The sequence below is a fragment of the Rhyacophila brunnea genome, unplaced genomic scaffold (assembly GCF_057557595.1).
Source record: "Rhyacophila brunnea isolate RB1 unplaced genomic scaffold, BYU_Rbru_1.0 scaffold_9, whole genome shotgun sequence".
NCBI classification, from domain to species: Eukaryota; Metazoa; Arthropoda; class Insecta; order Trichoptera; family Rhyacophilidae; genus Rhyacophila; species Rhyacophila brunnea.
The window spans coordinates 21,455,655-21,599,833 of NW_028233361.1; the positions used below are offsets into that span (position 1 = coordinate 21,455,655).

The 144,179-nt window shown below is 33.0% G+C and overlaps 1 long non-coding RNA gene across 3 annotated transcripts; it reads left to right on the forward strand.

Annotated features, from left to right (window-relative positions):
- Nucleotides 1-26,710: 26,710 nt before the first annotated feature.
- On the forward strand, nucleotides 26,711-81,974 carry LOC147063386 (uncharacterized). 3 transcript variants are annotated; one of them, XR_015072071.1, is made up of 5 exons: nucleotides 26,711-26,774; nucleotides 49,776-49,860; nucleotides 50,244-50,411; nucleotides 50,966-51,036; nucleotides 64,485-64,755. It is a non-coding gene; the product is annotated as an uncharacterized LOC147063386 (long non-coding RNA). The 3 variants fall into 3 exon arrangements; XR_015072072.1 differs by lacking the exons at nucleotides 50,966-51,036; nucleotides 64,485-64,755 and adding an exon at nucleotides 81,514-81,974; XR_015072070.1 differs by lacking the exon at nucleotides 50,966-51,036 and having other exon boundaries at nucleotides 64,485-64,747.
- The last annotated feature ends 62,205 nt before the right edge of the window (nucleotides 81,975-144,179 follow it).

The window sequence follows — 144,179 nt, forward strand, 5'->3', positions numbered from 1 at the left end:
GTTTTTAATATGACTATGTGGGAGGAGAATATTGATGATATTGGAGCAAAAATGTATTTTTTTAAAAAATCAGTAGGTAATTACGCTACTGAATAAATCTAAAAAAGGAAATGAAATTATTATCGGAACAGTATCATTGTTATTAGAGCTGTGAAATTAAATAGAATTTTTATTCAGTTTTATACATTCTGGCAATAAATACGATTCGTGCCCCATGATTGTTTTAAAGATGCTTTGTTGGCAAGCGCATGACAGCATATTTTCTCGTCTATCACTTTCTAATGATTGTCAAGAAAAACCAAACAAACGAGTATCTTTAGCTATAGAAATTACTGAATCATTGCAAAAATAAAGCTTATTTTACATGGAAGTACATAAGTAATACAAATAATCTGACAAAACATACATAATATAAATTTAATGTTTTTTCCTGTATTACGGGTGAAATTATTTATTAGTAGTAGTATTAAAATTCTCTATAATTATAAGTAATGCATATAAATATAGCGAATTTATATTACAATAAAAATAATGTTTTAATTATTTTTTATTTATGTTATTATAGAAATGTCTTTTCATTTTTCGATGCTTTTTACGATTTCAATACATTTTTTCGGTTAAAACTATAAAATAACAATAATAAAATATTAAATATTAAAAAAAATAGTTTTTTTTAAATATTAATTGTGATTTGTGATATATCGAGTAACTACATATATAAAAAAGGTATTAAACGACATTACAATTAATTTGTGACACGATGGACGCAGAGATTTTATGAAGAAGTATGGTGTCGGACAGAAAACGCGTTTTTGAAAATGATGTAAGTAAATGATTGTGGTCGATTCAAATTGAAGTATGTTCGGGAATGGAAAAATCGAAGTGAAATTAATGCTAAAAAATTAACAATGTGGTGCTTAAATAAGAAATTAGTATGTTATACAGATCTTTTAGCGTATTAATACCTAGTATTAGATTATATTGACGTGTAATATTAATTTAATGGATTATGTAACGTTTCGTTAGCGCGCGTCGATGTAATAGACTTTGTTTTCGATGAAAAACTTCCCATAATAACAAATTATATTTGCTGACAACCAAAATTGAATGGAAAATGAAGTCCCCCAAAAAATCTTTGTAAAAAAATAGCACAAAATATCATTATTCATTGTAGAAATTGTAGTTATGACATACGTCCAACGGGTTTCTTATTAAACTTTAAGAAAAACTACGTATAGTAATTAATTATTTTCTCAACAAAATTCATAAACTGGAACCTATTATTCCATAAGACGAACCACAAGTTTCGAGGATAGTTTATGCGCTCCGGTTCGCTCCTATCCATTTAGAGCAGAGAGTGGAAAGCATACCAATCCATATTTATTTTTAAAGTAAATTTCTGTATTTTTAATATCTGTATTTTTTTGTTTTATGATATTATTATAATATAATTGTGTAAAAATCTCCAAGAACTGCCAAGAAAAACCACATCACTTATTTTTGATTCAAAAAAAATTTTTGGTGGTTTAAATCTAAGTTTCTTACTCTACGTTTTTAAATCGTTTATAATAATATTATTACTAACTATTTTATTATAGAATATACGTCGGTAAATGTATATTTTTGATATTATATTATATCAGAGTATAATATCCAATGCACCATCTGTAGGTATATCGATCCGAGATGATCACTCATGTGAATTTATGGTGAAATTTTATATTGCTGTTTTCATTTGTGCGATCAACACACTGCATTAATATTTTTTCAATATGATTGCTAGAACTAAATGCATTATTATGGGTACCTATATTTACGATTTTTTCGGTAGATTTTCTTTAAACTTTGTCATGTTATTTTGCGCTCTTTAACATAATTATGTTAAAATTTAGTCATAATCAAATAATTTTTTGATTTGCGATTCTATAAATCGAATTAAAAATTTCAAAAGAATCAAAGCATAGCCATAAATCAACGCACGGGCTTCCAACCCTTTGTCGTGACCTCCAGTACGTTGCAACTAGGTGATCGCCAACTAGGTACTCTTAAATTATTATGTAAAGAAACATTATCAATTTCAGTATCAAGGTACGCTTTTATTTAAAATTTGTTCCACGAATAGTACAAAAATGTCGCCTTCACCGCAACATTTGTTAAGTACCGTTTATTAACATTAATACCATCATTATTATATAATATTACAGTTTCGTTCAACTTTTTTCCTTAATATTTATGTAAAATTTTGAATCAGTATTGTTTTTCATCTGAAAAATGCAACAATTATATAGATTTCAAAAAACGACAAACTGTAATACCTTCTGAACGGCGGCTCTCGTGGTGCAGTGGGTAAGGCGCGGGCCTTCCACCCGAGAGTTTTGGGTTCGATCCCGGTCATGAAAAAAACATTTATGTGTTTTTCTCAAAGCCTGGGTGTTTGTGATTGTTCAAAATTACTAACAACCAACTTGTACGAAAAAGCAAGGATATGGTTATTAATAATTCTAAAAAAAAAAAAATACCTTCTGAACAAGCATATAAACATCAGCAAAAACTTCCACAGCTATGAAACTACTGTCGAACAAGATCTTCTAGTCAACGTGTTAAAGCTGAGAACTAACAAGCCCCTCCTACTTTTAACCGCACTTCGACTAGCAGCGACTTCCGGTTATTGCCTAGGTCTTCTTGTTGGACAGTACTTGCCTACATTATCATAGAAAGTTTATATAAAATGATATGAAAAAGAGTTCATACTAATATAATTTTCTTATTTTATAAAAATGTTAAAAAATTGATAAGTACAAACTTTTTAAAAATGATTTTTTTTATTTAATATATCTCATTCTGGTATCTATTTATTAATTACCAAATTAATTAATAATAATAAATGAATTAATTACCTAATAGATTTTGTATCCATTTACATGAATTAAAACATGGTTGAGAAGAGCATATTTTATTTAATCCGTCAAATTCCGGTATTTCGAGAAGTAAAACTTATGTAAAATATCGTAAATATCTCACAATTAATATAGGTAATACAAATATTTACATAAATAGGAAATTTAATCATAGCAAAACAATTCATAGTATTACGTGGTGGTTTAAAAACTAATCTCTTTGTTACCCTAGAAGGCAAAACGGTCATTATCGAAGAAAAATCTTAGCTCATAAACAGATAATTTTATTACACACTTAAATAACGTAAAACCATCGTAGATACTCAAGCGTCATAGATTTCTTTGCCCTCTGCTATAAAACAAAATACGGTGGTCTTCTAGACTTTTTGTGAGTCTAATTTATAGTTAAATGCTACTTTAAAAGCAAACAGGGGCCATACTAGCCTATAGCACTATTTTTAATAACATTGTAATATTGTAAATCAATTTTGAATCAATTTTTTCCAGAATATATAGTAATACTCCGTATTGGTCTAAAGAAATTACACGACATTTTCTCTCCCATTCTGTCGTGAAAAGTGCAATTATATAATAATATTATATTATTATAATATATTTCTAGAAATAAAATATTTTTATTCTAGAATATATAATGGTATAAAACTATATTTACCAAATGTTGGGGGTAATATTATGCATATTGATTCGTCGGGTCAGCGTAGGCACCGCAAACTGCTGCCATGAAGACTTAGGTGAAGACAAATACGCATTTAATTTTTAAACAGAATATAAAGTGAATTTTCAACATATTAAATCGTCAAACCATCAAGAGGATGAAAGAAGAAATAAAAACAATATTTTAATGTAACGATCTTTTATAGTTTTAAAAATCCACCAGTGCTTCTCAGTTGGTGAGGTTATTTCTTTCCGTTACTTTCCAAGGTGGATCCTTTCCATACTATTTTACCTTCTCGTTATACCTATAAAACACGCTCTTTACAAGTAATACATTTAAACAAAAAAATATATGAGTGCATAAAGATAAGTATTGAGATTTTCTTTGATAAGATTATAAAATAAAGTTAACTCTTTCTAGACCAAATAAAAGAAAATTAAAAATTGTTGCAAATAGTTTTATTTGTTATGTTGTTTAGCAATAGAAAAAAATTTACGTATAGTTACACGTATTATCTACTCGGCAACTAGAACAAAAAAATATCTAATGCAAAATAACAAGCAATGCAATAGGTAAAATATAAACAAATGATATTTTTAATTTTGTAAAAGTGGCAATCTTTGATAAAGAAATAATCATAATATATTATTAAGTTATAGATAGATAAATAAATCTCTTATATCCATGTTTAATTTAGGATCTCTATTTTTAACTGATAGGTATTTTATCATATTGAAAAGTTTTGCTTACTGAAAACCAGATGGTTCAGTATAAAACTAATATGCAGTAGATTTTAGCAATTTCTTTCCTTGCTACGTTAATTATTTGTAGATAAAGGCATATTTTTTAGTATTTCATTGTTTAATTTTTTGTATGATGATTACATACCAGTAGTAAGAGTAATGTCAGTGATAATATCTGGGATGAAACTATTTGTGTTATTGATACTGTGCTCCTTGGTTTTGTTGTTTTGGTGTCGAACTTCCTTTTGATATGGCTTTAAAGGGAAGCTTGTGAATATTAGATATTTCATGTCACTGTGTTGGCGTTTTGTCAACTTATTTATCGATATCTAAAGCATGTTCATAAAATAATTCAAAGATGTTGAATATTTAAAATGATATTGTTTTACTAGCAATTGGGTAGCAACGTAGTGTGTTCCTCTGAATATTTACTTGGTTTCCAGGCACAAGCCCTACGTCAATAATGTTTATTTAATCGAGTTTTTAGTGGGTGTATTTATTGATAGCAACTATTACTCGTAAAAATGTTCATAAACACAACCACTTTGTATGGACAAAATGTTAGAAGCAAAATAGTAATTTTCAAATGATACTATTACAATTTAAATCCAAAATCAATGATAATGAAATATGACTACAGTTTTTATGGTTTTTTCTAAATCTTATCTTATTTCAAAGCTATCTTTCAGCTGCAATCACGTAGGTAGCCAGTTTGCTGTTACCTATTCATTATTTTATGCAGTAAATAGCTAGAGAACAATTTAAAAAATAATGAAAATTGTTTGGCATATCAAAACCAATTTGTATTATCCATGAATCGTAACTTTGATACGTCATGTGGCTCCAGGACCTTACTTTAATATGAGAGCTCTGGAAATAAAAACGCAAGTTTCTTTTATCGTAAAATATTGCAAAGTCAAGAAGAATGTATAATTTATTTCTTATTGATATATCTTCTGAACGAAGTATATACTTATTCTAAAATGTTGAATGTATACAAAAAAATATTTATTTAAAATATTTAGCATGGTTTTTTTTCAGAAGTTTAATTTAAGTAATTATAAAACATTTTCATCAACTAACCAACATTCAACCAGAATGGAAATTACCGTTTTTGTTTCTAGAGCTCTCATAATATAATATATTATATGGAATCTGGTAACTTACGCTTCACACGTATTAGTATACATACATGGGGTTGGTATGAGGAAAAATTCTTTAGATGGTGAAATTGAATGATACTAATACACTGGATTTTGCTTTAAGATAATATACACCTATATAACTATAACATATAATATGGATAAAATTATTATGTACTGTATCAAATTAAGACACTCACGTTCTTCTACGGCGTATTTGGATTTTAGGTCAAATAATTCCGTTACAAAATAAATAGTTTCTTAGCGTTATTTTCACATAAAATTGTTTCTCCACAAAATTACGTGGTATGGTAAAGTTAACAAATCCAATTTAGGAGATGTATATATTATGTACAGATAAAACTTCTAGGAAAAGGGAAAAGAACATGTCGTAGACATAAATATGACATAATTAATAATAACAAGCAATGATTTGAGTTACCCCATCTCCACCTGTCATGTACCTATATGCTGCCGCAATTTGTGAACGGCTCCTTTCGATGATATATTAAAATTATCAAAATGAAAATTAATTAGTAGGTACCACACTTTCTTGTCCCGAAACGAAGCTGCACTCGACGTATGTAGCAACCATGCACGTTGGTGCTTAAAGAAAGAGTTTAGAAAATAAATAAAAAAAATGGTCTGCCGTCATTACTATCTTTAGTGACACGATGTGTCTTCTGTACACGTGTACTAAAACTCTGCCGAAACTGAGAAGTCATGAGTTAAAAGTGATGAATCTAAGGAGAGTTCGAAATCATTCCGTCCTTTATATGACGCAGTAACCTTTTCAAATGCCTCAAAGTTGGTCATGGTTGACATCAAGTCAACGTGGCTAATTGGAACCGTGTGTCAACAGTCCCTGGCAAACGATAGCTCTGCTCGGGCATATGAAATAACAATATAATATAGCAAAACAGTGATTGTCGACGTTTAAGCAACACGAGAGTTCAATTATTGAAAAAAAAAATCCTTGGCGATTTAATATAAATTTCCACAAATATTCAATAATTTAAAAAAATATTTATATAAACCTGTTGCTATCAAAAACGTTAACCGCACAATATACAGCATTACCTATAAAATATATAATCGGGCGTGCGTTGGAAGTAGGCATGAAAACCGCAGAGTTCCGAGTGCTAGTGGCAATATGAAAATGAATACTTCTTGCCGCTATAAAATGAATGTAAATAAATGCAAGAAGATGTATACAAAATAGTTTGAAAACATAAAATTCTCTTCGGTAAACAACAATATTTGTAATATTCATACTTTCGACCGAAGGTACTTGATGGAATTTGAATTTAAATTCTAATGGATTCAAGTTCTGTACTATTCCATTTAAGTCGTTTTTTGCGACCCGAGTTTCGCCTTTCGGCATCTTCAGGCGTCGTGTACACTCACCAAAGGCAAACACGCACTGACAACGAACACCCTTAACTCTACCTTATATAGTAAATCAATACAATAAAGTAGGTAAAAACTTCATTACCTACCTATTTAGTCAGAAGTTACAACAAAAAATACAATAAACAACTTATGAATGGCTGAAGTGTCAGTAAAAAATCTAATTAGCAAAAACCCTATCTTATAAATAACAATACACTGGACAGCATATTATTATAATAAATCGTCAAACCTAATAATAGGTCAAAATTCTTTATAACAATAAAATTACTACACTCAAGAGGTGTAAATCGTCAATTCTAAGAAAAATAATTAATCGAGTTAACTAATGAGATATTAGTCTATAATAATACTCTTACAAGGTACCTACTTTTATAACATTATTTTTTAACAAAAACAAAATTATACATATAAACTCGCTTAATATAATGTAATATATAACTCACCTAATATAATATATATATATATATATTATACAAGTATACATACCTAAATCCTCATCCCTAGACTCTCATACAAACATATATAATCTCATACAAACATATATAAATTGTGTGTCAATACAATTGACCATAATATAGTCTCATATGTAAAGCATCATAACACAGGATATAACAAAGGGCTACTAGGGAAGCTGAGTTGATCGTTCAATATAGGTAAGCTCTGCAACTGTGCTCTATTTATTTCTAATATTTCTTGGTAGAATAATTTATAATCACCCGTATGACTGTGCAGTAGTTTTGCACCCTTTTCAATGTCAAACGTGTGTTTTTCATTTAATAAGTGGTTAGCAAACGTTGAAGTATCCTTCTCCAATCTTTGGGCTGCTAAATGTTCTGAAATTCTAATATTTAGGCTCCTCGTAGTTTTACCAATGTAAAATTTAGGTCAGTTGTTACAGTCTAATTTGTTTATACCGGATTTATTTTTCATCTCTATGGAGTCTTTATTATTTATTAATAATCTACCAACTGTGTTATTACAATAAAAAGCCGGTTTGACATTATTTTTGGACAAATGTGTTTTAACTTTTTCACTGGTTTTACCTATATGTATGACGCTGTAATTAGGATAAAAATTCGATAGATTTAATTAGTTAAATAAATAATCATAGTAATTGTAATATTCCTAGTAATGCCAAATTAATTTCTTTTGACGTAGTCAGTTTATTCATTAATGTATCCGTAGGTAAATGTAAAATATTGTTCATGAAATCTTTGTGAGGTCTTCAAAGTGTATTGGCATATTATACGGAAATAGAAGATCAGACTGCATGGTGCGGTATGAGAAGGTCTTAATAGTTTCAAAGAGTTTAAGATTATCTGCGAATAGCGAACACGAAGAATGAGTTACAACGTAATCAAATAAAAATAAAAACAAAATTGTACCAAAGCTTAAACCTTGAAGAAAACCAAAATTTTTCAAATACCTACTTATTGACTATCAACAAATTGGCGTTGTTTTTTCGAATCAGGAACAAAAACACACATAAAATGGTAAATGCTAACATTTGATACTGAAATAAATCAAAATTATTGAATATTTTACAAAATATTTTAATTTATAAATTCAGTTAATAACTGACAATTTAATTAATGAACCTAAGTTTAGCGCGAAAAATATTCTCGCGCATATTGTTATTATAATATTTTTATATTTTGATATTCACTGGACTCTTACGACGCTAGCAACCACATCCTTATGTGACACTTTACATATATTATTTCTTCCTACCATCGTTTTACAAATAGTATTTTTTTAATATGGATCTGGGTAAACATGTTCTCTAATGTTTTGCTATTCAGATTTCGGACTAACGGAATTACTACTCTCTCTTGCTAACTAACTGAAATGAGGAAGAAAATTATTGAAAGCTTTGTTTATCCCTTTAGGGCTTGCGCAGACAGAGCGCGGTCAGGCGGTCTGCGTTCCGCGTTCGGAGTTCGGCGTTCTTTGTACTGTATGGACTTCATACTGTATGGGTACACAGCCGGCGGTCAGACCGCGCCGGTCAATTGGAACGCTAGAGTTCTGGAGTTCTATGCCCGGAATTACAAAGAACGCCGTACCTCCCGTCCAGTCCCGTCATAGGAATTTGAGCAGTCACACAATATAGAGCGAAATCACACGGGGGAGTGAGTACGCAACAGCGGTGCTTTCTCACTTCCACTCGCAGTCGAAATATAGCGGTCTCGCATTATGCAGCGCTTGTGTCAGTACAACGTTTGTAAACAAATGGAACGCTTATTGTTGACCGCCACCTGTCTGTTGTCCCTGAACGTTAGCGGTCAACGGTCGGTTGAACGCAGAACTCCGACCGCTCTCTGTCTGCGCAAGCCCTTATAGGGCAAAGCATTTTTTTCTTCATTTCAAATTTATCTCTATCATTTTGCATCAGGTATTTAATATCCTAAAACAATTTCAATATAAAAATCTATCAGAAATTTGGAAAAACTATAATTTATGGTGGTTTTTTTATCAACCAGTGCCCATTGTGGTGTTTTTTTTTTGATTTTTTGATATATTCTATTCAAATAAAACAAATAAATAATGGTTGTACATATTATTTATGTAATCATAAGAAAAGTTACAATTCAATTTTTATTTTTTTACACCCATTTACGTAATACTTTTCAAAAAATAGTATACAAAGCGGTACGTTACATTGCTTACAAAAAAAAAGATATTCGTTTTGGCTCTCTAGCCGTACTACAATAAGCACATCGACAGCTCTTCTTCTTAGATTTACTCTTGAACACAAACAAAAATAAAACATATTACCGTAACAGTACATACCGACCTACAACATTACCATATTACGAAATGACTGAGAAAATGGAGTAAGATGGGGGAGGCCTTCACTCAGCAGTGGACAGATCCCGGCTGATGATGATGATATTACTTCTTCAGTCAAATATAATACAATACAACCCCATGAAAGTTGCGATATTGATAGTAATTTAGTACTTTAGCATTCAATTGATGTCACAACTAACAAAAAACACCATTTCTTCGCGGATATTTTGAAAACTTTTCCGATCCCAAATATGTTGAGTAAAAATAAAATATATTTATCATAGTATACTATATTCACAATAAAATATAACTATACACAGATCCCTAAGCTGCTTTTTTATGCTGGCTATCGGTTTTTGTGTTAAATCTAGGTATCAATTAGGTAAGTGGCCGAATTATTACTAACCGACGCCCGCATCACTCAAAATTTTTGCTAAAACATACTTCCTATTATATACTAGGTACTTATCGTATAGTAGTTACTAGTTAGTATATAGTAATTATTACAGGCTGAGGCCAAAGTAACCTTTTGTAAACATCGACATGAGGACTTGTACCGCCCCATAGAAGGCTCCGCGCCACTTGGATCATTTGGAACTTTTTTGTGGTCAATAAGAATGTTAAGCGCTAAATTTCAGTTCCCTATCTTGGAGGTCCACCACGTGTAAAAACTTTACAGGAATGTAGAGGGACTCTCCGTTTGATTTTATGGTTAAACATCCCTTTCTAAAGTTGCTTGGGCAGAAGCCACCTTCCTCGATATACGTTAGCTCGAAGTACCCTAGATTGGCAAAGAGCATTTGTAAGCTTTACTTATATGGCCATAGAACCAGGTTTTTTATTTTTTTGTATAAATGTAGTGCCTAATACTAAATCAATTAAAACAGAGATTTCATTTTTTGTAGCGTTTCTTTAAGAATGGCCATCATCTGATTTACAACACCACATTAGGAGCCATTTCTGACCTAATAAGAATAGATTGCGTGCTCGTAAAATATAACAGCCGAAATACAATTAAAAAAATATTTACACGCTGGTTATTATAGTCTAATAATATCAGTGAATTAATAGTTCTTTTTTTGAGATGATTGATTTTTATCAAGTGACATAGTCCAATACTTAATTTAAATCTCACTTCAAATATAAATATTTCCGTAAAGATTGTACGTTTGCCGTAAATATGTCTTTAATAAGTTAATTAGTCTTATGTACCTATCTTATGAATAATAAATTAAAAATAAGTCAATATCATAATATTAGGTCTAACAAGCGGTTTACGAAGGTCAAACAGGTCGATATACGCCAGTTGTTTACGCATAGTGTAAATGTGGTCCTATTAAAGTCGCTTGTGACTAGCGATTCCAATCCCGGGATCCCGAACTATTTTCGATACCTTTGAATCCCGGAATTAGTAAATAAAATAAAAACGAAAATGTAACCGAAAAAATACTAAATTAAATAAATAAAAAAAAGAAAATGATTATAATATTTTCAATCAGTATAGACTCAACTTTATGCTTAAATTAGTATAAAGCCATAAAATATGATAACAATGACACAATTACTCTTGCCGAAAAAAATCTGATGTAGTGATCTTATTAATCTTAGAGCTATCACAGACGGGATACCGGTGTCGAGCCACCGAAGAATGCAGCCACTCTACACTCCAGTGGCTATGACAGCTATAGCAGCCACTGAATTGAGTTGGCCCGGTGCAAAACTTGCTATCCCCAAATTTTTCGATTTTGAGGTTTTGGTACCCTTGTATTCTACTCGTCTCAGGCTACACGTCAATATATGAAATGGGCTGTAAACCCAAATATAAACCTTATAAAATTATGTTTAAAAAATCCAGTCGGTTGCAAAACTTTATTTCTGATATAGAAATCAAAATTATATTAGGTACTGCTATATTTCTGATGATCTCGGTTGCAAAACATGACATATTTTTTCATTTGCAAAAAAAGTTAAATAAGCTAAAATCAGGGACGTGAAAAACCTTCTCAGGTTACATTTTCGCCTAGAGTGGGCCAAGAATCAAGGTCTTGATTTTTATAAGAAGGTGTTAGAATAACAGGAAGCGGTGAGTTGTGAAGAATCTAACGAACCACCTCATTTCGAAATCATGGATGATGAAGATGAACCACCCCTATAATATTATATTTTTAAATATATTATTTAATCAAACTCTCCTACTAACTGTTCATTATAGGTACTTTTAATTGTATTCTTTTTAGTACGATAACTATGTATCTTTAAGAATTTTAATGAACCTATGGTGTTTTTAATTTTAATTATTATTGTTTTATTGCCAACTATTAAAATTTTGTTATAAAACAATCATTTCTACATGTGTATATCAATAATTGTATTTTATCATTCATCAATGCTTGTTAATATTAACAAAACGATAGCATTATTAGACTTTTAGTAAAAAATATATTATTTTGGATAAAAAGGAAGAAGATGATAGGATTTGCAACAGAACATATTTGCAAGAAGACCTGTCATGTTTGCAGTTAGGGTGCAAAACATGTAATCTTCAGATTTTCAACCATAATATCTATTTATTTTAAAGCCTGATTACAAAACACTTTTGTGTACCAACGAAATATTTTTTTTTAATTTTCTAAATAAAAGAAGTGTCTAGAAGTGTCAAAATTAGTTTTTTTTTTATCATTTTTCCAAAAATCTGTTCAAACACAGTTAGCAAGTTTTGCATCTGGATGAATCATCATATACGCGGCACTAATAAAAAACACATTATTATTATTATAATAGGTAGCGGTAAATATCAGACTTCATTTTTGTTTATTGATTATTTTATTATGCAATAGTGAACTATTTATACAAAGGGCTTAGAATACCTACGTTTTTTTAATTATTATTGTTATTTTTTGCATAGGTAGATACCTATCGGGACCACAATGAAAATATACAATGATCGTTGTCATCATAGATTGTTGGAGAAAATACGTTATAGAAATATCACTTTCTGACTTTGGCACCAATATGCATTTCTTTTAAATATCATTCTGTCATATCTTTTATTTTGTTAACTGTCAATAATTCATGATGAAACTGCATTGCATTGTTGTTTAATTGAATAAAACGCATTTTTTTAGTACTTATTCCACTTTTAATCAATAAATTAGGACCGGTTTCATCCGCCTCACTGAGTTGCACTGAGAAATGTCGTATAAACATACATATTATTACTTATTATTTAATGGTAAGTATATATATCGGACGCCAATAAATATTCGTTACCTAGTCTAAAAATTTCGAAACACTAATGTCGCGTTTGTTTAGAAACCCGGATGATAATATCAGCATACAACTACTGACTGCAACTATTAAAAATCGTCAATTCAATACATACGATTCTGCTTAATTGGGCTACCGGTTAATTGAGGTAGCCGCTTATTTAAGCAAAATTTCAAGGAACGGAAACTAAACCATGGAACTAACAGTAATTTACATCGCTTAATTGGGACAGTAACCTTAAGCCTAGTACCCACGTATGTTATTGCTCGACGGTTTGCTCGATCGAGCATGTTAGCTTGGAAGCATGCTCGTCGTTGCGCCCACACAGTCAAGCAACTCAACACAAGACGCTGTGAGGCCACCGTCGCACTGCTACATCTTCGACCACGAGTAAGAGCGAGGCCTCACAAGCCTTGCCGGTGCGTCCTCACTCCCTCACTCAAATTATATCGAGAAAAAATTACGGACCTTCAATCTTTTTTGGATAGCGCAATTTGTTCGATGTTGAATAAAAAGCCATCGAGCCAGATGGTACACACCTTGAGACATGTTGGAATGAGCATAATATAACCATCGAGCAAGAACGTGCGTGTATACTTACTATTACGATCATAATAACCTATATGCCATACAGAATTGGTTTGCTGTTTTTAGCTGGAGTAACGAGGAAAATGAGAACATACCACATATTTATTATTTTATTTAAAATTTATTATTATCCTAGCTATTGTATAGAAATATTTTTAAATTAGAATATTCATTATTATTTTTTGTAGAATTCCCTTAATAGGAGCGTTGCCCATCAGATGGCCATTACATATAATTAGCATGTTAATGCTGTAATTAAATATTAAGTAAAAGGTCTGCAGCAAATGGGTTAATTGGGTCGAAATACTCTACTTTCGATGTGTTTCAATTAATTTGAACTCGGAGATGGATGTTTTGCATCTAAGTTTTGTGAGCTCGACATACCTACAAGAATCTCTGACTTGTCTTTGTGGTCAATTGAAGAACACCTTTCACATCCTCTGGGGGTTCCTCGATAAATGATGATTAAGAGGGAAGAGCTTTTGAAAGTCGGTCCGTCCCTAAGTTTGATCGGGAGACATGGTGATTGGTGGACGTAAACCCAAGTAAAATTCTACGATTTCAGATAATCTGTAGATGTGAACGTTGTTCTAACTTTTTTATATAATTCTTATTAAGACTAGATATATGCTGAACTATAATAAAATACCAAATATATGAAATACATTACCAGTGAATTATTTACAATATTTATATCAGATGGGCTGCTACGATACTTTTGATTGTTTTTATTGTAATACATAACAAAAGGTTTTCTGTGTATGGATTAGATTTTATAATTTCTAGCAGCATTTTATTTACTATTTTTTTTACATATTACACACAATTTCGTGTATCACCCGCATCAACGGCTACTTATTTATCGTAATAAAGTAGGCCAAAAACCAAAATTTCCAAATTTTAATTTAAATCGATAAGCTTACATTATGCCAGAAAATGTCTATCTCCCGTGATATTGTGTGTTGTCCATTAACGGTAATTAACTCTCTTTTGATGACATGTTTATATTAGTATAATAAATATGTGTTCTTAATAGTTAAACTCATTTATGTAGGTCATTTTCCTTAAATATGTTGTTCTTTCTGCGGATATGTATTGAGGTAGGGTGAAAATATTTAACACATTTTTAAGAACATTGATATTTTTATTTGGAAGTTATTTTTACATAAAATTAGTTATTCGTTTAATATTGGCCACAGTATTAACGCAGTAATATTGTATGATTCCACTCAGATTTGTTATTATTTGTGTAAGTTAATTGTTATGCTGCCCCTTCACAAAGATCTAACCAAAGCGAATGTGAAGAGGAAGCATTATTTTTAATTACCTAAAACGCATTTTTGTGCACAATTTCACATTTATTGGAACACACATTTATTACAAACACTTACAAAGATTGCCGAAGCAAGTTCCTGGTAGCGTTGTTGGAAGACATGCTGCAGTACATGCTGCCGCTGCGCATGGACCTGTAAAAAAGAATTTAGCGGTTTATTGAATTTGAAAAATTATTAACTTATTGCAGATGCCAAACGGTGGATTAACACTGGCCACGAACCGAGATCGATACCGGCCAGAATGTCCAGCACCGTCAGCAAACTCAGAATAAAGTAGCAGTGTCATAAAGTATAGTCGGATATCGACAACATTAGCATTGAGAACAAATAATTGTGCATTTTTTGTAGAGCATTTCACTGAATAAAAATTTTGTAGGCAGGCTCATTTATTTTTAGATAAAAAGTTTATCTTCTTGAGAGTGGGTAAAAATTGTGTATACCTACTATTTGATGTAGATATTAACGCGAATTCAGAATTTCTTCAGAATTCTTCCAATAAGTACCTATTTACAGTTTGATTTTATTATACATAATACATAATTTTGTGACATTCCATACTAACCAAGGTTCGTTTGTGTTGATTGTGCTTGCAAACTGCGGATTTTGTGTATGAGTTAAGTAGATTATTGTACTAAATATTATTCTTATGGGCCTTAATTATGTTATAATGAGGTTTGATATTCGAAACAGTACCCACTACTTATTATATATATAATGTAAGTAATATTGTAATCAATAAAATTCTTTTATTATCAATGTGAACTTTTCTCCAGGTTTTTATGTTAGTAATATTTTTCATCATATTACAGCAAATATAAAATAAATTATTTTAAAAAGAAATGTATAAAGCGGTGATTGTACTTATGTGATCATTGAACAGCATTTTAATAATCTGGAAGCAAGAACGGCAATAATTATTTTTGTAAAATGTCCTGGTTAATAGGTATGTACCCAATCTATTTAAAAAAATATCATTTTAAAATAGTCTTGAAAAGTTATACATGTTATAAGAAAGAAAAAAAGAGAAATTGTTGACTTGTTTTGTTTCAACATTTGACGTTCAACAACCTGCTATGTGATTGTCGCAAACACCTTATATATAATTTTTTATATTTTAGCCAAAATGCGTAATAAAGTATATAAAACGTGTAGAATCGAAGGCGATGATTGGATGCACAAATACATTCACTGCCATTATTTGATAAAATTTATTTTATTTAGATATTATTATAAGAAAAACAAATAGGTACTTAATTTATAAGATTATATAATGTTAGTACATTTTTTTTAGCAAACATATTTCTCAGAAGTGTCTTCACACATGTACACCACTGAATTATCTTTTTAATCCCGAATTCATCAAATTTATTATCAACAAAAATTTACATTGACAAAAAAAAAGAATGTTTTTTTACGTTTACACAAAATTCAAACTATGGTACAAAAATTAGATAGATAGATAGTCGAAAGAAAATAAAATGTATTTTGTTTACTTACCAGGTATTATGACTATAGGTGCCACAGGCGGTACGCAATTAGTCGGATTAGCGGAGGCATTGCAAACTGCTGCCGTGGCAATTAATGCGATGACAAATACGAATTTCATTTTGATACAGTCAAACAAGTTAATTTTCAATGTAATAATACACCAAACTACGAGGATAATATAAAAAAATATTTCAACGTAGCGATCTTATATAGTGTGAAACCTACCACTGTTTTTCAATCGGAGAGAATATTTCTTTTTGTTGACATATGTACAATGTCATATATTCCATACCTCTTTTTCTTCTCATCGTATTGAACATTTTCTTGAATAGCAATTAGTATAGAAAGTGAGATAATTATAAATTATATTATACTTTAAAGCAGTGTTTCCCCAACGTGGGCGTACGTCCCACCGGGGGACAATTTGAATATTTTGGGGAGCAATGTGCAAATTATTAATATTTGATACATTTTTTTGTTAAAAAGCGTATTTTTGCAAATAATTTTTTGATATTGCAACCTGACTGTCGTTTTGATATCACAAACTGTGGAGATTTAAGATTTAAATTGACTAAATTAGTATTTCACATAAAAACTCTTTGCAGCTCGCATCAAGCACAAGGATCGCACTAATTTTCTTCCGAGTTGTAGGAACATCTAATATAATATACATAGATACTTACTAACGAAAGTTAAATTAAAAATAGTATTGCCTATGTGCATTTTTATTTGAAACAATTCATTTTTTTTCAGAATTTTTTAGCTTGAAAGCTTTAACTATGAAATTTTGATAGGAGATGATCGAGATTTTTGAAACGTTGAAGTGGGGCATGAATAACGTTGGGAAACACTGGTTTAAAGGTTGTTTTTATTAACTGATATATATATATATATGATAGATAGGTTGTAACACCATTATCCAGACTACTATACAAGACAAGTATCCATTATACATACATTACAAATTATTACGTTACACCATTTTAATAAAAAAATATTTAATCCTATTGTTAACATTAAAATAATATTTTAATTATTATATATACAGCATCGTGAACATTCCATGTATGTGATTTACCATGCCCCATCCCTGCTTTGTCGTACAGTAACAAATACCCAGGATTTGAGAAAATCACATAAATATATTGTGACTTCATCGGGATCAAACCTGAAGTTCCCTGATGTAAGGCCTACGTCTTACGCACTACACCACGAGAGCCGCCTAGTCTCGTATGATTAGCATAGCATGAATATCGCTGATTATAATATTGGTATTAAGAAAATATTTTTTATAGTATAGAAGCCTTCTATTAGAAGACTATATTCAAGCAGATGTTCATTGAAAAGTATTGAAATAAAAATCGGTCTTCGCGTGGACAAGGATTGTATTGATGGCAGCATACCCAGAAGAAAATGTGGGGCAAATTTCTTGAATTTATCAAAGTTGTATGATCATAATAATAAAAGCAAAAAATCCGTGCGTCCTTGCATACAAAAATCTATTGTAGACCTGATACAGCTTTATAATATAATTAACATTGTGAGGACTCCAAATATGTATACGAGTATTACGTTACAATAGGACATTTTTTAACGATTTTGAAACTTTCATTAAAAAGTATTTTACTAGCTCTAGTTTTGATGCCTAATTATTAATTTGTAATACCTACACTAAATTTTTAATACCTGGTGGTCCCAAATTGTGATGGCCGTAATCCTTACTTCCTAGTCCCACCTCCCTAAAATCCCAGTATTATTGTCACAAGACCAAGTGACTGGCAGTCACGGGTCATTATAGACCGTGATGCAAATAACATTCAGTTAGCTCGAATGACATCAAGAAAGCAGTCGTGTTGCGGGCTCCGTGATAGCTTAGCCGTCGTTAACCACCGAGTGACTCAAAAGTATCTGTTAGGATTTGAGTGAACGTCGCGTCCATCAATCATACACCCTATCATAATCATTCATCAACCCCATATTATATCATCCATAAACTGTGTACTGTCAAGTGCCGTGCACCGGGTAACCCAAACATACAATACCGCGTGAGTGACAGTGCAACCAGATCACGGAGCCATCATCAACATCATAAAAGGTCAGTATCTGGCATTCTGTTAAATCGCTCCCACCCCTAGATGCAGAATCCACGTCACCTTCAAAATTATACAATCCACTGCAAAAAGTGCCACCAATACCTAAAACTAACATTATATACGATTTAGTTCCAGATATTTTTTTCTATGAATGATCTGATATTTAAAATTGCGTCGTTTATTTCCGAAATCCATCTTATTACATTTTGTTATTTTTGAGAAAATCACGAAAAACGACATAACCTTTTTTTTCAGTGTTTATTTAAAAAACGTAACGAAACTACTTGTAACATCATGTCATAAAATGTTGGAATTTTCCAGTGGAAAGTTACCCGAATAAAAAAGACAATTGAAATTTTGACGTTATTTTGAAATTGTGAAAATTAGCAGATTTAAGAACTGTACTAACTTGTTTCGTTGTAACTTGTAGATATAGGTTAATGTGACCAAAAAATGGTTTTTCTAACCAATATGCCGATAATTTTGGAACTTAATTCGCTTTTTAAATTGGGAAAAAATATAATATTCATCTTCGAAATTAAATGATGATTCAACCGAAGTTTATTTTGACATACTGCATCAGTACTCGAAATGGACCGGAACACACCGGAGCGCCGTTCCGGTTCGTGCAATCGTTAAAGTTATCGCTCCGCCTCGTGGAAAAAATAATTTGACCATCTGACCTAGATAGGCCATATAACAAAAAAAATAATACACTTATTTTCATAAAATTTGATGACTGTTAATATTTTCAGAAAATTGTCAAGCGCTCCGGTTCATAAACTTTTCCATTTCGAGCGCTGTACTGCATGATGGCACGGTATAGGGGGAGGTGGACATGCATTATAATTGTGTATTACGCCAATTATTAGCAATACATTCATGCGAATCAAGTTGTGTCGAGAAAATATTCTCACGCGTAATAACATAGCTTGATATTTTGATATTCACTGGACGCATAACGTTCAACTTTGACGTCGCGAATGCGTCCGTTATAAAAGCGTTTCCAATCATAACTTTTAAAATAATGTTATTATTTCATATGTAACTAGGTAAACATGTTCTATAATGTTTTGTATCCATGATATTGGTGACCTCTGATAATGAATATAACGGATAAATAGAAGAAGGACCGTATTAGGACTCTCTCTTCCGCTAGCTCCAATATTTGAAATGAGCAAAAAAGTCGATTAAACATTGTTAAAACCTTGTAAATCGAATATTAATGTTAATATTGTCATCAAGCTATTTTCACATTCGAGAAAAGATTATCATGTTGTCTCTTTTAAAATTGTATAATTCTTAGCAGGTTACCAATACTTTACACACTTCGGCCGGATTGAAATGAATGGTATGCAATTGTTCTTAATTTACCGAATATATGATTACCGTGAGGTTTTGTACCAATACCAGATGGTAGTATAGTATTGGTGTCATGTAGCAAAAAGTTTATTTTATTGATAGTGTCATGTTGCGAGTAAATTATTGAAATATGTAATTTGACCGATCACTTGTGACAAATGTTTTCTGTTACAAATGTAACAAACGAGAGCCAACCTACTTTTAGATCATTATAATCTGCCCACTTCCAATTATATTTTTTTACAAATATATGATATTGTCGTATTGCTTAGCAACATTCTTTCGTATTCCTAGTTTTTTAATTATATTATTTATATGACAATACCTATATTATGCTCTCGACTATATTGTATGGTAATGCGTCGATTAAAATAATGCGTATCATAGAATTTAATCAAGTATTTGTTCTTTTTCATGATCTCCGTTCAAGGCACAAGGATTTTTCTTACCGATTGCATGTTTATTATTTGAGTAAAGAAGATTTATGACATACATATGACATTATATTTTATAAACAATGTTCTATATTTAAAAACGCTATATATTCTAAAACTTGATATTGTATTCCATAAAAGCAACTTTTTTTTATATATTTCTGAAAAAATATATTTATCAATAATATATTTTTGCAATTCGTTCGTAAATAAACTATTTTTAAAGGTTTTGGATTATCGGAACATTTTTACGGAACAGTTACCTGAGTTCAATAAAAGTGTTTGCCTACTTAATCATTACAAAAATATTATTTTTCCAGTTCCGGTATATTTCCAATAGAACTTTGCTAAAAATCAATTTAATAATATTGATTATTACCACAACTTTTATTAAAATAGTGTTGTTGAAACATTGATTTAAAAACTAAAAAAATCTCCGACATTGATTTAATTCATTATTTCAATATTCTGAGAGTTGAAATTTTTGTAAAATATTGTACTTACTAAATATAACATTCTTGCATAATCGATAAATTTATTAATATTAAAGTCGTGAATTTCATATCGTGCTGGAATGTTATAAAAACAATTTTTCGTTAATCAGTAATTAGAAAATTTAAAAAAAGCATCAGTCGATGCACGATCGTGGCCTAATTATTAAACTTTGTACATGAATATATTATAATAGCAAACTAAATAAGCTAATATTTATTTTGCTCCTATCAAAACTGAAGCAATTCCTCTGAAGTAAAACTCTAGGGTTAGTATTCGCTGAAGTCCATATACGATTTGTATTGGTAAAACTACAGTAATATAATTATCTGAAGGAATTAAGTATCTAAGCACAATTCTTGGCGATCGTAGAACATGTCAAGATGGCCGCCTCGAAAGGTAACGTAGCTTGCCGGAAAGTGGTCAGAATGGCAGGAGAAAATAGGGTATTTAATGCTCGAATCCGTAAGGTTGTATATGGTGCAATATTGCATTTGTATAGTGATATTTTCTAGACTTTTAAGCATCAACATGCATGGTTGCTACATCAATCTCTTGTGACTTTGTCTTGGGACAAGTCAGTGCTCGAAATGGAAAAGTTCACGAACCGGAGCGTTCGACAATTTTCTGATGATATTTACATAGCTATCAGATTTTATGTGTATTTTATAAAATAAGTGTATTAGATTTTCTATTATATAGCCTCTCTAGCTCGGATGGTCAAAATATTCACGAGACGGAGCATTGATTTTACCAATTACATGAACCGAACGGCGCTCCGGTCCATTTAGAGCCCTGGGATAAGTAAGTGGAGCACTAAAACATTTTCATTCTGACATGTTTATAGCATCATGACATGACACAGATTCGGACTGATTGACCCATTGATTCACAACTTTTTTATATAATTTATGATAAATATTTTGATTAATTATGGAATTTTCCGGAAAAAAAAAACTTATGTATTATTATTATTTACTGTAAAATCTAAATTATTATACCTATTTATCAAATCAAGCATTTTATTATTCAGTCAAGACAGACTTGTACTATGCATAAGTAATATTATAAGGAAAAACTGAAGTTGTTTTACCCGTTTGATCTCCGTGAACCCCTTGTAAGACTTAATATTCTGATATCGAAATACTTATTATGCATTTTAAAACTATAAAAAAATGTTTACCTATATTATGGATCTACCAGAATCTTAAACTTTAGATGCCCAACACGTGAGCAATGTTACCGGACACTACTCGTACTTGTAGGTTAGATTGGATATTGCATAGTAGACATGCATTTAAATTGGACCCGGCTGACTTGTGTTAAACTATACACTTTATAAAGGTGTCATTTTTTATAGGAACGACACTGATTTTGTAAGGAAAAAAAGAATAATACAACTTTTGAGACTAGATTTCGTGGATAAGAGAATATTTGTTTTGCATGTATGGCATTGAATATCAGAAGCTTAAGGTTTTACTCGTACATTAGTAAAGAAGTAATCCGATTATGTGATTTCTAAATTCTGAATTTTCATCGACTAAATAGAATAATTGTATTGTACTTACAAGTTACAACTTTTGCGTAAGATACATGTGCATTGAATGATTTACATTTCAATGGCGACAATAGATTGTGTAAGTTATATTATAAGTTATAAAGTTTCGTAAGGTTGTGGTTTTTAGAGAGGTTGTTAACTCCTACGCCTAATTCTTTTTCGGAGGACCATTATTTATACTTTTTCGTTAGCGTTCGTCTTATTTTACTTTAGCAGTTCGATTTGCATGATATCAGTTGCACTTGCTCAAGTTTTTGGGGTTCACCACGAGGAGGTGAACATAGGGATTGGGTATCGTATATTGGGAGAATCCATCAATTTTTATCAATACACGCATGATGGACGAGTCACACTTAATAAAAAAACTCCCAGTGCGAGAAGCCGGCCAGCAAACGAGTTGAATTTTTAGACCTTCCTAAGCTGGGAGGAAGCGGTTTTAGACAGATCTGAATAGAAGCACATGCTGAAAGAGGTCAAGAAGAACTTAGCGATCCAATACACGTCTATGAATCTGACACACGATTGGACAGACGTCACGTGGAGTCTAGACAGAAATAGTCTCGAAACGGGAAATAATTATTGTTTAATAAATAGTTATTGCCATTGAAAAACATAAAATATTATCGCTTAATAGTTAAGTGTATAAATATACATGTAGTATATAAAAATCATTGAAAATAAGATAAATAAACACTTGTGAAGCCTCAAAAATTTGTCCTGGTTAATGTCATTGTCTACAATATCCTCTTTTTACCATTTTACATAAAATGAATAATACCGTTAAATTAGTGGCTTTTTTGTTTTGATTTTCATCAGGAGATAGTGATCAATACTTAGGCAAAATGAAAATGAGTCGTGTACATTTAAACTGTTATTCCAACAAAATATCAGTTTAATTATTGGCACACCTATAACTTCGCTAACCGTCAAATCACTGTTTAAATTTGCAGGTATTAAGTATTATGGGTCGGTTACTAACAAAATTTATCTACCTATCACAAATAAATATTTTCTCTCAAATGCTGCATGATCATAATATTGAAAGTCGCACTTTTATCATATTGTCTTATTGAACATACATAATTTGAATACACTTCTAGGAAATATTTAACCAATAGAAAAAATCTTTTTGACATCCGGCAGATTTCGAATCTGCGCTCCCAGGATTCACGCCGATGTCCTCTACATGGTACCTGACTACTCTAACCTAGGTCTAGCAAGGCAGCAGGCTCTGAATATTAATAAAATTTCAATAGTTCAGTACTACATTTAACTATCATTTCAATTATTTGTGTGAGCAAGCAAATGTAGTAATTCCGTTATTCTTTAAAATCTGAATACCAAAACAATAATAATAGTAAACGTGTTTACCCAGATCGATTATTAAAAGGTGATTTTTTTTTTCTAAAATGCTGTTTGTAAGCAATAGCAAACAGCCTCACATAATAAGGATGTATTTATTTGCGTCGTCAGAGACAAGCAGCACGAGCCCAGTGAATATTAAAATGTAAAGCCATATTTTTACGCACGAGAATATTTTTCGCGGCAAAAGCTTGCAGCCATAGAATAATAATAAAAAAATCTGATTTTGAATAAACATTTTAGCCTTAAAATAATATTATATTTATCTGAAAGAAAGCTTGGTAAGGACTACTTCTAGGTATTGATCCAATCTGATTATGATAATAGCATTATAAATAGGTAGTTATGTATATTATATACATAGCAATTTATAGGATCAAAAAGCGCGGAATCAGCTTAGAGAGACTTTCATCCAGCACTCGATTGATCCGGTATAATGATGACAACGTTGAAATAAAATAAATGTACTTAATAAATAAAATTTTTGATAAATGTAGCAATGTAGGATATATGAAAGATGAATGGAGTTAGTTTTGAGAGGCCTTAATTGACCAGTGGATTGATCCTGGTTCATGATGATAATGGCGATATAATTTGGTAGGTACTATTACCGAGAAGAAGGAGTGACTCACGCATGTAGGTTAGTAGGATCCTTCATCTAGCATTACTTCAGGTTGAGGGTGGGGACATTATGGGACATAATAATTATAACACGTTTTTTTTAATTTGACGGTTCCGCGCGGAACTACTTTTTTTTATTCACACTAAATTATACAAGCTTGGTTTACATGGATTCAGCATGACTGAGATAAAGTAAAGTTATCATAGAACGCATGTTTGGTACTAGAAAGCATTCAAGTTGGCGTGGGTGATATGGGTTGATTATTTAAGAGCACGTAACGTTCAATTGATTTGCTTTATGTTATATGTGGCCGCATTTACACATTATTTATTAAGTTTTGCGGGCACTTGTTATTTAATAATTAAGGAGTTTTATTTGCACTGCGGTGCGGTGAAGGGAGCGCGGGAAACAAACACGTTTATAAGGGCAATAATAATTGTCCAAGGCGTACGCCTCCCGCGTCGGAGATATTATCAAACCTTACATCGATCGACTCGACTTGCTACCCCCGGGGTGAAATTATTACTGCCCTTCAAAAAGCATTCTTACATTTGGGTGGGATCTAGTCTGCTGAGGAGAACAAACGGAAACCTAGGGGATGTGAAACCCGTTTAGGTAGTACAAAAATGATGCTCCAGTGAATTAGTAATGTTTTAGGATGAATGATTTGAATAATCAATGTAGTTTTATGCGGTATTTTAATCTTTAATCGTAATGAAAAACGTTGAACGTCAATGTGGCCTTATTAGATTTAAATAAACTCATCGAATAACGTTATTGTGAATTGTGGCAGACTATAAGGCCCGTTTCAGACGGGACACCGATGTCGCGCTGGTATATAATAAGGGGGCCTTTGTATTCGAATAAAGGGGCATTTGTATTATGTTTATGAACGCCCCAGAGATAATGAGTCAACGCATAATTTCACATTATAAATTAGAACATAGAACATGCTCGTTAAAAGAGACATTCAAAATATAATATTTATTAAGTAATTAACGTAAATAATGATTAACATTGGTCAATACAGATATTTTTAGGTTATATGGGTATAATTTTTGTGACGACCTTGTGAATAAATTTGCGTTTGAAATCTCTCGGGAACATGAATAAATAAAATAAAGTATGTGTATCTGTCGATCCGATTAATAATGGCTTGTCAAAAACGCACTTTAATTTTAAAAATTATTTGTATTTTATAATGTTTGTCAGTGTGGCAAACATGTGATTTTTTTTTCCAATCGAGTGCGTGGTAAATAAAATCGCGAGTCGAATCGGTAACTTATTAGGAAACAATCAAAAACAACCCTATTTGAATGGAAACTTCGCATATTAAGTATTTGTTTATTTATATGTGTATTTGTTTTTAATCAATATTAATTGAATAAAGAATTTTAAAGAAATAGTTTTTTTTAACCTATCGGACATGACAAATGAGGAACACAATCGCTCGCCAAAACGGAAAAAGCCGTAGGATAATAAAAGTATTAGATAATGTTTTTATAATCATAATATATTTAAATCAAATTATGGCATGATATAGGTAATGCGGCGTCAGATTCCAAAATAATATGTTAACTAATTTTTTTAAATCATGCTATATTATATCAAATAGGTCTTGTTTGGGGGACGAAATTCTGAAGGCCGAAATCCCGAATGCTGAAATCCCGAATGGTAGAAATCCCAAAAGCCTAAATCCCGAAAGCCGAAATCCCGAATGCCGAAGTCCCGAATGCTGAAATCCCGAATGGCCAAAATCCCGAATGGCCGGAATCCTGAAGGCCGAAATCCTGAAAAATAAAAAAATACAAACAGTAATAATTGCGCAATCTTAACACTTATCTCGAATTGCGCAAATTTTACAAGATGACAAAAAACCATTTTTTGTAGAACAAATGAGTTTTTGTCTCTTTATCTGAAATATTACGAAAATGCTGTAATTTTCTCAATCCAAAAAAAAAGTAAGAATGCGTTGATAAATCTATTTCAAGATTCTTCTCTCCTTCTGGTGATCGGATTAATAACATCCGCTATAGAACCAATAATAATCAATACGTACATAAATTTATTCCATAATCACGGACATTTTACTCGTTCTAAGTAGGTATACAGACATAGTACGAGCTACTAAAAATTGTAACACTTACCTTACTGTGATAAATATATTAACAAAATATATCAATCAATTAAAACAATAGCCAAAGTCTTAATACTTTTCACATACCCTAACATTAGTTTAACAACAATAAACAATATGTCTATGTTTATATGTAATATCACTAATACCAGTATACGTTAAAAGAAACTGTTCAAAATATTAGGTAATTAGAAAAAGAAACCACATTGTTTGCATGGTTGTTTTCTAACAAAATGAAATAACCTCTCCGATTGAGAAGCACCGGTGCATGTTGAATTTATAAAAGTATTTTGCATCGAAAAAAATCGCATTCTTAATAGTTCGTTTGAAGAATTAATACATTGAAAATATACTTCTACGACGGCCACAGTTCGTAAGTAAAATATTTTTTATTTTCTTTCGATTTACACAATTTTATCATATATTTTTTCAGAAAAATTTTCTTTAGAAAGTGTATTAGGGAAAACATTGTAATTTTTTTGTAAAAATCTCGTTATATTCATGAATTGAAAAAAATGATTTAGAATACATTAATAATTATTTACAATCAATAAATAGGTCTCCAAGCTATCTCTACGCCATATAAAATAATTAAATCTCCCAATTATACAAATTTTATGCGTGTAAAATATGATATATTACAGAAGTTTTACTTTTCAAAATACCTGGATTGGAGGAATGACACAAGTACATACAATTCATTTTATATTTTTTCGACTTACATAATTATTCTAATATTATATTCTTTCCATTAAGGTTTTTTTTACCATTTCCAAATCTATTAAGATCATATTATTGGCCTCCACAGAGTGGAGATTTTTATTAACAGATTTTTGTTTTTACTAGAAATGTATGTAAGCCACTATTGCTCAGCCTATTCTGAGCCGCTCGGCCAATCGTCAGAAAGAAAACATCATAAATGTCTTTAGCCACAAATGGTATATTCATGAATTTAAAGAATTTATTTTAGAATTCAATAATAATTTATAATAAATAGGCGTCCAATATTTCTTTCCATCACCTTCATCACTTTTCGAGATATTATCAGGATTAGAGGGATGAGATAAAATAGTATTTAGTGTATTTTTTATAGTTTTTGTAGCCATTTTTGAATATCTAGGGGTACGTTGAACGAAACTGATATAATTATACTACTAACCATATTTTAATTAGTTTGTTTGGTTATAAAACATAGTTACGTTTAAATAATATTAAAAATTATATCGCTTACTATTACGCATATTATACACTATTGTGATTAGAAATAGCAAACATATTGAAATATTTGGTTATAAGTTTATTTATACTTATTCTATTAATTATATAATTAAAAATTCATAATGACCTGTTTTTTCCTGATGGACATTTATCTAACTAATTGATAATATTCATCAGGACGAAACTGGTCTTTGATTTATATTCATATTATATTGTGATATAAGCATAAAAATTAAACTTGTATCTCAACATTTAAAAAGTGTTTGTTATTTCCAGTAACATGTCGTTCCACCACGAATTGACTGTGAAAAGTATTAATTAATAATACCTGTAGTAAGATGGCAAAACACGATAGTTCCGTTTTTCTAAATAATTGTTCAGGAGAGCAATTTTAAACTTTGAAAGATAGTTAACGAATGATCAGATCACATATTGACACAGCTTATTTTCCCCAACCTATAAGACGTAGACATACCATTATGATTATATGATATCTTGCAGACCTCACTGAGACGATTACATAATAGACATATCATGTTTTGCCATCCTGCTACAGATACAATACTGCGTATTTGTATAACAATTAGGTATTATTAGTAAAATTAACTACTCCAGCCAAATATGAATATTTTCTTCTTTAGAGTTAGATTATAAATGTATGATATTTATTTAAAAAGAGGCCTTTCATTAGGTTGGCTACCCACTTACAACTAGGCAGTCAGACATAAAAAACCGAAGACTTGCCGTCGTTCTGCAAGTCTGAATGAAGTATTTTTTAATACTCTTTCAGCTTCAATAGTTGAATATAATATTGAACTATTTTTTCTTGGTTATTTAGTGTGTCATAAATTTAATAATTGTGGAAAAACCATGGTTGGGCTGGACATAACTGTACCATTTCAAACAGTATAAAAAGTTTGTTTCTACAGCAAAGATGTCGTTCACATGGAATAAAATTAGTTTAAACATTCAAAAAATAAGGAGAAAAATGATTGATACGAAAATGGTCATGGACCCCACTCTTCATCCATAATTCGCCTCAATGTTAGAAGCATACTTGCTTTTTCCGCTACCACCCGCCATGTGTCCACACCCGTTATGTAGGCGTATACCATAGCGTAACGAATGTAATGCGCTTTTCAAAGTTTTGCCGAAAGTGTCCCAGGACCAACTTCCCAATACTTTGGTTAGCGTGCACTAGTGTGCGTGATTCCTACTTATAATCTACAAGCTGAAGTACCTGGCTTCGCACAGGGTCGCCTCGTGGATACATTTATCTTAGATATTTAAAAAATAATAATAACTAATTATCTTTTTAATATTAAAATATCTGTGTAATACAATATGGCAATATAAATTCTAATAGGAGTAAAGGTCAAACAAAAGAACACTAAATTAAAATCGTATTCAAAATATGCAAACGTTATTAACTGTATTAATATGTAGTAAAAAAAATCAAAATTGGATGGAACAAACAAACAACAAACTTTGTATTTTATATAATACTAATTTAGAAACCTTCGCAGGTGTGTGCACAACAACTGACAAAAGCTTCATCGCAATCGGATGAATGGTATAGGAACGCATACGAATAGAAGAAGATGATTTTCTAATTCAGAAATCTTTGCGGGCGTGCGCACAACAACTCACCAAAGTTTCATCGCAATCAGATGAATGGTATAGGAACGCATACAGGACAGACAGACAGACAGATATTCATTTTTATATATAAGATATACCCTATAACCTTCGCGCAAGTGCAAGCAATAAGTTGACAAAGTTTTATCGCAATCGGATGAACGGTATGGCAGCGCATAAAATACGAACAAACAAACAAACAAACAAACAAATATCGATTTTCATATATTAGATTACAGTCAATTCTCGATGAGTAAAAAAGACCTTCTCGCTCGCCGTAAAATGCCGTAAACTTTTTTTCAAAAGGCTGAGAAATTTTCCCTCAAGATAACAAGTCGCATTGGCCGGCCGGTTCAACCGAAGGTCGGACTGACTTGAGAAGCATACTATTATGACCATGGCCCCCACAAAGGGGTAGCTGACAGGGCTTTAGCCTAGGGGCCTGAGCTCAGGAAGGTCCCGGCGTGGTGAGTCGACCAAACAAGTGATATACAAATTCTCTAATAGTAAAAACAGCCTTCTTCAATTTTTTTCAATTTCAAAAACTTTTCTTCACTAATGTTATTATTTAAAATTATGTGGTTGTACGTTACAAATTTTAATTGCGTATCGATACTCGGCAACTCCATAATTCGAATGGATGTACGTATTAAAATATGCAAAAAAAAACACTAAATATACCTACACATTAATTTTACCGCGAACACCATTTGGAAAACGCTATTGTATCACACTGCCTTTATCTTTAGCGATAGATAGGAGGGCCCGTCAAATATTCTAGCCTGGGGGCCTACTTCATGATGTGGGGGCCATGATTATGACATATGCACTCTGATATGTGTTATGTATTTGCTTAATATGACGTGTTAGCATCAATCGCTTTCTCCTTTGCCGGGTTTTTATGACTGAGGATCGTAAACAGGCTGATTTAGCCATCGAACAATAGACTTTTCTATCACTCGGCTCCACTCTTACAGTCTCCACCGGCACAAATAGCTTGTGTCAGTGGAAAAGCGGTGGTAGGCTTGATTTGATCCATACATAATATGGCTTATCGTTGTCCTTCTCGACTTCAACGTAATCAAATATAACAGGTTGGTGATGTAAGTGTTTACGATAATTTAATTTTGTAATTTAGTAATAACATAAAATATATCCACATTGTCCAAAGATGTTGGAAAGCGAAATCTAGGATGCTAAACCCAAATCCTATGGAATATCTCAAAAATTGAATTTATATTATTAATAATTATAACAAACTATATAGTAGATTTGGATTGATGACCTAACAACATAGTGGTGGATTTAAATATAATAATCAAAACAATCTAAAAATGATGAAACGCTTTGACTTGGGGTCCTTTATTACTCACTGTAATAAGTATTTTAATTATCACGGTTTTTGTTTAAGGGTGTGCTTTCGCTCAAATGTCAGTTTGATATTATGATTTTGTCGCCAATAATTTGGAGATTTAGATTGTTGCAGTAAAAAATATTAATTTTGTTTTTCAGTTGAGTAAGAACCTAATTAGTCAATTGGCTTTCTACTATTTCTAGTATAATGTTTTAAATATGACTATGTGGGAGGAGCATAATTAGTTGATATTGGAGCGAAAATGTTGCTGTATTTTTTTATGTTAGTAGGTAATCTCGCTATTGAATAAATCTAAAAAAGGAAATGAAATTATTATCGGGATAGAATCATTTTTATTAGAGCTGTGAAATTAAATAGAATTTTTGTCCACTTTTAAACATTCTTTCATTAAATAATACGACTCATGCCTCATGATTGTTTTAAAGATGCCTAGCAAGCATATGATACCATATTTTCTCTTCTATCACTTTCTAATGAATGTCATGAAAAAGTAAACAGACGAGTATCCTTAAGGGCGGACGTGCTCAGCGTGGGTAAAAATGGAGCTTTTTTTCTATTTTCAAAGTATGATCCTGGACATACCTTAAACGTTGTAGATAATCTATTTATATAATTTTGAAGCCTTATTATCCTTTATATTTATTTTAAACATTTGATGACTGCATAAAATATTTTTATTACATAAAATAGTATTCTTTGAAACCTCTCGCTCTAATGTTTTAGAATATAGTCATATTTCATTTATAAAACTATCGGTATAATTTATATCGACATTATTATAGTGAAATATTTACGATACAAAATTATATTGATAATTTCTGTGATCCCAAATTTGAAAAGAATTAGGCATTTTATTATTCAAAAAATGGCCGAGATTTACAAATTTAAAGATAATTCTAAAGATTCTGATTATAAGCTATGTCTTTGACCATTCAATGTGATAATCATTCTACGAATAATGTTTGCTTTATAATAATTATTGATCTAAGAATAAGGTAGTATTATTTTGAAATACGCCATTTCTATTGGCATTTCCCAGTGGTTAAGCTACAACATACGGCCATAGCACATAAATTGACAAACGATAAATGAAGTAGGGGGTAAGATCATTTTAACGCGCGTGTTTGAATATGTACCTAACCGAAATAAAAATATTTTTTAATAAACGGCACATGTTCAAACACGCGACGTATGGTAAGCCTATATATCTATCATATTATTTAACAATTCTCTATAATTTAAACAAATAATGTAAAGTACGAGTAGTATAATATGCAATAAAATAACTTGCCACATCATTTTGTTGTATCTTGATCCTGGCGTATAATTTGACAGTTAATATTAGCAGTGTAAATCATTTATTATGATATTTTCGTAGTAATTAGGAAGTAATTATGCATTTATTTCTTGTTAAAACTTAATGACCACCATTGTCCTGTTTTAAGATTTAAATCACAATTACTTCTGAGTTCCCTGATTTAAATGTTTTGCGAGAAGAATAATTATTGTGATTTGTAATATATCGAGTAGATATTATATAATATAAAGTATTAAGCGACGTTTCAATTAATTTGTGACAGATTGACGGATACGAATAACAAAATATGATGGCGGGTAGAATACATGATTTTGATATAGATATAATATCTCTCATTACGTTTATTTCTTTAGTATTTAATATGCTTGATGTATTACATTAAAATATTAAAAAAATCAAGAAAGTGGCATTTAAATACCAAATTAGTGTGTCATCCAAAAGATTTTACAGTAATTATTATAGAGATAATTGTTGACAATTTTGATGAAATGATTTTTTAAAAAAATCTCGCTAATACCTGCCTACCATTGTTTATTCAGAAAAACGGTATTGTGACATAACAACACAACAGTAAAATTAACCTGAGTATATGGGTCGCCAAAGAGATTTTTTTACCATTCGACCAACTCATTGGTTCTATACACTGTATTAAACATACATTGAAAAAACAATATGCATACTTTATTTATCTAGCCGCCGATTTGAACCCGTGGCTCATGACTTCACAGATGGGCACTCTATCAACTTAGATAATGAATATATCCTCCACCTTATTAACAATTATTATTTCTATGTTTTGTGATCTGAGAATACTACTGATAATAGAATAACGTTTTACAAATTTAGTAATAATTATTATTTGTGTCTACCAACAATAAAATGTTGATGAAAAAGGAACTTATTTTTTTATTGGTTTGGATATCGTAATTTCGCATTACATAGGTAGGTAGGTAGTAAATTGTTTGCTTGTCAAAGAAATATAAACTTGTCAAACCCTTATGTGATACTTTTCATTCATTTTTAGACATGTTCTTTTTTTTGGAAAAAATACGGTTATAGCTAACATGCTCTCTCACCAAGTTCTCTGAGGAATTTCATGCTAAAACATTAAGCAGCGAAAGTAGGTTTATTAAAAAAGTTGTTTCTTTATCGATGTTGACATTCTTAGACGCGTATTGATTATTTAAAATGAATGTAGTCAGTTTTAAAAAAATCAGGTTTTGCTAAAAACGTTCTTTTGAGGATATGTGTTGAGGTAAGCTGACTTATTGTAGTGTGGTACATGCTGCAATACATACTGTATATATACATGGCTCTGTAAAAAAGAATACCCCGTTTCATTAAATTCGAAATATTATTTACTTATGCGGATGAGAGTCGATAAACGCCAGCGCCACAACGAAGTTGATACCGATTCGGTGTTGTCATATTTTCAAAGTGGAATTTCAAAGTGGCCCTCCACAGAGTGGAGGTTTGTATTGACAGATTTAGTTTTTACGAGAAATGATGTCAACCACTTGCTCAACCTATTAGGTTCATACTTTGACTCATACACAAATCGAAAAACAATATGTAAACTTGCCAAACCCAGGATTCGAACCTAGGACCCACGACGCTATAGGCCGACGCTTAAACCGCACAGCCATCGTGGGTAATTAACGTCTCGTTATTTTTTAGACATAATTAAAATACATATTAAGTATTAAATGTAATTAACGTCTCATTTTTTAAGCAAAATTAAAATATTAAGTTGAAGTCTTTACTGAGCCCTTTTTAAAGAGGCACATAGCGGAAAAATACGAAGCTTGCAATTTGAGACAAATTTTTGATGAATTACAATTTAAACTGTATCAATTAATTAATATGAATCTAAAAACATTAAAACGATTTTTTTTATTCTATTTTATTAAGTCAAAGATAAACCTACAATTTAAGAAAAATGTTATAAAATGTGAATTTTGTGTACATCCCCATCTTATTATAGCATATATTTTTAATGTCATATTTATTTGTAAAATTTAGTTTATTAAGTTTTTAATTTTTCTTTGTAAAGATTTTTGACTAATTCATAGTTTTAATATTTTTTATTTTTATTTTAAAAACATGGATTTTTATAAAAAATATAAATGTGTATAACTTGAAATTCTTTTTATTTAATTAAAATTTAATAAAAAGAATTTCAAATACACATTTATATTTTTATAAAAATTGAAGTACAATTTTCGCAAGTCTAACTACGAGGAGATAGATATTCAATAAGTTAACTGGAACTGAAACACGCATGTGGATTCCAAGCTTGAAATTTTCTATGAACATAATATAAACTCCATCATCAAATCCACTACACCTCTTCTAAAACTGAAGAACGTAAAACATCCAACCTGGTACTCTTTGACCCTCATTAAAATGATCAGTGAGAAATCAAAATTTCACAAAAAAATACAAAAAGCATGGAAACCCACTAGACAGCATAACTTTTGTGCCATTTCAAGTTCATCCTTTAAACATAAAACAACATACAGCATAATCCTAAGCTCTTCTGGTCGTATGTCAAAAGCAAAAAAAAACTCATCTGCCCTACCAGCTGAAATGTTTTATCATGTCGAATTGGCTTCTGACAATCTTTCTCGGAATATTTTAGATCAGTCTATTTAAATGACCTGAGTTTCAGTATTGTAATACCCATCACCAGTTTCACTTCCAATATTACCTAGGATTGGTTCAGTAAGATAATAAATGTATCTTAGCAGAGTTTAAACTGATAGATTCTTCCAAAAGTGCTGGTCCCGACAGTATTCACCCTATTTTCATAAAAAAAACTGCGCTAAATCTCTCGTCCTCCCACTATCCTTACTTTATTACGCATCACTTCAATGCGGAATATTTTCTACTATTTGGAAAAAGGCGTTTATCATCCCCATTTTTAAAAGAGGCTGTTTTTCCGACGTCAATAACTAAAGACCTTTATTGATACTCTTATCTTTGGAAATAGTATTCGAAAAGCTTATTCAAAAAAATATTTATCACCTTATCAAACAATCTTTAACCAACTTTCAGTATGGATTTTTACCTCAACGATCAACTTCCTCAAACTAAGTTATTTATGTTAACTACCTGGAATAATTTATTGACTCTGGTAAATAAGTTCACTCAATTTACACACACTTCAGCAAAGCTTTCGATGCAATCAATCACAAACTACTGTACGAAAAGCTACTTGAATTGTCATGGCCTCTTCCTATCATGGCTGTACAATTATTTAAGTAACCGTTAAAAAAAATTCGTAATCAACGGCCATTTGTCCGTTCCAATTTGTACGTGTTCCCAGGTCCATCTGGTGTACCACAAGCCTCACATTTAGGTCCACCGTGATATTACAAAAGTGATTCCTAATTCCAATTGTCTATTATACGTTGATGACCTGAAACTTTACAAGGAAGTACAAAATATTGATGATATCTCTCTTATCCAGAAGGATCTAGATAATGTTTATAAGTGGTGTATGGAAAATCACTTGATGCATAATTCTAACAAGACGTGCTTTCACGTGAAATTCACTTGTCGCCGTTTTCCATACCAGGCAAAATACCTACCATATGGCAAAGTGCTCACCGAGGTGCAAATCCGCGGTCTCGGGGTAATTATTGATTCCTCTTTGCCATTCCACTACCACTTTGATTCGACTATTTCCAAAGCTAATTTTTTGAAGCAATCGAAGGGTTTCAAAAAACCTTCTACCAAAATTCTTCTTTATAACTCGCTGGTACGATCGCAACTCGAATTTTATGTCACCAGACTGGAACGAGTGCAAAAACGTTTTTTAAATCATCTATCTTTCAGCAATCTCCTAAATATCAACATACCAAATTATTCTTCCCAAATGGAATATTTCAAAATCCAATCTCTAGAAAAATTGAATGTACCAAGAGTCAACATTCGTCCTCACATTTTCTCACTTTTACACATTCACACGTAATATAAAATTTATAGGTTACAATAATTATTTTCCGGTGACTTGACTGAACCTTAAATCTCCAGAGTGATCGAGTGTATCCATTTTGTTCTCTTGCCTCTTTCAGATTAAGTTGCTCCAAAATCTACGACTAATTGTATCTGGATGACTGTTTTTTGTATTTTTTTAAAAGCTTATATTTTTATTTTCTTATATTCTATATTATAATTAGACTTATCCTCTGTGATTGATCCTATTGGTTGACCTTAATAAAATTTAAAAAAAAAAAACATGTTTTGCTTAAAACTTGCTTACGCTTGTATTATTGTTTTGAGGATATGTGTTGAGGTAGGTTGAAAATATTTAAGACACTTCTTAATTACACAGATATTTTTATTATTATGCGACAGCACATTTACAAAGAATTCCGACGCAATTTCCAACTAATGCTGGTGTTTGTAGTGGGGCACATATTGTAGAACACATCGTATTCACGCATGGTTCTGTAAACAAAAAACACCACGTTTCATTAAATTTTAAATAGTATTTATTTATTGCGGATGTCTACGAAGAGCATACATAGAATGTCAAATTACCATCCATCTAAACGCTAGAAATGATGGTTCCAACCTACAAAAAATACGGCCGTCACTTCGACTAACCGTCACCATATTAGATTTCGTGCGCAGCACGTATTACACAGTGACATCACATCGTGACTTCTACATTTTTTTATAGCATAGCTTGAGTGGGTTTGTGACATTTTATGCATACGCCTCTAGTGCTTCAAATACATTCTCGTCACGTTATGTGCTGCCACGTGCTGTCACAGTAAGCTGACACTACGGGAAAAGGTGTGTAATGTCGTTTTTCTTGGTATTGAAAATGTTAGACTGATTTTCCATCCCGTAGCACATTTTAAACCTAAACGATTATCGTATGTGCAAATAAAATCACTGCAATTTTGATACCATTGATTCAATTTTGATAATCGCATGGAAAAATTTATTAAAATTACATGCGATCATCGCACAAGAAAATCACTGCCATTTAAATATACACATTGAAATCAGATGCAATCATTCTATAAGCACTATAACCAAACTGCATTGTAAAATGCACAAAATGTTCAAACACACAAGTAGCATCACTGTCATTTGCTTTGCCTAATATTTATGCAAATTTAACAAGTAAGTACCTAGCTCGCTAACTATATTTTTATATAAAAAAATCGATTACAACAATAACTCATGTATTTTGAGGATAATTCTATGTTAATGATGTTGATGGTCTGCCATTCAAAGCTATTTATTACCGATTGAAGATTTATTTATTAGTTTATTATTTAAATTGATATTTGCGTGTTAGAGGAGTTATCTTAGTGACTTTTTGAAGATGGATTCATAGAGTGAAGTTGCTATTAACGTAGATAACTAAATGGCCGTAGAATTAACAAGAACTTTTAAAATAGTATAAATTAAAACGTTTATTTGCTATTTAATAATTAACATTAAGATATTATGGCTGGTAGTGTAATATCGTCAAATATATTACAGTTTCGTTTAACTTTTCCCCTCAATATTTATGTAAAATTTTGTTTCGTTATTATATTTTTCATCGTAAAAATGCAACAATTATATAAATTAAAAAATGACAAATTATGTTACCTTTTTGAACATGCATATAAATATCAGCAAAATCTTCCAGAAATATGAAATTACTTGCCTATTTTATCATAGAAAATGTATATAACATTTTACGAAAATGAGTACTAATAGAATTTTCTGTTTTAATAAAAATGTTAAAAATCGATATAATCTTTTTAAAAATGAGGGAAATTTTATTTCATTTCTCTAACTCTGATATCTATTTACTAAGATATTAACAAATAGATTGTCCATTTACGTGAATTAAAACATTGTTGAAAAGGGCAATATTTTGTTTAATTCCTCCAATTTCGAGAAGAAAAACTTCTGTAAAATATCGTAAATATTTCACAATAATTAATATACTTAATACAATTTTTTACATAAATAGGAAATTTAATCATAACAAAACAATGAATTGGATTACGTGGTGATATCTTTTTTCTTTGTTACCCTCGAAACAACTAGAAGGCAAAATAGGTCATTATGAAAGAAAAAACTTTGTTCATGAACTGATAATTTTAACACACACTTAAATAATGTAAAGAACAGAATAAATAGGGTATAGGACAGGGATATCCAACCTTTTTACTAACGCGTGCCAAAATTTCCCAAATAATATTTTTCGACTGTTCCGACATGCCAAGCAGTTTTTCATGGCAAAACAAATTTTTAAAAGTTTTCTAAAATAATTGTTTTGAAGAATTCGATTAAAGAAATATAAAAATCACAATTGAGTTTTTGATATTCTATCTTTCACCGTATTTCTAGCCGAAGGCATATATTTTATTCTTTGGATATTTTTGTCTTTTTTTCAAAATTCTCAAAAAGATCGTGGAAGTATTTGAACCACTCTTCTTTCATATTATATTTTCCATCACTGAACGGTTTTCCGTTTTAGCAGTTATTATATTTGAATGACTGCCGATAATTAATTTCATAAGGTTTTTTGATTGAATATTTGTATTTTTAATTGCCCGATCCTAAGGACCGACCTATACAATTGTACATTTACATTAAACGTAATGATTATCTTGAAAATGATTTGCCTGCTATTTTTTATACAATGCGATTTGACCACAAACTGCTGCCATGAAGACTAAGGTGAAGATAAATACGAATTTCATTTTTCAACAGAAAACAAAGTGAATTTTTAATATATTAAATCGTCAAACTATCAAGAGAATGTAAACAAATATTTCAATGCAACGATCTTTCATAGTTTTAAAAATCCACGAGTGGTTCCCCAGTCGGTGAGGTTATTATTTCTTTCCGTTACTTTGCATGATGGATCCATATCTTTTTACCCTCTCGTTATACATATTAAACAAGTAATACATACAAACAAAAATACAATAATAGTATTGCATAATGATAGGTATTGAGATTTGTTGCAAATAGTTTTATTTATTATGTTGTTTAGTAATATAAGAAATATACGTATACTCTTCTGCAACATCTTTTCGTGAAGGAAGGCGCTGTTGTCGACTAAATGAGAGGAACTTGTTAGTCTATAATGGACGTGCGGTTAAAAATGGGAGAGCATGTTAGTTCACAGTTTTAACACGTAGCCAAGAACATGTTGTCGAAGATATTGAATATTTAAAATAATAAAGTTTTACTAGCGATTGGGGTAGCAACGTAGTATGTTACTCTAAATATGTATTTGGTTTCCAGGCACAAACTCTGCGTCTATAATATTTATTTAATCCAGTATGTAGTGGGTGAATTTATTGATAGCAACTAGCTCTCGTAAAAATCTTCATTAAAACAAACACTTTTTATGAGCAAAATGTTAGAAGCAAAATGGTAATTTTCAAATAATACCATCACCATTTAAATCCAAAGTCAATAATAAGGAACAGTTTTTATAAGGATATATTAAAAAGGTGAAAGCAATAATTATTAATCATGACATCAGTGTTTTTTTTTTTAAATGTTATTCTAAAGTTAGCTTTCAGCTGCGATAAATGTAGGCACCCAGTTTGTCGTTACCTAGTCATGATTTAATGCAGTAAATAGCTAGAAAACAATTTTAAAAAATAACAAAAATATTGCTTGTACCTACACGTTGGCATATCAAGACCGATTTGTATTATCTATGAATCGTAACTTTGATACGTCATGTGGGTCCAGGACCTCACTTCAATATGAGAGCTCTGGAAATAAAAACACAAGTTTATTTTATCGTAAAATACTGGCAAGTCAAAAAGAATGTATAATTTATTTCTTATAGGTATATCTTCTAGACGAAGTACATATTCTAAAATGTTGAATGTATACCAAAAAATATTTTAACATAGTTTAATTTCAGAAGTTTTATTTAAGTCATTATAAAACATTTTCATTAACTTACCAGCATTCAACCAGACTGAAAATTACCGTTTGTTTCTAGAGCTCTCATATAATATATTTAAATTATAGAACCCGGTAACTCACACTTCACACGTATTAGTATATATGGGGTTGGTATGAGGAAACATTCTTTATGGATGCTTTAGTTTAGATTGTGAAAATTAATGATTCTATACACCTATATAACTATAAAATATAATATGGATATTATGTACTGTATCAAATTAAGAGACTCGCGTTCTTCCACGGCGTATTTGGATTTTAGGTCAAATAATTCCGTTACAAAAGAAATAAAATAATTTCTTAGCATATCCATACCGTATACAGACTTATTTGAAACATTCAAGAGAATAGCCAAAACTGAAACAGATAATATATTAAAAAAAAAAAAAAAAAACAAGGTCGCTTGGCAATGTCCTCTATATACCCAAATACAGCGGCTTCTTGAGATCTAAGTAAACAAAAGTACCAATTGACACTGGATCTTGCGATATTTTTGGCTCGGCCGAATATCAAGGAGTTCCAGTGTGTCCAAGTGTTTCTGAGTGAGTGTGGCCTACAAGTGTAAATTGTTCTTTTTTTCTCTCCTGTAAATTTGTATTGTAATAACTGTATGAGTAATTATTGTAATAATATGTATTAACAGTGTGTGTTTAAACGTAAAGCTAAATAAGACTCAACTGAGACTTCGTAGATTATTAATAATAAAAAAAAATATTAGCGTTATTGTCACACAAAATTGTTCTCCACAAAATTACGTGCTCTGTAATTTTATCAAGAAAAATGGTTAGGTTGTCAAACACCAATCCAAAAAATCTCTCCTTACAGTCTAAGGAGAGATTTTTTTAAGCTGGTGTCCAGAAAATAAAAGTTACGATTTTTCTATGGTCCAGTAAAAACTCGAAACTTCGTATCAATGCAGTATAGTAAAGTTAACAAATCCAATTTAGGAGATGTATATACTCGTAGGTACAGATAAACCTTTTAGGTAAAGGGAAAAGAACAGTAAAATATGACATAATTAATAATAACAAACAATGATTTGAGTTACCCCATCTCCACCCGTCATGCATTTGCTGCCGCGATTTGTACACGGTTCCTTTCCATGACAAATAAACGTGTCTGAATGAAAATATTTTAGTAACACACTCTCTTGTACCGAAACGAAGCTGCACGGGACAGATGTAGCAACTATGCACCTTGGTGTTTAAAGAAAAAAATTAGTAAATAAAAAAAGAATCTTGACTTGATCTGCCTTCATTTACCAGCGTACTGAAACTCTGCCGAAATAGAGGAGTCAGAATTTGAAAGTGATGAATCTAAGGAGGGTTCGGAATCATTCCATCCTTCATATGACGCAGCAAACTTTTCAAATGCCTGAAAGTTGGCATTGGTTGACATCAAGTCAACATTGCTAATTAGGCCCCTCTGTGGACAAACAGCAGCTTTGGTCGGGTGTATGCAATAATAATATAATAGAACAATACAGTGAAAGTCAATGCTTAAGCAACTGGAGAATAAAATTCAATTATTTGAAAAAAAACCCCTAACTATTTAATATAGGTTTCCACAAAATATATTCAATAATTTAGAAAAAATATAGAAATCTTAATGGTGCTATCAAATACGTTAACCGCACGATAAACAGCATAGTAAAATATATTATCGGAAGTGCATTGGAAGAAGGCATGAAAACCGCGGAGTTACGAGTGCTAGTGGCAAAATGAAAGTAAATACTTCTTGTCACTATAAAACGATTGTAAATAAGTGTAAGAAGATGTATTAAAAATAGTTTAAAACATAAAATTCTCTTTGGTAAACAGCGATTGTATTGATAGCATACCCTGAAGAAAATATGTGACAGATCGCTTTTGATTCTCATTATCATAAGAAAAGAATAGGTGCGTGTAAATAGAATACAGAAATCGAAGAAATTTATCTTGGACCCGATCCAGCTTTATAATTTCGATGGATCTATGAGGCCTTCAAAGTGTATTGGCATATTACTGGAATACAAGATCAGACTGCATGGTACGGTATGAGAGGGTCTCAATAGTTTCAAAGGATTTAAGATTATCTGCAAATAGCGAACACGAAGAATGAGTTACACCGTAATCGAATAAAAATGAAAACAAAATTGTACCAAAGCTGGAAGTAATACCAGATTTCTTCAAATACTATCAACAAATTAGCGTCGTTTTTTTCGAATCAGGGACAAAAACACACATGAATGCTAAATGTTAATATTTGATACCTACTGAAATGTATCATAATTATTGAATGTTTTACAAAATATTTTAATTCATAAATTTAGTTAATAACATCGCTGGTTTAAAGGTAAAACTCATTATGTTACATTTTGATGTTCTGAGATAATGAGGTTTGAACATATTTTTTGCAATTAAAAATCCAATCTCAAATTAACATTTTTTCTTCTTTTTGCATAAAATGTTTAAAAAATCAGAGAATACATTGAAGGTAATCAGATTCTGTAAAAAAATTAGGAACATTTAAAAAAAAGAGTTTTTGTATATAATGAGTTTTTCCACACACATGTTTGTTAGTAAAGTGATAGTATGTCAATACTTTGGCAAGGGTTTCGCAATGTTTTTTATTGTTTTAGATTCTTTTTGAGTAGGTACTTACTAAATTTAATAATAATAAAAGAATAAAAATATTTAAAAACAGTTTTATTTTAACCAAAATAGGAATTCGTATCAATTAAAATTGAAAACAATTAAACATACACTGAGGTTAATAATAATTATTTCACATACACTGGTGGTGATAATAAGGACAAAACAATAATTATAATAAATTGAGGTAACATCCAAAACGTCTGGTTCTGGTAATGTGTCTAATGTGTCGCGATCAATAGATGGTAAATTTTGATACCAATATCTTAGCTCTTGCGGAATGTCACCGATTTTACACAACTTCATAAGATCCTTTTTTTTCAAATTAGATATTGGTAATATGGATTGATATGCACCTACTAATTGTGGAATAACATTACTCCGTCTCCCTTTCCCGCTGCATAAATTTTTCTACAAGGTCCTGTATGGTTATACCGATATTGGATAATTCCAGGTATTTTTTTCTCATAATGTAGACATTTAATTTGGAGCCACATTACTAGCTCTCCATTATCATCTATGTTCCTATTATTTATAAATTTTAAATTTCTTCGTCGTATCGGGTCTTCAATAGCTATAATGTGTAGCTCCAGAAGTTAGCGAAGGTAACACCATTTTCCTCGGCTTGAAAGATATAGTCGAAGTTGCAGCTTACTGGACAAGCTTTGCATGAAAATAGGCGCTCCATGCTTTGCATTTCACCACACTCGCAGGTTGGGTCATCAGAGAACCCCCATTTCACCTTGTCTCGGGTGCGCCCTACTATGGTTCTCAGTCTGTTTAGGGCTTTCCATGTGTGATACCCAAGACTGGCTCCATGTGGGAGGTGCTCTGCTGGCTTTACCTAATCTTCAAAACCCTCAGAGGCTAGGTTCGCCTCTCATGCGGATAGTCTTATCTTATTCGGGTGGGACGGTCAGACGTATAGTTGTCGCCATAAAGCCTTTTATGGATTTTAGCCTTGTTTTGCACATTTGATACCCATGCATGACGTGTTGCGGACCCTCTCTTGGGCTGGCTTTTCAACTCGGGCTGCAGTTTGAAGTCGGATTAGAGGGGGGGGCTGTTCCTGAAAGCACGAGAACTTTAGTGACAGGCGTAGATTTCAAGCACCCCGTCACGATCTGGCAGGTTTCGTTAAGCGCAGTCGTCCACTTGTCTCGTGTGCGCAGACATGTGCCACACCGGACAGGCATACTCGGTCACCGAGGTGCATAGTGCAAGGGCTGAGACCCTGAGTGTATGTAGTTGAACTCCCTACGTATTACTGCTTAGCTTTCTCATAATACTCTTATGTTGCTGCTGTCTTCATTTTAGTATTAATGCAGTGTTGCTAATAGGACAGCGTCTGATCTAAGGTGATTCCCAGCTATTTGTTGGCTGTTTGTGGGTTCTAAATGCACCCCATCCCAAACGACATCAAGCAATTTCCCTGCGTCCATGTTTTGGAGATGCAACGCTACTACCTGTGTTTCACCTGGATTTGGCTTAAGTTGATTTAGGTCGTAGTATGTCTTTAACTCGCTTAATGTATCTTTAAGCTGTTTCTCAATCACTTCGAAGCTATTGCTTTGGTATAACATGGCTAGATCATCTGCATAGAGGAAATGTTTTGTGTTGACTCCGATTGGCTGACCATTAGTATAAACGTTGAACAGTATGGGTGTCAAGACGGCACCTTGTGAAAGGCCGTTCCATTGTTGTCTCCAACGGCTGCGTTTTCCGTCCAGTGTTACAAAGAATCTTTGTTTGGCCAGAAGGTTTTCAATCACTCCTGTTATTTTGAAATCATTCATCAGGTTATAAATGTAAAGTTTACTTAGTAGAATTCTATGGTTAACTGTATCGTACGCGGCTGTTAAGTCTACGAAGGGAAACTCTTAATGTGACCGATAACCAGTTTCATGTTTGCCTTACTAGTTTTATTGGCTGGACTTTTTTCCCCTCTTCGGTCATTGTTTCTGAATGATCCAGTTTCGCTTAATCCAGCCAAAGCTGTATTAATTGGTCCATTTGAAATTCATAATATTTTTAACGTTCCGGCAGTATTTACATTAAACTTATTAACAACATCATTCTGATTATTTAGTATAAGTATCATTTATTCTCATCTTGTAAAAAAAATCAACCAGTAATATACAGTTGGCACAAGATGATAGTTATCGACAATGCAAACCACAGATAATACACTCACTAACTTACTCATAGACCTGTTTACAGTTCAGGAAAAAATCATTATGTGCGGGAATGACTTTTTCCTGAACATAAATCTTTAATAAGTACTGATAATGATTTCTTCCACAGTTTTTTTCCGTTAATAAGCTAGCTATCGTCACAGTGACTTTTTCCAGCAATAGATATGGTAAAAAATAGTGGATATAATGAAAAAACTCATTTTGGCCAAAAGTGCACATAATGAGTTTTACCTCCAAACCAGCGAACTGATAATTTAAGTGAACCTAAGTTTAGCGCGAAAAATTTTCTTGCGCGTATAATATAGGTATTATTATTATTATTATTATATTTTCACATTTTGATATCCACTGAACTCTTACGACACGAGCAACCACATCCTTATGTGACCCTTTACATGTAATATTTCTTCCTACCATCGTTTTACAAATAGTATTTTTTTAATATGGATCTGGGTAAACATGTTTTCTAATGTTTTACTATTCAGATTTTAGAATAACGGAATTACTACTCTCTCTTGTTAACTAACTGAAATGAGGAAGAAGGTACCTAATTATTGAAGCTTTATTTATAGGTGAAATTATTATTGTTTTTGTCATACTGTGTAGAATATGATAACTAGGCTTAGGATTCTTAGGTATTTAATTCATAACAAAATATCAAAAATATCTATCTGTTTCAGACAATTTTGAAACATGTAAGCCCTATTTTAAATATTTTTGGATAATTACATATTTTTACATATTCTAGGTTTAAGCATATATTTTCACATAAACACAAAATTTCAATTTCAAATTCAAATTAAAATAAGAAAAGTTTCTGGACTATTTGAAATAAAAATATGTACAAAATTAAATAGTGTTTTAAATAAAAATACTGGACTTCAAACGCTGCAGAATATAATAGCTGTTTTGGAAAATCCAACAGATGCCTCAGATATTTCAATTTTTTCTACTTCAGAAATAGTTTCATTTACATACGCAATAATAACATCTGTATAAGTGGAAAGAAGTTTTTCCATGTATAAAAATTTGCTAAGATCAAATTGTCAAATATTCACTTTCAAAAATTTGAAGCATATTTTATTATTTATTGTAATAAAGCGTTTCCTGTTTGTGAATAATAAATTAAACTGTTGAAATATATATGATTTATTGTAATACTAAATTTTTAGCACCTATTTTTGTTAAGCTAAGGCTAAGCTAAGGGCGTCCTACTCAATTACGACGAATTTAACTACTAGTTTTTACATAAAATGCTTATCAAGTTGCGTTAATGTTGACTATCGGTTTTTGTACTAAATCACGGTATCAATTAGGTAAGTGCCCTAATTACGAGCCGACGCCCGGATCACTTTAAATTTTACTTAAAACATACTTGATAGTATATACCTATCGACTAGTAGTTAGTATATCGTAATTAAAGGCCGAGGTAAGATTTTGTAAATATCGATTTAAGGACTAATTGTACCAGCCCATAGAAGGCTCTGTGCCACTCGGATCGTTGTGGACGTTTTTTGTGGTCAATAAGGAGGTTAAGTGCTAAATTTCAGTTCCCTATTTCGGAGGTCCACCATGTGTAAAAACTTTACTGGAGTGTAAGGTGCTGTGTTGTATGATTTTATTAAAGCTCTAGCCTGGGGGCTCGGTGTAGCAGGTTAACAAAATAAGTGAGATAATAAACACACATCGCAAATTTTCTCGAATAAATAGTAAAAAAAGTTGTCTACGGTTCTATTTTACTTAAATAATATTAATATTTTAAGATATTATGTGGATGTGCGATTTAATTTTTAATTTGTATGATTTTTATTTGATGTATTCAGATATTTAAAAAAATCGCTAAAATTACACTGAATAAATTGTACCTTTCGAAAAACACTACTGTAGGACGTGACACTACTGCCTTAGTGATAGATAGGGGGGGGGGGGCGTTTCAAGATGTGGGTGCCATGATCACGGAAGAAAAAGCTCTGGATATGGCCATGGAACCTGGTTTTTTATTTTTTTTATTTTAAGTGTAGTAGGTAGTACCTAATACTAAATCAATCAAAACAGACATTTCATTTTTTGTAGCGTTTCTTTAAAAATGGTCATCAGCTGATTTACAACACCTGATTAGGAGCCATTTCTGACTTAATTAGAATAGATTGCGAGCTCGTAAAATATTTCAGCCGAAATAAAGTAAAAAACATATTTCCACGTTGGTTATTACGGTCTAATAATATCAGTGAATTCAAGTGATATGGCCCAATACTTAAGTGTAATGAAAATTAGTGCAGTTAATTTAAATCTCACTTCAAATATGAATTTTAGGTTACTAGGGAATATCCGTTCCAACCTGGAAATTGTTCAGTAGCAGCCGTAAAGATTGGACGTTTGCCGGAATACTAAAGATCTATTGAATAAGTTAATTAGGACTATTTACCTATCTTATATGAATATTAAATTAAAAATAAGTCAATATTATAATATTAGGTCTAACAAACGGTTTACGAAGGTCAAACAGGTCAATTAATGTACGCCAGTTGTTTGTTGTGCTAATACATATTATTATACGCGTAGTGTGAATGTGGCCCTATTAAAGTTGTTTACTCACTGCGGACCAGTTAATTACTATTTATTTATCATCCTAATAGTATCTAATGCTGACACGGCAGCCGTCTTGTCAGCGCTGTATGAATAACTGTATCAGAACTGTTTATTAATTGTAAAAAATAATACAAAAATTAACTTTTATTTGAAAATGATTTCGGACCACCGCGGATGTTCTTGACGAAGCGCATTCTGGATTGACACGTTTACGGGGAATGGAACAACTGGGCACCAGGATAATTGGGCGCTGCACTGTCGAATGAAATAAATAGACGTTCGTTACGATTTTATACAGAACGTTATCGAAGAATTTTTAATAAATTTCTATCTACTACTCAGTAGTTTTAATTCAATTTTCTTTTAACATACTATTTTTTTTTGCGGATTGAGAATTATCATGCCTGAAGCTTTATATAAAAATAAAAGAACTCTCTTCTCATTGGAAATTATACATATGCACAATTAAATCATTATTAATAACCTACGTGTGCATATTTAAATTCTCACCAAGTATTAAATAATATTATCATTATTTAAATATAAATAATATTATTATATATATTAAATAGTAGGTATAATTCATGAATGTCTATTTATTTTCGAATTTATTCGATTGCATGGCCCCCAGTTGTCCGGGCGACGAATCGTCCTAGATCCCTTTTACGTGCACTGCTTGCGTATATCGCGAACAATGTTGGCTTTCAAGTCGCCAATATGTTGTTAGTCTATCAGCATAAACCAGTGACCTTACGTTTCCCTATAAGGAATAATCCAAAGGTGTCAAATCAAAACGACCTCAGAGGTCAATTGATAGGTTCATTTCTCGAAATCAACTTACAACAATTAGTCGACAGTCACTGTCGCCGTATAGCACGTTGCGCTATCTTGTTGAAACCACATCTCATCAGGATCAATGTCATCAATATTTTCAAAAAAAATATCTTAAATCATGGTCCGGTAACCATCTCCATTGACCATAACACAAGCTCCGGCCTCATTTTTTAATATATCCAATGATGCCACCTGCGCATAAACCGCACCTAAAGGTTCATTTTTGTAAATGTAATGGAGACTGCAACATTCTTAAAACGATACATACCTACATGTAAAAAACTATAAAACTGTGATGTCTGCTCATTGAAATGCTCATATTTCTATAATATTATCTCATTGGCTGAAAACCACCCCATATATTATTTATCAATCGATACCTCATTGACTGCATATCATTTTTAATACCGATACGCCAACCAATAAATTGCTACGAATTCTTTAACTATACGAAAATATTATTATGTATGCATTAAATATATGTGAATTTAGGAAGAAGCCTATTCTATATGGCGAATCAATGGCAACGCAAAGGCCTCTGCCTGCTTCTTCCACTCTTCTCGGTCCTTATTACTTTGCTGTCAAGTACTTCCACTGAACTGCATGACTTCGTCGATCCAGCGGGGTTTAGGATACCATACGACGTTTAGTGTTCCTTGGGTACCACTGTATAATGGGATTCGCTACCATTCGTCACATATTCGTCCATACACCGAGTGATATATCCAGCTCATTGGCATTTTATTTACTTGGCGAACTCTATCAAAAGGCTACCTACTTTTCTATTGGTGTATTTTGTGGTCTTTTCGCGGTATACCCAACATGCACCTTCCATGTTTCGTCACGCTACTCATTAATTTATATATATACTTAATAATTTTCTTCTATATAATTAAATAAAAATGTTGAATATGAATATATTAAAATAAAATATATTTCATACACAATTTCGCACAAAACTTTCCCGTGACAACATTTATTATAATTCTCTCGGCGGGAAGCGATAGTGTTAGGTACTCAATAGATATTAGAAATTGATGTTGAGTAAATATTTTTGAATTCCTGATAATATGAAATATTGGCTATTAGTTGCTGGTATGCTGAGAAAAAATTTCAGAGCATTTCAAATTTTTGCAGACTCTGACCTATCAATTATGAAAGTTTCCATTCGTTATAGCTGTATAACCTCATTGTTGATTGTGTTTTTATTTCTAACATTGCTTGTCATTTCTTTATATAGGTATCGCTTCCTGAAAGCAATGGTGAGATAAGTAAAAATATTAATTTAAAGATAATTGAACTAGTCAAATCGTTAACTAGGAATATGTTTATTTTGTTTTTTCTGCGGTTTATATTAGATATCAATTATCCAACTGTTGCTTTGAAGTTACATGACATTTTTCAATAAATGAAAAATATTTAAGTATATATTTTTTAAATCTCATTGATTCATTATGTAGGTGTAACTTTCAGCAGTCGATTGGTTTTTTTATCTCAAAATCTATTTTATTTCACTTTATCTCACTGCTGCTTTCAGGTAGCGATATTTATTATATTTTTAAGATTTTTTTGAATATTTTTTATATCAGTCTCTTAGTAATTGTATTTTTTATTATAGCCGGCGGGAGGTGCGAGCAGTGACGTCACTAGTCAAAATGCCGCCCCTAGGCAGTGCCAAAATGCCGCCACATTTTTTTTATACAGTAAATACTTTATCATCCATTTATGACTCCAATATCTAAGAAATGTATTGTATGGATACATTACTAACGATATATCTTGCACTAAATCTAATTTAAATGCCATATCTGCTTCAATAGACAATATTGCGTGTCTACGGTTTCAGATAGTTACATTTAAAAATACACTTGACAACTTCCAAAACTCGCGAGTGACTGGCAAACATATTTGGATACATTTTAAATTAGGTATGCACTTGTCATTGCTGTTCACCAAGAACATGATGGACAATGGAAGTAAACTAGATATCGCGAACCCAACAAAAAATCCTTACCTTATTATTACATTTTGTTTACAACCAGTTAGCTGATTTTTTAATGAATTTTTCTATTTATTATATACCTAGTGATTCTCCTCGATTTGCCGCCCTTTGGGTAACTGCCGCCCCCAAGCGACGCTCAATCTGCCTACCCCCACGGGACGTCACTGGGTGCAAGACATGATGATGGACCGAGGGAAGTGGCGCGATCCTGTGCTTTCTCTATGTCCCAATGCTGGGGCGTGACTGAGTGAAGTAAGTATTTAATAATTATACTTTCTGTGTCCACCAGTTATTGGGACTATCACCAAACTTCTTCATTTATTATACTCATCAAATCGTTTCCTTCTTATATGGATCCTGTAGGTTGAACTTAATTAGTAAATAATATATTTGTATAATATAGCCATACAGGAGAATATAATATGTACTGTAATCTCTTTCTGAGGTTATGTTTTGATGTAATGTGATACCAATTAAGACATTTTTTTTAAATTCATTAGAGAGATATTCTTTATTTAATCATTAGTTATGTTTATAGTATCAGCCATATTATCAATATTAATTAGTAATTTATAGTATAATTGAGCGCAGTTATACGCAAAGCAGCCAGTCCACACAAACCTCAAACACAGATAGATGCACTTTTATGTTAAGTGTGTTTCTTTAAATCCACAAAGCCTCTGTATAAATACTGTTTGTATCTTTTGAATGATATATTTATATATTATATAAATATTATACCTATATGATTTTGTGTATTTTTTAAAAATATAAAACCTAAAATCTATGAAATTTTGGTGTTTTAGCAGTCCAGGCAGTCTTGTGCACAACCGTTTTTGAGAATGTCCGTTCTGGAATGCAGCTAACTCTTATTTTTGTAAGAAAAATCTTTATTTGTGTATATATTTTTTTAAAAAAAACCTTACAAGTATTATGAAAATTTCAAAGTCCAGAAAATAATTCGAAAAACTTATAAATTAATATTTAGATTTTTACATGAAAAATCTATATATTAAATTGTATTTATATTATATATAAAATAATGAAAAGCATATAATGTAATTGCCAAAATAATGTTTATTACTTAATTTAATGTAGAAAAACATAATATTATCATGTGGTTTTTTTGTGTAGATCGAAAATGGTATATTTTTAAAAAGCATTTATATGACATTTTTGTATGACAGCAGCTTGATCGCTTTATGCAGATCAAAAATTTCATATTCTGCGATTTATAAAATATGAAATTTATGAGATTTTTGTTTGACAGCAGCTTGGCTGATTTGTGCAGAACGTAAAACAAACGTGTGAGATTATGGAAATCACAATAACTCATTTTTTTCAAAATTGTGGTCTGGCTGCTTTATGTATAACTACGCTCAAATATACTGGAATTTATTTTTTTGGTATTGTAACATTTACATTTTCATACAATGAAAATATGGTATAATATATATAAATAAATGTTTTGATGAGGATACGGGCAATAGAAATGTAGGGAACTTTTACACGGTTAAAATACTATTATTGGTGTTTATATCTTTGCTTGTCATATCACTGCATGTCATTTTCTAAATAATATTATATAAAATAATATTATTTATGGTCTTGAATCGGATTAAGTACATGTATAATACAATTACTACTTAAAAAAAATATTGTGAAAAAACATCGTCAGGCAAAGATTTTGAAGTAAAACTCTGTTCAATGGCGGAAAGTGAATTGTATTATTAAGGCTAATGATTATTTAACTACACGTTATTTTGAATTGCAGTTTCATTTAGGTAGGTATAATAAGTTTAAAACGATATGTTCTCTGATTTTTTGTTTTACACAGCCGCACTAAAATAAAAATGTTTTCATTGCATTAGTCTGATCAGCAGCATGAAAGAGGGTTTTTTTATACAACGGACCGTGACTTAACAATAATTGACCATATGATGATTATTTGTTTAGATTAATAATTACGTGAAATAGAAGGTAAGTAAACAAAAAAGGGTGGTAACGACAGGCATAATATAATATTAAACTATTTATATATATAATGTATTTATATATTATATATATAATGTCGATGAAAATTAAATGAATTATTCTACTTACGATGTGGTATGACTAGCGGATTCGCTCATTGAACCGAGGTAACGTAGACATCGCAAACTGTGGTCATTAACACCAAGGCGAAGACAAATGCAAATTTCATTTTATACAGCTGATAAAGTTTATTTTCAATATTATATTAAAACGTCGACTATCGAGAGAATGTAAAAAATATTTCTAAGTTACGATCTTTTATAGTTCCAAAACCTACCAGTGATTTCCAATCGGAAAGGTAATTATTATTTGTTATCTTAAAATGTGGATTTTTTTCTCTTCTGATTGTATTGAACATTTTTTAACGATATTTTGATTGGACATCCATAAATAGAGATAACAATGTCATTACAGAGAGATATTGAGATCTGCTTTGTTAAAAGTGTAAAGTAATTATGTAATGACAAAGAATACCCATACATATTTAGCTATTTTTTCTTTGATAAGTACATTAAATGTTTATTATATTTTTCATAATCCTGGGTAGTAATTTTACGTATACGATGATTGTGATAGTATTTTTGCTTATTAATCGCACTGTATTTAAAGAATCTGTTAATAAAAATGACAATTTCTATTTTCGTAAAATCTTGAAAAGTCAACTGATGTACCTATATTATTATGTATCTATTCTGAACTAAATATTTTCAAATTTTGTATGTATACCAATAAAATATAACATTTTGTATGTATACCAATAAAATATACCATTTTGTATTCTAATTTATATAGCATGTCACTTGTTGAAAATGGACATCCTTTTAGTGGTTAACATTGAAACCCTACACATCGACGTGCCCTAGAAAAACCATGATAAGTCTGAAAATAGCGTTTTAAGTTTTATTAGCTTTTTATAATATCATATTTTTTGTGCATGTCCTGTAAAAATTTCAGGTCTCTAGCATAAAAATTGACAAAGTTAGGTTTTCGACAATGGTGCTCTATATCTACATATCGCATCGACCAAATTTGTGTTCACATAAATATCCGAGGAGTATAGTCATATATCAATAAAAAAAGTGTACTGCGTTTTATTTTACGAGTAAGAAGGTTGTTATACTTGCAATAACAGTCTTTAACGGAGATCCTAATATACGGCATGGTTTATATTGACGTATCACATTAGTTTTGAAAAATATATTGGTTTATCTTCGGTAAATATTGGAATTTGCAGTAGGTAAATGCAGTTTTAGTTAAAAAGCTACTCACTAGTCACTAGTACTAGTGTTTTATTATCAAAATATTATATTATTGAATATAAAACAAACAAAATAGAAAAGAATTATTTTGTACTAATATAGGTAGGTACTTTTACTATACTAGGACACAGTAATAATGTTTAAATATTGATTATTCATTATATTTATTCATCAGCCAATTTCAATCCACCGCAAAATAAAGACCTCTACAAGCTTTCTTCGACTATTTTCGGTTAATTACTCTTCTACTTAGATACCCAAAAAACAATGTTGTAGGTAATGTTCAAGTTTGAAATTGTTATATTATTTGATATTAAACAAATATCCAATAGAAAACGATATGGATATATCATTATAATAATTCACTGTTTCAATTATTTAGATGAGTAAAAAAAGTATGTAATTATAAATAAACTTAATTTAAATAAATACCCAGCAGAAAACGACATATTTTAATTAAATATTATTACCTATCACTAGAAAACAAATTGTTTTGCAATTAAAAATGTACCCACCTAAAATATCCGATCATGTCCGATCATAATGAGGCCCCCCACAGATTGGAGAACAGGTTTTGTTTTTACGAGAAATGGATGTCAGCCACTTGCTCAACCTATTAGGTACGTACTCTGACTCCGACCACAAATTGAAAAACAATTTGTATCTATTTTTCAGACCCATGATTCAACCTCGGAACCCACGATGTTATAGGCCGATGCTTATACCTATAATATTATGTTTTAATTTCAAATCATTATTTTATTTTCGGTACAGTATGACACATTTTGATTAAATTAGTCTTGTACATCGATAATAACAACTAGGCAGTATTTGCATGTTTAAATTACAAAATATTTTATAATTTAAAAGGAAGGACTTATCTAGCTAGCAAATACAAGAGAGTTTATTTTATTATTCTCTTAGTAAAATTCTTACTAATTACGGAATAATATTTATGACTTAAGAAAGTGAAAAAAATCATTTTTATTACTCTTTCAAATGGTGAGAATTTCCGAAAGGCTTACTAATTGATTTGTACACATTGGGACCAACTTAAGCTCATTGTAAAACTTAAATACGTCCGACGTGTTAATTTTATGTTTGCAATAATATAAAAGGGTATATATTATTATTACTTTGTACATTGAATGTTTCTCGAAAACGAGCTCTGTGGATTATAAATTATTATTACATGTCGGTCACCTAAAAGAAAAGATTAGCCGGGTTTTTTGAAAACTTATTTTATCTATTATTTTCAATAGAATTTTACCGAAAAACGTGTATAATAGTCAGTTTATGAATCATTTATTGTTGTCTAGAATCTAGGTAAATAATATGTATGAGATGGGATTAACATATTGTGGTATCCCCGGTAGGTATAATATCAAACAAAATATCAATTGGTTTTGAAAAATCTAGTACCTACTCTCATATATACTTACCTCGTAATAATTTATTGAATATGATTGTTTTAAAATATGAAAACTAGCATAAATAGTAATTACTATTTTTTATCTAAGTTAAATCGGTCGGAGTTATATAGATCGATCAAAATAGTAAGTTAAATAAAGTGCTATGAATGATAATTGATATTAAACTATGTTTTTTTGAGAAAGTATTTAATAAAACTCTACGTAATTGATTAGATTAGATAACAATATGATGTATCATTTAAAGAAAATACTCGTTAAAAGCCAACCGTTTAGAAAAATGCAGATTCGTACCACGATTATTTAAATTTTAAACTAAATATTACAATGTTGGGGAGGCACATATTTATTTTATCTTTCCAAATAAATTATTGCAATCATGACACCTCGTATTAATTAGCATAACTGAGTTCAATTAAGACGTACTTATACTGATGTTTCATGATTTATGTTGACAATTAAATATAATTCAACTATGTTTACTAATCGATAATTAAACTCATATCAACAATAAACATTAGAAAAACAAAACGAAAGTTAATATGATCACTGTATCAGTATTTATAAGCTTTTAATTACAATTTTACAAGATCAATTACAGAAAGATATTATGTTGCAAAAATTGAATTGAAAAAAGTGAATAGAAGGTAGGTACTGAAAAGGTTATCACTTTTCACTCTTGCTACAGCAGAACTACATAATGTTGTATCAATGTTATTTTAGATAGGTAATTACCTAATAGTGATTATAGAATGTGTATGTAATACAAGCCTAGTATAAATTTTATATGAATTTAACTTCTGCTGATGAACATTTTAATAATGCCATCTCATTTGATAACAAAAGTGAATTCAGCTGTCTTTAAATAATAATTATTAGGTTATAAATAACACTTTCCTTAGGCTTATTAGTATTAAAATTTGTGAAACTAATAAACCTACTTAAATATATTTTTTCCAACATTTCGATGCTTTGGTAGGTACATTTGTGCCAAATTGTTATGTATAATATTATATTCCACTAGTTATTTAATATTTTTGTATTTTTGTATTGAACAATAATAATTATGTGTGTTCTAAAGTGATAATTACTAATTTAATTCACTCAGTATATCCTTTATGTAAACCATTAACGAACTTATAATGATTTATTTAATGAAATATATTATCTCTCTGGTTTCGATAATTGTACTGAATATTAATTAAATTAAAATTGTTCTAGCGATATACATAACCATTAACATTACATTGTTTTTTTCTATCTATTCTATATTTTTAATGAAAAATTTGTTACGAAGTAGGTATAAAAAATATATATTTTATTGATGGTGTAGTAAGTTGTGTTATGTACTAATTTCCTCATAACTTCTTTATTATTCCATTATAAACATTTTTCCTGAATGTTTATTATTTCGTAATGTACATATTCTGATTATTTATAAAAATATCAATAATAATTTGCAAAAAAACATAAAAAGTCATACTTAAATACATTTAAATTATAAAAACTCCGTATAAAAATATATATATATATCAATATGTCCCTATATCCCTTGTTAAGATTTTATAGACACGCTGTACTATTTCGAGTTAAATATTGCGCAATGTCAATTTTTTCCGTAAAAGAGCGTTATAACTATAGTTGTAATTAATAAAATCGTATGGAGTAAGAAAAATGCGACGTAAAATAAGGTTTCTATCTCAGAATATGAATGTGTTATGCGGAGTCAGTAATCTATTTCGTCCGCGCAAAAGCATGTTGAATCGAGTCAAAATATAAAGTGCGTAATATTATTCCAAATAAAAACGATTTTTGGACATTATCTCAGCTGTTAATTAATGAATCATCATTAAATTTTGATAGGAATATAGACCATAAAATGGTCTATCTGATTTATTTAAATAAAATAAGAAAAAACTTACTCATTTTATATGATGAATTTAATAGCGTAAATATTTTAGTTTTTTCGCTCTCCTGAACATTTATGATTTTAGACTTATCATGGTTTTTCCTGGGGCCGTCGACATATAGAGTGACCATTATTCTGTGTCATTACTACTTATTGATTACAAATATTTTTTTAATTCTGAAAACCATATAAATCAAAATAACGCTAAAATGTAGAAAAACAACGGTTAGGAAAATTTTTTAACAAATTTTAATATTTTTGCGTCAATATTAATTAAATTTGTAGAATTGACTGCCCTAGTCAAATCAACTTTTAAATGCAAATACCTCTTTTGTCAGATATAAGGTACCCTGTATTATATAAGTCATCATTTTTAAGGCTAACTAGGCAAAAACCAGTATTTTCTGTAATATCACAATCGATCTAATGTCAGTATCTACTAGTAGGACATATTGTTGGATTTTTTTTAGCAATAAAACATTATAATGGATCGCATTGTTTGTTATTTAATATCTAATTTTTATATAATTATAAATAATGTGAAAAAATAAAATAAGATACAATACTTATTAATATTAGCCAATCATACTCTCATATTCGAACGATAATTTCCACAGTAATGCCATACTTTATTTGAATCATCTGAAATATGTCGTATATTATTTATGATAACCATGGTAACCACAAGTAAGGATTGTTTTGCTTAGTGAAATATTGTTTCGGTTTGTGAATTTTCTCCTTTTTCTATGTGATTAGTTGTCAAAACTAAGTTTACTAATATTTAAAAAAAATGTGATAAATACATTACTTTTGTTTGGTATTATTCAGTTTATGTGAAAACTATTTTCTAAATGTGTCAATATTTTTTGTTGTGAATTTTGACTAATTGCGATTAAATTCCACCCAGTATTATTATAGATCTACCATTATAAATTGGTATTTCAGTGAAGCACTAGTCTCACATTAAGAATGTTGCCATATTTACTAAAAATTGGTTATATATATAAAATTTTATTAGTAGTTTGTACATATATTATTGAAATAAAATGCATTACTCTTTCTTATATAAGCACGAGAAAAAATACATATGTTGGAAAAATCAGAAATTGGGAAATGTGAAATAGGATTGTCCTAGTTTAGTCTTAGATACAAAAATATAATAAAAATGCGAAAATAAATTTAATTAATCCTAAAAAAACATTAAAAAAATATCAACACGATCTCATCAATGAATTATGTAGGTAATCAAAAATAAAACTTTACAGAATACACAATAACTATTAATTACACAAACAGAGACCCCTGAAATATAGAATATTTATTACATCTTAATTTAATAATGCATACATGTTGATAACTCTGTTGAGTTCTTGTTATGCAATTCGACCTTGTAAATGTCAGTTCAGTTTATAATTTGCTAATTTACTTTATAGATCTGTTTGCATTAATAATTAATAATAGATAAGTATTATTTTATATTGCAATCCAATGTTAATAATATTTTATATCATAACTTTTTGGACAAAACTAAAAAATATGAAATTACTTGCATATTATGTAATAAGCACTAAACAACTGACAGTATAGACGGTTAACTTAATGTAACAATTAATCTCCTCAATACATAAATATGATAAACTACCATCGATAGCCGCCTATAGCCGCCTTGTGTATAGAATAGACCAACTGATCGAGTTGGTAGCTGAATCGGTCCGTGTAATTTCTGCTAAACGTCGATGATTGGTTATAACAATAATTGGCTCGATCGATGATTCTAGTTGGGTGTGCTGAGTCTGCTGGTGTAATTAAGCCTAAGGCGTAAAACCCACTTAACGGAGCGAGTGGGGCTCTCGCGCAAAATTTCACAAGTGGCGTGTAAATCATCGAAAATACAACGTAATCAAATACGCCAGCGCACACTGGATTTGACGACACTTTGTGCCTGCCTGCCCCATGAGTCACCGTTGGTGGCTTTTCAGCCGGACGAATTAACGAAAATACAACGTAGTCCATTCATTGAACACGGCGAGCAAAATCACGCTCTGGAAGCGTCGTCGATAGAAGCCGTCGTCGTCGGCGAGAAGCCATTATTTAATAACAGAGAACTCATTGTTTAGTTATTGCGTAATTACAAGCCCCAAGAAATAATATAATATTTTTATTGCTTTGTTATGAGAGACGCTGATAATAATAATTATTTTGTGCTTCTTGGGCCCCTTTTTACATAGGTGAAGGGTAATGCGCGGGTGGGAGGGGGCCTACTCAGTAGTGAGCGCACCGAACGCTTTTTTGGTGGGCTTTATGCCTTACCTATTTTTTTCGCGCGTATTATATACGTATAATATAGGTTCACATTTTGATATTCATTGGACTTGTGCCGATCGGCGCTGACGACGCGAGGAAGCACATCCTTTATTCGACCCATCACATATATTATTTCTGCCAAACATAATTTTACAAATAATAGTCACTTTTTAATATGGATCTGGGTAAACGTGTTCTCTAATGTTTTGGTATTCAGATTTCTAACGGAATTAACACTTTTTCTTAACTCACCCCAGCGTCTGTTTAAAGGGAAAATTATTTGTTATTATGATTTTCATCATACTATTTTTATGTGGTAAATAATAATTTTGTACGAAAACAATATTTATTTTGGAACAGAATTAACATATTAACAATATTTAAAGAAGAAGAGAAAATAAAAACATCATCAATATTGCATTATTAATTACCTATTTAAAAAATATATAGTAATAGTTATATAAAATAACGTCCGCCTAAACTCATCCTAACAGCTGATGTGCAATATTTTAACATACAAAGCGATTTGACCAGAATGGCAGGATAGTTCTGCACATTAGGAGAACAAACAACTAATGCTCCCGGTTTCTAAACTAGTCATCAAGGCTACACAAATCAATACTATCAATAAGTACAGAGTTCTTATTTACACCGTGAATAAATACGGAAGACATAGCTACGTGGCAAAATCAAACGATATTATTATTTTCTAAAATCTAACGTTCAGACTACGTTTTAATATAAACTATAATAATTATTATATCATTACTTACTTCACTTTGATACATCCCACCATCGAAGCACAAAGCAAACACAATGTGGTATTATTTATTTTAGTCCAACGCCATTTTTGCCATTTCGCTTCTCTTAACATATCATTTCTGCAGCACGTATGTGTAATAATATAATAATTATACTAATATGTAGTAACGCTGTACAATAGTTTAGGTGGGGTTGACCACAAATGTATGTGATTTGTACATCAAGAGCGAACTCGGACGGATTCCGGTGTTTTCATTTCCAACTAAATGTTTGTGACGTTTTGTAAAGCATGTGTGCTTCCTGTCAGGTGCTTTGTGCTATGACGCGTTTCAAATTTTCAGAATCGATGTCTCCAGCGAATCTTACAGGTACACTGGTATCACCGCGTTACAAACTGTCGAGCTAGCGAGAAAATGCAGGTTTCCGGCCGAGTGCGTCCTTGTTGTACAGACCGAATTGATTCTTGGCCGACCCCACCGTAAGATGTAAGACGTAAGATAAAAAGATATGGCGAGACCTCGTGCTTGCTGCGTCCTGTGATGTAGGGGCGTGGTAAGGTGAAGTAACTAATTAAAAAATATATTGGCATCCTACAAACTATTTAAATTTGTATTGTTTTCGCCTAGTGAAAATAGTATAATAAATAATAACAATAGCAATAAAAAATACCTTATTTATACTATATAATAAACATATAATATATACTATTTTATAAACAAAGCTTGAATAACTGATTAACTTTCTTGATCGCTACAATTGTTTGAATAAGCGAGAAAAAGTCCAAATCTGAATACGAAAACATCAAACAACATGTTTACCTATTTTCATATTAAAATGTGACTATTTGTAAAATTACGGTAGGAAAAAATAATATTATACAGCATCATGTAAAGGACAATATGATTGTTAGCAACGAGCGGCACGAGTCCAATGAATATCAAAATATGAAGATATATAGGTACCTACAAAATAAATGTTATATGCGTGAGAATATTTTCTACCTAATAACATCCTGCAGACTCACACAGAACTAAATTCAAAGATCGTTTTGAGCAATCGTCAACCTTAAAAAATAGCAAGTTCACGGAAAGATCCAGGGATCAATTGGATCGTATTGCTGCTTGATTCTATTACAGTGAAACCCCGATTCTACGGTTTTCAAGGAACCCTAAAAAAGAACGATAGATGCGGGATATCTATATATATATACTAGCTGACCCGGCGAACTTCGTACCGCTTCAGAATCAATAATCTTGTGTTAATTTATTAGCTGAATTAAAATACTCAACATGAATTAAGTTCAATAAATGAGCAAAAATCAAATCAAAATGAAATAGATTACATAGTTTTGGTTGGTTCAGATTTCGAAGCATGATAACTACCAAGTTAATCTTCAGTTGTAAATTGTGCGGTGGCAAGCCAGGCAGATCCAATAAGTTTAAAAATTCGGTTGGATAGTTGGTTGCTTCTTCTTTGTTTATTATACAGTCGATATATTTGAAGGAATGCATTGGACCAACGATTTGATTTTGAATTGTGGAGTTTAAGTGATCCACATCTTTGTTCTTTGCCGCAAAAATTGCTCGTTCACACAACCAATTGTGATTTTTGTGGTTAGCAATGACGTTCGGGAACACTTTGTTGATGAGGTCGTCCTTCGCTGAGACGAAATTTCAAAAATTCGGCGGAAACGAAATCAATCCATTCGATTCGTCGTCAGGAACACGGCAGTTACCGATAGTCAGCAATTGCTTAGAGAAATCGTCGGCAGATGGATCGTTTAGCAATGCAACTCGCATGTTCGTCGTCAGCCGAAGTTTCTTTACATAGCGCCACAGAGTCTATGATTTGAGGCAAGTGTTCATTTCATCGGCAGCGTTCGATCTTGGAATGACTGGTAGTGTTTGGCAGAAATTGCCAGATAGTAGAATCATTGGGCCACCAAAACATCTTGAGTAATTGCGCAGATCTTTCATAGTTCGATTGAGTGCTGCCAATGCGCATTTGTGCGCCATTGTGCATTCATCCCAGGTGATGATTTTACTTGATAACAAAACTTTGGCCATTGCTGAGTGTTTCGCAATATATCGGTGTTTTAGTCATTTGAAGGTTTAACGGCAATTTCAACGCTAAATTAATCACATAATTCAGAATTACATAATGAAGCAGTTATCGATGCACACACAATCACAAATTTGATAACCTCACAAAGTGAACATCTTCGAAGGCAACTTACCGTTTGAAAATCACGATCAAAATAGCTATTTGCGCACCTAGCTGGTAATCGGCTCGATTATTCACGTAGATCGATTGTCGAATGAAGTTCGAATGATGGTTTTTGAAATCGGTAGGTAAATAATGAGCAAAACCAGCAATGAGATCATGTAATTTTATCCTTGGCTTTATTTTTGGATGGACGCTGTCGAAAAAGTAAAAAAGATTCAGGCAGGACAACTTCCTCCAAAATTCGCCGGAAAACAAAGTATTTCGGGATTACCTGAGGGTGAACTGAATCAACTGTCAAAGGAAAGATAATGCACACAATGCCTTTCATTTGTTTGTTTGTTTCTTGTTTATTCTTTCTGTCATTATGGACTATCGTATGGATTTAAATATTTTGTGATTTTCTTTTATTTTCGATTGCGCGTTCATTGTTCAAAATGTCAAAATGTATGAGAAAATGAATTGTCTTCATAATTTTTTTTCCCGTGATTTATCCAATATCTTAATAGTTATTCTGCTATTCCGGGCGGAGACAAATCCAACAAATCAAAGATTATAAAAATCGGTCCAGCCGTTCTTGAGTTATAAATGGTGTAACTAACCCGACTTTTTTTATATATATAGATATATTTTAAAAAACTCGATTTCTCCTGGATTTTTTTCGACGTCTTGAATTATTTTCAGTTTCTCCGCTAGAGTTCTAGTTTACTTCATGGGGGGGCATTTTAGTTGCGACTTAAAATTCGTGATACGAGATGTTTACGTATCATAAACAATTTTACGAAAGCGAAATGAAAAATAGTCAACAAAAACGGTCAATCGGGATAATATTTGTGACGGGACCATAATATTTAGACGATAGATCAAGGGAAACGATAAATCGGGGAACGGTTAATGCGGGATTATTAATTCACAAAGTTCTTATGGGTGTTTGGCGGGACTTTTAAAAATGAACGATTTATGCGAGAACGGTAGATCGGGGTCCACTGTTGTAGTTGATAATGTATGCACTTATTCATACCATTCATGCATTATGCAGTCTGGTTTTGATACTTCTTTGCAGTGGCCTGTTCTAAGTAAACGTGAGTTTGCCACTTCCGAATATAATATCATTTCATTCTCTCATCGAGGCACTTACTTATTATTTTTAAACAAATATGTTTTGTGTTATATTTAGTAGTGCACCTCCACAGAATTGGTTTTTACAATGGATGTTAGGCCATTTGCTCAACCTATCATGTCCATTCACACATTGAAAAACAACATGTAGATTGGTCAGACCCACGAATCGAACCCAGGACCCAGGACATTGGACTTCGGTTACTGGAGAAACTTTGCATACCGCATTCATGTTGCCCAGTAACAAATAAGATATAAAAAGTCGACACCTCGTATATTCTGTGATTAACATCTTCAAAATATCAATTACATTAATGTCGACATAACTATAACACAAAGCGTAATTTTTACTGTGTTTTTACTGGAAATCATATAGAATATTCATTTTACATTCTATACAAAACTGTCGGGGGGATGTTGTAAGATGTAATCTTACCCCCGATGTTATGTATAAGGTTCTGATGGTTGCGTCGTGTGAGTGTGACAAATGATGGACAATATTAACGAAAAAATAAATAACCTGCTCGATTGAGAAGGAAGGGTAGATTTTCTAACTTTACTATAAAAGATCGTGTCATTGAAATATTTTTTTACATTCTCTTTGTAGTTTGACGTTTTCATAGATAGAAAATTGGTTGAATAAAAATGAAATTAGTATTTGTCTTCGCCTTAATTATGATGGCTGCAGTTTGCGGTATCTCCGCGTCATGTTCTACGATACCTAGTAAGTAGGGTTGTGTTTATTTTCATTCCACATTATATAGACTGTCGCGGTATGTTAGGTAGCACCTATTCAAGAAAAGGAATAGTTTAATTTACAATTTAATAAGAATGATACAAGCCCCGGCCATGTTCAATACGCCTCGACATTACATATTATAATTAAGTCTGTCAATTACATAAATTAATTAGAGAAACAGAAATTAGGGGATGAATTAATGAAAGTCAATTCTTTCTAGTTATTTTTAGGTAATTTAAACTATTTAATTAGAAAATACCATTGAAATTAATATTATAAAACATCAGTAGAATTTTAAAATATATGAAAAGTGGATGAATAGCCTGACCATATGTATATCGTTGTAATATAAATTTATTAAAACTCGTTAAAAATTATATTTTTTCAAATAATATAAATGTCACTAACTGGCCGACTGAGTAATACTGACCATGCAAGGTCGATGAAACATGCTAGTTAAAGGCTAACTTTTGTAAATATTTGGTGCAATAAGTACCTAAATAACATATTATGTACCTTAATTATTAATCATGCTATTTTTTACAGATGCGTGCACAGCGGTGACGTGTATTCTTGCATGCCTCAAATTAACACCAATTCTGACAGGAGTTTGTGCCTGTACTCTTTGCTCGTGCCGGTGATGATAATTAATTGCATGCAAAGTACCTAAGTGTAACAATACCAAAACTCTTGTTCAAATATTATGATTACACAATAAATTACTCTATTGATTATAATAATATGGCTTATACTATAAACATACTTGATAATATTGTAACAAAAATGTCAAATAAAGAATACCTGTCACTAAAAAGTGTCTCTAATGGTCTTATCCTACCTAAATCTCAAAGAACGAAATATTAAAGAAAAACTAACTACACATAAATAATTATAATATTTTATTTTAATAATATCATGGAGACAGTATATTCACATAAATAACAATGTAAAGTTATCGACGTAGTTGTATATTAATTATATTGTAAGCATTCTAGAAAATGTAAAAAAACAGTAAAATGAAAATGAATTAAATAGTTTTTCTCATAGTTCACGAAGTCTTTTCGTAAACCTACGTACATATTTGATATTGAAATACAAAAAAACAATAACCTTCAAATGTGTGGATCAGAACCAGAATTGTGCAACCCACAATTATTCAGTTCAGAGATAATACGAGGGTGGGTCAATAAGTCCTTAGAAAATTTGACAGGTGGCGCGACTAGTACTGTAAGCGGTTTGTTTTCATGCAGCGGCACTACCGATTCAGTATGCTGCGAAGTTTCAATCAGATTGGTCGGGTTGTTGTGTGTTTCTCGTACATTTAAAAAGAAAATTTGCTTGTGGAAAATGGAAAAATTGAAAATGGAGAAAATTAAGTTTAGAGCTGTTATTAAACATTTTAATATAAAAGGGTTAACAGCAAAGGAAATAAAAAATGAGTTGAATTTAGTTCACGGCATATCTGCTCCTTCACTTGCAACTATTTATAACTGGTTAAATGAATTTAAACGTGGTCGTACATCAACAAAGGATAAACCACGCTCAGGACGTCCTGTAGAGGTGGCTACACCAGAAATGATCAATAAAATCCACGATATGGTGTTAAGTGACCGAAGATTAAAGTTGAGTGAGATAATTGAGGTTACAGGGATCTCAAAAGGTAGCGTCATTTCTATTTTACATGACAAATTGGGCATGAAAAAAATTTCTGCAAGATGGGTGCCGCGTTTGCTCACAGTCGACAATAAACGCAATAGGGTGGTGGCCTCTAAAGCTCTGTTGTCGCTCATGCAACGCAATCCGGATGAATTTTTTTGTCGCTTTGTGACTGTAGATGAAACATAAATACACCACTATACTCCCGAGACGAAAGAACAGTCAAAGCAGTGGATTGCGAAAGGCGAACCATGTCCAAAGAAGGCGAAAACCGTAAAATCAGCTGGTAAGGTTATGGCTACTGTATTTTGGGATGCACGTGGAATTATTTTCGTTGACTATTTGGAAAATGGAAAAACAATAACAGGGGATTATTATGCAACTTTATTGGATCAGCTAAAAAACAAAATTGAAGAAAACCGGCCTCATTTAAACAGGAAAAAAATCCTCTTTCATCAGGACAATGCCCGTCTTCACACATGTTTACGATCAATGGCTAAAATTGAAGAATTGAAGTTCGAATTGGTCGACCACCCACCGTATTCGCCAGATTTAGCCCCCAGTGACTTTTTCCTTTTCCCAAACTTAAAAAAATGGCTAAGTGGACAACGTTTTTTTTCAAATGAAGAAGTCATCGATCGGACAAATGCTTATTTTGAGGACCTTCCGAAAACTTATTTTTCTGACGGCTTAAAAAAAATTGAGAAACGTCTAACCAAGTGTATTGAGCTCCAAGGAGATTATGTTGAGAAATAAAAAAAAAATACAAAAATAAAAACTGTTTTAATGCTTTTTTCTAAGGAATTATTGACCCACCCTCGTAATTAATGTTAAAGTTAGAGATTCGTTGAAATTAACTCAATATTGTTTCAGCAAAATACCTGATAATTTATCAAATGAATCACTTGAAGGCTTTTATTTACTGTTTTCTGTTGAAATTTTTCTATATGTTTCTTCCAGCATTTGAAGCCTTCCCCTCAATAATGATCTATGTTGAATAAAGTAGCGCTTCTAAATAAAATGTATCATTGTTAATACAGATATAAAATTTAGTGTAATATGATACCTTCTACGATATTGTTATAATTTAATATGTATATAATTAGTATCTAATAAGTTCAACCAACAGGATCAATAACAGAATGTTACAATATGATGAGTATGATATTATTAATATACAATAAATGAACAATTATTAGTGATGGTCCCAATAAAATGCAGCAACCAAGAAAATAAATACTGTTATGGAAAATCGCGTACAGTTGAGAGAGCTATTCAAAATATTTTACAAGAATAGAAAAACCGACTGAAAAATAAAATAAGACATAATTATAAAATCGAAATGCTCCGATTTTATAATTTTATTATCAGGATATAAAAAAAATATTAATTTACTCAATACCCAATGTCTATCATCGATTGAGATTACTTAACCTAATGGCTTAATACCTAACTCTTCCGCCTTTACGCCGAGATAATTTTATTGACACGCGTAAGTTTTGTTTATGAAATCAATATTAATATATATCATCATCAGCCGGGGTCAATCCACTGCTGGATGAAGGCCTCCCTAAGCTTCTTCCAATTCTCTCGGTCCTGTGTCTTTCGCTGCCACGTATTTCCGCCGAACTTTACCAGTTCGTCAATTCAGCGGCTTTTAGGGCGACCCTGTAGCCGTTTCGTGCCCCTTGAGTACCACTGGATGACGGCATTTGTCCAGCGGCCGTCTTTTCGACGAGCAATGTGCCCCGCCCATCTCCATTTTAGCTGTTTGACAACGTCTATTACATCGAGTACTCCTGTCTGCTTCCTAGCCCATTCGTTTCTCTTACGGTCCTTTCGCGTGATACCCAACATACACCTCTTCATGCCTCGCTGTACGACTCTTAGCCTTTGGACATCTCTCGTGTTGAGGGTCCACGTCTCGCAGCTATACGTGAGCACGGGTAGCACACATTGGTTGAACACCCTTCGCTTCAGACATAATGGTAGGTCACTCTTGAAAATACTATTCAGACGTCCGAAAGCACTCCATCCCAGCTTTGTTCCTCGAGCAATTTAATCGTGCATGATTCCGTCTATGGGCACCTGCTGTCCGAGATAGACGTAGCTGCTGACTTGTTTGAGTTGGGTGCCATTAATACAGATAATCGCAAGGTCCGAAAAACAGTTTTGTCTTTGAGACGTTTATCTCTAGGCCGACCGTTTGACTGACATCCGCGAGTTTTTGCATTCTACCTTGGAGGTCTTTCGGGTCTTGTGAGAGTATAACAATATCATCTGCAAAGCGCAGGTGACTGAGGTGCTCCCCATTAATTGTAACACATTTTTCCTCCCAATCAAGTTTGCTAAATAACTCCTTAAGAGTAGCGGTGAATAGTTTAGATGAAATGGTATCACCTTGCCGGACACCTTTGTTAATGGGGAATTTTAACACGACCGTTTGTGAAGTTTCACGCATGCTGTGGCACACTGTATATACTGTTCAATATGTTTATGTAGCGTCAAGGCAGAGCGCAAGGCGTCGATATGGCAGAGGGTGCTAAGAATCTCCGGAAAGACGGTAACAGCTGCCTACCGACGACCATTGCCACCTATAATGCGAGAAAATTATCCAGCAACGTCAAACTTCTAGAGCTCGAAGAAGAACTTGAAAAAATCCATTGGGATATTTTTGGGCTCAGCGAGATAAGACGACAAGGAGACGATATCGTCAATCTTCATAGCGGACATGTACTCTGTTATAATGGGACTAAGACCGGACATACAAGCGGTGTCGAATTTTTAATCCACATACTCTGGAAAGATTGCATAGTTGAATTTGATTTCTCCTCAGATAGAGTAGCAAGTTTAACACTTCAGCTCAGCAAAAGATACCAGATTCTGCTTTTGCAAGTTTATGCGCCCACTCAAAACTCACCTGATGAAGAAGTGGAGGAGCTATATGAAGAATCAGTACGTTGAAAAATAAAGGGAAATGTCACTTCACTATCATCATGGGAGACTTTAATGCACGAATTGGATCCCAACACCAGGATGATGTAGCGGTCGGGCACTTCGGACATGGCATCAGGGATGGCCGAGGAGACATGTTAGTGGAGTTTGCGGAAAACCACAATCTCTACACCATGAACTCATTCTTCAAAAAGAAGCCTTCCCAAAAATGGACATGGCGAAGCCCGGCAAAATAAACCAGCGAAATCGACTACATCCTCACCGACAAGAAGGATATTTTTCTAGACTGCACAGTCATTAACAGATTTAATACTGGCAGCGACCACCGAATGGTAAGGTGTAAAGTACGATTTAACATCAAACGTGAGAGATCCAAACTGATGCAGAAGCCCAGAGTCCGCAGAGGCTTGAGAAGCAGAGTCAAATACCAACAAGAGCTGGAAAACAGGCAAGCAGCCTTCCATGCTGAAAATGACCCTATCTCCTTACAAAACACCGAGGCAATAACAAAAATCATTATAGAATCTTCGGAAGAGACAGTTGCTGCTGTGATTTAACGAGTAAACAAACTCTCAAAGGAAACGTTGGATCTTATGAAGCTGCGTAGGAGTACGAAAAGCGATCAACAAGTTACAAATGATCTCGAGTACTCCACGCTCTGCAAAACTCTACGTTAAAACATAGAAGAAAATTTTCGTAAGTTCAATATGAACCTTGTAGAATCAATTGTTGCATCAGGAAAGAGCTTACATAAGAACAAGCAGCATATGTCAATAATGATATGGCAGATCACGACGCTAAAAGCCCAAGATGGAAGTATCGTGCGTAACTGGGATCATCTACTAGACACTGTTGTAGAGTTTTACATCATTCTATACAAAGATGACACTGACATCAATTCAGATCTTCTGGTGAACGGAGAATATGGAGATCCTCTTCCCGAGGTTACTACCACAGAGGTGGAATATGCTATGTTGTACATGAAGGGTGGGAAAGCCCCGAGAGAAGATGGGCTGACTATCGATGTTCTCAAACGGGCCGGGAGGACGGTGAGCGAAGTGCTTGCACGTCTGTTCACGGCTTGTTTGCACGAAGAGAATATCCCAGAGTCATGGAAAAATGCCTCCATTATTATTCTCCATAAGAAAGGAGACACTGAAGATCTGAAAAACTATCGACCAATTAGTCTACTGCCAATTCTGTATAAAGTTTTCACGAAAATACTCTCAAAGTGTCTCTAAACAGTTCTAGACGAGAATCAACCATAAGAACAAGCTGGATTCAGAAGAGGCTACAGTACTATGGATCATTTACAGGTCGTCAGGGAAATCATAAAGCGCTACCAGGAATGCAAACTGCCATTATATCTTGGTTTTAGAGACTGTGAAAAGGCATTAGATTCCATCAAAAAATTCTCAATTATAGACACCCTTAGCAACCAAGGAATTAATATATATATATACTTACTAAATATATTTTTAGTTTATTATAAAAACATAGATTTAAAAAATACGCGTACCTAACACAACATACCATGGAAACCTGCATGCCGGACTAACTGCGAATTGACCACAAAAGAAACCAATGGATATAAGGATGCAGCATATAAGAGTAGGTACGCAATATGATAACTGCAGCTAATCTGATGAAATGGCAATGGGCTGGATATGTCGCTCGGTGACTGAACAACTGTTGCACCAATCTCATCACACAGTGATACCCTAAGGGCACTAAACAAAGATATGGGCGGCCTATAACCCACTGTATAGCGGCTCGCGTGGTGGAGTGCGTAAGGCACTGGCTTTTCATCCGGGAGCACCGGGTTAGATTCCGGTGAGGTCAATATATTTTAGTTTTCTTTTAAGCCTGGATGTTTGTGATTGTTTCACTTATATTATCAAATACACTACTATTTATTTCACCACGCCACTGCCATTGGGTCTCTTAGCCTGTATAGTGTTACGAAAAAAATATATATAGGTATATAATTATATATTTATATAAAGTAAAGTATAATGTAAGCTACTAGAATTTTAAATAGATTATAAACGAAATCATAAAGTTTATAAAGCGGCAGCGAAGAATTAGGGAGCCAGAAGAGAACGAGGTGCTTGAGAAAGTCTACACCCATCAGTGGATCGCCCCCGGCCGATGATGATAGAATCAGTGGCGAAGGGTGGAGGTAGGCTGTTAAGATTCGACATAAATAATACAAACTATTATTGACTTATTTTAGAAAATTGGTAAGTACCGCCAACCCTTGCATCTTTGCCTAAATCTGTTGGACTGGTGTTCTGTGTGAAGGTTGAAAACACAAAACATATTAAATAGAAATCTAAAAGCTATCGCCATGGACCAAATTTTTGAAGCAGGGTAGTTTATGGCCTGACCGTCATAAAACCTAAGTTAAAAAACCTTGTCGACTGTCCACAAATATTTATTTATTTATTTATTTATAAAAAAGAGTATTACGGCATTACAGCTTTTGGCCAATGCGCCATAATACATAATACATACAAATATATAAAAATATCTTAATTACAAATAACAACTAATATGACAAGAAAGTGGAAAAGACAGCATGTGTAAATATTAAAGAAATATGATAATATATACAATTATAAATTTATCCTATTTAAAACGTCTACAAACATTATATAATTAATAAAAAACAAATCAACCTTTATGGTGCCATCAAATAAGCTAATTGCACGATACACAGCATCATGAAACATAACATCTGTCCTGCGACGCGGTATCTTGAAGACCGTGGAGCTGCGAGTGATATTGGTGGGAACATGAAAATTAATATTTGCCAGTATATGCGGATTGTAAATGAACCCACGAAGAAGTAAAAAGAAATGCTTTAAAAGAACAATCACTCTTCGGGTAGACAGAGGTTGCATTGATAGCATACCCAGAAGAAAACAAGTCAGGAAATTCATTTTATTGTCATTATCATAAGGAAAGAACCCGTATGTTCTTAAGTAGAGAAATCTAAGAAATCTATTGTGGACTCGATCCAGCTTAATTGTGTGCATGAACCTATTAGGACTCCAAATAATGCTGGCATATTCAAGAATACTCAACACAAATGATACGTATAATGTACGTGTATTAGAATAATGTGAAAAACTAAAATGCATATAATTATGATACAGACCTAGGTAGGTAACTATTGAAAATAGCACATTCTTTAACACGACATATTTACGTTTATCCCATATTTTTCCACACTCGAGTTCTCTAGACTATTATACCATACCCAGTAAGCCAGTTTCCATTAATTTTGTGTTCCCTGGTCGAAAAAGAAGAATTCGAGGTATCTTTGCGAGCTTAGTCTGGCTAAATTATCTGGAGACTTTGTAGAATCACTATCCAAACTATTATATCAATATTTAAATTTCATATGAAATTCAAATACCTACCTACCTAAAAATATGCGTGAAAGTATGTTATGAGAATAGAGTATACTATTAGTTTGATAATAACACGACGTCGTAGTACAACCAACATACGATTTAATTGGCTATTTTTTATTCAACAAATAATTCACAAGATTTAAGAATGTATTATTCTTTATATTGAACATATATAACTTTGAAAACACTTCTGAGAAAATATATACCAATAGAAAAAAAAAATATTAAAACGATTACTGAACCATCCTCCCTCCTTCCTCCTGCAATGTCATTTAAAAAACCTTATGTACCGAAAAATAATTGTTAGCCATTTGACCGATTCATTTGGGCTCAATCTAAAAACAAAATGAATAATTATTGCCGCAACAATCTAAATGTCAAAAAAAAAAAATTTTCTTCGCAAAACTGACCAATCAGCCAAAAATCTGGCATTCAAGTAAAGGTCCGCCCTAAAGCAAAAACTATGATCCCATCTTAAATACCGATTACATTAAGTAATCAAGTACCACAAGTCTCGTTATTATTACAATTATTTCATTATTATAATAAAATCTATTATTTATGGTTAGGACGCCAATTTGAATCTAATGTCTAGCGAAGACAGTAGGCCACTGTATTCAATAAAAAACATATATTTCAGAAAATACCATTTCTGATATTTACACTCATGTCATTTGGTTTAAATGTCTGTCATAGATAATTTATAAACGAAGATGGTACGCAAATGGCATTAGATTATAGGTACCTATGACAAATACTTGCAGTCCGAAATTGCAAAATCAGAGTCACCGAATAGACTTAGATTTTGGACGACTCCACCTGATTCTTGAACGATATGTATGATAATGTAGGTAAGTGCCGCGAGACGTGGTGTTGGACTAAAATAAATGGCGCAGCCTTGTGCTTGTTCTGTGCTCCGATGCTGAGGTATAGGAGAGTGAAATAATATTCATATTGTTTTTCAATGTGTGTTTGGAGTGAGTGTATGGACCTAATAGGTTGAGCAAAGGGCTAACATCGATTTCTCGTAAAAATAAAAATCTGTTAATACAAACCTCACCTCTATGGAGACCCACAATTTACGATCTTCTTATGATATAAAATAAATTATTTCGCCTATAAACAAAGTTTCAATAATTTACTACTTTACTTTCTTGCTCGCTTTAGTTATTGAAATGTGAAGGAGAGAGTGGTAGTTCCGTTAAAAATCTGAATACTTTAATATTAGAGAACATGTTTATCCAAATCCATATTAAAAAGTGAGTATTTGTAAAATGAAAAAAAAATTAATCCAGCGTCGCGACGTCAAAGTAGAGTGGCACGAATTTAGTGAATATAAAAATGTGAAGCTATAGTATTATTATTATAAAGGTATTATTTATAAAAAAATATTAAATACACGAGGAGAAAACTTGGGTTCAAAACTTTAATCCATTAGAATTTAAATTCAAATTCCATCAAGTACCTTCGGTCGATGGTATTAATACTATAATTATTTTCATTTAAGAATTACTATTATTACTTCTAAACGAAATATTTGGCCCCACAAAGTGAAGGTTGTATTAATGAACATTTTTGTGAGAAATAGTTTATATCAATTATTCATCCAATATAAGCTGGATAGACCAATACAATATAAACTATAGAAGTGGGATTTGTGGACGGTACCAAGTATTCGGATGTGAACAAACTGCTACTATTCAACCTTTAGTAATACACTGTTATTTAAAAAATTCAACATCTCTTTATTTATTGTGGTTTTACGAATATGTTTTAGATGCATGCCCAAACCGCGGCCCAAATGAAGACTTTTTGTGGCCCAAGACCCAATAATTGAAGTTTTCAGCTTTCTATATTTCGCATTTTGGTATACATACAATAAAAAAATCACGAAAATTTACCACATTTATTTATATTTTATGAAATTAGACCTTTCTTATTGTGCTGCTTGCTAGTACCTGTTTTAATGCTTATGCCGGCTCCACACACTCCGTACTTGGTGACTGTAAAGATATTTTTTTAATATTCTAATGGAGTCATAAAATTAATTAATGAATTCGATATCAGATTCGTATTTATGCAAAAGTATGTCATTGAGGAAATGTTCAAAATATTCTTCACTCCATTTAATGTGGAGGTAGATACAGCGCATCCCAATTTATAAATGGAGCTAATAGAACTGCAATCAAGCATAGAGTTAAAGTGCATTTTCAAAGAGAATAAGCTTGAGTTTTATCAAAAATATATCCTCGAAGATAAATTTCCAAAATAAAACGACTGGCAATGTGCATCACAGCAGCATTAAATTTGAGATTACATATCGCTGCGAATCGTTCTTTTCGAAATCAAATGTAGTAAAAACGAAGTGTCGCAGCAGGTTGCTCGACGAAAACACGACCAATCAACTGCGATGCGCGTCGGCTATACCAGTCAATATGAAAAAGATATCAAACAATGTACAAAAACAAGTGTCATATTAATTATAAGGTAATAAAATATTTTGAATAAGTTCATTGTTTTATTTATTATATCTATGTGTGTGGCCCACATAAGCTCAGCAATATTTTTTTTGGCCCGCCAAGCGATTTGGGTTGGGCACCCCTGTTTTATATATTATTTGTACAAGGAAGTTGATGAAAACGCCAAAGTAGACAAGATATCTCCAACCTATTATCCCAAATTTATTCCAGATTCATTAAAATTTATCGGCATTACTCTTGCTATGAATAAAAAACCATCATACGAACAATTGAAAATTAAAAACACAAAATTAAAAACACAAAAAATATGCTTACAAATTTTATACAAAATGCGTTAATAAAAGAAATTGTCAAAATCTAAGCATTCTTCTTACAACCCTTTTTTAACCAGTGGTTTCATTGTTAAACCACTGGGCCAGGAATGATAATCTTACCATCTGATTTTGAGTTGCCAAAACTATTTGTTACTATAAAATACAGATATATATTATAGATAATAGATAGAAGATAGAATGCTAAAAAAGTCTCTAAACTAAAAATGGATACACAGATTTATTTATTTTTCTAACTAAGTATAACTTATATAATTATTACTTAGTCATAATTTACATTTATGGCACATTACTTAAAAATTATTAAATAAACTAAAATATTAAATCACTAATTTATATTTTTTATAAGTAAACAAAATAATAAATATAAAACTAATTTTTCTTCCTATTGTTATTTTGCGATTATTTATACTTATTTTATTAGAAAGATTTAAAGTCTTAGAATTGAAAGAACATTTCATTTATTTTGTACTTTTTTTTAATAAATAACAATACCTTACTCTCATATCTGTAAGTATTATCTTTTTTTTTGTATTTCTTATTAAGAAAATGTTAAAAATGTACAACGATAAGCGAAAGAGATATGGAAAGAATTTACTTTTGAAGTAAGAGAAAGAAATAACCTCACCGATTGAGATGCACTGGCAGGTTTTCAAAAAACTAAAAAAGATCATTACATTGTTTTCTTTTACATTTTTCTGGTAGTTTGACGTTTTAATTATTTAAAAATCAACTTAATTTGCTGTATAAAAATGAAATTTTCATTTGTCCTTACCTTAGTCTTCAGGCAGCAGTTTGCGGTACCTACGCTGAACCAACAAATTGCGATCAATTTCAAATTTCAAAATTCATTTCATTTTATATTGACAAATTATATTATTTATAATAAACTATTATTTTACTTTCCAGAATAGAACGGGAGGGAAAAGGTCGTGTAATTTTTTTTTGACCATACTTGTAGATTATTATTTATTCAGGAAGGAAATGCTTGATGAAAATTAAATAAAATAGTTAAAATCTTAATATCAATGACGCTGTAGGCCGTATGGGTCCCTGACTACCTTCAAAGTAAATCTTAACCATCTATCTCCTCTACCTTGCCATGCTACGCTAGTTGGACACACCGATTGTCTGAACTTTATAATGATAAAGAGTATCTACAATGGTTTTACATTTAACTGTATAATTTAATATCTGTGTTATAATCATTTTATATTCGTGTTTGATTCATTCAATGAGGAAATGTTTTTTCTCGATAAGAAACTTAGGTTCGATTAAAAAAATATGTACCTACCTACTTCTAATTGTTTTAAAAACTTTCTATTATAAATGTGTAAGCCTATAGTTTCTTAGTTATCAATATTTGGATCATTTTTATGCTGATAATTTAAATAATATTGTTAATAAATATTTAGGGAAAAGGTCGAACGAAAATTTGATATCACGATGGCCTAATGTTAATATTAAGTAAGTGACTTTTTACAAATGGTGAAGGAAGCTAAACAAACTAAATATTTAATATCCCATATCTGACTGTTAATATCAGACAACAGAGCATGTATACATATTTGTTCTTTCAAAACGTACAATGGCGATTGGAGATAACGAAGTTGACTCCTGACCACTACGCCAGTCAATTTTTTGACAGGCCATGTTGGGTTTGCTGCATGTCCTTGCGTCGGAGAAAAACAGACCACATACTCTGGGAATATCCGAGAATATACTCTGAGAGTCGGTCCACGGCACTTTTTATTAGAGTTAAATCATTATAATCAACCAAAGCTCACTTCAGAGCGTGGTAACGTATCGTGGCGACAAAAGACTTGGTATCTGCTCCTGAGACATTACCAGTGCGGAAAGCTGCTAGTGCTTCACAGCCACACGTAGAACCTCGTTATACGCTCGATTGAGACTGAGTGTAGTGCGAGGCGGGTTGGCTTGGAGGGGTCCGTGGTTGTGGATGTTGTGTACATGTTGTAACTACATTGCATCCCAATAACCCGTTACGTAAAAAATGTTAAAGCAAATAACATTACGCCTAATAATTCAATAAAATGTTATATATATATAGATAAACATCCAAATTTGTTATTTCACTTAATATTTTTCCTTTTAAATAATTAGAAAGTGATACCTTGACAGCTTAGAAAAAGGTTACAGGCTATCACAGGTTAATTCCTGCAATGTTCAGATACGGCAAATTACAAATATGGCTGTTCGCATTTTTGTTAAAATACCTAAGTACATAATATATATTCTTCTTCTTTGGCCATATCCGCCCCTTAACTGGAGCATATGGACACCACGCGGCGCCTCCAAGAATCTTTGTCGCTCGCCAGTCTTCTTGCTTCGTTCCAGGTCAAACCAGCATCCCGTAGCTCCGCCGTATACACTCTGTAGATTGTATTTAGCGGCCTTCCAGGTCGCTGGAATCCGGTCGGCTTGAAGAACAGGCAAGCCAGGTTAAAGTTTTCTTCTGGCAACCGCAGCACGTGGCCGAGCCAGGTCCAACGTCGCCTCTTCACTTTCAGCGTGATGAGAGGCTGCTTGGTGCGTTCTCTTATCTCCTCGTTGCTCCTAAAGACATACCACCGCACACCCAGTATTCGTCGCAAACATCTGTTTTCGATGCTCAGTATACGGTTGCTCTGAGCCTTCGTAAGGTGCCATGATTCGCTACCGTGAAGCAGCACCGTCAGAATACAAGCGTCCAATAGGCGGCATTTGGTTTTGACCAAGTACAATCGTGAGTCCCAGATATTTCGCATCGAGTTGAATGTTGCTTCAGCCATTCCCATTCGGATAGCGAGCTCTTTCTGCAAAATGCCAGGTCAAAATTGAGTTTTTATTGTATTTTCAAACCATGATCCTGGACACTCCTTAAACGTTGTAGATAATCTATTTATATAATTTTGAAGCCTTATTATCTTTTATAATTATTTTAAAAATTTGATGACTGCATAAAGTATTTTTGTTACATAAAATAGTATTCTTTTAAACCTCTCGCTCTAATGTTTTAGAATATAGTCATAATTCGGTACATAACTGTGCAGTGGTGTTAAGATTTTTTACATTTATTAATTTTTAAACGCATTTATGAAACCATTAGTATAATTTATTACGAGATAATTTTTGTAAAATATTCACGATAAAAAATTATATTGATAATCTCTGTTATCGCAAATTTGACAAGAATTAGGCATTTTATTATTTAAAGCAGCACCGTCAGAATACAAGCGTCGAATAGGCGGCATTTGGTTTTGACCAAGTACAATCGTGAGTCCCAGATATTTCGCATCGAGTTGAATGTTGCTCCAGCCATTCCCATTCGGATAGCGAGCTCTTTCTGCAAAATGCCATCTCCCGTGATGTGTACCCCCAGGTACTTGAAGCTGTTGACGCTCTCAATGTTTTGTCCATCGCTAATCAGAGGGAAATCTGGATCAGGACAGGTGCTATTGCACAAGACGTTGGTATAATTCGCGTTGATTTTCAAACCAACGCGAGAGGAGTTGTTATGCAACCTGTCGATTGTCTCTTGAATGCCCTCGATTGAGTTGTCGAATAGGACAGCATCATCGGCGTATTCCAGGTCGCATAGCTTTACCGTGGGGGTAACATGTATGCCTCGGTCGGGTGGTATTGACTTCCGTAGTATGAAGTCAAAAAAATTACATAAAATTACACTATAATATTAATTCCACGGAAATATAATGATATTTATGTTGACAGCTATTTTAGGCAATGAACCCATCTCTAGAACGACACTTAGATATCTTTTCCGCGATATCACGTAAATTCAAATTTAATTAATAAACATTACTACTTTATTTAAATAATTAACGTTCAATCGGCAAGCGATTTACTTGAAAGACATCATCATCATCAGGGGCGCGACAACCCGGTGTGGGTCCTGGCTTCCTCCAACAGCTCCCTCCACCTGTCCCTAACCAGTGTGGCCGCTTTCCAATTTGGTACCCCCAGAATACGGCAGTCACTGGCAGCTCTATCCAACCAGCGAATCTTTGGCCTCTCTCTTCATCTACGTCCTATTGGATTGCTGGGCATCACTCTCTTTGCCGGTTCATTGTCATTCATACGGTGTACATGACCTAGCCATCGCAGTCTCCTAATCTTAATTGATTGAACTGCGCTGCAATCTTCGTACAGCCCGTAGATCTCAGCATTATATTATCTCTTCTCCAATTGGTGCCATCCTTGATCGGTCCATATATACGGCGGAGAATTTTTCTTTCAAATATGTTCAGGGCTCGTTCATTTCGCAGAGTTAATGTTCAGGTTTCCGATGCGTAGGTGAGCACTGGCTTTACAAGTGTCATGTAAAGAGTGCTTTTAGTTCGGCGAGGTAGTATGCGGGACTTAAAATGTCTTAACAGGCCAAAGTAGCATTTATTCGCAGACATGATTCTCTTGTTGATTTCTTCTGTAATATCATTATGTCGAGTTACAAGAGATCCATGGTATATGAAACTGTCGACCGTATCAAGCTTGTATGCACCAATATCTAACTTTGGTGCGACTTCTCGTGGTGTGACATAGACAGGCATGTATTTAGTTTTTGCCTCGTTACTTGAAAGACAAATCATCAAAATATAATTTAAATATATTATCTTATCTATAAACTTTACATATTTTACACCTAATCGATTTTTTGCATAAAAATATAGTTTTATACCTAGCATGTTTACATAAATATTGGCCGAAGAACGCTTTGATAGGAACCACATTATTAAAGTATTGCTTAAATATAAAATATTTGCATTATTATCATGCTGCTAATTTAAATATATTTTTAATACTTACATATTATTTAGGGAAAAGGGTCAAACGAAAATGTTATACAGTAGGTCATATTTTATTGCTATTTCTTAGATTGTGGATAAATGTTTAAATACATTCAACACTTGCAATATCTTGCAATACAATTGCGATATATTACCCGATCAATATATTTAATATTATATAAGTTGCCTAATTGTTTATTATCGTAATCGTTTTTTTTTTGCATAAAAATATAGCCGCCAGCTACCGACCAAGTTATATTGTCCAATGTATACATTGATAGAAACAACATTAAATTGAAGTATTGTTTATACCTATACGCTTTATTAACGTCAGCTAATGTGGGATGTTATAAAATTACAATACCTAATGGTCGAGCTCGACTAAAATTTGCTTCCACATCCTGACCATAGGTACGTGCTATATTTACTATATTGTATTATAAAACTTAGCATCTAGTCCAAAAACCCGCTGGACCGTGAACATCAAGAAATATAAGGAAGCATTTGGTAGTGCCTACTGATATTATATAGTGAGATTATTAACTTCATTAATGATAGCCTGGTTAGTGCTCCGCGTAGAATCGCTTCACTAACTTATTTCATATGGATAAACAGGTTACATGTAAATTGTACGTAAAACATTTCACCGTGGCACAGCTCGCCGTAAGCTTTCTTATCGAAAAGAGATAACCGTATACTATTCGGTCTCCAATTTTATTAAATTCAATATGAACATTAATTCGATTTTCATAGCTGATTTTGGCAAAATTCATGAATTTAAGAATGGAAGCGTAACCTAATCTTACCTAATAAATAATCCAGTATATCGGCTATTTTCAAAATTCGTTTGCTCTTGGCTTCTTGTAAAGTGTAAACCGACAAGAACCGTTTTTATTTGGACATGAATTTTATGTCAGTACTGTACGACCCAAAGAGGTTGGACGATCTTTAATATACGGTCATATATTTCCGATACAACATTTCACGCTGAAGTGTGATACGGCGAACTGCATACGTACAAGTTTCCGGACACGGGCCAAACATATTGTTAGAAAACAGTACATCATAGCCTCCACATGGGGTGGTGGATGTGGGCTAACAGGGCGCTAGCCTGAGGGGCGGCATTATCATCGTGTTATTGGCTTCTGTGATTTATCGCTATTCATACACACTCTTATTTTTGCCGATGGGCAACACATGCTTGTTTTGATACATAAAGAAATTGATTAAAATTTTGTAAGTAAATTTTATTTAAAATTATGTGTAATCTAGAAATTTTACCTACTCATTTACTATTATTATTTTTAAATTTATATTATCTAGATAATTTTTAAATTCATACAGTTTTTAATAAAATCAATAGTAAAAAAATATATACCTAGTTTCGTGACGTATTATATGTTTTTTAATGTTTTTGATTATTGTGTATTGATATTTAACCACTTTTAAATTGGTTAATCTTTCATGCTGAAAAAGCATGGTAATTGTAAGCTGTTTAACCTAGACGGGATATTGTAAGTTTTGGTTGAGAAATTGTATAAATAATCTTGTATGAGAAAACTGGTGATGACTCTTTCTTGATCTAGGGCTAGGGTTACCGTTTCAGAATCTGGCGGCCTTACAGTACATACCTACATCAATATGAATATGATTTAGCAGTTACAATAATTGCGGCCGGTGCTGGTATAACTTGTAACCCTCATGCAGTGGCGTATTAATATACGGATATAGTGGATACCCATTTAATAATGACACGACTATCATTAATGGTTCTTATAGAAAAAAAACCATGTTGATGACAATCAGCCGATTGATCAGTATCGACGTCGCTTTATGTCTGGCGTTTGCCGACCCTAGGGAATACCGCAATGAATAATATGTACATATTTATAATTTCATTAATTAATATGGTATTGTTTTTACAGAGCCATGCACAGTAGCGGCGTGTACCGTAGCATGTCCGATGATTACCACAATACCAATGTGCTCCGGTCTTCTTTGTGTCTGCGTACCAGCTGCCGGAAAATAAAATGCTACTCAAACAATCATAAAACTTTGGTTCGAGTAGAATCATACAAATTATAGTCTTTTTATAATGTGGCTAATAATATAAGTAAATATAACTAATATTCTGTAACAATAAATGTAAAATAAAAATATATGTCAGTATTTAAAAAGTGTTTAATATTCTCACCCTACACATATTCTAAAAAGAACACCACATTATTCAGGTGGTGACTTTTTTACTAGTATAATCACCGCATAAAAAACGCACAAAAAACTCTAACCTTTGTATAATTCATATATACATACTAACTGTAAGTACATAATATTATTTGACAACGACTTCCTTGGAAAAAATTCCATTGAGGTAATATTCCCAATTTGATTTTTTTATTATACGTCTTATTCTATGGCTGTTCGTGCACTGATATTATTTTTTAATTAGGTATCTGCCTAAAGATATTAATTGACATTGCCAATTCTCCTTGGTAACAATATTATAATATCCCACATTTGGTTCCACACTAGGTACTGATTCATTTTGGAAATAATGAAACAAATTAAAATATTTTTTTTTAGAAATAACCTTATATTACTTTAAACAACGTTAAAAGCACAATTAAAATGTGATCAATATATATTATTTACCTATTTATATCATCATTATCGTTATCAACCTGAATCAATCCACTGCCGGATAAAGGCCTCCCCAACCTGATTCTACTCCTCTCGTTCCAATAAATTGCTATATTTATCAAAATTTGTGATATTATACACCTACCCATTTATATTATCATTATCATCATTAACCTGAATCAATTCACAGCTGGATGAAGGCCTTTCTAAACTGATTTCATTCCTGTCGGTCCAATGAATTACAATACTTTTATCATAATTGGTGATTTTACATACCTATTTATAGCATCATTAGCTTTGATCAATCCAATACTAGGCAAAGTCCCGACCAAGATAATTATATTCGTCTCAGAAAATGTGTTGCTTCATTCATACGTCATCTTATTGTCATATTATTTAAATCTAAAAAAATATGGTTCAAATTTGATTTGTTTATATTATTTTATGGCTGCAAACAGTTTTCTTTATAGACAATGAAACAAAATAATGCATTAATTTATTTATTACCTAATTCTATTACCTAAAGGGGACACACGGGAATTCACGTTAAATTTGATCGTAGTTTTTTATAATCAAATTCATTGCTTTATATTCGAATGATTCAGACATAAAATTTATCTTATTTAAATTAAAGTGATTTAACGAATTAATATTAATTTATATACCTACACATAAATTGTATCAAAATATCGGTGGTAACAATTGGCGGTTGTCAGGTGTTCTGTTATATTTATAGCATCGTTATCATCATCACCTTGGATCAATCCAATACTAGACGAAGTCCTGACCAACCTAATCATAGTCCTCTCAGATCTATGTATTGCTTCATTCATCGACACTTGTCTTGTTTCAATGTGAACGACCAACATCGGGAAACGTCGTCTTATTATCATATTATTTAAGTCTAAAAAAATATTGTTAATTATTTGATTTTTTTATATTATTTTATGGGTGCAAGTAGTTATTTTTTATAGACAATGAAATAAAATAATGCTTTAATTTATCTTCTACCTTAACCTATTACCTGTGTCCCCTGGATGGAAATTCACGTTAAATTGGGTTGCAGTTTATGATAATCACATTTATTTACTTATTTATATTCGATTGAGATATAAAATTTATCATATTTAAATGCACGTGATTTAACAAAATATTTATATACCTACACACAAATTGTATCAAAATATCGGTGGCTAGAAAAACATACAGGTGAGGGGCAGAAGATGTACCTATCGAATGATACCTCATAAGCTGTCGTAAGTATGGACTCTTGACCTCTGCTGACTCAATTCGTCGGGTCTTTTGTTGAACTCTATCTCGATTCTCGATGTCTTCTTATATAATTGAAGTACAATCGGTATGGCGCCGTCTCAGCATTGTTGACTCGCTGATGACAAAAAAGACAATCGGATTTAAGTAGACACTGGATCTTCAATCGCTTTTACGAGCTCTTGAATTCCGAATAAATTCAAATAACACGATTGTTGGTGAGCTTTTATTGGATTGGATCTGAGCCGAAACCCACTAAGAGAACATCACTGATATTTAGGTAACTGGCAAGCCGTTAATACTTGCTCGCAAGTACTGCCTCCAGCACTAGATCACATACCGAATTATATTAAAGATGATCGTAATGCATCTGCAAAAGATTTTTAAAACTTCAATTCAATAAAATTTATTGTTAATTTTCATTTGAAATGATCAAAATGTACTCGTACCTATTTAAAAACAAAATTATTTATTATTTTCTGAAATTAAAAAAAAATACTAAACTTGTCGGATGCATAGTAAAAGATAATATATTTATCTGGTCATGTAAGTAAAACCTCTATTTCTACAGGCAATACAGTTTGATTTGCTTAAATGTGTTCTTTTTGAGGATATTATTTTGATTTCTTTTATTGTGTTAACTGTCAATTAATGGTAGAAATGAATCGTATTATTGATTTAATTTATTAATTTATTTATTTGAAAAAGACACGTTGAGTACATAACAAATTATTAATTCAGGACGTTCACAACATGACATTTAGAATAAAAAGAAAGCAAAAGCTCTGTTCAGAAAATCAGAAAAAACAAGGTGGAGGAAAAAAAAAGAAAGCGAAAATAGTTTTATACAAAAGAAATAAAATAAAAAAACAACAATAATTCAAAAAATACAAATTAAACAATAAAATAGAATTTAAAAAACAGTATAATGGATCGCCAAAAATATCTACATCTCTAGGAAGTGCATTGACCAGCCGCACAGTCATCGCTATTGGTGCCTGGTGAGCCTGACATGAGGAAACAGCTTTCACCCAAAATAGGTCATGGCTGCGACCACGCATGTAATTGACGGGTGCGTAAAAATTTAAATTTTCTAGAATATCGGGATTGAAAACGATACCACGTGAGAGCAGGAAAAAATGCTTTAAGAGCAGAAGTGACCTACAAGCTTCAAGAAAATGAAAGGCGAGCATGCCTTGAAGAAAGTTAGTCTGAAAAGATTCGTTTGAGAAGGTGTCAAAAGGAAAATAATTATAAACTTTAAAATAGAGATGACGAAGAAATTTTTTTTGAACACGCTCTAAAACAAGCTTATAGGAAACCTCATAAGGACTCCAGATGATGGAGCCATACTCAAGAATACTCCGTACTGACGACACACAGTGTACGTAAAACAGTTGGATTCTTGAATGACTTGGCTTGTCTCATGACGAATCCTAGAAGCTTGCTCGCACGCAATGCCGTAGAAGTGATGTGCGAGCGAATTTAATAACACGCAAAATATTGTTTAGTACTTATTCCACTTTTAATAAATAAATATGGATCGGTTTCGTTCGCCTCAGAGGGACGTCTTCAACTGAATAATATTTATCAAAACAAATTCAAAAAGCGACACAAATAATCTAGATTTACATTGAATTATCTGTCCGTAAGTGGTAATATTATTTATGTATTGTTTATTTTTTATTTTAAATTTTATAAATGAATTATTAATCAAATGTACTGTGGTATTAAATAATATTAATTAATCATAAATATTTATTTTGTGACATATTGAAATGTTATTTTAAGAGCTTATTGCTTGTTATGTTAATAATTTCGAATAATATTTTGTTTAGTACCTATCCTTAATGGTGTAGTATGAAATATTAATATCCAATTTCATTATGTTATTTTAATTTAATTGTTGTTGACAATAGACAAAGTGTTATTGGATGGATAGTTCAATATATTCGTGAATTATTTGTATCGCCTTTTGAATTTGTTTTGATAAATAGGTACCTGTTTTATAAATATTATTCAGTTGAATTTATCTCTCTGGGGCAGACGAAACTGGCCCAGATTTATTTATTAAAAGTGGAATAAATACTTTAAAAAAAATTGAGGTTTATTAAATAAGAAAAGGGAAAAATAGGGAAAGACCAATTAATAAAACACTTTTCAATTACAGAGATATTTTTTATTTGACATTATCTATTGTTACATTATTTTAAGTATATTACAAGAGTAGTTGAATGATTCCACTGGAACAAAAATTTTGGTATTGTTGAATTTTCTTTTCATGCAGTTACTGACACGTGCATAGAGTGCCTACACATATTCCCCGCAGCACTGCTACGGCGCAGTCTATTGTGCACTTCGCCGGTACACACATAACTGTAAAAAAGATTAAGCTGTTTAATTAAATTATGAAATTATTTACGTAGGGAGACGCATAAAGGCCAATAAATGGGGACGATATCGGCCAAAAAAACACTAGCCTATGTATAACAAGACTATTCTTTTCAGATATTTGTTAACCAAAACTTTTAATAAACAAAAATCTGAAGCCTCCATCTTGTATAATATTATATACAATGTATTCCAGTAAACTAGTTTATTTAAGGTACTACTATCAAACGATGTTTCGATAAAGTACAACACCGGTTTCTTAAGCACGTCAATTTTAAGCCTACTTTTATGATTTATATCAGGGTTTCCCAAACTATGTTCCGCCGAACCTGAATAGGTGTTCCGCGACAATTTGGAAAGGTTTTATACACTTAAATGTAATGACGATTCCTGGGTTCGGAATCCATTTTCCGTGACAGCTAAACCATTAGGCTTAAGCGCAAGTGACTATGAAAATCTTATTGATTTTATTAGTGACTCTGATTTGAAGATCAGTCTTTAAATGATTTCTGGGCGAGTTTGTCAGAAGAGTATGTACCCCAATTTTTCAAAGCAAGCTATTATTGTTTTCATGGCCCCCACGAGGGGGGGGGCTGACATGGCTTTGGCCTGGGGGCACGGGCTCTGGGTGGGCCCGGCATGGCGGGTTGATTAGATAAGTAAGATAAACACACATCAGAAATTTGCTTTAATAGTTTTAAAAAAAAACTCGCCTGTGGCACTATTATACTTCATGACTATCAACATTTGTTGATTTTAAATTATATAATTGAACAATGTAATTTTTGGTTATTGCGTATTGATACTCGACAACTCCATGATGAAAATAGATGTATTAAAAATAGAAAAAACCAGTTAATAATACACTGAATAAGGGCCATTAATTTGAGCTGTAACAAAATTTGAAAAATGTTAATTTGATGTGTCACACTGCCTTTAACATTAGAGATAGGAAAGGGGGCCGCCAAGGGCCATGATTGTTTTACTTCCGTTTACTACCTATTTATCGAAAGCGGGATTTTCTATTTATGCTGTAACGAAGTCAAAGTGCAGGAACAGGCTCGACGCCACACCAGATATTAGAATGCAACTTACCAATATTGTGCCTGATATCAAGAAGATATGCAATTCAAGGACTCAAAATTATCAAAGTCATTACCTAAGTGCTTTATTTATTCATATTTGTATGTTTATATTATTATAGTTGTATATTTATAAGTATGTAATTACTAAATAAATAATGTTTTTTAATAACATTTTTTTAACTTTAACTAGTAGGAATCAATCTAAAAAATAAGTTAAGTGTTCCGTTAAAATTTCCGGGTTTGCGAAGTGTTCCATTGCAGAAAAAGTTTGGGAAACCCTGATTTATATAATGACAAAAACGACGAAGCTAATTCTATTTCAACCACTGCATCATTCATGTTACCGATTTTGGAAAGTCGACGTTATCGTTCTGATCAGTATTTTCTTTACAAAAATATCAATGGTTTTGTTGACTCGCCAAACCTACTCGAAAGCGTGGGTTTCCACTGTCCATCAAGATTTACGCGAAACCAAGCTTTGTACCACGTTAGTCGTAGTGATTCAAATAATGCACAAAACTCCTTTATGCGGCACTCTTTGTATAATGGATATTAAGCATATTTAAAATGTATGTATATTATATAATATAACTTTTTTTGTCTATAATTATTCCTCATTTTTCATATGTAATTTCGTTAGGTATATTTATGCTCTTCTTAATTTCACTTTTTTTATTTTTGTTAGGCTTAACTATATTACAATTTATACTTGGAAACTTTGTTGGTTGCAATATAATTTCACTATACTCTTTTAAATATATTTTTTAATTCAAAATGTGACTGTTTGTTTCCTTAATAAATAAATAAAATATAATATAATCTACCTACTAATAACAGTAACTCCCTATCATAAAATATGATATTATGTATTGCGTTTGATGAAATCTTTTTCTATTAAATAACTATTTTCTTATTTCAATTTAACAGATATTCACTACCTTACTGATAAAAATATATAAAAATAGGGTAAGTAGTGTAACATTATGTAATCACAGCAGTTTTGTTCAACCTTTTCTATAGAGGTTTTTGTAATTTTTTTTTTCATCATAATTTAAAAAAAAATACATTTCATTTCTACAATTCCAGGATCTAGAAAAATAAAATTTTATTATAAAATATAGACAATCCATGTTGCCATAATTTATTGCATTAGAAAGATAAATAACTTTGTATTACATTAATACAAATTCAAACAATTCGATACAAAAAGAAGAGCAATACAATATTGTACTTTACAAATATAATATATTTACATAATAATTAGCAGATTTAATTAAATATGGTAGAAACCTAACCTAATATGCTTTGGTGGTGTCAATTGAGAGGTCAATATTCGAAAGAAATCAATAGAAAATCGCTCCGGATTACGATATATTATTTTTACCTCTATGAAGAAGAGTATCATACTATATACCTACCTATAGTATGCAGGCGGTGTTTTATAAATTCTTAAAATAGGGTAATAACGCATTCGATGTACTTCCACGTATTTACTCTGTATACTGCCTTTTCTAATACAGCATAATATTTCTTTGTTTTTTTTATAGTGTTTTAATATTATTTGTTTGCTTTTAAATGTCATAATATTGTGAACTTCTTATATTTATAATTTAGAATGTTCACTATTAAGAAAATAAACAAATTTGAATTTAAAAGCAGTAGGTACTAGACGCTGTGGCACCATTTATATGGTGCTAACATTTTTGTATTCAATTCTGAATTTAAAAAATTCATCAACTGGTGGTAATACGTCATGATGGCGATTTTAAGAAAAAAAGTCTTACCCCACTGTCGTGAAAAGTGAAATAATGTATTGTAATACTACCTATATAATTAGTATAAAAAAACTTACCAACTTGTACTGGTACGGGTACCGTTTTGTCGCAAGTCGGTGCAGCGGAAACAGAGCAAACTGCTGCCATGAAGACTAAAGTGAAGACAAATACGAATTTCATTTTTATAAAGACAGAAAAGCTAATGTTCAACTTACTAATACTTCAAACTACCAAGAGACTGTGTAAAAATATTTCAATACAACGAGCTTTTATAGTTTGAAACTCTACTCGTGCTTCTCAATCGGTGAGTATATTTACTTTTGTTACCTTACAAAGTGGATTTTTTTCATACTATTTTCCCTCTCGTTGTATTAAACATTTTTGAGAGACAATGCCGTAATTACATAGATATTATATTAACATTACTTTTGACAAATTGTTTTACTAACGTTAGGTAACAAAAAGATGAAAAGATCATATTATGACATACGAAAATGCAGAGACTGCACTAGATTGGTCATGCACATAAAATTCCAAAGGTGTTACCAGCACGGCAGGATATGTACACATCCCCTGGAGGCAATAGACTGGACTACTTCATAGGATATTAATTAAGAATGCTGGGCCAAAGTAACTGGAGAGTTTTGAGTAATAAATTCATGTGTTATCATTATGATCCTGCGGTGGATATTATATTTTATCTGCAGTTCTATAGCTTTATTATTTTGTCGTTGAATTTCTTCTCTAATTAATTATAAGGGGAGGTTACGTAGGGCGGAGATCTCTCATTTGTTGTGGCTTGTTTATCATTTATGACAACTTTCCATATTTAAAGCATGTCTATAAAGCCTAAGGCTATCTGCCCATCATGACCCATAAGAGGGGGACTGACAGGGCTCTAGCTTGGGGGCCCGGGTTTACAAGGGGCCCGGCGATGTGGATCGACCAGTCAAATGAGAAAAACATACCACACATTTTCTCGAATAGTAAAAAAGTCGCCTGCGGCGCTATTGTTTTTGATGATTATTAACATTTTAAAAGTTGTGGCTATGTAGTACAATTTGATGTAATATGATAATTGATATAATTAAACGATAATTCATGTAATGCATATTACTTGGCTACAACAAAAGAAGGTCGTGATCAGTGCTTCATAATATGTTGTGCCGACAGCTCAATAAATCAACTGGATTTATTAAAAAATGCTAAAATACACCGAATACCATTAACCCTGGGGTTCCGCGAAAATCACTTGGGGAACACTACTGTAGAAAATACACTGCCCTTAACCTTCAGGGATAGGTATGGGGTCCGCCATAGATCCTGGTCTGGGGGTCTGCTTTAGGATGTGGGGGCCATGCTTCCCATGGCAAACCACACGTCGCAGCAACTTCACATCTAAATACTACGCAACACACACTCCACCGTATTGCTCCTATAATCTAAAAAAATATAATACATATATAAAAAGGTAAACAGGCATGCGGGCGGGGTCGACGGCAACGATTTACCAAAATCATTATATTTACCTTTTTTAGCTTTCCGCCGTGTCGGTTGCAGAAGCAATACGGTGTGTTATAAAATAAATACGGTGTGTTGCGTGATATACAAAAAGGGAAAATTTGCTGCAACGCGTGGTTCGCCATGAGTGGGCAGCCTAGTGGAAAGATGTAGAATCTTAAAAATATTATTGCCGTAGCAGCAATGTGTCGGCCTAGAAATACTTACATTTGCGGGCACAAATCCGGTATTGTTGTTGTTTTTAATTGTTTGAGATAGCAAGAAATACACATGAAAAAATTAAACATATTATCTTCTGCGATCGAGACATAATAATATATCTGGGTACTCAATAGACGTACTATATTATGCTGGTTTGGTCATGTCCTCTTGTAGACGGCAACCGAAATGTTTCACACGATTCGTCCTCTACATTATCTACCTTTTATAATTTAACAAAATAATATTTTTTGAGATATTTGTACTATACATGAAAAATAACTAAACAATAATTTAGGTGTTCGTTATTTGTATTACAGTGTTTTTTCATCAAGTCAGTATGTATTAACCAGTAATATCACCATAACTCTAGTAAATGACAAATTGTTTGATGGTACCTTACGGTTACATCAAACTAATTTCCACACAGTAAATTCGGATAAAATATGTAATAATAAACGATTTAGACAAGTAAACTTGACGCCATTTTTTACCATATCCGATCCTAATGCCTTGACTAGCGCGCATTCCTGGTGCATGTGACCTCATTGAGCCGTCCACATGTAATCGCCGCGTGTCACGTCTCGCACGCGGTCGAGGTACAGGTGACGTCATTGAGTTTTCCACATGCACTCGCGTCGTATCGTGGCGAGACATGCATCATCTGGACAAGCTCTGAGAAGCCCATATACCTACATGGAGATGTACTAACATTTTAGCAAGTGTTTTTACAAGTAATGGATGTTAGCTACTTGCTCAAACTATTAGGTCCATACTCTGGTTCAAAGACACATTGAAAAACAATATTTGAATTTTCCAGACCCGGGATTCAAGCCTGCGATAACTGCTCGGCTATCGTGGGCGCACTTGTGATGCGCTATCCAATACACTAAAACCGTTTTACCTTAGTAAGTGTACTAAATATAGTATCAAACGACGTGTATGGAAACAATAAGTAGTTAAATAAGTGAACAGAAGGATAATACTATATTTAGAAGAAGTAAGCATAAGTTCAGAATTGCTCATGGCATCATAACAATGTATGAAGCGGTTTCAATAGTTAGTTAATACCTACCGTTATTTTTTGAATACTTCGCGACACATTTCCACGATGATTTACAAATTGGCGGCAATTTTTTAAATGAAGAGCAAAAAAACATAATTCAACTATATAATGCAATTCTTTGATTTCAGTAGATCATTTATGAAACGCATTATACCTACTTGTATAAATATTGTGTAAATTCTAAAAAATAAGTTTTTCCTAGAAATATGATATAGCACGATAAAACATAGCTTCACATTTTAATATTCGCTAAACGCCGCTCGGATCTGAAAACGCGAGAAAGCGCATCCTGTCTATTTAATTATTCATACAACAATAATTTTACAAATAGTCACATTTCAAATATGAATTTGGGTAAACATGTTCTATAATGTCATTATATTCAGATTTCTAACGAAATTAACGGCGGATATCGCACAGATAGAAGAATAACGGAATTTTCCCTCGTGACAACTTCAATAATTAAAGTAATTTAGACAGTTACTTCATTGTTGAGGTCACGTTTATATACGTGATTTTTTTATTATTATTATCGTTGTCATACTGGTATAACTATGTGAAAACAGATATATTTTGGGATGGTAGGTACCTACCATCCCAAAATATATCTGTATTACATGGCACCCTGACAAAACCGCCCGGAAATTGCCGCCCAGACATTGCCGCCAAACCAAATTCGCCCATACCAGTGCTCGTCAATACCGCCCGGACAAATCCGCCTACACATAACCGCCCGCAAAAAATACAAAAATATATAAAACAAATGCTTTTTTGGTTTTTCCAATTGCGTATCGATAGAAAATTACATACTGACGATAATCAGTGTAATTTGAGATTTAATCCGTTGCAGCTTTTAGCGTAATAACTTAAAATCATCAGCTTTTAACACTTACGGTTAAACTTTTACACACAGTGTCTGCCAAACTTTTTTACTTCACGGCACACTGATTAATGGGATTTGTTCCGCGGAACACCAATTAAAAATGCCTTAAAACAAGAAAAGTACCTTAATAATATGAATAAAGGAAATCATAGTGTAGGTTTCTTTTTTTTAAATATCTTAATATTTTATCAACTTAAATGTAGGTATATAGGTGGTAATAATTTTATTAGTGAGAAGGATGCAATTATTTTTTAGAGAGAATTCTGTCAAAATTAGATAAGCAAACACGTAAGTCTTCATCTACCATCTGTAACCGCTCTCGTTTTTTACTTCTTTGTCGAATCTTGCGAATGGATTGACGACCCACTGGTACATTGTTTGATAATCAAGTGATGGAAAATACTTGGAAAATGATGCAGAAAAGAGTTGTAATGTCCTCTGCACTTCTGGCAAAATTTTAAATTTGTTTGGGGAAGCGTCTACACCTGGGAAGCAATCAAGCTGTGAGTTTTATCTTTTCTGATCCACATGTCTAACTTGTCAGCGAAAGATTTTAATTTTCCTGTAATTGTAATGATATTTTCGTTCGCACCTTGCAGGCTTAAATTTGAATATGAAAATGTTTAATTTCTCAAAAATATCATTAAGAAATATTACTTCCAGCCACTAATAATAGTCCTCGTGAAGAAAATCATAACCCATTTTCTTAGCATCGAAGAAAAAAAATATTTCTGCTCGCCTTTTTGCGATAGTTTGTTAATCGTGATAGTAGTTTTCCTTTTAAGAGCCAACGTACTTCGGTATGAAGCAGCAAAGACTTAAAATCAGAATCCACATTTTTATACAGTGAAAATGAAGTGACAAATATTTATTTGAATATAATATGTAGATGTTAAATTTATTTAAAATTGAAGAGAATTTAAATGTATAGCCATTATTTAAAATGAACAGTTTGGAGGCTTCTTCCTTCGCGGCACACATGAGACTTCTTGCGGCACACAGTTTGGCAGACACTGTTGTAGTGTAAGGCATCAATACGGCTTGTGCAAGTCACCTCGAGTGTTTATGACGGGGTCGTACCAGTATTCCCCTATAATTCAATGTAGACCTTTATTACGAAAACTCAAAATTTGAGACTCTTGAGCATTATTTAAATGCCACGTTTCATAGCCACATAACACCATAGGGAGCATGCACGCTTGACATACCTGCGATATTATTGTTATTTAAAAATGCAGGATTTTCCTCCATACGTTTCTAAGTAAATTAAACACGGAGCCTGTTAAACCCATTCATATGCTGGGTTTACTTAGATTACTTAGATGAATCCCTTTGTAGGTATTCGTGATACTAAGGTGACCACAGAAGCTGCAATCCACGGAGGAGTATCTAGACCAGGCCTGGGCAAACTACGGCCCGTCAAGTATTTCTGTGGGGCCCGCGAGCTTTAATCGCATATCTGAAAAAAGTTTAGTTTTTTCTACATTTCAATCCCCTTCATAAAATTAAAATCAGAATATACATAATATTATAATATATTGAAAATTAACACCTGAAATTAAAAAAAAATTTAAAAATGTAAAACAGTTTCATTCTTATTAAATTGTTGATTGTTAGAGAATCATTTATTTTTTATGTTTAAATTTCTTTTTCATGATAATAAATAATGTAAGTCTAATGCGGCCCGCCATTCATTTTATATTCTTAATGTGGCCCTTCATCCAAAATGTTTGCCCAGGCCTGATCTAGACTATTATAGGTACTTAGAATAGTAACAAAATATTATTGAAACATAAATGAAGGTGCTAATTAGGCTATTCCTGGAGGTGGTTTTTGCGCTAAGAATAGTTTGTGCAAGTAGGCAAATCAAGGACACCTTAGAAGCCTTACTGTACGTCCTGAGTGGCAGCGTTCGGCACAGCGTTGAGCGTTTTGTGCAACTCAAACGTATAACCGTGTGTGAAAATGTTCGTGGACAATGTCTTTTTTTGGTTATACATTTATACGGTTATACGTTTGAGTTGCGCAAAACGCTCAACGCTGCTTAGGGTAATGATTCTCAGCCAGACTTAGACGAAACCCTGTGAGAAATTGGAAAAACTCACCCAAAGGGTAGGTAAACCATGAAACCTTTCTGATATCAAACTAAAAGTATGGTTTAACATGACCTACATTAAAGCAATGGAGTGTTTATTGGGAAAGTTGAATTTATTTAGATTAAAATACCCATTATGTATAATTATTATTTAAGTATAGCTAGTTCTATTTGGGAAGAGAATTTTTTTACCAGCTAACAAAAATTGAGGAATTTAATTGTTTAACTGTTATCAATTAGGCATATTTTTAATATGTAGGTAGGTGCTTACTAATTAATGTCTACTAACCCTACCGGCAGTGACATATTGTGCAGGTAGGCAGATCATGTTTTGCTTAGAGCAAAACATTCAATGAAGATGGGGAATTAAGGAGGAATACATATAATACAACTTTTGATCGTAGATTGCGTGAAGATTTAATTTTTTGTCGGCGACACTAATTTATGCTTCATCGCAATGTACTGTAATGTGTCGCATAAAATAAATATACCCAATGGTTTCGAGAGACTTAAAGAAAATCTTAAAGGTTCCGCCATAAAAAAAAGGTTAGGAATCACTGCTTTAGAAAGTACAAATAAATGTAAAACAGAATAATACAATTTTTGAGAAATTTCGCGGATATGAGAATGTTTATTTTACATACATGTCAATGAATGTCAGAAGTTACTTGTCCTAGGTTAATAGCATCGTTTGTGTCGTCTATTTTATTAGTAATAAAGAAATACCGGTAATCTAATGTTGCTGTTTTATTTTTAAATAAATTATTGATTTTTAGCAGGTAACAGTGACCGACACTTTGACGGTATTGAAATGAGTGTTGTTTATTTAAACCTTACTTCAAATACGAGCGACAAATCAATAGCTACGCTATAATTTTTAAATTCAAACTATACAATGTCCCAGGCATACCATTGGAAACCGATGTGTTGCTTACATTATAACTATCATAATATAACTATTAAATAAAAGATATTTCATATATGAATATCAATAGCATATTAGGTCTTACAATCGGTTCAAAGAGGTCAAACGGGTCAATAAACGCCAAATTTTCCTTGTATTTACGCATAGTTCAAATGTGGTCCTATTAAAGTCGGTTCTGACCGAATAATATTTTCATATAACTACTGTGACTATTCATTATGTCAGTAGGTATATATGACTAGAGTGTATATCCGATAACGGGATACACTCATTTTTATCTTCTCTCTTCAAAATGTAGATAACAGATCCGTATACATTTCAGTGTATTCCCAGGGTATATGGTTTACACCACGTATTTATCCGCCGCATGATCTTGGTGGATGGGTGATAAAACCAAGGTCATATAATTTACCAGCAAAGCCACCTAGTCCTGTCAATAATTGACTTAAATAAATAGTCTGGAGTCAAAGCGGTTATCTCTATTCACCATAATATAATATTTGAAAAAAAAAATATTATGAGTCCTTAACTTTGGTGGAGGCATCCCATTTTTTTCGGTCAGGTCTTATAAACGGATGGTCCGCTTCCTTACGGATAGTTTTTCAGCATCAAGATGTGAAGGCGGTGTAAGGTGAAAATTACTGACATCCACTTCATCTTCTTTGAGAAATATCTTGGATATATATGTTTTCACTTGAGTTCATCTGCGTCATATTAATCTAACATCTTATCGGCTGAAAACCGATTCGTACTAATCAGTTAACTCTTTTAATTAATAGCCTACTTATTGCCTAATATGTTGATCAATGAATGGTCCTGATTGCCTAATGGTAATTGTGTACAAATGCAACCCATCTGAATTTAGCTAAAAGGGTAGTTATAGTAAACTATTGGCTACGAGTGCTACGACTCTATATGTGACTATTTTTCTACGCCCATTCCAAAACACTTCGCCTTTTTTTTCAGTACTAAATATATTGATATAATAGTATATACCTCCTGGCATACGTCTATAGGTAAATCATTCTACAGTGGCACCAAGGGTGATTCGCATGTGTATTACAAGTGTTTGCTACAATGCCTGTTTCAATGCTAACAAATATTATCAATACAACTGCGAATGGCTTTTGCCTGATGCTACTGTACAATTACTATTTATTTATAAGTCCATCACAGTCTACAATGACGAAAGAGTTTTCAGGCTAGCATTTCATATTTAAGGGTTGATTTAATATTTATTGATAACCAAACGTGGACATTTTATTCAGTTACATAGCACATAATATCATTTTACAGTTACGATGCCTCGTTTTTAGCCGGTCTTGAATGAAACAAATAATTTAAGAAATTGTATAATAAATAAATAATAAATCATAGACAAATCGTCGATAGCTTAAAAGCGAGATCGCTCACGCGTAAAACTAAATACGTGAGTTCAAGTTCCACTCAGTCCAACGTTATTTCTAGTCTTTTTTATGTATGTCGTATGTGGCTAAAGTATCTCAAAATATTTTTTTTCAATAATTATGGAACATAATAATTATAAAAATATAATATAGTATAGTATGGTCACCCTTAATCCACATTCATACCTACAATATGCAAATGTTATAGGTATGACAATAATACGACTAATTCGAAATGATATCGAGTTTTTATGTTGCAAATTTTACTTTGAGTATAAATATGTATTATATCTCAATTTAAGTGCTAATTATATCGGAATAGAAGAGGAAATATTAGATACTTTTTATTTAACTGTTTTCGGCCATTCAATTAACATTTTTGAGTATTTTATTCGTAAACTTGATTAGCAACACATCAATGTATAATAAATATCTCACAAAATAATACTATTATATATATTTATTAATTCATAAAATATCATGGAATTATGTATTACAGTCTTGCCAGTACCTACGCCTAATATATACCACAATTTAATGTCAAAAAATATAAAGAAAGTAGGTACCTAATAGAACAGTAGCATAAGGATGAATTTATATTATGAGAGAAAAATAGATAAGTAAACATTGCATTAAAACATAACGTTTTATAATGGGTTTACACAACTTAATAAATCATAAAATGATGACTATAACATATAATATTATTTACTTCAATAGATTTTTAATCAAATAAGTTAACCGTACCGTGTGGGGTGGGTAAGTAGATCGCACAAAAAAAAATTAATAAATAGAATTACGTTATACTCCAATAATACACTACATTTTAAAGCAGGCATTTGAATGTGTAGTGTTCTACGAAAATGTAACACACATTATAGACGTGCAATAGTGTGTGTTTCAACCTTCAAAGAATGCGCATCACTGCATAAACCGAGAGCAGTTGTCAGAATGTAAGACAAGTTTAGAATGACGTAGTATTGACACGTATTTAAGTGTATCCCATATTCTTCCACACTCGAGATCGGTTACCTGTTACTCTACTCCCGCTAGGTATTGCAGTTCCCATTAAATCTGTGTTGCCTGGTAGATCGCATGCATTCAACGCAATTGATTGAGATCAAACTTAAATAAATACAAATACATTTTTATAACATCCTTACTAAAAATATCTATTTTAAATACTTTTTAAATCAAATTTGTGGATAAATTATTTGCAATCCAATCCCTCTATTAATTAGTCCTTTTAAGTAACATTTTACCAAGAACATACACACTTACTTCACCCTGTCCGCATCAATAAGGTCAAAGTTCTTGTACGAATTTGTTTGTTTTTTAACAAATACACATATCGTTAAACTTTTTACGAGTATATAATACTCGTAATATATTTCAATCGATAACTCGGTCTTTGAAATTACACATGGAATATAATATCATTCAAATGGCCTCCTTGGGCCGCGTTTTCTCAAACCCTACTTATCAGAAAGCAAACTAGAGGCAATTTTTGCACCAACATCGATGTAGCTTTTGGCGACCGTATTTCAACATCGCCCATACAAATTACACCTCCAAACCCTACTTATTGGAAGTAATATAGGGTTTCGCAAGATACCTCGAGCCACCTTGTAGGCTCACGATTTTCTTACGTTAATTTCTACGGTGACAATCAGTCGTATTTTTTTTTTCATTTTGGACTCAGCCAAAAAATTTGCTAAACCCTTAGTTTCGACTGATTATATGGCTATATATAGATAAGGTATTCATCTATATATCCATATCTTTTCTGCATAGTAATACTCCAAGGCGATTATAACCCTGTCATGATGATGTTCATTTGTGAAGATTGCGATATTGTGAGGATTGGTGGCTCTTGTCATAAAAAATAACAAGAGCGTATATAAAAATAGATACTTAATATTGTAATTTTGTATTTTTTTTAAGTACACCGGCAGATTTACCGGCGTGCCGAAGGTTAGAAACTCAAAAAACTTTTATCAATCTGGGTAGATAAACATATTTTGCAAGCGAGAATTGCATTAAAAATAATACAAGTTATCTTTACTACCGAAGCAGAGAAAATCTATCTCCCTCCACCCGCGGTTTTGGATGAAATTCCCTTCACTTTGCGTCAGCCGGTCTTTTTAGCTAGCCTGGCTTGGCCAGCTTTGGATGCCCATCCTTCTTGACATTCGCTACTACAAAATATCCAGGTATCCTATAGTACCTATATACCTTTAATATGTGTTATAGTTTTTGTATTATTATTATTAGGTTACGTCCATAATGCTATTATAATATTTACATTGAAGTTAATATATATCTTAACAGATTATTTTACAGACATCTTAATTTAAGAATTTTACTCTTATTTACAATAAATTTAGATAGGTAGGTACGTTAAATTAAACTTATAACATCCAAAATTATATAAAACTTTTTCAGCTAACTCTAAATATATTTGCCATAAGGTAAGTCGATACTGGCTTAGGACTTTTTTTGGTAATTAGGTTACTATGGTAATTAGGTTCCTAGAGGATAACACCCTTTTGACGGTGTCAATAGATATTTTTTTGTACATGTTCGTCCGTTATTTAGAGAACATTCAAATCAACCTGTGTAAGTAGATGAATCATGATGCAGTTTAAAACATTGTTAAATGAATCTCATTTACATTAATGATTATTATAATTTTATTATTATGCAGAAGTTTCCTGATTTCAAGATCATTATCATAAATGACTTCAAAGCAACTGACAATCTAGTTTCTGTCACTGGTTATTGCAGTTATCGGAATGCATATTTATCTGTACACAATATAAAATGATTCTATATGAATAAATAACGTGATTGTTGTCAAAATAATAATGAATAAAATATCAATAAATGGTGTCTTAGAAAATTCTTATCAATAAAAATGTCTGCGAATGACTAACGGTATTTACCAGTAATATTAATATTTTTCTGTGCCATCTGTATAATAATTATTATTATGACAAAATTATATACGTATGTAGGTATATAACATTCTTACAGACGCGCATATAGAAAAGTGTCATAAGGGATCCATTTTTTTTTAAATATTCAATAATTAATTTATTATTGTGGATATTTTAAGGCCACGGGTGAGGGTAGAGTTCGCAAAATGTAACAGGTGCCAATGACTTTTTTGTACCACGTCTATACTATACAGTTATACCTGCACGTACATTCTCCAGTTACAGACGCTCCACACCACAGAAAAGGTGTGAGTATAGCGATAAATACCTGGTCTGCAGCTATAATTATTACGGGTGCAGCATTTCATGAGTGCTACGGGTGTTCCACTGATACAGGCCCTGCGTGTCATTGAGAAGGCTTTCTGATAGTCAAATCATCTGCGTCATGATCATCAGTCATGAGGTCCTAACAAATAAGAATAAGTATTTTTCTATTTTACCAAATACTTTATATTGTTTTCACTTTGGAAGGAGGATGAAGCCCCTTATGTGCGCATCTGTATTACTAGATATAATTTCAAAAATTAGATGAAGTTTGAAGTAACAGCACACAAGTATAATGCTGAAATAGAAATTCGTAAAATGCCACAAACTTGGTTTTGCAAATACCTACCGACAACGAATGGTACTGTGACTACTGTGAGTCTAAATAAATTTATAATATTTGTTTATGATATAAAAAAATAGTACATGGCATATAAGAATAAATATTATTATGCTTGTAAAAACGTATACCTACTTAAGTATAATATGGACATAAGTATGCGAAAAATAAAATTAATTAAAAATATTTTAGTTGGCCCAGAGGTCTGCCAGAATCATTCCATATTTTTTATTTTTTATAAAAAAATATTTAATATGGACAAAAGTGACACAAATATGATCTCTGCCTGCGTTGCAATAATGGTGATTCTACAGATTTTTGACCTATAACCTGAGTCTATAACCTCTTCTGAAAAAACCTCTTCTAAAATTAAAATAAAATAAATCTATGGATTTAAACACATCAGTGCGACAAAGGGTTTATTTGGTTGAATGATGAAAAATTATAGAATTTAAATAATTTTTTCTCATTCATAATATCTACTTTAATATTTTTTTTCAACAAATTAGTTTTTTATCCTTATTAAAGAAATTTCACTAAATGCTGTATTCATTATCTTCGACATGCTTACATACTGTAGGTGTAGAGTGTAAAGTGCGTATTTTTGACAAGCTTGGTGTAAAAAATGTCTATCATAATCATTATTGATCTATAGTGTATCCTTGATGTATTTTCTGTATTTATTCTATTTTTATTATGATTAGGAACTACTTATTTGTTTTTCTTTTCTTGACTATTTTCAATAACTCTCCAATATATTCATTATAAATTCTATTTAAATAGGTACTTGATCTAATTTAATTTGATTTATTATGCTTTTTGTATTCGCCTGTTATTGGAACCATTACATATTGTTTTATTCTGTATTATAATAATTATACTGTCTTATTATATGTGATTGATCCTGTTGGCTGACCTAAATACTAACAATAAAAAAAATGTTACACATACTTTTATTTCTCTATCTACTTACAGGCCAATATAATATGTAGGTCTACATTACTTATTTTAACGCCATCATCCTATTTTATTTATTTTTTTGTTATTATAGCAAAGATGCAGATTCAAAATTTTCAATTTCTAAATCATTGAGGACTGACTACACGATGAAATGAGGTTTTGCAACCAACGTATTATCTTTTAATAGATATAAAATTTTCGTATTGTTTTGGTTGTGTATTAAAATACATTTGTATACAAGAAGTACATACATCGAAGAGACGTTCTAATTTATTGCAAATATATTTTTAATTGTAAGTACATAAATGAAAGTTAAATCATTGTTTGTGCTATTAGCAACATCATCAAAAGAATTATTTTGTACATACAATTCGATTCGAACAAAATATTTGTTGTTGTTAAGCCTAGTATAGACTTACAATCCTTTACCTGTCGAAAGTAATGTACAATAACTGTTTAAAGTTGTATTAAATGATTTTTTTATTCCGCCGCGGATGGAAAATACGTGCAAATCTACTGAAAAGTTTGCTGTTCTTAACTCTCTCAAGTAGCCGGTAAACTAGCTCTGAGTTTAATTAAATATTTTCCTAAGTGCATTTTTATAAATTTATTATTGCATATTTTTCTGCGGCTGAGTTTATGTTGGTCTGTTAACTAGGCTATCCATTTCGCATGACTTATAATATGTAAATAAAATTAATAAAATGTTAAATTTTATTGAATAATAAGTACCTAATTCACTTGATTCGGATACCTAAGGGATGAAAAGAGAAAGCAGCAAAGCAAGGACCAGAAAATCAGTCATTGTCATACTATTTTCTCTTAACGAACAGACGTGTCTTTATACTTAGGACCTCGTTTTAGAGCGGGTCTAGAACGATTCGTCGCCGCTACAACTAGGCGCTACGCAATCAAATGGAATTGAAAAATAATTAGTCGTCCCTTAATTATTATAGGAACTTTTAAAATATAATATAGAGAGTTCTTTTATTTTTATATGAAGCGTCGAGCATAATAATTCTCAATTCGCAATAAAAAAAACTTGTCACACCATTTATTGGATGAGCAAAGGCAAATCAGACTACTGGCATGACGAAAAAGGCAAAGAAAAATAAGAATTTAATTTTATGCTGGGATGTTTAAAATATACTGAAACGTCAAATCGTCAAGGGATATGTTAATTTATTTCAATTTAATAGTCTTTTATAGTATTATATTAAGTTGATAACCTATCAGTGCTTCTCAATCAATGAGTTATACAATTATAATTAAATATCATCATCATCATCAGCCTGAATCCTCTTCGAGCTGCTTCCACTTCTCTTGGTCCTGTGAGTTGCGTTGCCACGTACTTCCGCAGAACTTTCTCATTTCATCGATCCAGCGGCCTCTAGGTCTACCTTGCGGACGTTTTGTACCTCTTGGATACCACTGGATGACTAAATTCGTCCAAATTAATTAAATATGTAGAGTAATAATTACGACCACAGTAATGATGATACAAATAAAACGCATTCTCAGTATTTATTCAAGTAAAAACAATTTTATTGTTCAGATGAATCAAATTTCCCATCTATTACTCTGCATATTATTATCATTATAGAAGCAGAAGGAGAGGATGTTTTCTTTGAAAGCTATCTGTTCACCCTCTTCGCACGAAATTGACGCAATATGCTTCTTTTTATATTTTAATTGTTAATTTGTACTATTTATTATTATATAACACTTTTAAAAATACAGAAGATAGCGTCGGAGAGGCGGAGAGTTGAAAATTGGTTTTAAAGAAAAGATTTTTTTTCTTTTTAAAAAAAGATTTACTTCAATAAAATGTCTGAAATCGGAGGTATTAAAACTTTATTTTTTTATAAAACCACGTCGGTACCAATATAAATTCTAATACGTTTGTACCGCATTAATACAAATTATTATTAAGGCTATACTTCACGATCGTGACTACGCGACGCAAAGATTGTGCAAATGACGCGTGCAGAACAAAACATAATTTGCCATTAAAAGTCAACATGCGTCCATTTAATGTTATGTTTATTATTCTATTACTAATAATAATAATATATTCATTGACATGTTTTCTTTTTCAAGTAAATGGGTAACGTTGTTTAGTCATTTTTACACGATTTAAAAATAAATTCCCCCGTCGCCATCACAAAACAAATTGACGTGTTCACAGCTCGACTTTCGCTCTCCGATTGCCAGCCAGTCCAAAATTTCGTCGCACCTATAGTTGAAAATTATTTGCCGTTTCACTGAAGTACCGTCTTAAGTCTCAGCTAATAGGATTTAAAATCCCAACTACAGTGTTACTAATGTACATTTTCTTTTTATATCCTATCTTTTGGGACATCATTTTACTGTATATACTAGCTTACATGAGCTCATATCATACATCGTAAGGTCCTCTATTGCCAAGCGGCGGCGTGCAATTGAGTTCCAATCGTAGTGCTGCTTTTACATTGAATATAATACGATAAATTATTTTCTAAAACACTTTGTTAGGGTTTAATTTACTTATTACCATTTATTTTACCGTTGTGAAATAATATTCATTCGTTGTGTACGGTATACCTCATTGGACTAGGAAAATAACCAAAAATTAGCACTACGATCAGAATTCGTCAGTAAGTACCGTGGTCTGACTATAATAGAGGACCTTGAATAAATTACTAGTAAGGGACCATCCACATATGACGTCACGCTCTAGGGGGAGTTGATATAATGTGATGATTTGTGACGTAGGGGTAAGGGATCAGAGGAATTGTGATGTCTCAAAGTAAACCAAAAATTGAAGGGCATTTAAGGATAAATATATTAAAAGACAAACATTTTTATTTTGTTTTTCAACATTTAGGGAGGGTGTCACACATGTGACATAATATATAGACAGGGAGGTAAAAGGTTATGTGACGAAATGTGACGATGGGGGGTTGGGGGGGGGGGGTTAAAAATAGTCAAAAACATGTGACGTCATAATATATAGACGACCCTTAAGAGATAATTTATAATTAATTTCCAGTATACCAGGCACTTATACTACAATACTACAGTAGAATATTTCGGTCCAGTCGCTAGCAAAGGTTTCGCTTTAATATATTATAGTATACCTATACTACCTGATACCTTCAATACGCACAATTATTAGATTTCAAGTTTATTTTTAACGACCGTTGTCGAAATAACCGATTTACCAAATTATCAAAAAAATCGATTAGAACACATTGCAACATTATTATCAATACAAAAGAATATGTAGGTACGCTGTGTTTTTTTATATGTAGAATAATTAGGATCTAAAAAAGATTTAGATACACTGTAATTTAATTCGTCGTTTTAACTGCTGTATAAATAAGAAACATATTTCCGCATTCAGCTACGGATTAAGGCATTCTGAGGCTCTAGGCGTATTATACAAAAAAAAACTTTGTTTTCTTATTTTAATGTAATAAGAACAATTATTATAATATACAGCACTGCTGATGTGTGACTAACATTTATTTCCCATTTAAATTGAGTATACTTATAGTTATTACGTATGTCTTTTTTTTCCTTCTGATATGAGTCCAGAGTGTTGTGCCGGATAACTCAACTTTCCTCAATAGTATTTGATTTAAAGATTACATTGTAGTGGTTAAGGTAAATGATAACCAAGCAAACAAAAGTTGTATATATCAGTACCTAACGTAGATAATATTATGACGTATTCTGTATGCCGCGTACCTTGCGCGACGGCCTCAAAGATTCCGTCGCCGTGGCCGACTTCCCTCTCATCCTGCAGCGGTGCTACGACGGTGATCTACGTGTTACGGGTCTTACATAGCAGAAACCGCGAGACCTCGAGGACTTTTTAATATTCACTAAACCGATTTATGAGTACTAAATAAAGAACGTTACATTCTTAAATTTTGTGAAATATTCATTGAATAAAATAATATGTTTATTTTTAATAAATAATTAGCAAATGCAAACATTGGAGAGATCCTTACGTCGCCGTCGGCTGGGATTTAAAGGTAACGTCAACTAACGTACCTTGATTCAAAAGACAAAAGCCGGTCTCCAATATTATCTCAATTTAATAAACGCTTCAGTCGCATGAACATTAGTTAACTTCGTCGTAATTAGGTAGAGAACATTGATGAACCATGTTGGTTGAAATCCGATGGTTGCGGGTTCAAGTCCCGTCCGGCACTTAATATATATTTTTTAAATTTGCCTTAATAATGATATGGAGGCATGTGTGAGGTGAGGGCAATAATTAAAAACAATTGTATCTTAAACATTTTATTGCATTAAACAGTCTTACATTCTTCTAATGGCTAATCCTTAATTATCTTCTCCATTACTCTCGGTCTTCAGCAGTCTCCAGATATTGCTCCACACCAAGCAGCTCCAACACCATTGATCCGGAAGGGGTTCCCCCCACAGCACTTTAATGCAAATTCTCTTCTTACTAGATGCATCTATCACCAATTATAAATTTAATACTTCAATTGAGGACCTTACATGAAAAGAGTGGCAGATCCAATTTTTAAAAATTTTAGTAAATTAAAAAAAAAACTAGTTAATTTAATCTTTATACTAATGCTTAAAAATATACACTTTAATAAAATATCGTATTTTCACACTTTATAATATAGTTTTTAAGGTAAATAAATAAGTTGGTACAGGTCAGTTATGGGGAAGCCAGGCAGGAACCGCGCTAATTTTCAAAGCCGGTTGTGGCAAAATTGATGAATTTCAAGAATGAAAACCTAACCTTACCTAACTTAACCAAACCTAACCTAAACTAACCCAACCTAACAAATAATCTAGTATATCGGCTATTTTCAAAATATATTTGCCGACTTGTCCCAAAAAGTTTAAGAATTTTTTCAACATTTGAAAGTTTCGATCTACCCCCGTTTTGCACCAAAATGTTAAAATTTTACTATAATGTTTAATGTTATGGTTAATAAAACACAATCATATTAATAATGTTGTATTTCAGAAACTTTTAATCAACACTTAAATAACTAATAAGGTATAACAAAGCAATAAATGAATAGCAAAATTATTTTGTTCGTTGCAATAAGGGGTCAGGCCCAGATCTGTTCCCTAGTTTCACCAAAGGGACGTAGGTGGTAGATCAAAATTTCGCAATAACACGCTTGTTTTTTGACGGAATTGTCTCTGATATACATACATCAAACGATAGCATATTTTTGTTTATATTGCAGGTGAAAAAAGAGTAACGCCCAAAAATTTGATCCGTCCCCCTTTTAATGCAAAGCCCTCAATTCTATCCTCAAGTACTTTTTTTATATATTGTGAAACATATATGTAGCTTACGTTACACAAAATGATAAATTTAGAATGATGTCATTATTATGTTATTTTAAAATAACATATTATTAACCTGATTTAGTTTACACAGAAGTTTTAAAATTAAAAAATATGTACATAGTATCTTTAGTATCTATGTAATATTTTCATAGTCTTGTTTACTTACATATCTACCAAAATAATATTATTTGAATTAGGAATTATTTCTTCACTGTTTGATATAGACACAAATATTCGAGGAATCTGTGAGTATAAAACTGTCCTCAAAAATACAAACAAAATAATAATTACGTGCTAAAAATATTGCATACGTCATAAAATTACTAACAAAAATATTCAACTAACTATTCCACGTTACGTTGGAAGAATTTTATTTTGAACAAAAAATAAAAAAAATACATGCATTCTTAATTTTTATATACATATAACGTTGTTAAAACGTACGTTATTTTTTTTTTTTTTAATAAAATAATCTTTCTTATATCATTCAAAATATTATTTTATTACGGTATTTTTTACCATGTCTGATCCTAAGACAATCAAATGGGAAGTAGAGGTTTGTATTAACTGATTTTTTTGTTTTTACGAGAAATGGATTTTATTCACTTGCTCAACCTATTAGGTCCATACTCTGACTCCAAACATATTAAACAACAATATGTTTATTTGCCAGACTCGGGTTTTAAATCTTTACGAAATTATAAGCCGACGCGTTAGCCGCCATCGTGGGCCATTATAGTATATCTGCTTAAAATAGTAAGGGGAAAGTAAAATTCAAAAAAATGATAAAGCCAAGATCGCCCTCCACTATAAACCTTCCACTCTAAACCTTTATAAAATAACGGTGGCAACTACCATCGTGGAATATGTAGGTAACCACCAATCGCAGAGTACTAATGGTGTGGCACGTCTCTAAACCATATTTACCCAATCCGCCAATTCACTTCACTGATAAGGCAACCTCTCTCAATTGATCCCAAAGTTTTGAAGTCCTCAAGGCACTCATTGAGAAACTCAGAGCAACAGCTGCCCAAATTATTCAAATTCTCCACAAAGCAACTACATGCTTTTTAGAAATCAAATCATAATGACTTAAAGTGAAGTATATTCACATTACCTCTCACAATCTACTATTTACACAGGCTACACCAGCCAATAATATATTCAGAGTCACGATATTTACATAGAACTTTTCAATGAAACTTGACGTAATAAACTCTCACGTAACTTAATTATATCCAATTAGAAACGCGGCGGAATCGCTCCCCATATCAAATCACACATAGATCTTTGCGCGGCATCATCTGTACTAGCGCCATCTTTAGATTAATAAAGCCTGAGCATAACTTTTTGCACAAGCATCGAGTGGTCCACTTTTCAGCTGTCAAAATCAGATACCAGATTGCTTTACATATTGATTCGCCTTTTTTCGTTTCAAATTGAATTAGAAAAAATTCTCAAATCAAATATTATATCAACTATTAATATTATTTATAAATTCTATACATTCCTGTTTTTCATCAGCTGCCAAAATCAGACTAGTCCTTCACACAAAAACCGGTGGTATATCGATTTTTCAAAAAATATGTAGCATTGATCTATGCATTACATTGTTGTAGAAGATGTGTTAATGATAGTGTATTATTATTTATCATGTAACTCATATATCCGAATCAAACCATTCTCTGTGTGAACACGACAGACCCGTCAGTATGTGCACTCTATAGAACAATGACAGGTCATCCATAGACAACAACGGTGGAGGGGCGGAAAAGGTAGGGCCAGTCGTTTGAGTCGGCAATGTCTGTACCCAACCACGCCAACCCCAATAGTTAAATCTAATACAATAATTATAGTTTACACAATAAATGGTCTTATTCGACTCGTGGAAATTTATTTCCCACGTTTTTCTGTCCTAAAACAGAAAGATCTTGAAGCCCTACTAGACAGTACCATTACCCCAACTTTGCTGTCATATTAGTTGTAAATTTCAACGTAAAATGTAAAGACTATAACAGAATACTAACTAACGCCAGAGGTAAAGACATCCATAAGCTTAAGCACAAAATTAGATTATAATAACGTTCTATGATAATCTCGGTAAAATTAATTTCGAACAGTAAATTTCGTAGAATTTTATTTAATTAGAATTTATATCTACAAAAACCAATTATGCTTTTTAAAATATATTAAACAGTAGTTGAAGTATGTATTATTCTATTTTCTTTACCAGTTAACAATGTATTTTTTAAGTGAAAGACAACGGTCCTAACTGATATTAAAATAAGTGGAATTAGTACTGCATCGTATTTTATTTTATCTAATAAATTCGATAAACATCGAAATGAGGATCAAATATGTTTATCGGTAGAGCCTAAGTGGTGATATCACTGTGACAAGGTACAACGAAATACTGAGTTTAATAATTCTGTGGAGATAAAAAAAAAGGAATATTACCTCTCTTTCCAATTAGAACATTGAATCATTTTGAAGATGCTGCTGAGAGATGACCTAAGACTAAAAATTTTTGTTAAGGTTTTATCGCCTTAAACTCGTCGTTTAATTGTATCTAGTTACCCAAGCATTTGGAACCTATTAGATGGATTAAGACAAGATACAGCTTGCCAGCGATTATTGTTAACCAATGCACATACAGGTCACCATGAAGTTAAAAAAGGTAGAGGAGACCCTTTAGTAATCGAGTGGGAATAGTTTTGCATGATTATCAAAATCAAGCAGATAAATCATTGAGATTTTTGCGTCAAATGGGCAACATGCAGTGATTATATAATAATATATTTAAAATATTTATGTATATTTCTTTTATAAACAGCGCTCGAAATGGAAAATTTTACGAACCGGAGAGAATAATTTTCAGAACATATTAATATGTAACATAGGTATCTAATTGTATGTATGATGATTGATTAAACTGGCGTTAAGGTCCATTTAGGTCCATGGCCGACTGCACAATCATCCTCCAGGAGTCTCTGTCCAGAGCTTCTTTTTTCCAATCGGTCACACCCAGCTTCGCTGCATCCCTGCTGACGGAGTCCAACCATCTCTTCCGAGGTCGGCCTAGAGGCCGGATACCTACTGGGACTCCCTTGTAGACCCTGTAGAGAGCTCTGCTTTCTTCGCAACTTACAACGTGACCGGCCCATCTCAACATTCTTACCCTCAGAATATTTTTGATCTTCGGCTTGAAAGACTCGTAAAGTTCGGCATTCCTACGAATGCGCCACCCTTCGTCCTCTTCAATTGGTCCAAGTATTCTTCGGAGAATTTTGTTTTCAAATACTTGGATAGCCTTTTCTTGTTTCTTCGTAGTGCTCCAGGTTTCGCATCCGTAGAGAACTATAGGTTTTACGATCACGTTGTATACCCGAAATTTCGTTTTTCTGGACAGCAGTTTGGACCCAAATATGCTCTTCAATGCAAAGAACGCTCTATTTCCACTCTTCAGTCGGCAGGCAAGCTCTGTGTCAAGATCATTTTTTTCAGAGATCCCAGTTCCTAAGTACCTAAATTGTGCAACTTTTTCAAATATAGAATTGCCAATTACAATATTTTGTGAGTTTCGGTTTTTTCTCGACACTCTTAGGTACTTGGTCTTCTATGCGTATATTTTATAAAAATGAGTGTGTTTAATTTTTTGTTATAATATGGCATATCTAGGTCAGCTGATGGTCAAATTATTTTTTCCACAAGACGGAACTATATTTTTGGGAATTTTATGAACCGTAACGACGCTTCTGTGCGCTCCGATCTATTTCGAGCCATGTTTATAAACATAAATATTTAATTAATAAATATATAGATGCGAGAAAAATGAATGTTTTATTTGACGTCTGACTGTTCTGTTTTTTCATGTTCTGTTATTTATCGTATTGTACTGTTTTGTCCGGTTACCCAGAAAACACAATTTACGCGCTGATAGCTTCTACCACTCAACTAGATACGACTGCTCAATTCAAAAATTGAATGTTTCTGACAGATAAAGTTTTCATTATTACCTATATGGATTCAATTTTAATTTAATGTTCTTCGGTTTCACTTTTAATGCTGTCAAAGAAATTTCCATTTTGTGAATATTGTATCGGGGTGAATAAGCAGTAGGCGTTGATATTGGAAAAAGGGTGTTTATTGTTTGTCAAATAGGTACGAGAAGAGATGGAATACTTGACAGGTGTTTTATTTGCGATTTTAAATTATAATAGACAATGAAATTATTCGACGTATTTTTACCGACTTTGAATCATAAAGGCTTGAATTCACTAGGGGACAAAATGTATCGCAACATGACGCCCAACATTGAGTCTACGTGCTGGCGCAACGTTGCGCTCTGTCGCCCATCGTTGCACGCAACATATGCGGCTTTTTTACGTGACGCGAGACATGTTTCACGATGTCGCTTCTCTTGTGCCCTGTACTCACTAGGGGACAAAATGTCTCACAACATGGCGCGCAGCATTGAGTCTACGAGCTGCCCCAACGTTGCGAACTGTTCCGTACGTTGTACGCAACATAGCGAGGCTTTTCTACGTGATCCGCGACATGTTGCATATGTACGCTCCACGAGCGAGCGCAAGGGGGCAACCCATCGTCATTCATGCGTAGGAATTGGCAAGTGCGATGGTATGGTCCAAACTGCGTGATAGGGAATTTTTATGAATTTTCACACGAACGGTGAAATAATAAAATTAATTTAATAACAATATTAAAATATATCGAAACTCTAACGATGTAAAATAATTATGTTAATTATATTATTTTTGTTGCCGAGAAAAAAAATCAATGCAAAAAATGTTTACTTTTATGAATTATTTTGATTCATATTTGTTAATAAAGAAAATAATATCGACCTGTATATTCGAAAATTAATATATCTATTATTTAATTTGATATTTTTTGTTCTATCAATTACAGAAAAATAAATAAAATTTACTATTTTTAATTTTAGAACATAAAAATATTTACTTGATAGATAATATTATTCAAAAAAAAAATATAGTGATCAACATAACTCCGTGATACTCTAGTGCAAGTTTAACTTCTTTATTCATTTCAGAATGATAACACCATCTTTAGGTAGGTACCTATAATTAGTTGGATTGCAATAACTTGCGATGTTATTTTTATCTCCGTAAAATAAAGAAATTAAAACACCAATTTTCATAAGCTTACTATTTTCTATGGTAATGACGACGTTACCTACACAACTCAGCTTCACCGTTGAACGGAATGAGATGGGTGAATGGCTAACCATTCCTCTTAAAAACTGTTATACATCTGTTATAAACATATGCGTAGGGGTGGAAATGGTAATTTCCATTCTTATATAGATACCTACCCATATATTTATATATGGCACCCACCATGGCCTAGTAAGTATAGCACCTGTCTCTGGTAAAACACGGGTTCGATCCCGCGGCTGGCATAGCATTGTGTTTTTTCAATGTTTGATCAAGTGCAAGGATCTAGTAGATTAGGCGAATGGCTAACAACCATTCCGCGTAATATTAACTTCAATATTTCGTACAGTGTCTGTTAAATACTACATACATACATACATAATAGGGATGTCATCGAACATAACATCAGGTATAGAATATAGATGTTTTTTGCTTGGTATCTATATCGATACTTGCAAGTGTCGATAATATCAAGGACCAAGGTATTAAAACTTTTAAATATTTTCTTGAAAAACAACAAAAGAAAATGTTATTTTGAGACCCGTTTTCAAATATCGGGTGAAATTGGTGGTACATTTAAAATAGATTTCGTTCGTTCACATCAACGAAAACATTACTTATTCCGAGAGAAATAAAACAAAAAATAATTGACTCCTAATAACTTAAATATTTATGAACAAGGTAAAACATGTAACACAGCAAGGTTCCAATGAATTCGGCGAATGGCTAATAACCATTCCTCGTAGATAACCGAGTTTCTTAACATAATCTATATAATGTGGCAATATGTGGTCCGCGTACTATACGATATAAAAAATGTATATTGGTAGGTATAGCATAGCACATCCAAAATACTATAATTTTGAATATCGTAATTAAATATTATTATATTTTCGACAAAATTATTTTGTCGCCAATAAATAATACATTCCAGATTCGTGGCTCGGCTCGACAATAGCTTACGTCATAGTATATGTTATTACGGCGCCTACCAATACGCGGTCAGTGCTTTGAAACCTTTTAATATAATTTAATATATAATAAACTTTTATCATATTTTTTAATACGTGGATGTATATAATATTATAATAACCATTTCAAAAAACTGCGGTTGTTTGTAACTAAACATTTAAAAGTTTTCGATTATTGTTTTTTTAGTAGTTCAGCAGTTTTTAAAGGTTAATTTTTTATGTTGAAAATTCACTGTTTTTGTGAAATATGGGATTTTTACATATTGTAAAATGAAAAAAAAATTCCGGCGTCTGGGTAGGAAATTATATGGATCTTATTTGTCGGGCTACGTCTTATTTATGTTCAATCGCATAATGTTTTCGATATTTTACTTCGCGTGTACCTATGATAAAATGAACAGTTTATAAATTTACACTCGTTTACGTAGGCGTGTCTAGTCAAGATCTTTCAACATGTATACATCATGTCAATTCACTTATACTAAAAACGTTGTGGAATCGCCATCAAGTGTTATGCTAAGTCCTAAATCAAGATAAGTCTCCTGGTAAATAAATAAACATTTATAAGTATTTTAAACAAATGTGCATGTTTTTTGTATTTCTGACGGATGGAAAACGTATGAAAACGCACGTGTGGACGTGTTTACAAATATTTTGTTTCACTTAAAGTAACGCCGTGTGGTTTCGGCGAATGTTGTTTTGATTAAATCTCGCAAATTTGTATGATATGGACTGCCCAGGCTACATTTAAATTGATGACAATGTTTGCAGTTCAAGACGTGCGTAGAGTTTCAAATGTTTATAACGTGTATTTGTTAAGTGATCTAAGTTTATAAACAATTATATAACTTTGCAAGAAAACGTATGAGACCACCATGTAAGCGCGGCGAGTGTATAATAAAATTATTACAATAAAGTGGGTAAAAAGCTTATTGTTATTACCTACTTATTAATTGACTGCTAATAACTTAAAGAACGTCCAAAATACTGGAATTTTGAATATCGGAAAAAAGTTCCCTTTTCTATGTACCTATACTTGCTTTAAGTTTTTTTTAAATATATAAATAATCTAATGCATTTAAGTTTTGTACTATTCCATTTGAGTCATTTTTTTCACCTTTCAGAATCTTCAGGCACTATGCCCACTCACCAATGGTAAATACCAAAAAAAAAAGTCCATTTAATCTAGTTAGTCAAGTAAAACGAACACACGTAAAAATTTACACATTTATCACACAGCCCACACTGACCCGATGAATATGTAATATGAAGGATGCGAAATTCAAATATCGGTGATTTTTCCCGCGGTGCGCCGCTGCGGTTCGTCCCGCCAAAAGTTTGACATTGAAGTTAAAGTCCCTCCACCAAACCCGCCCCGTACCACCCTCGGTCTTAATCGAGAGTATCACGGGACCCATCAATTGGTGATGTGAAGCATCTAAGAATTGGCCTGGGAGTGTCCTGGGAGAAGATGCCCAAGACTTAGATTGCTACGCTCAAAGTGAGCTCTGACTGAGTTTACTGAGTTTACTCTAATGCAAAGTGCCAGGGAGAGAAAAAGCACATGGAAATTACTAAAAAGAAAATGAAGCTACTTGTTTATTAAATTAAAGAACGAAGCTAATCATACAGGAAGCAAAATTTATGTGAAGAGATCTTCACGCCCGTAGTAAGACGCCGCAAATTGTTTGAAAGCAAGATAATTGGCCTTAGTAGCAACCATGTTGGACAGGCCGATGGGTCCAACAGCTGGTTGGACCGACCTGAGCATTTCCTCCCGTTCGGAGCACATACTCAGACACTCCCATAGGATGTGGTTGGCATCCTGTATTTCCCCTCCGCATGGACATGTCGGACGGCTTGCAAGTCCAAGCTCGAAGAGCTTGCCAGCGAATCCACCATGACCAGTCACAAATTGACTGGTGCAATGGTCTGGAGTCAGGTATTTGGTTATCTCCATTCGCCACTGTATATCTGGAAAAAACGTATATGTGTACCGGCCCTTGGTCGATTCGTTCCACTTTCGCTGCCAGGTCTTAAAGGCCGCATCGAGCGACATGAGTCTAATTCTGCGCCTCAATAATGCTACTCCTTCGCCAGCTAGCCGAGGGGGGGGGGACGAGGTGAAAATCACCAACGTCAGCCTCCTCGCCCTTGAGGAGCAATATTGAAGCGCCGCTGACCTGAATGTGCAGGTCAAGTGGGAGAATGCCGGCCAGGACCGGGAGCGCGTCAGTTGAGGTAGTACGGTAGGCCTTGGTAATGGACAGGAGCGCGATGCGCTGTCCTCTTAAAAGAGAGATTCTAAGTTTGACACTTTTAGGAATGCGCGGGCACCAAGCACTGGCGGCATAAGCCGCGATTCCCATAAAAATGGTGCCATAGGCGATCTTGAGCGCCCTTACTTTTAAGCCCCATCCTTCACCAGCCATGCGGCCGATCCTCTGGAAGGCCACCCCAGCCTTGTGGACTTGGGTTTCTGCATGGTGTAGGTTTGAATACTTATTTAACTATACTTATTATCGAAATGACAACACAGTACATAGAAGACGCTTGATGTTACCATCCAGCTTGTGTCGAACGCAGAGGAAACTGTTGTTCAAATTCGGTACTGACATGTGTACTTAGTGCGAAGGATAGGTTATATGCTATCGCTGTACAACATGATCGTACGAGTACTTAGTTCACTATATTGATATTGAAGTGACAATACAGTATGTAAACAAAGACCGCTAGATGTGTACATCTAGCATGTGTCAAACACAGAAGAATCTGTGGTTCGACCATCACCCCTTTCACCAAGTGACAAAAAAGAGCATAAATGGTCTTCCTTAGAATTCGTGGGCACGGACATACATTGCTCGGAGCTTACAAGGCTACTCGAACAAACAAACAAACACAACTCTTAATAAACAACTTGATATCTCTGTAAATTCCTGGCCAATAGAACAGTGAGTGAATGCGCTTGAATGTTTTGAATGTGCCAAAATGCACTGAAACGTTTCCACTATGAAGCTCTGAGATCAGTTTTGTTCTATCCGCGCCCTTAATGCACTCTTTCCAATTAGAGTCATCAAGGGGCAGATCTCCTGCCTTGAACCTGAGTAATTTATCTCCCTCAAATTTGAATCTCGGGAATTTTTCTGGGTGAGACTTCACGTTATTGACTAAGTTCTCAAACCAAAGGTCCGGTGGGTCTGCAGTGTTGCTAGCACTAACAGATGAAATCACGACTGGATTTCTTGATAATACATCAGGGACGGTGTTAAGCCTTCCTGGAAGATGTTTAATTGAAAAGTCATATTGTGAAAGTCTCGCTGCCCAACGAGCGAGCCTGCCCTGTGGACTTTCGAGCGTCGTTAACCATTTTAAACTAGCGTGGTCAGTTATTACCGTAAACTGATTTCCCTCTAGGTATCTCTTTAAATGAAATATACTGTCCAAAATAGCTAGTAGTTCCAACTCAGTGGTCGTGTAGTTGCGTTGAAGCTTTGTTAAGGTGCGAGAGTAAAATGCAATCGGGTGCTCGCTATGAGAAAATTCCTGCGTGAGGACCGATCCTAGCCCTAGGTTATAAACATCACAGTGTAAAGTGAACGGAATAGCAAAGTCAGGACATGCCAAGACTGGGGCTGAAGTCAGTGCGAGTTTGAGTGCCTCAAAAGACGCCTGAGCCTCATCTGACCAAGTGAACGCGGACGCTCCTTTGCGCACACTTGTCAAGCCTGTCAAAGGACTTGCCACCTTGGCAAAGTTGTCTATAAATCTTTTGTAATATGAACAAAGTCCTAGGAACGACTTCACGTCCCGAGAATTCTTGGGAACGGGAAAGTTTTTAACGCTATCTAGTTTCACTGGATCACAGTGTAATCCCTCCTCATTTACTACGTAACCTAGGTATTTTAGTTTTTTTCTGCAAAATTCTGTTTTAGAGAAATTTATAGTCATGCCTAATTGTTTAAACTTTTCAAAAACGTGGTCTAGTAACTTCATGTGGCTATCAAAATCTTCAGATACCACTATCACATCGTCAATATAGCAGAAAACCTTGGCTTCGAATTCCGGGCCGAACAAACTATCAGACAACCTCTGTAATTCCGCGCTCGAGTTTTTGGTACCAAAAAGCATCACAACAAATTTGAACAAACCTCTGCGCGGAACCACAAAAACCGTCTTTTTACAAGAGTCCTCCGTCAAGGGAATTTGCCAAAAGGCCTTCGACAAGTCTATTGACGAAATAAATTTTGCGTCTCTTAAATTATCTAATATCTGCGAAATATAAGGCAATGGATAACTGTCTGGGACTGTGACCGCGTTCAGTTTGCGCGAATCCAAACAAAATCTCCCGGTGCCATCCTTTTTTGGCACAATTAAGATCGGATTGCTCCACGCGGAACGTGATCTCCTGACTCCTCCAAGCTTAAGCATATCGTCTAGCTCATTCTCTAAAGTTGCCTGTTTTGCAGTAATTGCGATAATAGCGTTGTTTGATTGCGGTGCTGAATCAAGTGGGTCCTCCCCAATCCACAACGTTCGAAGGAAATCGACTCAAATTTTTCTTTAACCGAGGCAAGCTGGCTGTGTTCAATTTCTGATAAGTTAACTAGATTTTTTGATGTGATGGAATTTACTTTATATGAGTCATGCTCACGGTGTTTGTTAAGATAGACTATTTCTGGTGCTATGTTGAACAACTTCCAAAAGTCGATGCCCAGAATGACATCGGGTTGGAGGTTAGGTATTATGGTAAAGTATACAGTTTTCGTTTCGTGGCCTGCTTTAACTGGTATTTTTAAAACGCTGCTGGACTGTACCATCCACTGATTCAATCGAAATTCTAGACTTGTATAACTTAAATCCTTTCTCGAGCAAGGTGGCAGCAGCATCCTTACTCAAGCAGGAAAGAGACGCACCAGAATCTAAAAGACCCCGTGCCCCAATACCTCCTAAAAAAAATTCAGAAAAGGTCTCTCATCCACATATTCTTTTTTGCAAATAGGAGCGACTAACTTATCGTTCCTAAAAAAATATTTCGTATAGTTAATTATATCTCTCCACTCTCTTTTGCGTACTTGTTTGGACGGTCTGAGAGAGTGGATGGCTACTCGTTTTTTGACGAACCGCTGTGCTTGCTGGAAGTGCATGTGTGCTGGCTCCTGATAGACTGTTTGTCAACACTACTAATTCTCACTGACTTCCGTGAATGCGTGTCATTGCAACATGCAGCGTGCTCGATGCAACTGGAATCGTTGCGCGATTTGCTGAACGGTTTACAGTGACGTGCGTTATGCTAATTTTTATGAAACTGGTCAGAATTAATTCTGATATTATCATTAACTGAAGTCGAAGGATTAGCGTGTACTGCCGTAACTTCGCGATCTGAAGGGTTAGTCGAGATGAAGGAGATTGGAGCTAACTTTGATCTTTCAATGTCGCTACAAACTTTTACTAACTCAGTGAAGGTTTTGGGCTTCTGCAGGCTGACACCTGTACGAATGCGTTCTACCATTCTGCTCATGATTATTTCCATTAAATCACTAACAGAGTATGCAGGTCTCAATCTACCCGCTAACAATCTCATATCAAGTATGAAGTCGCAGGCTGGTTCCTGCTCTTTTTGCCTTTTAATTAACATACTCTCAACCAATGCGGCGCCGACCGTCGGCCCTTCGAATTGTAAATACAAAGCTGATTTTAGCTCCTGCCATGTATTTACTTCGCTTTCCACCAAGCGGAACCACCCCAAAGCTCTACCTTGTAATATCTCTAAAAAGTACACCATCATTGTAGTGAATGATAGCCCACTATTTCTCATAATGTCCTCCACTCTTATGACAAAATCGTGAACTGGTGTTGAACCGTCATATTTAATGTGCATTGAATTTAGCACTTTATAATTAATAGCAGGTTTCATTTCTACTATTTGAGAGAATGACGAGAGTGATTCGAAATCCTCAGCTTTTTCCTCAAGCGGTCCGGGACATAGCTTACTATTCTAGATTTCCGCTTGCTCTTGCATTTGCGAGAGTTTTTTACTGGGTTTAATACCCCTGGCTTCTAGCGCTGACTTCAGGGTGTTCGCCTTGCAGCTCTCCCTGATGCCAATTGCAACGTTATTTCCGTTCGACCAAACCATCTCGAGAAAGTAATATAAGACTAAACGAATAATTTATACTAAGAGAAACATGATGCGGATGTCCCCATCCACAACATAAAAATAATTACTACCTGTTACACGTATTTTTATCGAATACGAGTATTACTTAAGGGGGGACATGCTCGTCGAAGGTCAAAATTGAGTTTTTATTGTATATTCAAACCATGATCCTGGACACTCCTTAAACGTTGTAGATGATATATTTATATAATTTTGAAGCCTTATTATCCTTTATAGTTATTTTAAACATTTGATGACTGCATAAAGTATTTTTGTTACATAAAATAGTATTCTTTTAAACCTCTCGCTCTAATGTTTTAGAATATGGTCATATTTCGGTACATAACTGTGCAGTGGTGTTAAGATTTTTTACATTTATTAATTTTTAAACGCATTTATAAAACCATTAGCATAATTTATTACGAGATAATTTTTGTAAAATATTCACGATAAAAAAATATTTTGATAATCTCTGTGATCCCAAATTTGACAAGAATTAGGCATTTTATTATTCAAAAAATCGGCAAGATTAACACATTTGACGATGATTCTAAAGATACTTATTATAAGCTATGTCTTTGACCATTCAAGTGTGATAAACATCTTATGAATAATGATTGCTTTATAATAATTATTGACAAAAGAATAAGGTAGTGTTTTTTTGAAATACGCCATTTCTTTTGTCATTCCCTAGTGGTTAAGCTACAACATACGGCCGTAGCCATAAATTGACAAACTATAATTAAAGTAGGGAGTAAAATTATGTTAACGCGCGTGTTTGAACATGTACCTAACCGAATTTTTTTTTATTTTTTTCTAAACGGTACATGTTCAAACACGCGCGTCAATATCATTTTACTCCCTACTTCAATTATAGTTTGTCAATTTATGGCTACGGCCGTATGTTGTAGCTTAACCACTGGGGAATGACAAAAGAAATGGCGTATTTCAAAAAAACACTACCTTATTCTTAGGTCAATAATTATTATAAAGCAATCATTATTCATAAGATGTTTATCACACTTGAATGGTCAAAGACATAGCTTATAATAAGTATCTTTAGAATCATCGTCAAATGTGTTAATCTTGCCGATTTTTTGAATAATAAAATGCCTAATTCTTGTCAAATTTGGGATCACAGAGATTATCAAAATATTTTTTTATCGTGAATATTTTACAAAAATTATCTGGTAATAAATTATGCTAATGGTTTTATAAATGCGTTTAAAAATTAATAAATGTAAAAAATCTTAACACCACCTCACATGGACGTACTGAAATATGACTATATTCTAAAACATTAGAGCGAGAGGTTTAAAAGAATACTATTTTATGTAACAAAAATACTTCATGCAGTCATCAAATGTTTAAAATAACTATAAAGGATAATAAGGCTTCAAAATTATATAAATAGATTATCTACAACGTTTAAGGAGTGTCCAGGATCATGGTTTGAAAATACAATAAAAACTCAATTTTGACCTTCGACGAGCATGTCCCCCCTTAATGTTATACGAAAATATATTGCATCAAGCCGCAACGAACAACCACCGACCCATACACTGATCGAAACTGACGAAAAACTGGCACAAAATTTACAGAGAAATACAATAGTAATTATCCTAAAATGATTTCATTGTAAAATTATTTTAATTCTTCTACCTATCACTAATCATAGCATAACGTAACTACAATTGGATCACACTATTCTTAACGGAATGTTTCAGAATGATTTTGCATGATAACAAAACACTAGGAATAAATTACGGCACGGCACTGTGAAATTTTGTGTAAAGAAAAAAACATTGCTTTGCGAGTCGATGTTAATTTTTGCCTTATTTTGGCAAGAGGTGAGCGCTCGTGAATTTTGTAACAAAAAGTTGTTACAAAATTCGATTTTCACTGAATTTGTTTTTGGATCGAACCAAACCAAATTTTACTATTAATTTGAGGACGCACAAGATATGCTATGCGACCATACGGAAGCCATAGTCTGACTATCTTGTAAGTTTTAATTCAAGCTAATCTTTTATAGACGAGAATTCATTTAAGTAATTGCAGGAAGACTTAGCTTTGATTGAGTACGTAGAACATCATCGTGAACTGGAAGGCCACGCGACTTCTACGTCTTATCCATCATCCTTGAGAAGCGACTTTACGTTCCTCCAACGTGAAAAGTCCGAGAGTGCCTCCGGGGTGTATGGCAGGGAATGAAAAAAACGTCCTCTCCGTCGTCCTTCACCAATAGTCTCAAGTTGCCGGACTTGATATGATGATTCATATCCACGAACATATGCTTTTCAATAAATTCCAAAACAGTATATCGGAAAGCACAACACATTAAGAATACACAGCGCGTTGAAAAATTGACGCAACAGTTATAAGTGTGCATGGATTGCACAGGTAAACGCGGATGTAAGTCGGATGTTGGATTCTAACCAACCATCCATGCGCGCAGAAAGCGGATATGCTCCCTCGAAAACTTCACACTCGTTCACAAAATCACGTGTCGTAAATGATTTGATGGAATCAAATAAATAAATCAAATTTCACACTGTGGAAACATTTCCAAAGTAACTTTGATGTTACTATTATGAGTTATAAACTGATTCGAAATAATGCGGAACGCAACAAAAAAATGTGCGTGTTCCTTTTATGACTGTCGAGCCAGAAGTGCCCGCACCTTTTTCAAGAATGCGCGCTGTCGCTCACTTCTCGTTGCTCCAACCAAAACGTTCCGTGATCGTAGCACATTCCAGAAACGCCACGCTAACAACTAAACTAAGGACAAATATGCTATGGGAAAAAAATACATGTAACATATAATATGAGATAATGAAATGTTGTTGACGAAAATTAACACGTTAATCAAATGAACACACAAACCCACTTCACTGTCTAAACCGCATTGGAGGCGCCAATGTAACGTTTATAGATAAAATGGTTCTATCCAAACGGTAGCTATTCAGACTAGCTAAATCCACGCCGGAAAGCATCTCCCATGGCGTGGATTCCCAGACTCATACAGAGTCTGGAGTAAGGCTCGTGTGTTTCATCTAATCTTAAAGGTACCTCCGTCCATCAGGGTGGACGCCAGCAAGCTTTTCTTTGAAAGGGAAACAGCTGCAAAAGACCATGTGCTTGGTAGGACATTAGGTTAAATAGCTCAGTCTACGTCCGACCGCCGCTCGAGACACACACTCGCCGCGTGCGCCCACCGCATACACGCCCATCCGACCTACAGTCACGGAAACGCAATTTTTTTTTGTCAAACTTTTGAAAAAAAGAACCAATTTTGCCGAATACAGACGTGTTTCGTTTCGCTCCGCAATTTACTGCCGCCAACTTCTCGCTTTTCGCTTATTTTGCTCCTGACCCTGCTTTCCTACCGTTTTCGATCCCGTTTTCTCACAATTATCTCTGCCTGCCCCTGTACTACGATTTGTTAAAGTTTCGCGTGTTTTCCCCGGGAAATTTCTTGGGAATTTATGATTTTACTTGTGTACAAGAAAATATTCTACATCTGCTTCTAAGTGCGAATTGACCACCTTGAAACGCTCCAAACTCACACAGTGAATAAACAACCATTTGCTCCACGTAATAACAGTTTTTTCAAGTGCATATGTGATAATCTCAGTGACTTTTCATCGATTTTCAACGTAACTCATCTCCAAAAATATAAACTTTGAACTTTGAACCCGATAATTTAGTGCATTAAAATCACATGAAACAGCATCATCAAGCTAATCGCAATTGACCTCCAATCCAGAGCAAGACACGCCAGTGATCACCAAGATATTCACCTACAAATGACTTACAAGCCATTCATACAGACGTAAACAAAACTATCAAGCCCCCTCAACCATCCCAAAGTCCACGCCCACCTTTTCACTTTTTTACGTCAGTAGCATTTTGGCGGCCGTCCAAAGCGGGCGGTCATTTTGCTCTGCCCACACTCATTAATATTTTCCAAATTCACTTTGGACTTGTAAAATTTCTAACATTTCTTTACCTACATCAAGCCCATTTTGGACTTGTAAAATTTTCAACATCTCACACATTTAGTTACCTATACCTACATCAAGCCCTTTTTCGACTTAGCATTTTTTTTTTTTTACATTTCTTATGTTTACCTACATCCAGTCCAATCTGAATCCAACTTTTGTCACTATAAAATACCTACGGCACTTAGCATTTTTCAGCTCATTTCTAGTTATCTTCAATAATTACTGCTCCGCCATTTGAAAAATGAAGAAAAGGCGTTTGATTCCATCAAAAAATTCTCAATTATAGACGCCCTTAGCAACCAAGGAATTTCCAGACGCTACATAAATATATTGAACGGTATATACAGTGATGCCACAGCATGCGTGAAACTCCACAAACGGTCGTGTAAATTCCCCATTAACAAAGGTGTCCGGCAAGGTGATATCATTTCACCTAAACTATTCACCGCTACTCTTGATTGGGAGGAAAAAGGTGTTCCAATCAACGGAGAGCACCTCAGTCACCTGCGCTTTGCAGATGATATTGTTATACTCTCACAAGACCCGAAAGACCTCCAAGGTAGAATGCAAGAACTCGCGGATGTCAGTCAAACGGTCGGTCTAAAGATAAATGTCTCAAAGACAAAAGTGATGAGGAACTTTTTTTCGGACCCTGCGATTATCTGTATTTCTGGCACCCAACTCGAGCAAGTCAGCAGCTACATCTATCTCGGACAGCAGGTGTCCATAGACGGAAGCATGCACGATGAAATTGCTCGAAGAACAAAGCTGGGATAGAGTGCTTTCGGATGTCTGAATAGTATCTTCAAGAGTGACCTACCATTATGTCTTAAGCGTAGGGTGTTCAACCAATGTGTGCTACCCGTGCTCACGAGACGTGGACTCTCAACACGAGAGATGTCCAAAAGTTAAGAGTCACACAGCGAGGCATGGAGAAGTGCATGTTGGGCATCACGCGAAAGGACCGTAAGAGAAACGAATGGGTTAGGAAGCAGACAAGAGTACGCGATGTAATAGTGATACCGAGAAGAATAGGTGGGGAACTCACATGTACGCTAGCAGCATTCTTCACGAGTATCACCTTGATTGAGGGTTGTGTGGACATCAGGACATATAATTCAAGATAAAACATGTCTTTGATTTGACAATTTCCCTGCGCAGGGACGTTTAATTACATTAACTTTTCAGACATTGGTTGGATTACATCATTAATTACACTTGCACAGGAGTCTTAGATTTAGCTATCGCACAGTCATTATATGGGAACACGTGTTTAAACACATTGGCCGAATCGGCGCGAAAGTGCTTTATCGAGGACGCGACACATGGTTTGCTTTATTGGATTCGCGGTTTGCTTTAAGGGCAACTGTATAGATTATTATTCACACGACAACGATAAGGGGTGTCACTCTTTCTAAGATATGATAACTTTTGATTGATTATTTTTAACGCGAGGATCCTAACTGAAACACGCGTTAAAGGTATCCGCCGCGCCGAGGACGGGCGGAGGAATGTTTTTGTCAGCTTCACTGCCGGATTAGAACTGACCCTGACTTTCAAAAAATATCGAAAAAAAATTAACGGTGAGAGGTACTCGATATCCCAGGGGTGCGGGCGGGTTGTTTGTCACAGCTTTGAACTGTAAATCTTTGGGCGCGCATCGGCCGGAGAGGCCCTTCTTAGAAGTTATCGGTCAAGCCGGGACACTATCCCGCACGGCAGAAGAACCAAACTTTCGGTCGGGGTCCTCCTGACTTTGATTAAATTGCGGATTTGGAATTTGAAACTGTCGTGCCGGGTTCTTTTCTTTTTTGTCTGGTAACAATAGACATTGCCAAACAGCTGAAATGGAGATGGGCGGCGCACATTGCTTGCCGAAAGGACGGCTGCTGGACAAATGCCGTCATCCAATGGTACCCAAGGGGTACGAAACGGCCACAGGGTCGCCCTAAAAGCCGCTGGATTGACGAACCGGTAAAGTTCGGCGGATATACGTGGCAGCGAACGACACAGGACCGAGAGAGTTGGAGAAAGCTTGGGGAGGCCTTCATCCAGCAGTGGATTGACCCCGGCTGATGATGATGAAGTATATGTCATACGATTTAAATCGGTTTTAAGTAGTTTATTATAATGCTTAACGGTTACATTATTTCATTCTAAAGTTCAATTTTTTTTTATTGTTATATTATAGTAATTCGAATATATGTAATAAATAATCTAGGTATTTATTTAGTTAGATCTGAAAAGTTAATGTTTGATATTAATATCAATCTATTGTTTATATACGAGTATTATTATCTTGTGATTTGACGAATTATATTTTTAATTATTTAATTAAGTTACTATAAAACTTATTTGTTGTTTGTTAACTTTCCGGTAGACGTTTTATTATTTATTATTATTATTATATCAGTGAATTTTAATTAAGTTGTTTATTTTCAATTTCTTTTGATTGGTTACTTTTTGTCATTAGTATTTTTAATTTCATATACTTATGTATTTTATTATTAATATCGAGTGTTAATTTATTTAATTTTCAATTTATGATTTGAATAGGTTTATGAATTTTTCTAAACCTTGGGTTTTATTTAAGTTGATAATTTGTTGTAGTTATTATAGAACAAATGTACTAAATAAATTTTAACTAAGTGAATTCTTGTACCAACTAGAATGCGTTTCTAAATATTATTTACTATCGTATTGAGTTGTTGAGTTATTAAGTGCATATATAATATAAATTGTTAATTATACGATTTCATTTTGACGAAATATATTAAATTCTGTATTTAAGTTAAGTTTGATACTTATTTTCGTGAAAGAAGTTTGTTTATAGGCTTTTTATTATTAATTTGTTTTCAAAAATTATTCATAAGAGAAAAGGGTAGATAAGTATTTTGGATTTGTAATGTGTTATCTTTAAATAGATTCTTGAAATATGTTAAAAGACATTGGTTTATCATTTCATTTATTATTATTATCAGTACTTTAAAATAGGGGAAGAAATATCAGTTAGTGACGGTCTTTATTGCTAAGATTTATTATTCTAGTTTGCGTTTTAAAGTGGAGTTTCTCTAACACGTGCTAATTGATCTTTGACATTTATTTATCTTGGGTTTCACAGTCAAGTGCTCTTTTTTTACGGTTATTAATTTAAAATATGTCATGCTTCTGTAATAAAGCGTCTTTGAAACATTTATTAAATGTTTGTTTTATACTAAATTGTTAACTATGTAGGTATTTAATTATTTTCTTCACATGGATAATTTCTTTACGTGATAATTTATTCTTTCAATTTTATGTTCATTATTTTTCTTGAGGAGGTAATTATCAAAAATGTAGTGTAATTAGATCTATCTATATTGACAATTAAATACATAATTGTTTAGTTAATTAAATTTATATTATCGTGAATTTTAGTTTTTACTCATTGAATGCATTATATTTAGGAAATTTTTGTTTATAAAAGATGTTGCTACTAGGTAATGATTTGAAAGGTATAGTTTGTAGTTTCTGTTTTATTCAACTAATTCTAATACTGTTTAATTTCTTGAGTCTAACTGGGTAATTGATTTTACTTTATTTTAAAGAATTTTGATAAGTTCAATGATATTCAATTTTAATATTAAATAAGTATATCATTAAAAATTTTAACAAGTTTATTATATTTCAAATAGTTGATTACGAATTGATTTATTATCTGTTTAACTTGGGTATTTGTGCGTTATCCTATAATTTTTTATCTACTTGTTAAATGTCGACTCTTCGAAGTGATATGATATTTACTGATATTTTTCTTTACTTTGATTTAAATATAGCTGACTAATTTTCATTTAATTATTTCTGTTCAACTTTTTCTGATTTAATAATATAGTTTGTCGTCGTTTCCATATATCTGGTTTTATGTAATGCGTATTAATATTCAAAATGCTTTCAATTATATATTTTAAGATGTAGGTAAACTATTCTGGCACTGATAGTTAGTATGGCATATAATATATCGGTTTAACTTCTTTGATTGATTTAATTAGTAATTACTTTGATGACGTAATTATTTATTGATAAACTTATTCTAGATATATGTTTCAATATATATAAATAACACTTGATGTATAATATACAATATGTTATTCTAGATTTACCTGATTGACTCAAATTCGTATTCGGTTTAATTATGTAATTATTTATTTTTAATGAAATCGTTTTAAAATACACTCGCATTATAAGTTAATACATGAAAAATATATTTTAATTGTTTTAGAATAGGTTTAAATTTCAAATTCTAAAGATACTATTCGTTTTAAATTTGACTCTTATTTTTTTTTATTTTGACTTATAATTTTTTAATATTCTTTTACATTTTAAATTTCTGTCCTTTGTTTAAGTGACAAATGTAATTTAGAAAAACACGTATACAAGCAATATAATATGCAATATTTTACAATAGGAATAATATATTTTTTTTATGATTCATTTTTATGTTCACACAAGGTAGCCTTAAAAAATCTATCTTTATATGATAGATACAAGGGAATTGTCAGAAAGGTCTGTGAAGTTAAGTAAATCAACCAAACCCGCAGTTGGGTATGCGTTCCTAAAAGACATCCCATTCGAATTACCCTATACATAATTGTCAGAATTATCTTTCTCGCAATTTTAATATTTTTCAATTTGAAAATCTTACGGTATTTTTTCTTTTTACTTGAGTTTTTAATAAAATATTTTTTAATGTCATATCTCTGTTTTTATAGTGGTTAATAATTTTTATTTCGTTTTGAGTTTTATTATTATCAATTTCGTAACTGTATTTATAAGTTACTGCGTGGTCACCGTAGTGCTTTCTGTCATTTCTAAAGTGAAAAGTTAATACAAGTCTTATTTTTTTCACAAAAGTTATAATAAGATCTATTTTGAATTGATAATTTATTTGTTTTAGCAATAAAATTATTTAAAATTGTTTTTAATTTTTTAATACATGATTTTAGATTAAATATAATATTATGCAATCTATTACATTGTTGTAATTTCAAACATAAGTGTATATGTTTAATATTTTCAAAGTCTGAATTTAAACAACATAAGAGTTTTTCGTAAAAATTTCTAATTGCGTAAGCGTTCTGTATTATATTTGACAACAGCTGTGAATGTGGTAACATTTTGATACTTGAGTTACGTAGATAGCGTTTGAAATATTTTCATAATTTACAAGCAAAGATTTTAATTTTATCTTTGGTGATTTTAGAAGGTGATTAACCTTACTAATTCGACTCTTTGGTATTTTGTAAACTTTATCTACATTCTATTAATTTTATTTATACGGCGTTTTTAGTATTCATACAAGTTTTATTTGAGATATTCGTTAACATATATTTGATGTATCTACATGGTGTGTTTTTTATTTAAATACACAAAAATATTTAATACGAGTTTTACAGTTACAAATAAAGTTTTTTTAACGATAATAAAATGAGAAAGACAATATTTACTTAATGCGGTTATCGAATTACGTGCAGAATATATAGATATATATTATAATTTTTTTGCACGGCTCTAGAGTTCCAAACAAATATACAATATATAAAAAAAAATTAAAAACAATAAGTACTTACATAATTAGGCATTCATCATCGATTATGTGGCGAATTTCTAGAGTTAAGGCAGGGTGATCAATCCTGCGCATCAGTGAAGCCTTCTCTGAAGTTCTGGCAGATTTGTCCTTGTGGGGACGCGTTCTCCTGATCTCTAGAAATCTTGAGGTTATAGTTCTTTCCGTCTTCCAAGGTCCCTGGATGTGGCTTCTTTTTCATTCTTCTGGACTTGGTTTTTCGGTCTTCTGGTTCAAGATTCCCGGTGATCCGTTTTCTGGAGAGCGTCTTTTTTTGGCTAGATTAGAATTCCATATTTTCTGACACCAAATTTTATGTCCTAGTGATGAGTACCTTGAGGAAGTAGACGATCTGGGTTGGCAGGTCCTGTATTGTTTGATGATATTAACCTTCCTTAAGTTTCTTACCAGAATTAGGACACTCTGTGAGATTCCTTGATGTAATTCTTCACAGTTTTCTTGTACGGTTATAGACTGTACGTTTTGAAGGTAGTTTGTCAGGAGATTTACTTTTTAAGATGCTTGAGCGGTGGGCGTTTGTAATTGATTATGAACACGGGGAAATAATAGGGTTTTACGTAAAGTAAAACATGACTATTTATTTCAGCAATAGTTTTAATACAAAGTGTTTGGCAGACAGAGGTTACGTTCTGTGACGTACATATGATGTACGTACCCCTGTGGGGGCGCTCCCATAAGGAGTAGTACCACCCAGATGCTCGACTTGATCGTAATAGTCAATGTGCCATCGGTTATGTGCTTACGACCCTCGACAAAACAGAGTCATATGAAATGTATGTAGAAGTCCCGCAGTTGCTCTGACAGGTCCCACTACTTCTCAGAGTGAACTGTGGATGTTATAAGATGATGCGACGAAGGTGCGCAGAGTACCTTCTCGTCCAGTGTATTTCCAGAGTCTGCCGTGGCGAGGGGAGGTGGAATTCTAGGCCGCTGATATGATCGCGCCCGGGACAGAGCCCGCAAAAGCGTGTGATAGCCATGGACGCTTAGTAGGGTGACGCTGGAGAGCGACGGTGGTCGGCCATTGCACGTAGCTCGTAAGCGACACCAAAATAGTTATCATGCGGACCTTGTCGCGTTGTCTGTTTGGATTAATTGAGCTGGCTCGATTACAATGACGTAATAGACGACAATAGATTATTGATCGTGAATCCGGAAGTAAAAAGCATAAATATGCGACGTATCATGCATACCATATACGTCACTCCGATCAACGGGTTAATGAGATAGTAATTTATTATGTTAAAAAGAAGATAGATTAGTATTCTACCAATTAAGATGGAAACTGACAATGAAGGGTGGGAGCAGGCAGCGTGACAAAAATTTGTGGTAGCTCATTTTTTTCTAGATTCTCTTATATATTCGTTATTCATTTCTTATTTGCATGCTTAGACTAACAACTAGAAAAACTACTTCATATATAACGACATGTCGCAAACATGCTGGGGGAAGCTCTCCGGTATGTGTCAACGATTTTCACAGAACAGGTCGCTTGGCTCACATCGGGAAAACTATTCACGAACCGGGATGGATGATCGATGGAAGGGTACGGCATATGACCCCAACCAGGAAGTGGATAGTCAGACCACTTCTGTCACCAACGACTTCGGAATGATATCTATCTAATGAAAAATTGCATTATATAACTACTTGCCAATGAAATATTTAGCTGTAAGACCCGACGCTGGGAGAAGTCCAAATGAAAAAAATCTATTTCTATTTTTTGTCATCCATGTGCATGAGTAGTGTGTCTTTTATTATAGTGAATAATTTTAAGCTTTGCATAAACTGTATATACCAGGCCATGCGGAAGCGAGGGTGGCCGCTGGCGCATTGAGGTCAGTTCTGGCGGTGCTTTGGTTTTGAGTAGGGGGGTTTGACGTACACACGATGTACGTACCCCTGTGGGGGCGCTCCTATAAGGAGTAGTACCACCCAGCCGCTCAACCTGATCGTAAAAGTCAATGTGTCATCGGTTATGTGCTTACGACCCTCGACAAAGCAGAGTCATGTAGAAGTCCCGCAGTCGCTCTGACAGGTCGCACTTCTTCTCAAAGTGAACTGTGGATGTTATAAGTCGGTCACAAGGACCATGAAGAGTGATGATAAGAATGTAAATGACAACGGAGTAATAAAAAATAATAAGCAATGTAATTTTAATACGATAATTCAACACACAATGTCACAGGTAGACATCCTGATTAAAATGATAGTAATAGGTATTTCATAATAGTAATAGGTGTTTTTGTAATGTTAAATAAATAGGCGATAGGTACTCGTATATTAATGTTAAAAATAGCGTTATCATACATTGGACTTCAATTAATTATAAACCATGTTATTAAAATGAGATGAATCTTGTACTGTATAATTGCAATGATTAGGTATTATCAGTGTGCATAATCATAGACCAACGTTTACATATAAAATTTTTATCATAATTAGAATGTAATAGTAAAATAATTAGACCCGAGGAATTAATTATTAATTAAAGATATTTATTAGACATTAATCTAATTAATATCTTTCCGCTAGATATTAATTAATCGATATTTTAATTAGAATAATTAACTGAAAATTGATCTAGACCTGAGCTCCATACATAACACCCACACAGCGTCTAAAAAATTCAAGAGATACCTATTATCCTTGACTTTTAATTTTCATCAAGTCCATATTAAATATCATACGCGGAATCAACGAATCTCGCACGCGATCAACCCGCGGAATTTTACGCGAGACAAAATTACGCGATGAACGGCTCTTGGAGCTGCGTTCCCCATCCGGTATCCGGACAGTTGTCTCCCTCGCACAACTGGATCAATTCCCTATCCTGAGTATGGCAGCAGCTTCCTCACTCACGCGTAGAGCCCCATCCTTGTTACGCAATCCGTGGCAAACGCGAATTCTCCATACAAACAAATTATTAATGATAATTAGAACTGCGCGTGTCCGATCAGATTAAAATTTAAAATGACGTAAGCGTCTCTAGATTGCGGAGAACTCAGTTATTCGCGAGATCGCGAGATATAGGGCTCAGGACAAGATTAATTTTACTGCCGTAGCTATAGGTTAATTAGATATAAAACATATATGTATACATAGACAATAAGGCTTTATATTTTAATAATTTTAATTTTTGACGCTAATGTTAACGCTGTGCATGGGCGGCCTGGTTATAGGCTTGAGCTTGTGGCTCCTGCCGCTCAGCCATAACGAGACTAACGTTACGGAAAGTATGTTTATATGCTAGCTGGTTTGAAGACAAACAAATTGATGTATCATACTTCTCCGTACTTAAAGATTTCGCTTGGTTAATTAAAATCCTAAACGACAATACAACTTAAAAAACGCGATTTTTGTATGGAAAAATAGATGAAACACGAGCCCAGTGGGACGTCGCACCCGCGATTTTGTATCGGCCGCTTGCACAGACAGAATACAATTTATTTTGGCGCATTCGCGACTCCCGATCTCGAATACCGATCGATTAAGTCCGAATCTTATAGTGAAAACGCTATATGGTCTTTATGACCCGCTGAACGCTGATCTAGGGGATGAAATCTCCAGATTTAGATAAAAACCCAGGATTTTCGAATTCTGTATCCAGTTTCTTACTGTCTCCGAGGACAACTCCACGAAGGAGGTCGATCCGACATTTCCATACAATTTCATATATTTGTGCAAGTTCGCACAGGAGCTTGGTCCACCTACTCCACCCACCTTCTAAGGTTGATACCTAAGTTGGACTCTGCCTTTTTCGGGCGAGAAATTTATTTCATAAATACCTAACCCCGACTTAGCAGAAATTCGCGTATAATTTTGAGATAAATACCTACCTAGTACTTTAACATTTTGAACGCGAAGTCTAGTTTTCTACAGTGGTTTCTCAACGGAGGACCTGAAATTTTTCGAACTTTCATTTTATTCGAGCAGTGGTCCTCAAGCCCTATAGTGGTGGCCCTCTGATACGCTGAAATAATTGTGAAGTTTTTCAAATTTTATAATTCTTGTTTACGAGTGTTAATGTACTTTACCATTTGACGGATGACCGTATACCGTGTTACCGAACAATTATATGGATAATATTGAATTTCTGAACTATACGCTGTGAGTTTTTATTATGGTGACTTGTGTGGTCACCACCTATTGAAGACTTTAGCCTGCTACTTCTCATACGATTGAACCTCCACTTAAAACCCTGGAGCTAGCCGCGGATTTGGAGGCCCCTCAACTGTACAATGGTTGGAAACAAAAGACAACAGGGATAAGATTTCCTGGGATTATATACGATTCTCTTTAATGGGTTTTTGACTTGAACAGACTCTATTTCATCTGCATGTGTTCGTTATGATATATGCTTTCCATTAACAAGAAATAACATTTATAACATTATTTGACTATGCAGGTGTCCATAAGTGTCTAACTAACCCAAAAAGATGCACACGTGTACAAATTAATGTAGATAACAGATTGCTTCACCCCGAGTATTGAACATAAGCTCGTAAATAATATTGGTAATAACCAGTTAAGTGCATTTTCTATGCTTTCAAGAGCGTGGGAGCAATTTAAATAATGATGCACTTGTTTAAATCAACATAGTTAAAATAGGGTGTAAAATGCAGGTGTTTACCCCAAAAAGGTGGGAAACAGATTGCATGAGCTCGTAAATAATATTAATAATTATCATTTAAGTACATTTCTTGACTCATGTCAGTATTTTATAAGAGGGTGAGAGTATGCAGATGTTCAAATCAGTATGGATAAGAGATTGTCCTACTTTGACTTTAAAGTGCTTCTTGTATAACGAATACATATATCATCTTATTTATTACTGCAGGTGTGCATTGGTTTAAAACGTTATTTTAGTTAATTTACTGCTTTTAGATGGTGAACTAAATGTTGTGAGATTCTTTTGAACATTTCTTAATTTGACACAGTTAAGTAGTTACATAAATGTTTATATTATATTATATTGTTTATTATGCTATAATCAAATAGTATTGTAAATTAAATAGATGTGATGCCTTATTATAACAATACGACGAACCTCCGACAACGGAAAGATACCCGTTCGCGAGCCGGCACGTACCATAGCAAACGTCAAGATGATGAAGGTACCCCCAAGCAACAGAACAAAAATAAATACAACCGACCTGTACCTGACTTTGTTCACCGGGCCAACGCAAGTTTCACAAGCAAATCATTACAATCTTCACCACAAATATGAAACCAGAGCAAAGGGGCAGAAGATTGCGCAAACTGTCGAAGACGAACCAATGTCTACCACAAAAACCGAAACACCCGATTCTTCTACCGCCAGTACGACCCTATACAGTACCGCTGACCCAACTCCGCAGACGGAAAAGATACCCCAAAAATTCAGGGCGACGAACATCAGCCGAGGAATCCAGTCCAGCAGCAGGCAGAATCTGTCGAGATATCCACACCTTCATTAGCTAACAGCTCCAACCACAGTACTACCGGTACCGGCTGAGGTAACTCCTCGCAGGACAAAACTTGGCAGTCTCGGCACTCCCATGGCTGAAGGAGCCAATCACGCTGAGAACTATCATTGACCCGAATCAGTTATAACAGTTAGAACCCATGAATAGTCGATAAGTTTATTTGTGTGTGTTTTACCCCCAACTCTGTCTGATTCTCGATGGTGGATTAAAGACAAAAGGAAGTGGGGGGGGGGGCTGATACCAAATAATATTTATTATATTATCATAATGCCTAAATCCCCCATCAAAAATCTTCCAATCGACAGATTTGGGAATATAATGATATTATTGTAATTATAAATGAGTCAATGCTAGACCATGATGCACAGCGAAACAAAGAAAAGAAAGTTACCGTTATCTTTTTCTGGGCATACCAAGGGTCGAGAGTAGATACGGACAGTCGGCTACCTACCCTTTAGCCCTTACATCGCCTCTAAATACGATTCGCTACCTTTTTCGCGCCTATTAAAGTGGAAAGGTGTAAATCAACACCCTTCGTAAACCCGTACCTATCAGTAGGTATTACAATAATTAATGTAATTTAAAAACACATTTTAAATATCTATGGAAGATATGAGAAATATTTATAATCATTAGAAAAAACTTTTTGTAAAAAGTACGACACCCAGCAGGATATTGGTTATATATTTCTCAAAAGTGTTTTCAATTTATGTTTTTTCAATTAAAGTTTTTTAAATCTTGTAAATTATTCGTTGAATAAAAAAATTGTTTATCATAATGTATAGATATGGGAGCCGCACGGAAGACCAAAGATGAAAATTTACTAAGAAACAACAATGTACTCGTAGTCTGTAAGTTGTTGTATAATTTTGTAATTGTGATTTTTGATGTCACAATCACAAAATAAATGGTTGTCTCTATAATACAGTAAATGTGTGAGCATGAGCATGAGACATGAAGCCGGGTCGTGAATTTACCTGATCTTTCCCAAGCTGGACTCCGCTACTCTTTCAGATATCTTGCAACTAACTGGAATTTGAATTAAAAAAAAAAGGCATGGCTGAATGCTCGTGCAATCCAGAGTTAAGAATAACATAATAAATTTCAGGGCGCCACACGATATTACGACCGTGAAAGATAATAAAAAATATTCAACAGTGTGAAATATGGGAACGAATAAATTGAAAGAGCGATTTATACTTACTTACTTATATATACTTATATAACTATATTATCGCAAAGACAAGAATTTAAAATACATTAAATGGATGTTAAGCAGCTCGATACTGAAATTTGGAGAATCTAACTTTAAAAACAAGCGGCTAAGTTTGAAAAGAAATGAAATAAGAATGGTGAATCAAATAAATAGTTTTAAAATACCCAAATTGAAATGATCAGAGACTCTTGACACGACGGCTTCATCGCGCTCCGTTAGGTGACGTCTATGATTAATATTGGGTAGACCCAACCGGAGCACGACTGTTCTGGACGGGAAACAAAATCAAAAAAGCCTCGTTGCTTCTCTCACATCACGCGAACTGACGTTGCTGCCGGAAATTTCAATAGCGACATCTGTCTTTTCACTGAACGCTCTTTCAACTTAACCATCGATCATAATCGGGATTGCCAGCGTTGTGCGTGTAAAAAAGTTGTGCAAGCTTAATCAATATTGGATCCAATAGTTTATCAAATAAAACGGAAGGCATGGATTGCATAGACCAGCGGTTTCCAACCGTTATGCTACTACGCCTCCCCGAAGAATTTTTTTTCCGCGTCTCCCTTACCTTTTATTGTTTTAATAGATTTAATAATATATAAACGTATTAAATAATAAAAACTTTATTAAAAAAAAAACTGAAAACTACAATTAACAGAATATTAACAAGGTTTAACTATAACATACGTGTAGATTTTTTACAAAAAAATATTTTAAACATTTAAACCAACTACATCTATCGCATAAAAATTTAATGTGAGGGTTGTTGTTGTTTATTGGCACAAAGTTTATCAAATCTTGGGGGCAATGTGGAGAGTGCCACTCGTAGCTCTTTTTCGACTGCTAACCTAGCTCGATATTTGGTTTTCATTGCAGCCAGTGCCGAAAAGCCCGTTTTGCATAAATACGACGTTACAAACGGTAGAAACACTTGCATTGCTTTGTATACAAATATTCATACTCTCCGCTAAGATTCATCAAAAATTGAATGAAGGTTTCATTTTGAAACTTTTGTTTTAGTAGGCTATCGCATGATAATTCTATCAGCTTTTCTTTTTCAATGGTTGTCAGCTCAAATTCGTCATCTTCATTGTCGATAAATGGATTCTGTACCCACAAAAACTTTGAGAAATCAAGGTCTTTAAAATAATTTGAAAAATGCAGCACCATGCCATCCGAGTGTTCAATAAAAAGATTCTTGCTTGTTTCAATATTGGCTGTGGCCCAGAAATCTTTTAGCAGTAAAAACATGTCCAACTCATTCTTTTGTAAATTTGACTTCCATAAATTCAACTTTTTAATGAAAGCTTTTACTTTGTCTTTTTGAACAAGTGGATGCATTTGTGATCCCTGCATTGATTTATTCAAACTGCTCAATTTTCCAAAAATTTTAACCAAATAGGCAAGTTTAACAAGGAAATTATCGTCCGTCCACAAATGTGCCTCTTCATGGTGATTTCTTTCGGGAAATGTTGCTATTTCTTCTTTGAGTTCAAATACCCTTTGAATCACTTTTGCACGAGATAGCCAGCGAACTTTACAATAATACAGAAGTGAGGTACAATTAGCTTCCATATCTTTACACAACTTTGCAAACAGCCTAGATCTCAACGGACTGTTCTTAATGTTGTTTATAGTTTTTGTAATTTTTGTAAAAAAGTTGTTAAGTTCCTCGCTCATATTTTTTGACACTAGAGCTCCTCTATGAAGCATACAGTGCGTCCAGATAGCATGTCGTGCTTTCTTTTTAACTGATGCTTGAAGACCTGCTTTGTGTCCGGACATTGAGTGAGCACCGTCAGTACACAGTCCAATGCAATTATTCCACGTTATGTCGTTTTCTTCAAAAAAACTGTCCATTATATTAAAAATTTCAATAGATTTGGTCCTTCCAGGAATGGGTTTGCAAAATAATATATCTTCTAATATATTATTTTCCCCAGCATATCGAACATATGCAATTAAATGGACATCTTTAGCTATATCAGTCGCTTCATCTACTTGTATGGCGAATTTCGAAGTACGCAGCCGAGAAACTAATTGATCGCAAATATCTTCAAATATATCATTGATTCTTCTTCCGACTGTATTATCAGCAAGCGGAATTTCTCACTACTGTTTTTCATATGATTCGCCGAACATTATTCGAACCATATCAATAGCTGCTGGTAAAATTAGAGTTTCTCCTATTGTATGTGGTTTCTTACATTTTGCGATTCGGTAAGAGACATGGTACGAAGCCAATAATAATGCATTTGGTGTTACAGAAAATATTTTTTTGAACGTTTGCTTTTGGTTATTAAGCTCATCCAATTTTCTTTGAAAAAAATTCTATGGGCTTATCAACATATTCAAAATGTAGAGTTTTATGGTGCCGTTTTAATTTGACTGGTCTCATACTATCTGAAGCCAAACAGAATTCAAACACAACAAACACATTGGTTTTTCCAAGCCATCTATACTAACACTAGTGAATCCTAATGATAAATATGATGAACTGTATTGTCTTTTCTTGGGAACTTTACTTCCTTGTTCTATTTCGGTTTTATTCCCACTAGTATCAGCATCTTTTCTCTTCCAACCACTCAAAAATGTATCCATTCCACTAAAAAATATTTTATTTATATATTATATTAAAGAAATCACGTCAAAAACAATTTAAAAAACAATATCACACCCTGCCTACACGCTTCAGATGACACTTTAGCTACGAGTGACATTTAAATTTGAGGTTATTGTTTTCATGCAACCAGCGGTCGTTTTGTGCATTACCGAAACAGAGCGTTTGCAAAAGCGCCATTTTTAAATTTCTCCGCTCCAAATATATTTAAAAGGATTTAAATACATGTATTATGCATTATATATTAAAATAAACATTTATGCACTGAATTTTCACTGTTACATTAAGGTATGAAGTTTTATTTATTTGTAGATATTATGGTATAAAAATTAATTTATTAAAAAATTTTGGCGCCTCCCCTGGCAATAGATCGCGCATTCCAGGTTGGAAACCGCTGGCATAGACAGACAGGTCAATTTTAAAATACCATATAATCGTTATTTTGACCGACGTCAAACATGGAGACTCCTTAAGTATTATAATTTAATCAGTAATATAGCTTTAGTATTTCAGACATGTTATAAAATTAATGTAAATTTATTAATTTTAAAATAAATATTTTATGATATATTATATGACACTGGCATTATTTCATATATTCTTTCCTTTTCAGGTTTTTCTTTACATAAGAAACACCATGTCTCGTAAAAGAATGTGAAGATTAATTTTTCAAAATATGTATGATGGACTTGATTTCAGTTTCATTCCTTTTAAGTCATTCTATTTTCAGAATGAAATATTTATTTCGACACCATTGATAAATGGATACATTGATAATAAAAATAAGAAAATGGAATGGTTTGATTGCGATAGATGAGTTAGTTGATAAATAATACACTAAGAATATTAATTAATACGTCTTTCACAAATACAATTTATAGCTATTATAGCTCAATGCTGCATAAGACACTTTTTCATGGCCCCCACAAGAAGGAGGGGGGCTGACAAGGCTCTAGCCTGGGGGTCCGGGCTTAAGAGGGGCCTGGCGAGGCCAGTCGACCAGAAAAGTGAGATAAACGCACAAACCAATTTTACTTTATTAGTAAAAAAGTCGCCTGCGGGCATTTTCTTTCAATAATGTTTATACTTAAAATTAAATGGTTGTATTTTTTTTTAATTATGTATCGACACTCGACAACTGCTTAATTCGAATGCATGTATTAAAATATACAACAAAAAACATTAAATATACACATTAATTTTACCGCGTACACCATTTGGAAAACGCTACTGTAGAGCATTACACTGCTTTTATCCTTAGAGATAGGTAGGGGGGCCCACCAAAAATCCTAGCATGGGGACCCGGTTCTGGATGTGGGGGCTATGGGTGGAATATTTTAGAATCCAGTACATAAAAATTATATTAATATTGGTTCTATTTATTGTACTCTTGTACAACTTATAAAAATGTTACGTAGGTTTAGAGAAATGGATTTTTCAGGGTGATGCCAGAATTTTAATATCCTTGTATTTTATCCCTTATTACAGTCTTACATATTAGTCGTACACAATTTATAAAATAATTCTTCAGAAGAAAAGAATTTTCAGGGTCACAGTTGAAGTGCCGTTGTTTTAATTCTATGTTTATTTTTATAAATAAATGTCTTTTTTATACCTACTTAATTCTTTTTAATTAATATTAGCTTATTTACTGTCACTTGACAAGTGAAGTTTTTTTGTTTACTTTTGGTGAAGAATTCGAAGAGGTTCGGTATTTTTAGACGACACCTTCCTCGATTAAAATTCCAATCCAAGTGCACGTAGCAATTGTCACTTATAAAAATATCGCAACAAAACCGACAATTTGTGTATGAAATTTTCGACATGAGTTTCATAGATTCTATGTTGCAAAAGGCTAAAGATTCATAAATGGAAATATGAAAAACTAGGTTCTTACACCCTCTGCTAGGGGTCAAACTAGCCTTTTCATTGGTTTTTGGTACCAACATGGCACCTTAATTGTCACTTTAAATGGTGTTCTCTAGGTTTTATAAAGTTATGGTGGCCGTTATCGTCTTTTATGGAGAAGGTTGTAATGTTTCCGCTTGCAAAATTTAAGGAAAAATCTATTCGGTTTTAAGTATTTCCTATGAACAACGAATTACCGAATAAGAATGAGCTCATCTTGGTGTCAAACTAGAGAGGTCAGAATTACTTAATTTATCTTCAAATTGCATACTTGCTGATTTATCAACGTTTTAAAGTCCATGTCCTACATGAAACACTCTAATTTGTTTTTCTAAGACTATGCTGTGTAAAGCGCTCGACCACTGTAAAGGCTTTTCAGGCAGAATAAGCGCTAGTTTAAGTCTCGTTATTTTCTCGTAAAATATAAATGACGCGTCTTCATAAGAAAGTCAAAATCCGAGCTCCATATTACTTTCGGGAGACGAGCTATGAATTTAGGGTTTTTTTCTTTATTCCACATTGACATATTCCGAATTTCGATACGGCGGATTATTGGATGTCCCATATCTTGTATAATATTTCTGTCACATGGTCTGCGTATATAAAATTTAGATACTTAGCACTTTTAGCACCTGATCAAAACATAAAAGAACCAAAATTATTAATACCTTAGTATAATGCCGTACTAAGTACAGAGGCCGTATCTGCATTTAAGGCAAGTGGGAGATCTGAGCTTTCTTATTATTTTACTTTTTCTGCTAATACCGGGGAACTTTTTGGTTATTTTATTTGCCTTTAATACTTATTTTGGTTTAATATTTGTTTAAATACCTTGAAAATTTGATTTATCTTATTTTTCGTACAAAAAATGTACTTACGGCTTCCTCCATACAGAGCTTTTCTTAGACCGTACTTAGGTAATTTGACCGTATCTACATATTTTTCTTGAATAACAATTATCTTTTTTTAGAATACAAATTGAGAATTAAATGGGATAGAATGATTAATTAACTATTTCTTTTATTCAAACGAATAATTCACAAGATTTAGGAATATATCATTCTGATTATTGAACATAATATAACTGAGAGAGTATATCACAACCAATAGAAAAAACTTTTTTGAAAAAAGTAAACCAACCGGTCGGGAATCGAACCCGGCATCTCCACGGGTAAACGCCCCAAATCTTCGCATTCAGCCATTATGCTACGGTAAGACATACTAATAGCGACAAATATTTTAGCTATTGGTTATTAAATACCTACCACTCAGCATTCTTTGAAATCACGCTACTTCGGCAATCGATTTTTGCTTATTAAATCAAAGTAGGTAGCTATTTTACTATTACTAAGATTACTAACCGACGTCTAGGAATTTCTCCAATATTTTTTTAAGTGACTACTTGTACTTGCCAATATTTTTCAATTAACTATTTCTATTATTCAAACGAATAATTCACAAGATTTAAGAATATATCATTCTGATTATTGAACATTATATAATTTAGAAAAACACTAACTGAGAGAGTATATCACAACCAATTGAAAAAACTTTTAGTTTAAGTGTTAAGTTTAAGTGTCCAGCTCACCTGCGATTGGCTGTCGCTGGAGCGTAGCTTGGTTAGCCTACAAGCGGCCAGGTCGAGCGGAGCCGAAAAATGTATGGGGACCACCATGAAAGCGCGGAGAGTGAGCGGTAGACAGTCTGGCCGCTCGTCGAATTTGCAGTATTTCCAGCGGCTTATAAGCGGTGTGTCAAACAAAATTGACTCTTCCTCTCGCCCTTCATTTGCCCGACTTCCAAAAACGTCCGGAATCGGTAGCGTTGGGAAGCCGCTGCTATATTTAATTCGGATCACAAAACATTTTGTGTTTTACGCGCGTCTTAGTTTGCTATTCATTTTTATTTGAAGGAAAATACCTACTAAGCCCATAGTTTTATAAATTACACTAGCATGTACCTATACTTTGAGTTTTTTTTGAATATGTACAGGTATAAATAATCTAATGCATTTAAGTTTTGTACTATGTATTCCATTTGAGTTGTTTTTTGCGACCCGGTTTTTGACTTACGGCATCTTCAGGCAATATGCGCAATGATAAATAAACACTGTCAAAAAATGCAGTTAATTATATCTTATATAATAAAATTAATATAACAAAGTGGGTAAAAACTTATTACCTACCTATTGAGTCAAGATTACCTAAATTTTGCCTGAAGATGTCGAATGCAGAGATGCAGAATTCCTCCAACTAACACGTACTTGTACATACAAAAAATAAACCACTAATATTATGTGGCATCACTGTTATCTTCAATAATAATTGGATAAGGAAATAGATATATTTTTATGTTTATTAGGTACGTTGGTAGTACCTATTCTTTATTGTGGGGGGACCTCAACATCAGTCAGTGAATTGGCCTTTCAAGTCTCTAAACCCGCCACTGATATACTGCCGTCCTAAGCGAAAGATCGGTATCTCAAAAATGTTAACTTTTGGCCATGAGCAATTTTGTAAAGATACAAACCGCACCACTTTGTAAATTCTTATTTGATGTTTACATGCGATATAATACCTCTTCGCACACTTACCTAATTGCTTATGGGTTAATTTTAATTAAAAATTAAAAACCTAAGCTAATAAATGAGATACGTCCATTTTGCTTAGTAAATTTGGTTTCGAAATAATAGATACGACCTTGGCCTTTATGATATTGTAGGAAAAGATGAGAAATTCCACTGTCATCTTTTAAAGTATAATTAAACTGCTGACCAGATAATTACCAATTAATAACCACATTTAAATATCATGTTAATTATATCTAATGGCCAACTAATGCAAACGCGCCAGTCACGTTGTCTGCACTAAATGTGTTAAAAGTGTTATTTCTTCTAAAATCGTTCTCAGCACATACTACTAACAGTCATTTTGCTTGACAGGAACGTTGGAAACATGATGTAATATGAAAGATTTTCTTGGCGTAGAACTGTCTATTTTCCAAAATTCTTTGTTAGGAAACTGCCTCTTTTCTTCAGATATCTTTTCAGCGCACTTATAAGCACATTTTTCATTATCACAACCATTTTTTACTGCATGCATTTGTGCTATTGATTGCAACTTTTGTTTTTACGTTCTTTTAAAGACATATTAAACTTTTTCCTCTTTCTAATTAATCCCTTTTTTGTGTAAAGGACATCATTGTTGCGTTCACGTTCACTAACAATTCACCTTAATCTCACCCTCATCCAATATTTGTGGAATATCTTGGGTGACAGTGTTATTAGAACTGACTGGATTAACTGGCTCAAGTTCTAATAATAATGAAAGTTCATCAACCATAACATAATTTATTGAAGATTCTGTTTGATTCGAAGAAGTAGCATCATACATAATCGGAGTAGCAGTAGCAGGACTAACTGGCGGCCTCCCTAAAAATGGTTTCACATTATATCCATGTTGGTCTGAAATAATAAAATCACGTATTACAATACGTGATTTTATTTTTTTATTGCATGGCCTTTATCTAATACAAATACACTATAAATACGGACAAAATATTGAATTATATCGATTAAGACAAATGCTGTCAAGTTACCTTCAAAACACATGTTTTCATCCTAAGGCATTTCCGAAATCATACCCACCCAAATTGTTCTGCATTGCCTCTTGATCAACATCAGGTTCCGAACATTTAACAGTTTCTGAGTTGACGTCAGTCCGCACTTAAAGGCCCACGTGCGCCACGTAGGTCAAAATGGAGTTTTTATCGTATTTTCAGAGCATAAGCCTGATCATTCCTTAAACGTTGTAGATAATCTGTTTATATAATTTTGAAGCCTTATTATCCTTTATATTTATTGTTAACGTTTGATGACCGCATAAAGTTTTTTTAATACATAAAATAGTATTCTTTTAAACCTCTCGATCATTCGTAAAATTAATATTAACATTATATATTTACTAATTATCTCTGTGACCCCAAATTTGACAAGAATTAGTCATTTTATTATTCAAAAAATGGGCACAATTCACACATTTGAAGATAATTCTATAGATACTGATTATAAGCTATGTCTTTGAGCATTCAAATGTGATAAATTTCCAACGAATAATGATTGTTTTATAATAATTATTGACCTAAGAATAAGGTAGACTTTTTTTTGAAATACGCCATTTCCCAATGCTTAAGCTACAACATACGGCCGTAGCCATAAGTTGATAATAAATGAAGTAGGGAGTAAAATCATGTTAACGCGCGTGTTTGAACATGTAC